Raw genomic sequence first — 121896 nt, forward strand, 5'->3', positions numbered from 1 at the left:
GCTACGTACCTACGATATTTTGTATTTAGGTACCTTTTGAATACATAAGTATAGTTTTTACGGTGCTGGATTCGTCAATCTATGCGTCCAAACTTAAAACGGCCGTTTTTGTTTTGAGTTTATAGATCGACGAATCCAGCAACATAAAAACTAGTTTGATGTATTTAAAAGGTACTTAGATACGAAATACAGTACGTAGCGGCCCCCTTTTTAAATATCTATCGTTAAATTTAAATAATCACAATTATTTAGCAGTGGCTCTAGTGAGCACGTTGATGGGCTCTTAATATGACACAATTTGCTGGCCAGTCTATGGATGTATATGTGAACATATTTATGAAAACAAAATAAATTTGCCAATACATTTTGCACGAAGCTCTAGATGGCTTGTTTTGCTGGCTCTTTTGTTTCTAGCTAGCGAGTGCTTGAATGGGCGGCGCCCCCGCACCACGCCCATCCGTCTCCGCGTACAGCTGCCTTCATATTTGGTAACTATAAACTGAAAACAGTGCTAAAAAAAATTGTCTTTAGGTACTCTATTTCAGTGACTAAGTAAATTGGAACTTTAAATTTAAATTGTGGTAGGGCCATTAATGAAGCTGAGCATACCTAATTTTGAATTAAGAGTACTTCACTTCAGTATTTGCTTATTTTGTAGAACAGAGCTCATTAAATTCATAAAGGTGACATTTGAATGTCATCTCTTCTTCTTCTTCTTCTTCTCAGCATATTTGCGTCCACTGCTGAACATATGCCTTGTTCATAGATTTTCAATGTATTCTGATGTGTGCGCGGATGTTGTGAGTGTGGCGTGTCGGACTATTGACCATAATTAACAATTACCATTTATGTGTAGTAGGTGGTTTGAAAATGTGATGTCTACCCCAAACTTTAAATACACTTTTCACATCACCAATTCGAAAAAGGGGTTTTCTTCCCTGCTAGAAAGGATCAAAGTGGCACTTTTCTTCCCTGCTAGGAGGGATCAAAGTAACACTTTTCTGTTCTAGGACACAATTTTTGCATTTTTTTGCACATTATTTTTTTAGCTTATATAATATTTTTAAACATCATAATTACCTCATGGGTGATGTGAAAAGCAGTATGTGTCACATGGTAGCAAAATTATTTCCATCTTGGGCGTAACACACTTGAATCCCTCACTACGCTCAGGATTCTACTTTAAAATCCCTCGTTACTCTCGGGATTCTATTATAGAATCCTTCGCTTCGTTTAGGATTCAATGTACGCCCTCGCCGTAAATATGTCATTTTGGTCCCTTATAACACAATCGACTATTTCGTCCCTTAATAAAAAAATAATAAAAAAAATAAAAATAGTTTATTTACCAAAAAATTATACATTGATTTATTAACCTATGATCTCCACACTAGGCTAGGCCTGTCTTGTGGAGTCAGTTGAGACAATTCCAATTTTTAATTAACATTTTCCTACGCTGAAGTTTTGACATTGTGCTAATACTAGGTGATACATATAGCTTAAAGTATTATATAAAAATAAAAACTTAATCTATACAAGATAAATCACAATTTAGGTTTAGTAAAGAAATTACATCAAGGCACATTATTACTATTTAATTGTAAACAGCAGGTGTGTGTGTGTGTGTGTGTGTGTGTTGTGTCTATGTTGTTTGTGTGTGTTGAATTGAGCGAAATAGAAGGAAAAGTTTTCTTGTAGGTACTAGGAAGAGAAAGCCTACCGAGGAGTTGTCCAGTAATTTTACCATTTATTAGATTTCATTAGTTGTTCTGTTTCATTACAAGTGAGATTTTTTAACCAAGAGGTAACTATTATTTTAGCTTTACTAGCAGTGCAGTTTTTAATATCACAATCTTTGTTAACTTTGTTATATATATGCGGTAAAAGGAAATCTTGAAATCTTTTTGCGAAAGCAGACTTGGTCCTAGGGACGGGCAACTTAAAAACACGTTTACTATAAGAGATTCCATTTGCTGACTGGACTACCTATAATTTACGGTGCATTAACATTATTAACCTAATGATAGCAAGCTTACGGACACTGAGCACGTCCATATCCCTATACACGTCTATTGTAGGGTAAAGCTTTGGTTTTTTAAGGGTTACCTTAAGTAGAAATCTCTGTGCTCTTTCTAAGGTAATCATGGCTGAGCTAGTTGCCCCTCCCCATATGGTGTTGCAGTAGGTTAAAATTGGCTGAAAAAGTGCAGTGTATATAATTTTAAGTAGTTTCCTGTCAGTTACATCTCTTAATCTCTTCATCGCATAAATTAATTTTCTTACTCTAGCGGACACTGATTCAATATGGTTAGTAAAATTAAGCTTCTCATCTAATGTAACGCCTAAGTATTTTATAGATGACGATCGTTCAATTGAGCAACAATTGCAAGAAGTTCCTTGGTTGCATGTTAATTCATGGATCCTTATTTCAGGCTGGACTGTCGGTTTGGAGGCAATGGTTTTGTGAAAACAAAGAAATTTAGTTTTCGTGGCATTGAGAGTTAGTAGATTACTTTTTAGCAAACTGTTAACTGATTTAATACCGCTCTGAGCGAACTCCAGACATTGTGGCCATGAGTTACAGTGAAATAATATAGTAGTATCATCTGCGTAGCAAATTATATCTGCGTTTTTTAAGGGAATATGTGTTAAATCATTTAGATATGCTATAAAAGGAGTTGGGCCGAGGATACTCCCTTGTGGTACCCCGAATGCGACTGGTTTTGCCTCGCTTAACGTATTTCCAAGCTTTGTACATTGACGTCTGCCAGTTAAGTAACTACTGAACCAGGTTAGGGCTACTCCTCTGATTCCAAGGTGTTCTAGTTTCTGCAGTAGTATAGGAACCGAAACTGTGTCGAACGCCTTGGACAGGTCTAGGAATACTCCAGTACACGGATTACCCTTATCCAAGTATGCACTCACTAGTTTGGTAAAAAGAGAGACCGCGTCCTCTGTAGATTTCCCCTGGCGAAATCCAAATTGCCTATCCGACAATAAGCCTTCTGAATTTAGAAAGTTAATACGTCTTTTGTTAACTAGGTTTTCTAGCACCTTTGAGCAGCTAGACAAAAGTGATATTGGTCTATAGTTGCTTGCATTATCCTTGGCACCAGATTTATGAATTGGTACTACAGCTGCTGTCTTCCAGGTCTCAGGAAAAGAACCGTGTTCCAGACTAAGATTACATATGGTTGAAAGCGGTTTCGCTACGTAGTCTTTTACGCGTTTTAAAAACTGGTTGCTTTTAAACTCATGATTACGCCTTCAACTTCCTGGGTGTCAGTTGGGGTCATAAAGAAAGATTTTGATGGTGATGCAGATATTTTAATTTTAGATGCAAGGGACGCCTCAGTTTCTCCCGAATTGGCAAGAATGTCAACACAATTATAACACAATCGACTATTTCGTCACTTCTGATATTTCAGCGGTGAACAGAGCTTCGTTAAATCGGATGTCATCTACAGCGGCATTACAGATAAGGTGCAGTGGGACAATTTCGACTGCGGGAAATTTCAACTAATCGAAATATCTTCCATGTTTTACATTATTAACTAGAGTGCCATATAATTTAATTTTTAACAAGCAGAAACGTCTGCAATCGATGCTATTAAGCTTAGAATAAATTTAAAAGTGGAAAAATTACTTGTCACTGAATCTAATGTAGTTTATGTTTTAAAAGTAATTTGGCGATAGTTTAAATTTAATAACCCCCGCTAAAATTGAGATGGCGGTTAATTTCGACTATTTGGTACTTGAAATTGCCCCTCCATTTATATGAAATTAAACAAACACTAATGATGTACACGATTCCGAGACTTTTATCGATGCAAATACCTCATTTAAAAATACTGATCCTGTAAAGGACTATTTTTTTTTTATTTATGTGTTGCGCGGGGAGGGCTCTATCAGTAGTTTTATATGTTTTATGATTTATGTGTTTATTTTTAGATTTATTTAGGGTTTTAGATTTAATTAAGGTTTATTTTTAGGTTAATTTAGTTCATAAGTTATTCTGTATGTTTGTCTTTTAAGGGGATAATAATTAAAGTTAAAATTAATTATTTTGAATATTATTATTCAAATTTTAGTAAGTTATGCATTAAAGAAGATCGTCAATTTTCTTTATGCGTTAGCCCCCCCTCGTCAAATTGAATGTATACACACTGCAATATACATATGAAATTAATCATAGATTATGATGTATGACGGGAATTTTGAGAAATCCTGCAATAAAACTGGAACTGGACAAGAAAAAAGTTTTTCTCAAACATGCTATGTAATATTGATATTACGTTCTTTATATTAGGCTGGGAAGTATCACGACTCCGGCGCGGCTAGACGAGGGGCCTGTAATGAAATTTCATACAAAGTTGCAGGCCTAGGCCGGGAAGTGGCTCTTTTTTAATTTCCATTTCACATATATTTGTGACACAGCATCATGGCATTCAGCCAAAAAAAAAACTATAACCAATATTTGCTTATGGTTCGGAATGACATTCTGCCAATACCCCTTAAAAAAAACAATAAACGATGATTAATATATTTTGCAGTTTTATTTGTTTTTTAATTTACAAAAAATATATAAATAAAACATTATTAACAAATTCCAATAATATTGAATTGCAAATTTACCTACAAATACAGATTTAAAATATAGTTGGTCAAACCAGTTTGTCAGTAAATAAGAACAAAAAAACTATACTCATCCTTTTCTTTTGGGTGCTAGTACCAGTATAAGACAAAGATAGTATGATTATCTCTGTCTATGTTTGAAATGAGACAGTCCTTTGACAAACTATATTTCATTTAAATATTAGCGGTAAAAATGTCTACTCAAACACGCGTTGGTGTTTTTTTAATCGTTTTGGAGGTAAAGTTGAACATTTTTCATTGTGTATCTGTAATTCTATTTTATTGGATTTATTGTGCGTTGTTTATTGTGTTATTTAATATGAGTTCCGACGAAAATATTAAATGAATACCTGTTAATTATACTCCATGTTTAAGGCAACGATGTATGTGAAGCAAAATATCAACATAAAGAACGATGTAATCTTAGTTATGTGGCTAAAACTACAGTCAGAAGGATGCAAGGCGAAAAATCAAAGATACATAAATATACCTTTGAACATTTGTGTAATAAATTGATTAACTACATGTGTAAAATATACGACACGTGTGACAAAGATAGGTACAGGTGGTAGTTATATTTTGTGCCTGATTTACTTTTAGTTTCTTTAGAATTAAAACTTTGATTTCGTGGAGATTTCTTTATTTATTTCATTGCATGTTTGAGAAAAGCACTATACATACATCGGCGTGAAAAGGGGTTGTCGGCCTCATAATTATCCGGCCTCACTACGTTCGGCCGTATATATGCATTCGGCCGGCAACCCCTTACTTCCCGGCCTCTGTAGTAATGTACTATTATACACAAGTGTTTTTCATACTATTCTGCAAAATTGCTTTTTTTTTACGGTTAGCGTTCCTTTCAAATATTTGCCAGATTGAAAAAAATGGATGCGTTTTGTTTTATAAAAGTAGCATGATAGTCGTAGCGGACAATTGTGTTTACACTTTATGTTTAACCGCCTGTAACTATTTTATTTTTACAATTAGAAGGGTATGCGCCTATATTATAAAGGTTAAGTAGTAGTAGTAGTAAATCACTTTATTGTACAAAACAAAAATTGATAACATGAAATTCATATAAATTTAGGTACAAAGGCGAGCTTATCCCTATAAGGGATTTCTTCCAGCTAACCTTAGAGTAAATGAGTGGAAAATTCGAATTAGATAGATAGACAAACTTACAGAACGTACAATAATATTTAAGAAGGAAAACTACAATATTAACGTCTACGAATAACTAAAATACATCAATTGCATTATGCAATAAAATAAATATGTACTAGCATACATAAATATATAGTACTAAATAAATATTAAATAAATATATATATATATATATAATATATAAATAATATATATATATATTAGCACTCAACCAAATCACAGTTCGTGGGAAAGCCAAAGCTTTTTCAGATTAACTTTGAGTGATGCTACAGACCGGGACCGTTTGAGCGACAGGGGCAACTCGTTCCACAACTTCACCGCGCGCACTGTGAATGAATTTGCGTACGTTCGAGACTTATTCGAAGGGATAGCAAGCGTAAGATTAGCACTAGAACGTAAGCGGTGATCACTTCCTTCAGCCAGATAGTTAAATCTCTCGGTTAGGTAAGATGGGGAACAGGGGTTGAAGAGTATGTTGAAAAGCAACGACAGAACATGCACATCCCTGCTCTAGCGGATAAGGTTAATTATTTAGTTTTTAAATAAAATGTGTTTCAAAGGTCTATCGCCCACGTAACGTAACCTAAAACGTAATACACTGGTTACGTAATGATAGAGAATTCAAGAGAGTGTGGAAGAGTGGTTCAATTGACCCCTTAGATGTGTTAATTGAAACACTATGTGTGGACGTTCTAAACATTTTAATATATTCGGCAAAATGCATGACTATTTGTTATTTCTAATCTTTTTAGGGTTCCGTACCCAAAAGGTAAAAACGGGACCCTATTACTAAGACTCCGCTGTCCGTCTGTCTGTCACCAGGCTGTATCTCAAAAACCGTGATAGCTAGACAGTTGAAATTTTCACAGATGATGGTTGCCGCTATAACAACAAATACTAAAAAGTACGGAACCCTCGGTGCGCGAGTCCAACTCGCACGTGGTCGGTTTTTTTAAATAACTATCACGGTATTCAATGAGATCTGCTAAATCTATGGAATTAAAAACAAATAAATGTTGATATTTTAGATTTTTAGGAAGAAAGTACCTACCAGTGTAAGCTTAAGTAATTCATTTTTAAATATTACATTTTTGTGACACACAGTCTATGTTTTATTTTTATGGATTTAAATAAAGTTTAAATTACATATTTGAGGTGGCATTATATTCATTATTAAAGATACCTTTACGCTGTACACTGTCTTAGGGCTCGGTTAACCCCGGGTTAGTGGGATGGTACAAGTGGCCCTTATTGAGTAGCAAATTCGTTAAGTCCTTGGAGACTGAAGGTGTTGATATTAGTTTCGGCTTTAATTTCTTTTGGCAACTTATTGTATAATTTCTGAGCCATTAGCTTGGGGGATGTTTTAACAATATTCAATCTACATTTTATTGGCCTCAGATTGTCTGGATATCCCTAGCACATGCAAATTCACACTAATTTTTTTCTTACCCTCCTAAGACCCCGCGTTCAAATTTTTGTACATATTCCACAATCTATTTTGAACTTTTGTTGAGTAACTAAGGGTTCCAAATTCAAAAACAAAACAAATGCTTCTGGGTCTCAGGAGGTTAAATATAATAATATCTCATAAATATATGTTGACACTGATGTTAAGATTCGTAGGCTTTTAAAAAGGTTCCTACAACTATCTCTGTACTTTTCGTTAGCCAGGATTATGATTGCACGTTTCTGCATTTTTAGGACTCGCTCAAAATCTGTTGCTTTTCCCCATAACAGGATTCCACATAAAGGGATTGAGTTCACATATGCATAGTACGCTTCTTTAAGATTGTTACTAGAGATACGGGTCTTTAACTGCTTAAGGCGGTTCCCTGAGCCAGAAGGCGAAAAGTCTCCTTATATGATCATACTTTTCTAAGAGACGTTGATATTCGTAAACGTGGAAAAAATATATGTAGTTCTTGATTATATTATCTTTAATTTATAAGCTTCCGATACACGAATTACGACACTTCGACATTTTTTCGACTTTGTTTTTTTGGGAATTATTAATTCCCAAAGTAACCTCTAACCTAACTAGGACTTTTAATCCAACTTTACTCGGTTATTTATTATGTGACACTATAAACAAGAAAAAGAAGAAAAAAAAACAATCTTAACTTAAATAGTAATTTTACCGCTTTCGAATTACGATATTGTAAGGCAACGTTTTTAAAATAAATAAAAATCGACAAAATTCGATCAAAATTGACACTTCCCGTTCTTTCTTGCGAAATGCGACAATGATAGCGGCCTAACATCAGACAACACAGCTTTACCAGTAAGTAGGTACTTACCTACACTGAAATTTAAATTTGAATGCATTCGTCCGACTATGGTCCAGCTACCACAAACTTTACTAAACTTTACAAAAACCTATTAAGTACAAACTATGGACGGTAGAGAAAGGACGACAATCTCTTATGGCAGAACTATTGCAAAAGTGACCAGCTTTCAGCTGTAAATAATAGTTCCTAATCTCTCCGGTGGCGCTAGTTAAGGCAACAAATAACCCGACCAAATTACGTAGGTTGTTTTTGGTAGTATTTCGGTGTATGGTGGCGCCGCCTTATTACTGTTTTTGATGGACACTTTTCATACATAGAGATTTGGCTCCTTTATATGGTCTCCATGGTACAAACTATGTAATCTTTGACATGTTTGATATTGCAGAAAAAGAACCTATATCGCCATGCGGGTTATCAGCACCTATATGCATATTATAAGTAGGTACGTCATACCTTTAATAGAATGAATGCCTATAATATACGTATAATAGTATGCGCTCTAGGTGGATGCAGGAGACGGTCATGAAACAGCCCGGGGTGGGGGTTCAGACTCAGACCACGGCGCGTGTTTACGCACGATTGGGCCAATTGATGGCGGGGCGTAGGTGCTCCATGCACTTGGACAACAGAGGACAGTGGTATCAAAAAAGGCTTGTAAAATCGTATATTGCAAACAATTAAATTTTAGAAATTTACATTAATGTCTTATAAATTACATTAATGTCAATTCGTCCAGACAGAACAAATTTGAACAGTAAGGAACAACAAAATTACAAATTGGAGCGGCACGGCATTTAGGCATAGCTATTCTTCGCTAGCCACATAAAAAGTCTCTGCAAAAGACATGCGTAAACAAAGTAAGCAGGCCTCTCTTATCGACAGCATTCTGAATTTGTTAATACTCTTATAATTTTCTATCAACAGGCCAAGCTGTCACAAGAAAGCAAAGAAAATTCATTTTCCAACGCCCACCAAGAATAATGTTGATTTTTTGTAATTTTTTTTATATCTATTCTGCATCACAAATCTCAGACACGTTTTAGTTTGTAGGCACCCTAGCCGTACGTCAGCCCGCGGCGTCGGCTATGTTGCGTCGCAGCGCGCAAATATTTGACAACCGCTAGTGCTGCGCTCAGCAGAACTTTGACACTGCCGACTGGCCTGTTCTTCCCGTTGCTTTCTGAGCCCAGTGCCTCGGACGTGCCAGGATAATTGTGATCTTAGGTTACCCACGCATAAATGTCACTATAATCGCGAGGTCAGACCCGTTCTGAGGTCGCACAGTGAACGATGAGAATAAGTAGAATAACCCAAAATAAACCCTACTAATGGCGCTTGTCTTAACTTCCACATACTTACCTTGTGTTTTACAATACTGCCTGGAGTGTCTAGTACCTAGAGGAATACATACGTAGTATAGTTTAGAACCGGTACCTACTAGTGACTCTGTGAGCTGTAGGCCTCGCGAGCATAGCTGGAGAAGATGGATGTGTCTAGGGCTGTCCTGCCGACTAACCACAAAAAGTGATTGTGCACAATTTGCGAATTATCACCATCGTATCCAAAACTCAAACATTTTCTAAGACGTGTTGATATTTACGCATGCAACAAAAATATGACGTCTAAATCGAAATATATTTACACTCAACAGTAGAGACAGTCACACTTCATCAAAATTGTGTAAAGACTGCAAAATATAGCAATAATTGTATCGAAATCGGTTAATGGACTGATGAGTAATCAATAAATAAACACTGCAAATAGGGGTCACTTTAGCTCCGAATGCGTCGTTTCTAGCGCAGAATCAGCGCCATCTATGTCAGCAGCACGTAATGGCTACTTTCGTTGATACACTAATATCGAAACCATTCATAATATACCGCCACCGCGCCATAACACTTTTTCGTTAATATCGGTTTTCGATCCGAGCCCCTCTACGGGTTTTTAAAGACGTGCACCTTACGTTTCACGTCAAAAAAAGTTTGTCAAAAATGACCTTTTTCTCGCATCCTGTAGGTACCTATGTTTTTTCCAAAATCTGTAAACCCCAATCTTCATCAGGGACCGGCCCGCTATCCCTTATCGGGGTTTTATAAGGGTATTGCATAAGGCTTAACTCACCATACCCTTTGCCAGACGAAACCCTTTGTTTTGGTTTTAAAAACCCTTATATAAAGCTACCACATTTGAGTAATCGGTAGCCCAAATACCCTTACAAAACCCTTATCATCCGCTCACCAACACCTTGCATATTGCTTATAAGGGTTAGCCTTATAAAGGGCTTCCCTTTTAGCATATAAGCGTGCTAATTTAAGTCGTCTACCTTGTTCATAAAGCACACATTACTTCGAATCCGAGCGATCGTCGGCGGAGACGGCGGCGTTCTTTGACTAGGCACGTATTTTCTTTCCTTTTCATACACTACCGTAGATATATACTAATCCTGTCTCTTTCACGCAAAGGGAAACCTTTATAAAAAGCGCTTAAAGATAAGGGTAACCCTTATTAAGAGCTAGCCTTATTTTTGGTTAGCTTTTCGGTAAGGGTTAGTCAAAGGTAAGGGTATGAATGGGCTTGCAGTTCAAAAGGGAAAGTCTTTCAATGTGTTAGCCGTGTTTAAGTGTTGCCCATTGAAAGGGTTTTATCGCGGAAAGGGTTGTCCGGTCCCTGATCTTCATAAATTTGAAATTGAGAAGTCATTATTGAAAGTCATTATTTAGGTTTTCTAAGACCAATATCGCGTAGCAGCACGGGATCTGGTAGCTGCCCTCACTGACCCAAACCAACCTGTATACCTGGCTGATTTTTGATTTTCTAAAAGTATTGAAATGCTTAGTAGTAAAGATATGTTGAAGGGAGCCACACGAAATCAAGCGCTCGAAACTCTAAAAACCGCACAAGTGTAGGTTGGACCTTCCCACCGAGAGTTCCGTGCGTTTTAGTAATTGTTGTTATAGCGGCAACAGAAATACATGATTTGTGAAAATTTCAACTGTCTAGCTATCACGGTTCATTAGATACAGCCTGGTGACAGACATACGGTCAGACGGACAGAGGAGTCTTATTAATAGGGTCCCGTCTTTACCCTTTGAGTACGGAACCCTAAAAATCGGCCCGTTTTGACCTCACGATGTCACCACCTATCCATCAAATTAGGCACTACTTAGTTAGGTCACCTGTGTTAAAGTGACATCTTTGTTAGTTATTATTAAACAACTTTACCATCTTGTTTGACATGGATAGTGTAAAGGTCACTCACACAAACAGGCGTTGGGTAAAATTTTCTCAATTTTTTATTACATTTTTCAATAATATTATTGAATAATTGGCTCCATAAACCCGCTCAGACAAACGAATCTATACTACTACGATACGAATCTAGGTAAACTGTATGAAGTTCGGAATAAGGAGAACCACTTAAAGCTAACTAAATGTATGGCTCCGCCGTTCAGAATACTTTAGAAAATTAAAATAACAAGAATAAAACATATTTTTAGGGCTAGTTAAATAAAAGCTTGTAAAAATGAAACGAATCCGCTTAGCCCGCGCTTGATCAATCAATTTCAAAATAGAAAATAAAAAACAAATTAAAAAAAAACAATACGAATTTTAAATGTAAAAAAAATACAAAAAGTTATGTAGCAGCATACAATTACTGGGGATCGAACCAGGGACCAACCGGTGTAAACTAAAAAAGCGAATGTTTGCAAAACACGCTATGGTAGTGCTTACCTAAGCTGACGAAATTCAGCTAATCATTCTCGAGTAAAAACTAAATATCTAAATACCGCCAAAACCAGAAATACAAAGTTTCTGCATTTTTCGACATTTAATCTGTAAACATATCTCAAAAGGAAAATACTGTTATGATATCGATACGACTATTTGTTTAGGCGCGAGCTATCACAACTCCGCCATTTTGAAAAATTTCTGAAAACCGGATCGACAAAAAAATTCTATTTAATCATAGATTTTGGTCACAAAATTTCACGAGAATCAGTTGAGAATTGCGACCTGTAGAGGAGAACATCCGGACATACAAAAGCAAAATGCCCGAGTCACACCGTAGACCTTCGCTACGCTTCGGTCAATTATAACTTTAAAAAACAGTTCTTAACGCAGAACGTTCGCATCAATATTATAGAAAAAGGTCAAGATGCGTATTAGACATGGTCTTGTTCAAACCGCAGATAACAAGATAATTTCAAATAAAGTTTAGGTATGTAAATGCCGCTCTAGGTATTCATAATGAAACTTTATTTCAACGTAAAGCAGTTTTAATAAAAAGCACACTCCGTTAACTATTCCACATCAACATTGAAAAATGTTAAGGTACCTAAAAGCATTTTCCGCCATTTTTTACGAACTCCCAGACTCAAAGTTACTAACGACCTCTGAAACGGGAACTACAAACAAATCCAGCGGAAAAATCCCACGCACACCGCTAACACAACGAACAGTGCGAATGAAAACCGTTAAAAAGCGAGGGACCTCGTTACTGTTTCGTAAATACCAAGTAAATAAATAAATACGACTGCCGCGCGTGCTTTGCCTAGATTTAAGCAATTACCGTACCGAGACAGGTTCTACAGTAGGAGAGCCAGCGGAAGCTTAGAACATTTGTAAAGTGCGTGTCAACAGATCAAAAAGTAGCATATAAGTATAACTTTAAGACAAAAAGATTACGACAAAAAGAACATTACCAGTTGACGAAGAAGCAACTGACAATACGGTTGCGTCGGCGAAATTAAGATCACTGCGACTGCGACTTACGTTAGTTTTTTATGGTTCCGTACACAGAACTATATCAAGATAGAAGGAAAGAGTATACATATACTCTTATATACTTTTATACCTCGCGTGGCGAAACGACGACCCGGTGGCTCCATTGCTCGCCGCGAACTTCAGTCTGCTCCCGATCAATGTCTGTTTGCGACGTCAGGTTTTAAAAACAAAATGGTTTCTTGCGCAATAATTAACTGTTCTAACACTACCAATAAAGTTGGAGCTGTTAATGGAGGCATTTCCTTTCATCGGTAAGCACAATTTGTCCTTAAATATATGTTATTAATTAAAAAACTATTTATTATTTTCATCAAAACAGTAGCGGGCGATTGTGTGCCAACGCTAGCTTTTCATTGCGGCTTAAATTTGACGAGCCAGACTTGGCATGCGTTCAAAACCAGCGATGTAAAAAAAGGTATTCAAACTGTCGAGTCACGCTCAAGGTCGATTTCTCATTTTTTCTGTCAAAAGTAAGAATAGCGCTGTACACTGCGATTTTCTTACTCGATTATTAAAATGGATTTTGAAAACAGACGAAATGATAATTTAGTTCTTATATTATTATGCAGCTATATAATGTACGTAGTGCAAAGCAAATATTATTAACAAACAGGTGGCGGTGCATAGAATCGGTGCCGTGTTCTAATCGATCTGTGAATCGATGCTTTTGAATCGTTTTCGCGCGGCTTATGTTTCTCATCACTAAATTATGCTCGTGACGTCGAAGTACCTACGCAAAATGTTACACGCTCGGTCTCCCTAGAAATTGCTGAACTCTTTCCTTCTATCTTGATATAGTTCTGTGATTTTTATTTTAAAATTTAATTCAGGCAACAAGGCCTATATAATATCTATTACCTTACCTTACCTTACCTTATATTTTAGAATCGATGCCGTGTTCTAATCGATCTGTGAATCGATGCTTTTGAATCGTTTCGCGCGGCTTATGTTTCTCATCACTAAATTACGCTCGTGAGGTCAAAGTACCTACGCAAAATGTTACACGCTCGGTCTCCCTACAAATTGCCGAGCTCTTTACTTCTATCTTGGTATAGTTCTGTGGTTCCGTATTTGTAATATTTTAGCTCAATGGCATGTTTGTTTTTTGACGTGATAACGTCTTAAGGCGGGATTCGCATTCGCATTCGCGGACGGAACAAGCATTTTTATATTGAATTTGCTTGTGCCGCACAGTGCCGCACACTGGTGGAATCCCGCCTTTATAAATCGATAAACACCGGTAGCATGCACGAAAAAGTGTCACGTTGTGGACAGATCTCCATGGTAACGTTACGTATACAAATTAATGATAATTCAGTGATAATAATTCATAAATAAAAGTACTTATGCCATTTTTTATCAATGTTTTCTTATGACGTTATCACGCAAAATTATCGTCCGTAAACCGACTTTACAGACAACCATAATTTTTTTCAAATATTTTTTCTACAATTTATTTATGACATTACAGCATGAGTTGCTTATGCTGTAATGTCATAAATATGATGCTTCTCATTCCTTGAAGGAAATGTGATGCTTCTCATTCCTGGAAGAAAATTTACATAACGTCAATATGTTTAATAATAGTAGTTTATGTGACATTATGACTGCTACATAATGAAAGGCATTAAAACTCGAGTGTGGGTTTATGAAACGAACATAGTGAGTTTCATAATAGAATCACACGAGTGTTTTAATGCCTAATTATGTACAGTTACATACACTGTTTTATCTACACATATATTATAAACTTTCTATGATATATTCACTTACCTCATATTACAGCCGACATTAGGGCACAGTTGCTCTCTGGCGGAATTCGCGGGTATGAGGTGGCGTCTCCGAAATATCTTTATCGCACATTTTACACGAAACTTTTACTAGTTACTTTAAAAACAACAAAACAAATTATTTTTTCCCTACAAACTAATTAAAAGATAAACTGCATGTCAAATGGCGGCAAAGAAAACTTTTTTCACGCATGTCACGCATCCGTAATTTTTTTTTATTCAGAGTCAAACTAGAGTGGGGGTCGATTGCCATATCGTTCGATACCAACTAACAAGCGAGATTTGTCAAATTTGTATGCAATTGACATTTCATTTCGAATAAAACGTCATCTCGACTGATATTAGAATAGAGGTCAAATCAAACTTCTTTGTTTTTCAGAGATGTTCGAAATTTGAATAAAATAATATTATCGAAATCGATGTTATTATTTAGCAATAATAACATTTTCACAGATAAAAAATTTGCTGTAACAAAACAGTTTATCTTAATGTTGGCCATTATTTACGGATTTTGAAGGCATCATAGAGGGTTTATGATATGTGTGTAGATAAAAGTAAATACACGTCCACTGTCGCTTGTTCACTTGAAAACTGTTCACTGCGTTTCGCTTACCCGCGCTCGGCTTCGCCATATTGGTCGAGTTGTCAAAATGCTCACTTTAGTGTTGTTTCATGTAACATTTTTATTCATATTTTATGTTGTAGTAATTTTGCAAATGCACGGCAATATATTATACGAAAGACGAAGTGTAATGTACCAAAAAGTAAATAATTATAACAACGTTACTTACTCAAATCCTTAGTGGAGTCAATCGAATTCCAGTCTCTCCTTTCTCACATAAGGGGTAATCTTAGACAACATAAAAAAAACAGCAATTCGTGTAATAATTTAATATCTATTCCAAATCAATCTCAGTCGGCGAAATGAGAACTTGACTTGATTAATAGGGATAGGTATACCTACATATAAACGTCCTGAATAAATTTATTTTCTTTCTTTCTTTCATATACTATATTGACCTCCCGAAAGACGAACATATAGTTGGGCATGACAAATGTGTCGGTAATAGTAAGTAGATTAAACAAACATGGATTTACACATCCCTGTTTTACCTATGATGCAGTGCATGAGACACAGTGAGTCAGTGACCCTCGCCCAAAGTATAGGCCGTTTGGCCGACTATGAAATCAAACCTCAAAGCAACTAAAAAAAAATTAAAATTTAAACTGTTTATTTCAAAAAAAAAGAAATTACAAAATCTACTCTCAGACTTAGCCTAATCTACACACTAATAAACTAACTTTTTCTTTTAGTGTCAGTATTCACACATCACTCTACATTTCGTAAACTCATAGATTCGCAAAATACCTACTTGACTAATACCAATATATAGTTTATGAATTCCTACTACCTAAGTTGAAATAACCTCTCAGAGTGATTAAGTGTATTTTCCATGGCTGGATAAATAATAATCGTAATTCAGCACGTATAGAGCACCTACCTACATTGTTTATATGAGCGAAGCCATAGACATGAGATGGGTCAACAAGAGACAAACATGAAGAAGCTGAGTACAGTCAGCAACGAATAATCAAGCTTATTTAGAAATATTATTAATAGACACTAAAATTCACATTCCTAGTTTAAACTGATTTACCGAATAGTAAACAAATATGCATAATGCAAGTAACTTTAAATGACTTTAGGTTCAAAAAAACCATCTAACTCATCAAACCCTCTGTTATTCCCATCTTGAATACATTTTATGCACAATATTTAATTTGAACTCGTAGTGAATCAGTAGACATGAGTCCTTCAACCGACACACCATGCCCGGCGTGCGTACACGCACATTACCCAAATGCCCAGTTGGCCACCCCTCGACTCTTGCGCGCTGCGCGCCGCGGGAGCTCTCGACACGTTGCACATCTATAATGAACCAAATATTTGCCTAAACCCATTCGTGTACCTACTGATTGCAGGTTAATAGAGGGCTGGCATGGGAGGGAGTTTAACGCGCCGACAAATTCATTGTGATTCAATCGTCCGATTTTTTTTTTCTACTCGTCGAGTATAATCATGTATTACAACTTCATATGCAACACTACAACCTTACTCTTTTCAACGTTGGATAGTCTATGGCACTTCCGACTCAAGCATAAGAATGTTATCGATACGGTTTACTCAATTACAAAAATTTTGAAAATAGAACTTCATACATTTCGATAAAATATTTCTTGTGACTGAATGAATTATAGTCGACAAGTAGAAAAAATACTATTTTCTACTCGTCGACTATAATCTTCTGTATATTACAACTTCATATGCAACACTACAATCTTACTCTTTTCAATGTTGGATAGTCTATGGCACTTCCGACTCAAGCATAAGAATTTTATCGATACGGTTTAGTCAATTATAAAATTAAAAAAAAAAAGCTTCATACATTCGGTGGCCAAAATCGACAAAAAAACTATCTTAAAATTAAATTTAGCGCGGAGCAGGTACCAAGTAACAAATCTTGTTTATAACCATTAGCTAGATCAAGTATACTAGAAATTGGGTCAAATAAAATAAACCTGCAAAAACTGTCCATCGCATAAAAAAATCCAATAAAAACGGCGAGGTTTACTGTTATACTATACAAGCGAAATATTGTATACACGTAACCTATAGTAAATATAAAGGGTATGCCGACATCTGGAGATCTGCAGCGATCAATTATCACCATTGTCACAAACCGACAATTCTTAACCGTGTCGTCGCACCATATTGAGACATTCGTTACTGTATAAAAGACCCACGCACCTATAAAACACCTACGCGCCATTATAAACTTTAAGTTCAAAATTTAGAGTCCACTTTTTTTTCTGGCGACACCGTTGACAGGTGCGTTCGGAAACCAGCCTCCCACTGCTTGCCAACAATACGTCACAAAACGAGCGGCCCATTCAACCTCACGTGTCACGAACGACTTAATTAAATCTACGGAGATGTAGGCAGATGATTCGTCATTGTATACCTCAGGGGACTTGTTTGGTAACATGTACAGACTATGCCCTGGGAAAGTAGAGGGCTAAGCTTCTCACGTGCAGGGTAAAAGTCACAATAATTATAATTCTTCTTCGAAGTCTGACACAACGTTTATATTGTGTAGGTACGACGCTGTATGAAGTATTTTATAATACATATTATGGTGGCAAACCAACAAAGTACTAGGATATTCATATTTAGCTAGAAGTAAACAACAACGTTACATGTCCGGTAAAGCAGTGGTAGGTACAAATTTACCTACATATTTTTTGTCAATCGATCTGCAAGGGTTAATTTGCTGAACATTATTTTCACTTGAACAACGTTCCTAAACCTATAATAGTAGGTAGGATGTATTTAATCAACAACATAATACAATACAATATATGAGAGGAGGCCTGTGCCCAGCAGTGGGACGTATGTAGGCTGAATTATGATATTATATAATATTTATGTATTTCTTCGGATTTCATTTTGATAATAAGCTGACAAAATTATTTCTAAATAACGTCACGTCGGTCGTGACGTTTTTTGTAAAACATCGTCCTACATTCCGCACGCTTTCTCTAATCCTCTTTCTCAAATGGCCTTTTCGCAAATCCGTCACAATCGGACAATCAAAGGGCTCAACTAACAAAACCGAGCAATCGTTAGTGTACTTGGAACACAATTCGGACCCCCCGCTAGCAAAGCCGATCGAGTTGGCGAAAAAGAAACGCGTTAGAAAAACAGGACACGAGGCAACGACAGATGGGCCTGAAAAAATGCCGTCCATGATCAAAAGCTTTACTTAAATTGTATTGAACTGCTTGTTAACAATATTTATATGCTGTAGTAAGGTTAAATTTTGCAGATCGACGCCGACTGTGAGTAAGGTATAAATAACTAAGACTTTTTAAATAAATATATGTATGTATATAGGTATGTATAACTAGACACATTATGTTTCAATTTTACGTTGTAGAACTAGGAAAAAAGTACAATGTGCTTCCTTGGGATTCAAATTACCTATTACATGTTCTTAATCTTCTTTTCGTAGTGGAGGCGTAACACAGACAGACTCGTATTTGTAATATTTGTATCGATGCAAGGTAAGTATAAATCAAAAGGGGCGCCTTAAACGGTATCACTCATAATAGTTAGAAATTCTGGTTAATTTGGTAAAACTTATTTCAATTTTTAAACGATCTACTAGATCGTTCAAAATTTCAAACCTCGTGTGCCTTACGTGTTTAATACGGAAGTTTAAGTAGCACAATTATCTATGTAAATATTCAATAGGTATATATTATTATGTATTTAATATCCAACAATTAGCTAATTTTCGGATCTAGCAACGGCAAATCTTTAGGCATTTTAGTCATTTTTGATAATCGTCAAGTAAAAGTACGAATGTAGGAATAATAAGGCTGCCTGGCTTCTAAAAGATTTTTTTACACAAACTACATAGTTGGTAACAACATAGACATAGGTATACATGTTCTAAATATTTGAACTACACTAATACCGCTCATAACTATTTAGGCACTCGTAATTCTTAAGACTTTCAGAATTATACCGCTAAGTCGCAGTCGCGGGTAACAGTTTTTTACAAATACAATTACAAATACAAATGAATTTATTTCATTACTTTTTACAGCTTTTCTTAGTTATAGTATAAGGGTTAGGTAGTCCATCTTAAGTATAAAGAGCAAGTAGTATTAGGTAAGTATTTATCTATACATTTTATTGGTGTAAGTAATGAAAAAGGTGCGGGTACAGCTTGCTGGATTTAAACCCGCCCTTGGTCAGCTAATTGGAAAGGTATTAAGATTATATTAGAAACTATGCAATTAACATAAACAAAAGAACATTAGTAGGTAACAATTGTAACAATATTTTTCTACGGGGTACTTAATATAGGAACAGAATAGCATGCATATGTTTCGTGTAGTTAGTATTTACCTAAAAAGTTAACTTTATGAACGCATCCCTCACGAGGCTGGTCACATGTATATTCTCGAACTTCACAGACAGCTTCAAAATGATGTGCAGAATATTCGTGTACATTGCCTATTTACCAAATGGCAAATAAAAATCCATAAATCGTTTTCCAGTACAAAATCGTTTTATTTTGTATGAACTAGTACATAAGGGTTTTTTAAATCGTTGCATAAAGTAAACTCTAAATTTTAAAGGATGTCTTTGGCAATAATTGGAGGCTCAATATATTTACCTAAATAAAAATTCAATCCGCCATGTAAGAGAGTCATTTGCCTGCGATCGAACAGTATGATTTTGAAAATAATTTTTGTATACAATTGTATGGTGAAAATTGCGGGTGCCTAAATACTTTTGAGCGGTAGTGTACTTACGTGCTGCAAAGGCGCGATTCTCCTAAATCCTTCAACATGTCACGTTATTGTAAAGTAGTATAACATTATTGTTAATGTTTATGGCATTATTTGTAACCTTTCTTATGCCAGTAACAACAAAGAAATCGAGAGCATGCTAGAGCGTCAGTCATCTGCTGCTGGCTTACAAATAAATAGATTTAAAATTAACAATACTATGCTAAATAGCGCCTTTCAATATCAACATAATGAGTTGTGCGTTAAATCCTAACTTGACAAAGATATATCTGTAGGTACAGTCACCTACAACAATATGTGACACGCTCTTAGGCTCTACAAATAAGATCGTGTCAGATATTTTTGCGGCCTTCGTATTGCACGATTATTGTAGGTGACTGTACCTATACAATAGTTGTACCTAAACGTAAAGGGGCCCACTGACTATCAGTCCGCCGGACGATATCGGCCTGTCAGTTAGAACAAAAATTTGACAGTTCTGAACAACTGACAGGCCGATATCGTCCGGCAGACTGATAGTCAGTGGGCCCCTTAAAAGCTAAATAAAATGGGGTATTTTCTATAAAAAGGGACCTTATTGTCGATGGCGCTTACGCCATTATTAACGATGCTCCGATATAAATACAATGCCGCGCGGCGCTGTGCGGCGTAAGCGCCATCGACAATAAGGTCCCTTTTCATAGAAAATGCCCCAAATGACGAAAAATCAAATACATAATAGTAGTTTATGCAAATGATACCTAATGAGAGGCCTTAAAACACGTGTGGTTTAACGAAACGTTAGTTTTAAAATTTTGAGCGTTAGCGAAGTTGCATTCATTACTTTATCTACACACATAGTGACACATATCATAAGTGCTCAAAGATGAATTTAGAAGCCTTAGGGAAATGACCTGCATTGCTACTAGTGCTACCCGTAAAAAATAAATTTGAACAAATACAGAAACAAACTACTAATTATTTACAACTAAAATGTAAATTACAAACAACTTTTCACAATTCTACTTATGTAAGAGCAAAAAATCAACAAACAAATGACAACAGTAATAGCGGCAATTCGATCCTCCGTCAAGACGAATGTTTTTTTTTTTAATTATAGACAAAGAATGAAGTCCCTATTCTCATGTCACTCGAGATCAAATGTCGTGCGGTTTATATTAAAAAAACCTCAGAATAATAACTAAAGCATAGAAGCTGGGCAAAAATAAAAGCTTGGTAAAAGGTATCGTATTCACAACACGTTATTACTTTTTGTCTATGAGTGAGTGAGACAACAATCCGCAAGTTCTTTCGTTTTTTTCAGTATTGTCATAAGATGAACTGAGGAAAATGTCAAATGGTTCTAATTGGTTTCAATATAATCCAGCCAAATAAAATATATGTTCGTTATTTGACAGGTAGGTGTCAACTATAACAACTTGACATAGTCGTATTATTTTAGTTGAAATATTTCGCGGAATTTCAGCGGTCATCTTGCTTAATTTTAATTATATTGTTGCTATTCCTGAAAGATTGTTGGAAAACGTGCTGAGTTATTATTTTTAATGGTTTGAAGTTCCCTATGTGATAATGTCTTTTGTGATCGAGGGCTGTAAATCGCGTCCAGGAAGAAAAGAAAATACGCAAAAACCGGTAACCTGGTTTATAGGACCTGACCTAAACATTGAAATCGATATGTTGTTTATGTAATTATTACTTGCATTTAAGTCTGTATAGATTTTTGCATATATTTCCGAAATTTTCTGCTAACTATGAAAGGTTATATTTTTGGCATAGTGATGTACTGTGTATTTATCGACCTCAGATCCTAACCTATCGACATTTACAGCTTTCTTATAGTTTCGCCCAGGACTGTCTCATTTTAATTGATGAGTATAGTTTTCTTTGTTCTTACTTACTGACAGATTGTGTTTGCCAGACTATAGTATAATACTAAAAAAGACATTAAATATCATTGATGAATGTTCCTTTTATTAATATTGTTGGTTTACCTATCTGACAAAACTCAACTTTTTATTTCAGATTTCCAAAGGACGAGGAATAGGGGATATTACTGCAATGTTCTGCCACCAGAGTGCAGCACCCTTTTTAGTAAACCGTAGAGTAACTTATACATACTGTAACTTTAACAGGTTTTTGACAAGTTTTCAGAGGACCTACCGGGAAACGCGAATCCGAAATTTCGTTATCTGCCTCTTTATCGCTCGAATACGCAAGAGTGACAGAGATGTTAGATAACGAAAGTTCGATTTTCTTGTTTCGCGATAGACCCTCAGATTGTAGTAGTGGCGCCACCTACGCCGAGTTTCGCGTAATATTCGATATTATTAAATAAAAATATATATTACACGAACGTTTTCTTTCATTTCCTATTTGGTACATAAGTAGAACCTATACTTATTTTTTAGCATTAGAAAAAAAGGTAAACCATTTGCACGTGTCTCTTTATTGAAAAAAGTTTTTTTTATAAATATAGCAATATTTTTACTTATGAAAGCAACCCATTCAAATTCATACATTTGAATTTGCTCTTTTCTTATGAGTTGTATGTAAATGATCGTATATTATATTTTTTGTGACTTATTTTCAAAAGTGTTTTTTGATAAAACGACTTAGACTGCAAATGAGATAAAAGCTATATTAAGTACATGAATAAATCCTCATGTCAGGCGGCTCTTTAATTACGAGGATTGCATATTTTTTATGATTTCTAGAATATGAAAATTATAAAAGTATAAAAGTTATGCAATCCTTGTATTTAACGAGCCGGCTGCTACAGATTTTTTCAAATTGCCGCGTTTTTCAGGTTCAACTTTCATAAGCCAGACTATTATCAATTTGCCAATTTCGTGATTATATTTTTACACGGCACATAAACTTATGCATAATTTATCGATATAAAAAGTCGACACAGTTACATCCCTAGCAAATTATCAAACTTGTGACACCCTACACAAATGAGGAATAACAAACATATACATCTTGACACATTATCTAATTCGTAAGGAAGTTAGGGACGGGTATACATGTTTCCGAAGCATTTTTGTCCGGCTTCTATGCTTTAGTTATTATTCTGAGAAAAAAACATACGTTTCGTATCGATAACTGTTTTAATATCTATGGATACTAGAATAGAGTTCCGACTTGAGTTCCGACTGCTGTTCCAAATTTGAACTCTTAACCTTACAAAAATCTATAATGTAATAACATTAAAGTACAGATTTTACCTATTACCACAGATAAGAAAGTTCTCATAGTAAAATTGGTTGTAATAATGCTGGTCATTCCCTACCGTTTCTGAACGCATTTTAGAGCACTAACGATATGTGCGTAGATAAAAGAATAATCCAGGTGGCTCGGAAAACAAAAAATACTTTTCAGTTTATATAACACTTCTATCGATGGAGCGATCGGTTGAATTAATTTGTTGATTACAACAATGTACGGCTTCAACAACAATGGCTACCCAATGGAATTTTACTAACCCCACATTCTTTAACAATACGAGTAAATAACTAACATTAACACAGATGCTCAATTGAGCGTTCACAAGTTTCCTATTGTCTATGGCTGAAAATATTTTTCATTGTTTAGAAAATCTTTTTGAAATTTTCGGAAGCGCTCTCAAGGCACTTGTGGGGAACAATGGAGGCATGAAAGGAGTTTCGAACCGGAAGATCCGGTGAGGGAAGTGCTCGAGCGACACGAGTGGCAATCCAGCATGGCGACAATATTAATCAATATTTCAACAACATTAGCCGAGCGCTCGGCTACTCAAGACGACATCTACTCACGATTTTGCCGACTATGCCTATTTTCTTTGTTTCTTTCTTGGGTGAAATCCAAAGCATCTACAAACTTTACAAATAGTAAATAAAATTATACTTAATTGGGATTTTATGCTGTAGGCAAATCTCGAAGCTGTGGCAGCATAACTTCAAGGTTTGCCTTGTCAAAGCTTTAAGCGCCTTAGAGAAGTTACAAGTTTTTTCAAAACCCAAATTTCCGGCTTTTAACTTGTCAGGCCAAGACCTGGCGAGCAACTTTTGCAAGGCGGTCAATTCGAATTTCAATTTCAATTTGATCATTGCGTTTGTTATTTCCAGTTTCAGTGTTGACTGTCCAAAGTTGACTATCTCTTTTTTAACCGACTTCAAGATTTCAAAGGAGGAGGTTCTCAATGCGGTTGTATGTTTTTTTTAATGTTTGTTACTCCATAACTCCGTCATTTCGGGACCGATTTTGAAAATTCTTTTTTTGATTGTAAGTATATACATACAGATTGGTCCCGTTTTTGTCAAAAAGCAGTTCTGATGATGGGATCCATGAGGAATCGAGGGATCTCCTCAAATGTTAAAGGCATACATATAGTGATTTTAGTATTTTCATCAAGCACTTACATTTAAAAAGTGACATTTGATGAAGTGGAACTGCTGATGATGATCAGAACGGAACTCTTCAATGACGCATAGTTCACGTTTGGCGATTTGTCCTCTTCGTTATGTTTGGTAAGCAAAAACTGTAATCGATGTCATATATTAAAGAAAAAGTGACGAAGCCCTCCAGTTGTGAAGGCCGGATTCGAACCGGCGTCTTTAGCTATCGCGGCTAACGCCATGAACCCCTAGGCCACCCCGCCACGGCGGTGCCCGTCCGAATTTCTCGACTATATGCCATCTTAGTAAGACTAGGCGTTTTTGACCAGCTCTAAGGGCAAGCAGTGCGCGCTTGCACCTCCTAAACGAACTCCTTACGGATTTACGTTGTTCCTTATGGACCCAGACCCAAACTTGGACCCGGACTCGGACCCGGACCCGGGTTTGGACATGGACCCCAACTCGGACCCGGACCCGGACCGAACTCTGACCCAAACTTGGACCCGGACAGCCGGACACGGACCCGGACTCGGATCCGGACCCAGACCCGGACCCGGAAATGCTAGCGGAACAGAACTGCTATCAGAAAAGTAGGTTAGGTTAAGTTAGAGCTGTGACCCTTACAGAAACGAAATGCTATCAGAAAAGTAGGTTAGGTTAGGTTAGAACTGCGACCCTTACAAAAACGAAATGCTACTAGAAAAGTGGGTGGTTTTACCTCCTTTTCTACATAATTAGGCAAAAGATGCTGTCTTTTTCATTTCATTGTCTGGAATCTAAGAGTGCACCATATACCACCAATAAGTGAACTTTCAGCGGCATCCCCCATTAAAGTCGGTTTTTTTTTCTTGAAAATTATGATAATTTCGAGTTTCAGTGTTAACAGTAAACAGTTTTAAAAATCTCTAATAAATCTGAATATCCCTAATAGGAGTAATAGGTTCCAATCTTACAGATTTACCGGGATCGATTTCTGGCCAGACTGAGTATGAAATGTTCATACATTACTCATTTTAAAATCGAAGGCATTGTATACGTATTTTTAACCGACTTCAAGATTTCAAAAGAGGAGTGTTTTTTTTTTAATGTTTGTTACTCCATAACTCCGTCATTTCTAAACCGATTTTGAAAATTATTTTTTTGATTGTAAGTATATACATACAGATTGGTCCCGTTTTTGTCTATTATAGTTTATAGGAAGGAAGCGCATTTAATAAAAATGCAAGAAATTCTGAAAACACTTGTTTTAATTGACTGGTATTTCTAACTTATAAAACATGAAGGAAGTTACATCGACAGTGGCACTAGGTGAGCAAACTAGGAACTATTTTTTTTTTAAACAAGACAGGCTTGACGTCTAGGAATGTAAAATTTAATCTAAACCCAATACTCCCACTAATTTTACATTTCATTACATCACACCGGTCTTGATACATTCACAAAGAAAACATATTATAATACTATACTAGCTTAAGAAAGTACCAAATCTCTATTGAGACCGAATTTTTGTGGTGTCAGAGTTTTTGTTAAAAAATCAGCTAACTGGTTTGAACTTTGAACATATTGAATTTTTAACAATCCTTGCTCTACCTTCTCACGGATAAACTTGTACTTTACATCTATGTGTTTGGATCGTTGATGAAATACAGGGTTGCTTATTAATTTTATAGCAGCTTGGTTATCCACCAACAGAGTCATATTATTAAGAGATTCACCTAAGTCTATTAAGAATTGTCTTATCCATAAAAATTGTTTTGTGGCTTCACAGGCAGCCATAAATTCAGCTTCCATTGTAGACAAGGCAATGGTTTGCTGTTTTCTACTGGCCCATATAATTGGACCATTATTCAATAAGAAAATATATCCACTGGTGGATTTCCTTGATTCAGTGTCACCTGCATAGTCTGAATCGCAGTAACCAACCAGGTCTGAAGTTCCTTTATACTCTATACCAATGTGTTTGGTTGCTATTAAGTATCTTAAAATACGTTTTACAGCTTTTACATGCTCTATGCTTAGGTTATTGACATAACGACATACAATATTTACTGCAAATGAAATGTCTGGACGAGACACCGAGGCCAGAAATAACAATGAGCCTACTGCCTCTCTAAAAGGAAAACTTACTGCCTCTTCATCATTACTACAATTTGTAAATGATACATTTGGGTCTACAGGCGTAGAGCAGGAATGAGCATCAGACATATTAAATCTTTGAATAATCTGTTCTATATATCTCTTTTGAGTGATGCGAATGGAATATTCACTCTTAGCTATTTCTAGTCCAACAAAATAATTAAGATCCAAGATTCTTACACAAAAATTTGTTTTTAGAGCATCAATAACAAAGTTTAATGTCTCTTCATTAGAACAAAATATGAGACCATCATCAACATATATAATCAACAATATTTTGACATTGTTTATGTAACTTGTAAATACACAATGGTCAGATTCTGTTTGTGTAAATCCATAGGACTTAAGGAAATTGGTAAACTTTGCGTTCCAACAACGAGACGCTTGTTTTAATCCATACAGGGACTTATTCAGCTTGCAAACTTTACCAGTTTTTACATGCACGCCTAGTGGGATTTCCATAAAAATTTCTTCTTCAAGCTCCCCATACAAAAAAGCTGTTTTAACATCAAATTGAACAATTTTATAATTATGCTTTGCAGCCAAGCTTAGTAAGACTCTGATTGAATCATATCGAGTAGTTGGGGAGAAGGTCTCTGTGTAGTCAACATCTTTAATTTGTGTGAAACCTCGAGCACATAGTCGAGCTTTATACCTCTCAATATTGCCTTCTCGGTCCTGCTTGATATTGAACACCCACTTTGATGTTATAGGCTTCTTACCAGCTTCTTTATCAACTATCGTCCACGTATTGTTATCCTCGTGTGCCTTAAGCTCTTCATTGATTGCTTCTCTCCATTTCATTGCATCAGAGCTGTTCATTTCTTCCTCATATGTTGAGGGCACCGGGTATTCAGTAAAGTTGACTTCTTCAAAATGGATATTCTTCTTCGATCTCAGCAGTATAGGGGATCTCACTTCAGGTATGTCAACTGTCTGAGATGGTTCAAAAGTAATGTCATCATCATCATTACAGCTCTGCAAACTATCATCCGCAGCTGAAGTTTCAACTCTAGGCGGAGTGGATATTGGAGTAGAAGTAGTTGCCGGTACTAAGGGACATTCATTGTTTGGCTCTTCGATTTCAATCGGAGCAGGTTTGTTCACAATGTTGTCACTGCAAGTTTCATCAAATATAACATCACGTGTAACTTTTATCTTCTTGGTATTTGGATCATACATCCTGTAATTTTCATTTTCATAACCAACTAAGTACAGTTTATTACTTTTCTTTTCAAGTTTTGTTCTACATGCATCAGGGACGTGAACAAAACCACAAGATCCAAATATTCTGAGGTGTTGCAGATTTGGTTTGTCACCATACCAAATCTCAAACGGTGACTTATCTGGTGTTTGTGTTGAAGTCGTCCTGTTCAGTATGTATACTGCACATCCGACAGCTTCTGCCCATAAACTCATTGGCAGATTGCGGCTATACAGCATTGAACGTGCACTTTCAACAATCGTACGTAGTTCTCTCTCTGCTCGAGAGTTTTGTTGGGGCGTATAAGGTGCTGTGAGTTCATGCTGGATGCCATTTTGGTTAAGGTAGTTCTTAAACTCATTGTTCACATACTCCTTCCCATTGTCAGTATGCAGGATGCGTATGTTGTGGCCAAACTTGTTCCGAATAATGGCATTAAAAGTCTTAAAATGTTCCAAAACCTCACTTTTATGCCTCATAAAACATACATATAAAAAGCTTGAGGCCGCATCTTTAAACAAGACAAAATACACCATACCTTGCACAGATGATTCACTCATAGGTCCACAAACGTCACTGTAGACTAGGTCTCCCGGACACTGCTCACCTCGGCGTGAAGCATGGAATGGAAGGCGACTTTGTTTCCCATACATACAGCCTTCACATACAAATTTTTCATCACTTATGTCTTTACACTGTATGAGTTCACTTTTCACCATTTTTTGTATTTCTTTCACATTCAGATGTCCGAGACGTTCGTGCCAAACCTTAAGATTGTTCACTGGCACATGCACTGCATTGCAACTTGCACTTGTCACAACTTTAAAGTTCATCACATACAAGTTATTAGACTTTTTCGTTGCACTAAGAACTACTTTATTGTCTTTGTAGATAAGGGCAGAATTGTTCTTTTTAATTATCACATAATTATATTTCATTATTGCACCCTCTGAAAACAAATTCCTCTTCAACTCGGGTACCCATAAAACATCTTTTAGGATATTTTCCTCCCACTGACCGTTCAAGCACTTCTTTATAAGTATGGTACCTATTCCACATACTTTTAGGTTCTGTTTGTTTCCTAGTTTCACATATCTGTTTTCATTATCACTGTATAGATCCAGTTTCAAAAAGAAATCTTTTCTAAAAGGTGTATGTACTGAAGCTCCGCTATCAAGCAGAAAAACATCTTCAGATTCTTCTGATAAGTTTAAACACTCTTCCACATGAAATGCCAACATATTACCATTTGGCTTATTGTATGATTTCTTCTTAGATCTACAATCTCTGGCGAAATGCCCCCGTTTGTTGCAGTGATAACAAATGAAGCGATGACGCTTATCTTCATCATTGTGAGAACTGGAGTTCTTTTTCGGTTTCGATTTTTCTTGCGCAGTTACAAGTGCTACGTCAGTCTTTTCTTCTACCGTTAAGCTGGCTTCCTCGTCCATCAACCGAGCCGTCAGGTTCTGCAAGGTTTGATGAGTTGAATCCAGTGACAGCCAAGCTTGTCTAACAGAGCGATTGTGATTATGATTTTTGTTATTATGGCAGTGTCACTAATCTTCTCACCACTATCTTTCAGTTGCTGCACCAAACTCTCCACTTTAGATATGTGTTGCGCCATGCTATCTGACGGGTTCATTTTATATTGGTAAAATTGCTCATGAACTAACATTTTGTTAAATTCTGACTTCTTTTCGTAAATTGACTCAAGTTTCTCCATAATCTTCGACGCATTGCTACAGTTTTCAACAAGCGCGATTTGCCGGTAATCCATGGCGGACGTCATAATGAACATCGCCATGCCGTCGTTTTTAAGCCATGATTCCTTGTTGCTCTCTGGGTCCGGCTTAGATATATCAATGCCCTTCGCTCTTAGCGCACATTTAATTTGAAATTTCCATTGACGGAAGTTATTTCCATCAAAACGTTCCACATTCATCTTGAGTCCGCCGATATCCATATTTTGAGGTTATATTAACAATGACTTTGTAATCTTCACTGTACCGAGTCCGCGCACTGCTCTTTGTACTTTTATTAAATGGCTGGGCCCACAACCTATTATAGTTTACAGGAAGGAAGCGCATTTAATAAAAATGCAAGAAATTCTGAAAACACTCGTTTTAATTGACTGGTATTTCTAACTTATAAAACATGAAGGAAGTTACATCGACAGTGGCACTAGGTGAGCAAACTAGGAACTATTTTTTTTTTTTAAACAAGACAGGCTTGACGTCTAGGAATGTAAAATTTAATCTAAACCCAATATTGTCAAAAAGCAGTTCTGATGATGGAATCCATGAGGAATCGAGTGAACTCCTCAAATGTTAAAGGCATACATATAGTGATTTTAGTATTTTCATCAACAAATCAAGCACTTACATTTTAAAAAGTGACATTTGATGAAGTGGAACTGCTGACGATGATCAGAACGGAACTCTTCAATGACGCATAGTTCACGTTTGGCGATTTGTCCTCTTCGTTATGTTTGTTAAGCAAGTTAGGTTTTCAAGAAACATTTTTGTCAAGCCCGAGTTCTGACGATGGGATCCATGAGGAATCGAGGGAACTCCTCAAATGTGAAAGGCATACATATAGTGATTTTTGTATTTCTATCAACAAATCCAGCATTTCCATTTTAAAAAGTGACATTTGATGAAGTGGAACTGCTGATGATGATCAGAATGGAACTCTTCAATGACACATAGTTCACGTTTGGCGGTTTGTTCTCTTCCTTATGGACCCAGACCCAAACTTGGACCCGGACTCGGACCCGGGCCCGGGTCTGGACATGGACCCCAACTCGGGCCCGGACCGCGGACCCGGACCGAACTCTAACCCAAACTTGGACCCGGACAGCCTGACACGGACCCGGACTCGGATGCGGGCCCAGACCGGTACCCGGAAATGCTACTAGAAAAGTGGGTTTTTTGAACTGCGATTCTCACAGAACAGAACTGCTATCAGAAAAGTAGGTTAGGTTAGGTTAGGTTAGAGCTGTGACCCTTACAGAAACGAAATGCTATCAGAAAAGTAGGTTAGGTTAGGTTAGAACTGCGACCCTTACAAAAACGAAATGCTACTTGAAAAGTGGGTGGTTTTACTTCCTTTTCTACATATTTAGGCAAAAGATGCTGTCTTTTTCATTTCACTGCCTGGAATCTAAGAGTGCACCATCAACAATAAGTGAACTTTCAGCAGCATCCCCCATTGAAGTCGGTTTTTTTTTTCTTAAAAATTATTTAATCTACATAATATAGGTCTCGATACGCATTTTCGGATTTCCTGACTAACACATATTAAAATGTTAATCAGTAATAAGATTTTTTTGTGCAAATAATTTAATAGATACCTCTTATTAACACCTATCTGTTTTATGTATTTATAAACCTTGTATTTCAAGTAAGATTGAGGTAATTAAGGCCACACGAATGTAGGTGTAGGGACCCGGGTATGTCCTTAAACTACGTCCAAAAGAGAGGCATGGGCACTGTGAATGGCCTCTCGCTTTGTGTGGTAGGGCACAGGACAGCGGATGTCATTCCAGATCTAGAGCAGAGCCCAACTGGGGAAGTACCTCCACCTTACAGAAAACCGCAGCCAAATAACACTAAACCCTACTCATACTCGTAGTGTTGTGTTCCTGCCGGTGAGTAAGGTTGCCAGAGCTCAACGAGGGAGAGGAGTGTTAGGGTCGGCAACGCGCATGTAACTCCTCTGGAGTTGCAGGCGTACATAGGCTACGGAGACTGCTTAACATCAGGCGGGCCGTATGCCTGTTTGCCACCGACGTAGTATAAAAAAAAAGGTGTAGGTTCACATTTCTGTATCCCTTCCCGGACAAACAATACTTTATTTATTTGTTTATGAACTATTTATACAATAGCACTCGCCCCCGAAATCCAACAAAAATCTACGCACGCGCACTCGTCATTATCAAAACATTAACTGTCCGCGGGGCGCCAATTATTTTCTCTGGTAACCCTTCACGTGGCGATTATTACACTAGCAACACTGGGTCTCCGCTGACAACTATTCACCATTCAAAAACAAAAGGGGGTAAGCTTACAGAAGTGTATTTCAATTTGCATCGTACCGCTATTTATATAAAATTGCATGTAGGTTTAGCTTGCTTGTAAAGATTGTTCGTTATATTCCGCACGATTTGGTGTCGCGTGTAGGACACGCGTTTCCTTTGGGATGGACGCTGATTGTTATTCTGTAATTATTCTAACGAGACCTTTCGATGAGATAAGCCTGTAATGTAAAGTGTGCTATTTTTTTATCTGCATATAGATCAATAGATCCGAGGAATTGTTCGGATTAATCTCTGCCGCTTCTTTCCGCCATCGCTCTACGCGACATTTCCATCTTCACTCCTTAGATGGTTGGCATCCTCACCTGTGCGTTTCTCCAGAACCTTCCTTCGCCAGCGATATTTTTCGAAAGTTTGTATCTTTCCTATAAAATACATGTCACTTTCAAAAAAAACAAAGCTGTCGTTTGTCTGAAAAATACAATCATACACGTATAAAACCTGTTTTATACTGTGTATTTTACATGTTTATTTCTTCTTCTTCTTTTAAAATTATGGCTAGTGGGACTATTTCGCCAGTATCAAGGTATTTAGGTAATAATGACTTGATTAAATCAGGGCCCGTACTTTTTTTTTTTTTTTTATCCTATCTGGCTTTTACTCCCCGCAATTTTGCACGGGGTGAATTTGCCAATGTCGGTTTTTGACTTTCACACGTGAGGAGAATGTTCGGTAGGGGCCCGTACTTGTCAATCTTGTCATGCCTTTGACGCAAAATTGACTTCACGTCACATAGAGCATAGATTAACGATTCCAATTTATAAGTATTTCGTCATAATTGATAACTTCAACCTCTTTAGTTAACTGATATCGAGATATAGTCTGAGCGAAATGAAAAGTCACCTGTTTGTATGAGAGCCAATACATTCTGAGTTACTATTCATAATATAATATAATATTACGAAAAATACAATGTATTTTACACGTAAAAAACTTAAACTTGCGAAAGATTCAATCGAAGATCCGCAAGGAAAGATACTGTATTTTATTGAAAAATACAGGGGCCTTTGAAAGATACATGTATCTTTCATGTAATTTTCATCGCTACTTCAAACCTTCAAGAAAAAGAGCTTACTCCCATCTGCGGGTGTCCAAGGGCGACGGTAACCGCTTACCATCAGGAGATTCGTCTGTTAGTTTACCAAAAAAGATAAGTAATATCGCTATCACCTTAAAGTTATGTGAAGCAAAATTTTGGATTGCTAAAACGTACCTACCAAAAACTCGCACCTACACCTACATTAAAGTACTTACCTACATAAATACTGCTCAAAAGAAAATAGGGGCCACTAAGTATTTTGAACGTTACATGAAAACAGGGTGTTTGGTGCCACGTTTGCCAAATTTAAATTACAAATAGGTTAGATCGTTAACTATCTTTTCTGACCTCCAAAAAAATGTTGGGCCCGCGGATTTTTTTTTTTACTTTATAATATTGATTTTGATAAGATCAAGATCTACCCCCGTTTCAACTTTTTCAATTTTAATTATTAAAAATCCGTGGGTATTAGATTTTTCGTGGCCGGAAAAGATAGCAAATCTCCAACATTTCTTGCATTTTACATTTAACACAGCTTGCATTTTTCACGCAGCATCCTGTATTTTTTTAAATAACAGTATAAGAAGGCTTCGGTTGTTATTAATAAGGCTTATAAAAATTAAACAAGTAATTAATTGTTTCACATATATCAATAAACATGAAATTAGTTTTCCTGTAATAGTGAAAATTCTTAGTAGCCTTAGTATTCTCAGTATTTTCTTTTGAGTAGTATGGTATGGTATATAGGTAGTGTAAAGCTTACCCGCCTCCAGTGATTGCATTAATAATGGAACGCTTAAAATCTACTTTTTTCGAGAAAATTGTAGTTAAAATAAATAAAAATTTCTCAGGCCTATTAGTGTACCTTCGATATACTTGTAAACTCATTGAACAATATGGGCAAGCAAACAATTAACAAATCGCATGCACATTCATAAAGACGACTGTATAAATATTCTTAATCACAATTCGCACCCTGTTTGCCGTTTATACGCGATTACGTACCCAATGATTCGCTTAGTCTTTGTGTTTCATTCAGTTCCTGCTTTCTTGTACCTATAGATTGTGGGAAAAGGGAATTCTTAAAATTGATTGTGGGATTTCGATTTTCAAGAGCTATTAAATGTTCTAATTGGCTCTAATGCCGCAACCGCAAGGCATTGTCCGTTTTTGTAATGCATAGCGTTCTATCATTATTATAATGTAGCAATCTCTGTAATCAATAAAATAATGACAACGTTACGATACTTACCATAGCTATCATTTGCAATCGAATATGCTCATTAAAATGTTACAGTTACGTAACAATGCGTACTTAAATAGGCCAAATAAAGTTTGAATCAAACAGCTATTTCTCTGGTTTATTATCTCTAGTAATAACAACTAGAAATGCACACAAAACAATTCCAAAACAAAAAGAATGTCTACTTATAGATAAACTGAAGTTTGATGTTTTTTTTAACAGCGTATCGTTTACAAACGAGGCGATGCCCGGGGGCATAACTGCCAACCTCTCGTTCAAAAACAATTAAAAGTAAAAAGGAATAAAGGGGAGATTACGCGGGTCGGCCGGGGCGCGCCTGTGGGAACGGTGTGTTATTGTTTCCGCACGGTTTCTGAACGCACTCATTGATCTTGCTCGCTCGCCTGATTGCCGAAGCCACACGAGATCAGTGGAGTGATCGGACAGCCGGTGTCGTTAGGTTCCAACAACTGATTTGTAATGAAAAGAACGCATATGGCGAATTCATTTTACTTTTATTTTCGTCATTCGTCATTAGAGATAAGGTTAAATTATGTACTTGTGATTACGCACGGCCAGGCATAACTTTACAATTAAGGTTGATGATACCAATGTTTAGGTACGCTTACAACTAATAAATATCAACGCTGGTCGCAGAGCATATTTCTCACAATAACACCTTACACTTCATCATCATCATCATCACTTAAGAGCTTTGCTCTTGTCGGTGGAGTAAGTGCCAGTCCTTTCTTTCCTGAGCCAGTCTTTTGATTTGCTCGTACGATGCATTCTCTTTTACTTGGCTCAGATATGTGATTCTAGGCTTTCCACTGCCTCTCGTCTTTTCAATTTTTCCTTCCAAGATGTTAAGGAAAAAGTTGTCGTTTCTTATTAGGTGTCCTAACATCTTGCCTCTCCTATTCCTTATGGTATTTAATAAGCTTCGCCTTTCTCCTACCATATTCAAAACCTCTTCATTCGTCTTTCTTTCAGTCCAGCTAATCCTTACACTTAGAACACCTAAACTTCATATTATCATTATCTAGCGACCTGCCCCGGCTTCGCATGGGTAGTTCGACTAATTTACGCAAAACCTCAACAAATTATACACTTAAACCTTTCTCTTGAATCACTCTATCTATTAAAGAAAACCGCATCAAAATCCGTTGCGTAGTTTTAAAGATCTAAGCATACATAGGGACAGACAGACAGCGGAAAGCGACTTGGTTTTATACTACTTATGTACTATCCCACATATATATAAGTTATTAAATATCCTAGACCTAAATATAATTTTTCAAACATAGGTAGGTAGGTACAGGGAGCTGCGAAATTGCATAGAGAAATCATGAAAGAATTCATTGATAAAGTTGCCATGCACTTTTACGCATGGAGACTATATAAAGGAGCCAAATCTCTATGTATGAAAAGTGTCCATCAAAAAACAGTAATTAGGCGGCGCCACTATACACCGAAATACTACCAAAACAACCTACGTAATTAGGTCGGGTTATTTGTTGGTTCATGTTATACTCATGTCCCAGACCCTAACTAGCGCCACCGGAGAGATTAGGAACTATTATTTAAAGCTGAAAGCGGTCACTTTTGCAACAATTTTGCCATAAGAGATTGGCATCCTTTCTATACCATCCATACTTTTACGGCTGATGGTACCTGTCAATCGATCAACCACGTGCATCATAGACTAGAAATACATCTTTTTTATATTTTAAAGCACGTGCTGCCCGTGCTGGTAAGCTTGTGACAATAGATCGCGATGATCGCACGTTTCGGACCTCGTGCCCTCGCGAGCTGTCACTTGAGAGTTCCAACGCGTGCTGAATCGGTCTATAGATACTTGCTCTAAACGCTACACGAGTGGCTAATTGACGCACGTGTTTCCATCCTATTGTTTAATAGATATGGAGGGTCGATTAAAGTCGTTTGTGGCGCGTGATGCTGATGTTTTTTTTCCTGGATACGAGTCATAATATACAAAAGCAACTTGAGCTACTGTATAGTCCGACAAGAAGTTGTAGAAAATTATTGAGGGCGCCACTTCCTACGTAAGTGTCACATTTTTGACATAAAATGCTTAAAAAACATGGCAACAATTTAGTATGGAATTTTTTTTAGTTCCATTATATTTAATTTCTACTATTTTATGTCCCACTATAAAGATTGCGCTTTCGTAGCTCGTAGGTAGATCATAAAATAAGCCAAATGTAGGTAGAGTCGTGGCAGAGTCTGTGCGAAAAGAAAAGAGTCGTGGAATGTATGGGGCCTAACCGCCCAATACATTCCACGACTCTTCTCTTTCTGCACAGACTCGACATAACATAACACATAGATTTATAAGGCATAGATGCCTAGTCCGTACATCGCAAGGGCCTGACACTCTTTGATAGAGAAAGATAGTCTTATTGCGATTCTTATAAGAGGAAAGAGAAAATAGTGCCATGCTTTGTCCTTATCACCGACCGAGTTTTTTTTCATGGTCGGGTTATGGCAGCATAGGTAGGAGGCGATGGCGAAATACCGAAATTTATAAGAGTGAAGGAGAAAAAAATCCCGCAATAGGATTATGCTGTCATCATGCTGCCATACATAAAACTGTCAATCATACTGTCAAGAGTGTTAGCAAACAACGTGTAAATAATTGTGATTATAAACTATTTAACGGATGTGTAACAGTGTTTTTAAGTACACTTAACATGGCGGGGTGTTGCGAAAAGAAGCGGATGTAACATTTCATGCGTAAGTACAAGTTTTTCGTATTTTGATCATGTATTCCTTTCTCAAATCTCACAGGAACCAAGTTACTGAGTTACGTCATTAGTTGGATTATGACAAATTAGATAAAATAGGAGATATCAGTAAATTATTGCTAAAAATAAAACAGAAAGTTTGGTTACGTAAACCGGACAAATTCAGTAGTATTTTATTTAGGGTTGCAAACAAATAGAAAAAAAAGTCCCCTGTAATTACCCCATATTTCGGGAGTTTTAAGCTATTTGATATTTCCAGCTTTCTGACGGAAGATGAAATACTTAAACAATGGATTGCGGGAACTGGAAAAACAAAACTGGATGCCTCACAAATACTAACCTAACCTAAGCTGTGATTTTTTTGGTTAGCTCTCCTTTTGGTGTGGTTCGCCGATCCTAAGAATACTATCTATCCTAGGGCTGCAGAGAGGGTGTTCCACATTCAGCACAGCTTATACCTGGCTGAAAGTTCACTTTAGACATTTCTGGTAAGTATAGTTATAATATGTTTTGAATAAATAAAATTTACCTGTTTTGTTAAATTATCCTTTTATTCCAACAACCACCTAATCTCATATCAACTCCCTGAGCCACATTATTTTATTTTTTGTCGAAAACTTCATATACAAGTTGAAATTGTAGTGACCAGTCATACTCTGCGCAGCGACTTTATAGGTCACACTAAACAACTTTTATTATAGGGAAAGAAATTGGCTGTCCCATACAAATCGGTGACATCACATCAGCTGGAATGTATGAAACAACGAAATTTTTCTTCGCGATTTCGGCATTGGTATAAATTCATACACTGACGTGACTACTGAAAAAAAATCCCAGTAGTTACCACTGGTAAAAGGTGGGAAACAAATTACCAGTAGTTACCAGTGTTACCACTGATAACTTGGAGGTAACTAGTGGGAATAACCAAAAGTGACCGGTTGCGACTACATTCGCGATTTCGCTTGCTATAGGTACTAGTAAGTTAGTGATTCAAAATAGCGACTCGCTCATTACGTAATTTGAGTACTTGTTTGCAGCGTTTTCCAGTCGCAAAAAATACCCTAAAATGTAGTCACATTTTAGGGTATTTTGTTGCGACCATGGTAACCCCATATTATGACGTCACAATATGTCTTTCTCTTACCCCTGGTCGCTCGGTTTCATGTCTAGTTGTATATACTATGTCTATGTTACATCGCTAGTGAAGCCATTTCAAGTGCGACATCAACATAGACAGACCACATAGGTAGACATTGGACATGCAAACCGGATACCGGTCTTCCGTGACCACAGCTAGTGCAATGATTGTTTTTTTTTTAATTTTTTATTATTATAAGAGCATTTTTTTTATGAAACCTGTTTTTTGCTCCTAATTTTTCAATAAACAAAAAATCTAAAAAAGTCAAACGTAGGGGCATAGCTATGATCAATATACATCAAATTATGTAAAAATATTGCCATAATGTCAATATCCAGAGAGGAAAATGGGGACTTCGCTTGTATGGAGAAACGGCCGTCCCCTTTCCTTATAACTCCGAGTGCCCTGGAACGTGCAAATGGCCCTTATAAAGCTGAGGGAATATATTTCCCACAATTATTTTAAACCTTATTTTTCGTAGGTAATTTCTAACTTCTAACCTTTATGCCCGTATGCCCGTTATAGGGTTAAAAAAACCGGCCAATTGCGAGTCGAACTCGCGCACGAAGGGTTCCGTATCATTACGCAAAAAACGGCAAAAAAGTCATGTTTGTTGTATGGGAGCCCCACTTAAATATTTATTTTATTCTGTTTTTAGTATTTGTTGTTATATTATTATATTATTACAACAGAAATATATCATGTGTAAAAATTTCAACTGTCTATAGTTATCACGGTTCATGAGATACAGCCTGGTGACAGACGGACAGTGGAGTCTTAGTAATAGGGTCCCGTTTTTACCATTTGGGTACGGAACCCTAAAAAAACTAGCGAGGTCTACCAAATACCTACGTAACATACATACTTCTTATGGATGAACTGATTTGTGATTAACCTGTTCAATATATCAAAAATACCTCTTCATCAAATAGTGGTTTACGAAAGTAAATGCACAAGTTATTATTAGATATAACAAAGATTTATATAACTCCGTATAAGATGGATACAGTCTAAGGAAAAAACGTGGCTCGAAAATCAAGAAAATTCTCTAACAGATGGCGCCACCACGTTTTACCACCTTTGGCCTATTCTCGACTAGATGGCGTTGACGGTTTCGTTTGTTATTTAACAATTTTAACGCATATCAGTGAAAGAACATGGGTCAAAATCATAATTATAAAAATAATAAATGCAATCATTTATCCATAAAATACATTTTATGGTATTTTTAACCATCTTAATTTTTAGTTTTAATCATGTGTCGATAGATGGCAGTGAATTTACTGTGGCTACAAAATTTACTATGACAGTAGGTACTCCTCTTTGAATACACTAATATAATCCGTAAGTTCGGTGTGCCTTTAAATCTAATACGCTTTCAAGAATTGCATGCAAATAAAGAAAGAACCTGTTGAGTTGACTTAATAAAACTACTCCAAAGAGGATATAATAAGATAGAGCGGTACTGTCATAGTAAATTTCGTACCAGCAGTTGTGCTTAAGCAGTGTGCTCCTGAGTTGAGTCCCGTGTTGGCGCGTCTTTTCACACTCTCTAGCGACAAACGGCATGTTCCATCTTCGTGGAAGACGGCCCTTGTGCACCCTGTGCCTAAAAAGGGCGATAGATCGGACCCATCGAATTACAGGCCTATCGCTATTACCTCCCTTCTCTCTAAGGTCATGGAGCGTATAATTAAGCTCCTGAGATACCTAGAAGAACACGATCTGATCAGCGACCGCCAGTATGGTTTTCGACACGGTCGCTCGACTGGTGATCTTCTAGTCTGACACACCGCTGGGCTTCGGCCATTGAGAGTCAAGGTGAGGCATTGGCAGTTAGCCTAGATATAGCGAAGGCGTTCGATTGGGTCTGGTATCGGGGTCTCCTGTCTAAGTTACCATCTTATGGATTGCCGGAGGGACTATGCAAATGGATCGCTAGCTTTTTGTCCGGCAGACGCATACGAGCTGTAGTAGACGGAAACTGCTCCGATAGCATGGACATTAACGCTGGCGTTCCGCAAGGTTCTGTGCTATCCCCAACGCTGTTTTTGCTGCACATCAATGACATGTTGTCTATCGACGACATTCATTGCTATGCAGACGACAGTACTGGGGATGCCTATTACACAGGCCGTGCCAACATCCCTCGTTCCGTGGTGCTGGAGAATCGTGAAAAGCTTGTGTCGGATATTGAGAGCACTCTATCCAGAGTTTCGGTGTGGGGCCGAGACAATTTAGTGCGATTCAACCCCACCAAGATACAAGTTTGCGCGTTTACCGCTAAGAAAACCCCATTTACTGTGGTCCCTTAGTTCGAAGGCACAGCCCTTACAATGTCGGGGAGTATTGGGATCCTCGGTGTCGACATCTCCAGTGACGTCCAATTCCGTAGCCACCTGGAAGGGAAGGCTGCACTGGCATCCAAAAAACTCGGTGTGCTCAATAAAGCGAGGCGATACTTTACTCCGGGGCAAAGACTGCTGCTATATAAATCGCAAGTCAGACCCCATATGGAGTACTGCTGTCACCTTTGGGCAGGAGCACCTGGATGCCAGCTTGGACCCTTCGACTCGGTCCAAAGGCGCGCTGTACGAATTGTCGACGATCCCAAACTCACAAACGGTATTGAACCTTTAAGTCTAAGAAGAGACTTTGCCTCCTTGTGTGTGTTCTACCGCCTGTACAATGGGCTGTGCTCTGAAGAATTGTTTGGCCTCTGTCGATCGTCTGATCGAATGTATTACTGCAGGCGAATTTGACCGCGACTCCACGCTTATAGTTTTCTTAGGGAATAGTGTAGACTGTACTAAGCGAGACATCTTAAAATTATCCGCTGCGCTATCGACAATCGACCAGAAAGCGGTTGCAAAAATAATTATCTGTGCGCTCCCTTATAGAATGTCGAGCAAGGTGAATAAGAGTATTTCATTACAATTCTTTATTGTATAACCTTCCCATGTACAGTAGTACGATTTCGTATTTTGATACGATAAAATTTATAGAAGATTTTGTCATGCCCCGTAAAAGAACCTACCTACCGAGAAGATGTCTAGTAGATTGTGCTAACCTGTTAGCATATAATATTGAAGACCCCGTTGTGGCTAGCACGGCGTCTAAAAGTTTTAAGTCGAATAGTATTTTACGCCTTGGTAGTGTAGGTTTTGAGATGGAGCCGTCTGGCGATCTGAATTTAAACTAACCGCTACGACAACGTGTGCACCATCCGGCTCCGACCCTGTTGATCACTGTGATGCTAGTATTTGTAGTAAATCCAATTTATTGAACTTAGTTCACCAAAATATCCAAGGCTTTGCCAGCAAGGAACTTGAAATTGATTTGTTTATACAGTACTCGAATATTGACATTCTCTGTATAACTGAGCACTGGCTTAAAGGTCATGAATTTATGTTTAATTTCAATAATCATAGTATAATCAATTCTTATTTTAGGAGATCTTGAAATCGCGACGGATCGCATTGATAATGGTTAAACATAATTTAAAAAGCAAGGCGCGTAGACATTGTTGACATGTCTGTGGAACGGCATATAGAACTTTCCTGTGTTGAGTTGGAACAATTTATAATTGTATGCGTGGCAGGCCCCCATCGGCGGACTATAACTTATTTGAATCAATCATAGATGATGTACTTAGTAGTCTTTTTAGAACCCATAAAATAATAATTGTGTGTGGCGATTTTAATGTTAACTTGCTTGAAAATTCTCCATTTTGTGAAAGGTTACTAAATACTTTTAAATCTTTTTATTTAGACAACTTATTCTGTGAGCCCAATCGAATCACAGCAACCAGTGCTACATGTATAGATAACATCTTTAGTAACAAGGATGCGATTAGTAAATCTGTTATTAACAACCTAAGTTCTGACCACTGTGGACTAAAAGCTTCTTTCAGCGGGAAAACTGAAGAAATTCCTTAAGATACTATGTGCAGGCCGATTTCTGAAAGGCGCCTAGATTTATTCAATCGTAATATCACTAAATAATTATGTGGTCTGTCATGTACGCAGGAGGACCCTGACTGTTTAAGTTCCGAGTAGTTTAACTGTATTAAAAAGGAATTTGATGCCTGTTTCATTCAAAAGAAGGTGCAAGGCAAGGCCAATACAAAATTTAGCGACTGGGCTACGCCGGATATTCACGAGAAAAGACTCTCCGACTCTACGACTCTACGACTTATATGATTTAAAAGCAACTGATAAAAGGCCGGAATTTCTGGAGTACGTTAAGAATTTTTTTTAATCTTTTAAGAGGCCGTAGTCGATTTTGGAGCAAAAATTTTAAATTGATAGATTTAGTCGTTGAAATTATACACGTTTTGTTAAGTAATATCTAAATAACAAGTATTGGTTTCTATTAGCACGTTTTCTCATCTTGCCTTTTAATAATGAGGTCGCGAGCGTCCGTCACCGGTAATATATGAAGAGAAGGGGCAGTTTTTAAAAATTCATCAAAAAATTATGGTGGTAAATTATACAAATTGATGTATAAGAATAGTTTCAGCAAATGTTGTAGATTGTTCAAGTATCCAAATTATGTTGAAATTAAGTCGATTTTCAGAGAAATTGTAACTTGTTTTGAAGTAATTTCTGGAGAAAATTGAATTCGTTTAACTTTCATTTTTTCGAACTCTAAGTCATATAACAAAGTTGTAATCTGATAAAGGTCAAGTACAGAATATGTGTAATACAAATTTACCATTTTTAGCAGTCCAAACTTTACGAAATTTACAAATTATTATTATTATTGTTATAGCCTCTTTATTCCTTAGAAAAAAAAAACACATTTGGTTACATGTATATAAGTACATAATTTTACAGCTTAAAATAGTAACATTTCAACATAGGTATACAAGCGTTATTTCTAAAACAATTTAATTACAAATATAATTAAATGAATACTAATTTTTATATAATGATATTAATAATTTTTTTCAGAGAAAAATATATTCGATTAAATTAAATTAATAGTTAAAATGATATTTAAATCACTTCAACACTAACATTTGGGAAGTCATAAATGAATAAAATTCAAAATTTAAAATTTCATTTAAAAAAAATACCTAATATAAATTAATTAATATTCAAATTGTTGTATAAAATTATTTAAAATTCATTTGATTTAATTTGAAATATTAAATTAACCATATACATATCACAGTTTTAAAATTAATAAATCAACAAAAAAAATTGTATTTTAAAAAGATTAGTTCACATTTTGTTTGTATTTCATTATGAAATTTTTAAAATAGATAAATAATTAAAACTCATTTCATTCGAATAGATAGTTAGTTAACTTAAGATTAAACCTAAACAAGAATACTTATTACATGCAGTTTTTTGTTAGTTAAAATATTTTCTAAGGACCTCTTCGCGAGTGAAGGCCTCCTCCATACTCTTCCAGGTGTCTCTGTCTCTTGCTTTTTTTATCCAGTCTTTTCCCGCCACTCTGATAATCTCATCATTCCATCTGTCTTTCGGCTTTCCTTGCATTCTTTTATTGGGCGGACCTGTCCATGTAGTGACTTTTCTGGTCCATTTTTCGGGGTTCATACGGGCAATATGGCCAGCCCACTTCCATTTTTGTTTCTTGCAGTATTCTAGGGCGTCTATAACATGCGTTCTTTCCCTGATATCGACGTTGCGTATTCTGTCTTTCCTTTTAATATTTAAAATACTTCTCTCTAAAGCTGCTTGACATGTTCGAATTTTGTGTTTGGTTTCGTTACCATATATCCATGTTTGGCTGCCGTAGGACAGACAAGGAAGTATGCAGGAATCTAAAACAAATAAGAGCGACAAAATCAGTGCTTTACGCGCGTTTACCTAAACGTCCTTCAGAAAAACAATCATTACTAATTTAGTGAGTCTGTTTTCAAAAAATTGATCTGATAAAAGGCAAGATAAGAAGACGTGCTAATAGAAAGCAGTACTTGTTATTTCAATTTGGTAACAAAAGGTGTACAATTTCATCGACGAAATCTATCAATTTTACATTTTTGCGACTAAAATCGACACCTGCCTCTTAAGATGATGTGTGTCGCCGCTAAAGCCGATTACTTGTCCAAAAAGATCCTAAATTCTAGTAATAAAGTTAAAACTGTATGGCAAGTAATCAGCAATGAAACTGGAAAACGTAAAATGAAGGATCCGCACTACAACCTACGAATTGCTGACACTTTAGTAAGTTCCGAACGTGAAGTGGCAGATCATTTTGAGCGGTTTTTCTCGAATATACCGGTAGAAACGACAAAGTCTCTTAATTCATCGCCAGACGTCGCTAAAGAAATTTTGAAGACAAATGTGGTGGAATGTACAGAAATCTTCCAATTTTCGTATGTCACTCCGAACATTGTTCTTAAGACTTTTAGGTCACTAAATTTAAAGAAAACAGAAGATCTTTGGGGCCTGTCAGTATTACATTCCATTATTGAATCGAATACACCATACTTGGCTGAGATTTTCAACAGATGCATTGATGCTGGAATTTTTCCAGATATTATTAAGCATAGCAAAATCATCCCGCTGTTTAAATCAGGAACGAGAACAGATCCCACGAACTTTAGGCCAATTTTAATACTACCGGCATTAAGCAAAGTGTTCGAGAAACTTATTTTGAATCAACTATTGTCACATTTCAACAGAAATAAACTGCTTGATGGCAATCAATTTGGTTTTACCAGAGGTCGATCTACGACTGACGCCGGTGCGGTACTTCTAAAACACATCTTTGACGCCTGGGAAAAAGCTCAAGATGCTGTTGGATTTTTCTGTGATCTGTCAAAGGCATTTGATTGCGTTGATCACGAAAATTTGAAGAGAAAATTAAGCCGCTATGGGATAAAAGCTTGACCTAGTGTCATTGTACCTTTCGGATAGACCTCAGCGAGTAGTTATCAATGGAACTCAATCGGCGGGGTCCCCGGTAGCCCTCGAAGTGCCTCAAGGTTCAATTCTTGGTCCCTTCCTGTTTTTGGTATACATTAATGACTTACCAAAAGTTGTGCAAGATAGACATGATATAGTATTATTTGCAGATGACACTTCCCTTATATTTAAAGTGGACAGAAAGGAAAACAGCTTAGAGAGAATTAATGACGCGCTATCCACCATAGTAAACTGGGGCCCTATTCGAGATGCACAACTGTCAGTTTCGGCTTCAACATCAGTTCAACAGTGGAATGAATCATTTGTTCATCAACTGTGGAAAGTATCATTTGGTTGTACACCAAAACTCATTCATTGAAAAAATTATGCAACAAAAATCAACTTTGTTTTCTTACTACTATACGGTTTAAAATGGCTCTGAACTCTGCGTGGTTCGGTTTGGTTTCGTTGTCACCTAACTGTGGATTGCTAATGTCAAATTTACCTATTTGACAACACACGATTTCTTCCATTCAACTGAAGTTCAACACGAAACGTCACTTAACGCATGTCGAATACCGCTCCTGGTTTACGGCAAACAATTTGCTTTTGAACGCCAAGAAAACCAAATGCATCAAGTTTACGCTACCTAACGTCAAGCAGGTAAATAACAGCAAGATTAAAATAAAAGGGATACGCTGGAATTTGAAGATCGAACTGTTTTCCTGGGAGTCACTTTAGACTCAAAACTGCAATGGCATACACATATATCCACTCTAGCCGGCAAACTTAGTTCAGCAGCCTATGCAGTGAGGAGAATCAGACAGCTAACAAACGTAGAGACGACCAGGCTGGTATACTTTAGTTACTTCCATAGTGTTATGTCGTATGAAATTCTGTTGTGGGGAAAAGCGGCAGACATTCCGACAATATTAGTGCTGCAAAAACGAGCTGTACGTTCCATCTATGGACTGGGCGCTCGACGGCTCGAGTATCCTTAAGAGATTCAAGGAGGTTAACATTCTTACCGTTGCATCTCAATACATACTTGAGAATATTATGTATGTTCGGAAAAACATCCACGTCCACATCCAGTGAAATCCATAACTATAACACTAGAAACAAACATAAACTTGCTGTGCCCGCCCACCGCCTCCGTAAGGTTTATTAGTACTTACGTCTTTCGTCGGGAACTGTAAGTACACGTTTTTATAACAAAGTGCCCGCAGACATAGTAAATTTGCCACATAACAAATTTAAGTCACATTTTAAGGCGTACTATACTGTAAAAGATTTTATAGACGATAAGGATCCCTTTAAGACAGTAGCTTGATCTTGACAGTATGATACAAATTTAAGCAATATTTGTTTTTGTTTTAGTTTTTTTTTCTGTGAAATAACCATACTAGTGTCCAGTAGAACTGACTCAAGAGACCATCATGCTCTCGCTTGATTGTATTGTTTTAGTTAATTTTAGTTTTGGACACTTAGAGACCTTATACACCTCTAAGATTTTATTTTATGATGTTTTAAATTTATTTTATTTGTAATAATACCTTTATATTTAATGATTCTGACAGGTAGAGACCTTTACATCTATATGTCAATTTAAATTTGTAATTTAGTTATTTATAGGTAGGCATACTTCTTACGAATTATGTTGTGATTATGTGGCGCTATGCCGTCTTTAATGTAACATACAAGCACAAATGTTGTATCTCACTGAATTAATTTACTTCATATATATTAATACAGCCCGGCAACTTGAACATGTCATGCTCGCTTAAGTCTTTGCTTACGGTGGCGTTGTTGATCGGGTCGCCACTTTCCCGAATGAAGGTTGAGGGAGACGATGGCTGAGATACGCGTCATACTCGTGAACGGGTGCTGTTTGTGGAGACCGGTCTGTTTAAGTTTACACGGGCTTCATTTTACCTATGTAACTTTACTTTTGAGTGGCATTAACGTGAGGCACTTCATTCGGTTCTTGTCTGTTTGTCTGATTTAATATCTTGTCTTTTTATTAATTATATAACAATTCAAGTCTTGGAGACCCATTACATCTCTGGATAATTTGATGATCTTTTTTATTATTATATACATTTTATCTCTGACACCTAGAGACTTTTACATCTCTAAACAATTTTAGTACTTCTGTTATTTGTATAGTTTTTATTAGTTTTTTTTTCCTTGTGTAATTTAACATTTATATTTATGTAATTGTTTTTTTTTGTAATTTTGGGTTAATTGTGTTTTGGGTGTTGTTACCTACCAATTTATATCTTTTCTCAATGTCTGTATCTTTTTTTTCATGTAGTGTGCACAGTAAAGCATTTTATTATTATTATTATTTGTATCTCATATAAACTCACGGGTATATACATCCCGGTCATTTGATAGGCGTGCGTGGGGATATAGATCCAACACGTAGAGGCCCTTTGGAGAAGTTTGCTGTTATGTACTACACCTGCTAGAACCCATTCACGGGTACAAATAGATACCCGTAAATCGGTTCCAACAGGCGTAGGGGCTATTATTAACACAGTGGAAAAGAGTGCTGGTTATGGTGTTGAAGTTTGGCTGGTCAAAAGATTGGGCTATTGCTGAGAGGTCCGGACACCTGCCATAACAATGTTGTACACGTTATCGAGGCAGGCGGTGACTTGCCGCTGACTAGATGGGCCCCTGAAACTGCCGTCGTGAAGACGACCAGGAGCAACACCGGTGTGAGCGGCTCAGGGGTGTCGAGAGGTGTGCGCCGCTTTCTACCCAGTGGCTGTTAGCAGCCACTGTGCCAACTCGCGTCTTATGCATCTTTCACTTTCACCCCTGGAGCATATAGCTCTAGCGACTCCTCTCTGGACAGCCAATGAAGGCAAGCCAGAGCTGAGAGTCCTGCGGGTCCCCTTGGGGTCCACTCCGACCGACGAAGACACGCCGGAGACGGAGACCCTGACCGACTCTCGGGAGCACTCGGGTCCGTGGGGTCGTTACTCCCCAACAGCTCGCCACAAGCTGCCCTGCGGGCTTATTATTATTATTATTAATTTTATTGTTTGTAAAAATTGACATGTAAAAGTGCCCCTGTGGCCTATTTGCTGAATAAATGTTTGATGTTTGACATGATGCCAACGGCCACTTTCTATCACCGCACCGCTCGCCATCGGCAGGGCGTTCATCCTCACACCCTAGCACCTAAATGGTCGCGTACTGTGCGGTTTAAGAGGAATTTCCTCCCGCGTACGCTTCGGCTGTGGAATTAGCTCTCTGCCGAGGTTTTCCCGAGGGGCTACAGTATGGGGTTCTTCAAAATAGGAGTGTACAGGTTTTTAAAGGGTTGGCAACGCGCATGTAATATCTCTGGTGTTGCAGGCGTCCATAGACTACGGTGACTGCTTACCATCAGGCGGGCTGTATGCTTGTTTGCCACCGTCGTGGTATAAAAAAAAACACTGTAAATTCACTGCCATCTATCGACATACTTTAAAACTAAAAATGAAGATTTATAAAAATACGTTAAACTGTATTTAAATATGGATAAATGTTTTTTTTTATTTGTAATTATTATTTTTATATGATTTTGACCCATGTTCTTTCACTGATATGCGTTAAAATTATAAATAACAAACGAAACCGTCAACGCCCTCTATACGAGAGTAGGCCAAAGCTAGTGGCGCCATCTGATCGAGAATCAATTTTCGTGATTTTCGAGGCACGTTTTTTTCTTAGACTGTATCCATCTATTACGGAGTTATATCTATCTTTGACTACACTAAGATATCAATATTTTGCTATGGGCTATGTGCGAATGGTGGTGTGGGAAAAACAAGCGATGCCAACGCACGACGTGGTGAAGACATGATAAGAATTTTCGTGGGACGACATCTTCATACAATTTGGCAGCTAACAAATGTAAAATAAGCAATATATATGTCCCACACCCACTATGGCGGCGCCCCACCCACTATATAAAAAAAAATCTAAAAATGTAGTTGCAACACTTGCAACTTATTTGTAAATAGAAGTGCTTCTGCACACCATCTAACGGTGAGTAGGGGAATTAAGGGTCCCCGGCAAGCTCGGTTCTCCATACAATACAAACGTAGTTAAAACGACTAGCTAGATTGCTCTGAAACTTTGTACTTACAATAGGATAAGGTATATCTATGTCTGTAATTAGTTTATGTAGCTTCAGATACCATAGTTAAAAAAATACTGCGAATTTAAGTTTTTCATACAAAACTTGTTTTTGCTCTATTTCGTACTATTGTTTTATAAACTAGAGCTATATAAACTAATGAGTTATATGTACCTCATTTCATTGTACATGTGTAAAGTTTCATTACAATCCAACACGTAGTTTTGCAGGTGCATAAAGGATGACTCACGTTAGACCGGGCCGTGTCCGGGCCGGAGCTTCCGGCGCTTACTTTTCTATGACATGACAGGTGATCACTCGATGCTTTCCATAGAAAACGAAGCGCCGGAAGCTCCGGCCCGGACACGGCCCGGTTTAACGTGAGTCATCCTTAAAGGTGCAATTCGGCCGAGCTTGCCGCGGACTTCATTGTTTCAACCGTCCCTCACTACTTAATGCATATACCTATAATCAATATAATTAAATAACAGTAGTTTTTGACCGGTGTGAAGTTAGCGGCCAAAAGTTGGCGGCCAAATGTTGGCGCCAATCAGCCGCCAACATTTGGCCGCCAACTTCACACTAAAATTAACCTACCAAATTAAGAAGTCCGTAATAAATCTCTCCATACATAACAGAAATGGTATAAACATAAATTATTAATATAGAAAAATAACTATTTACTCAACGTTAAGGCGTGCTTAAGGCAGTGTCCCGTTAAATCATGATATTTTTTTCACCTAACTACTAGATCGATGATTGGGGTCGCACTATATATGTCTCATTAGATATGTAATAGGCAATTCAAGTCAGCTTTTAGTAGAGCTGTACCTCGTTTAGTTTGGACGCTATGAGTCTGCGGCCGAAATATGTCTGAACTTGTGGAGAACTATGGGTTTAAGATTTAATTTGTTTCACCTAATTTCTAGATCGATGATTTTGGTCGCACTATATATGTCTCATTAGACATATAATAGGCTATTCAAATCAGATATTAGTAGAGCTGTACCTCGCTTAGTTTGGACGCTATGAGTCAGCGGCCGAAATATGTCTGAACTTGTGGAGAACTATGTGTTTAAGATTTAATTTTTTTCACCTTACTTCTAGATCGATGAATTTGGTCGCACTATATATGTCTCATTAGACATCTAATAGGCTATTCAAATCAGATTTTAGTAGAGCTGTACCTCGTTTAGTTTGGACGCTATGAGTCAGCGGCCGAAATAGGTCTGAACTTGTGGAGAACTATGTTTAAGATTTAATTTTTTTCACCTAACTTCTAGATCGATGAATTTGGTCGCACTATATACGTCTCATTAGACATCTAATAGGGTATTCAAATTAGATTTTAGTATAGCTGTACCTCGTTTAGTTTGGACGCTATGAGTCAGCGGCCGAAATATGTCTGATCTTGTGGAGAACTATGTGTTTAAGATTAAATTTTTTTCACCTAACTTCTAGATCGATGAATTTGGTCGCACTATATACGTCTCATTAGACATCTTATAGGCTATTCAAATCAGATTTTAGTAGAGCTGTACCTCATTTAGTTTGGACGCTATGAGTCAGCGGCCGAAATATGTCTGAACTTGTGGAGAACTATGTGTTTAAGATTTAATTTTTTTCACCTAATTTCTAGATCGATGATTTTGGTCGCACTATATATGTCTCATTAGACTTCTAATAGGCTATTCAAATCAGATTTTAGTAGAGCTATACCTCGTTTAGTTTGGACGCTATGAGTCAGCGGCCGAAATATGTCTGAACTTGTGGAGAACTATGTGTTTAAGATTTAATTTTTTTCACCTAACTTCTAGATCGATGAATTTGGTCGCACTATATACGTCTCATTAGACATCTAATAGGGTATTCAAATTAGATTTTAGTATAGCTGTACCTCGTTTAGTTTGGACGCTATGAGTCAGCGGCCGAAATATGTCTGAACTTGTGGAGAACTATGTGTTTAAGATTTAATTTTTTTCACCTAACTTCTAGATCGATGAATTTGGTCGCACTATATATGTCTCATTAGACATCTAATAGGCTATTCAAATCAGATTTTAGTAGAGCTGTACCTCGTTTAGTTTGGACGCTATGAGTCAGCGGCCGAAATAGGTCTGAACTTTGGAGAACTATGTTTAAGATTTAATTTTTTTCACCTAACTTCTACATCGATGAATTTGGTCGCACTATATATGTCTCATTAGACATCTAATAGGCTATTCAAATCAGATTTTAGTAGAGCTGTACCTCGTTTAGTTTGGACGCTATGAGACAGCGGCCGAAATATGTCTGAACTTGTGGAGAACTATGTGTTTAAGATTTAATTTTTTTCACCTAACTTCTAGATCGATGAATTTGGTCGCACTATATATATCTCATTAGACATCTAATAGGGTATTCAAATTATATTTTAGTAGAGCTGTACCTCGTTTAGTTTGGACGCTATGAGACAGCGGCCGAAATATGTCTGATCTTGTGGAGAACTATGTGTTTAAGATTTAATTTTTTTCACCTAACTTCTAGATCGATGAATTTGGTCGCACTATATACGTCTCATTAGACATCTTATAGGCTATTCAAATCAGATTTTAGTAGAGCTGTACCTCGTTTAGTTTGGACGCTATGAGTCAGCGGCCGAAATATGTCTGAACTTGTGGCGATCTTGTTAAGATTTAATTTTTTTCACCTAACTTCCAGACCGATGAATTTGGTCGCACTATATATATCTCATTAGACATCTAATATGCTATTCAAATTAGATTTTAGTAGAGTTGTACCTCGTTTAGTTTGGACGCTATGAGTCAGCGGCCGAAATAGGTCTGAACTTGTGGAGAACTATGTTTAAAATTTAATTTTTTTCACCTTACTTCTAGATCTATGAATTTGGTCGCACTATATATGTCTCATTAGACATCTAATAGGCTATTCAAATCAGATTTTAGTAGAGCTGTACCTCGTTTAGTTTGGACGCTATGAGACAGCGGCCGAAATATGTCTGAACTTGTGGAGAACTATGTGTTTAAGATTTAATTTTTTTCACCTTACTTCTAGATCGATGAATTTGGTCGCACTATATATGTCTCATTAGACATCTAATAGGCTATTCAAATCAGATTTTAGTAGAGCTGTACCTCGTTTAGTTTGGACGCTATGAGTCAGCGGCCGAAATAGGTCTGAACTTGTGGAGAACTATGTTTAAGATTTAATTTTTTTCACCTAACTTCTAGATCGATGAATTTGGTCGCACTATATACGTCTCATTAGACATCTAATAGGGTATTCAAATTAGATTTTAGTATAGCTGTACCTCGTTTAGTTTGGACGCTATGAGTCAGCGGCCGAAATATGTCTGATCTTGTGGAGAACTATGTGTTTAAGATTAAATTTTTTTCACCTAACTTCTAGATCGATGAATTTGGTCGCACTATATACGTCTCATTAGACATCTTATAGGCTATTCAAATCAGATTTTAGTAGAGCTGTACCTCGTTTAGTTTGGACGCTATGAGTCAGCGGCCGAAATATGTCTGAACTTGTGGAGAACTATGTGTTTAAGATTTAATTTTTTTCACCTAACTTCTAGATCGATGAATTTGGTCCCACTATATATGTCTCATTAGACATCTAACAGGCTATTCAAATCAGATTTTAGTAGAGCTGTACCTCGTTTAGTTTGGACGCTATGAGACAGCGGCCGAAATATGTCTGAACTTGTGGAGAACTATGTGTTTAAGATTTAATTTTTTTCTCCTAATTTCTAGATCGATGATTTTGGTCCCACTATATATGTCTCATTAGACATCTAATAGGCTATTCAAATCAGATTTTAGTAGAGCTGTACCTCGTTTAGTTTGGACGCTATGAGTCAGCGGCCGAAATATGTCTGAACTTGTGGCGATCTTGTTAAGATTTAATTTTTTGCACCTAACTTCCAGACCGATGAATTTGGTCGCACTATATATATCTCATTAGACATCTAATATGCTATTCAAATTAGATTTTAGTAGAGTTGTACCTCGTTTAGTTTGGACGCTATGAGTCAGCGGCCGAAATAGGTCTGAACTTGTGGAGAACTATGTTTAAGATTTAATTTTTTTCACCTTACTTCTAGATCGATGAATTTGGTCGCACTATGTATGTCTCATTAGACATCTAATAGGCAATTCAAATCAGATTTTAGTAGAGCTGTACCTCGTTTAGTTTGGACGCTATGAGTCAGCGGCCGAAATAGGTCTGAACTTGTGGAGAACTATGTTTAATATTTAATTTTTTTTACCTAACTTCTAGACCGATGAATTTGGTCGAACTATATATGTCTCATTAGACATCTAATAGGCTATTCAAATCAGATTTTAGTAGAGCTGTACCTCGTTTAGTTTGGACGCTATGAGTCAGCGGCCGAAATAGGTCTGAACTTGTGGAGAACTATGTTTAAGATTAAATTTTTTTCACCTAACTTCTAGATCGATGAATTTGGTCGCACTATAAACGTCTCATTAGACATCTTATAGGCTATTCAAATCAGATTTTAGTAGAGCTGTACCTCGTTTAGTTTGGACGCTATGAGTCAGCGGCCGAAATATGTCTAAACTTGTGGAGAACTATGTGTTTAAGATTTAATTATTTTCACCTAACTTCTAGATCGATGATTTTGGTCGCACAACATATGTCTCAGTAGACATCTAAAAGGCTATTCAAATCAGATTTTCGTAGAGCTGTACCTCGTTTAGTTTGGACGCTATGAGTCAGATTAGATTTTAGTAGAGCTGTACTATTAGAAATATTATAAAATGAAATATTTCTGAACTAGTGAAGATACTGTTCTAATTTTTAGGGTTCCGTTCCTCAAAAGGAAAAAACGGAACCCTTTTAGGATCACTCGTGCGTCTGTCTGTCTGTCTGTCTGTCCGTCTGTCACAGCCTATTTTCTCCGAAGCTACTGGACCAATTAAGAGGCCGGGCCGGTGTCGATTTTAGTCGCAAAAATGTAAAATTGATAGATTTTGTCTGTGAAATTGTACACCTTTTTTTACCTAATTGAAATAACAAGTACTGGTTTCTATTAGCGCATCTTCTTATCTTACCCTTTATCAGATAAATTTGTTGAAAACAGAATCACTAAATTAGTAATGTTTGCTTTTCTGATGGACGTTTAGGTAAACGCGCGTAAAGCACTGATTTTGTCGCTCATATTTGTAAATTTCGTAAAGTTTGGACAGCTAAATATGGTAATTTTCTATTACACATATCCTGTACTTGACGTTTATCAGACTACATTTTTATAATTATGACTTTTAAGTAGTGTAAATGAAAGTTAGACGAAATCAATTTTCTCCAGAAATTACTTCAAAACAAGTGACAATTTCTCTGAAAATCGACTTAATTTCAACGTAATTTTGATACTTAAACAATCTACAACATTTGATGCAACTATTCTTATACATCAATTTGTATAATTTACCACCATAAATTTTTGATTAATTTTTAAAAACTGCCCCTTCTTTTCATATATTACCGGTGACGCACGCTTGCGACCTCATTATTAAAAGGCAAGATGAGAAGACGTGCTAATAGAAACCAATACTTTTTATTTGGATATTACGTAACAAAACGTGTATAATTTCAACGACTACATCTATCAATTTAAAATTTTTGCTCTAAAATCGACTACGGCCTCTTAAGGTAAAATTTGGTATACATATGTAAGTTTGTGACCCAAAGACGGACATGCAACGTAAACAAATGAATTTTAAATACTGGGGGCGTTTTTGGGGGGTATATGAGAAAATTAAAAAATAAAGTTTTTCAAACTATATGGTGTTACATAGCAAGTGAAAGAGCTCATTGTGATATTCTCAAATATATTTTTTTTATAATTTTATAATAAACAGTTTAGAAGTTATTCAAGAAAATAGGCAAAAAATGACCATTCGCCCCTTTATCTCCGAAACTACTGGATCAAAAATTAAAAAAAAAATAAACAAAATAGATCTTTACCTATAGATTACAGGAAAATCTATTAGAAATGTGCAGTCAAGCGTGAGTCGGACTTAATTACTTAGTTTTTGATCCGACCCCTACGGGTTTTTTGAAGACATTTCACATAAAAATTACATTGTTTAAATTGTGTAAAGTATGGAACCATTGGAACGCGAGTCCGACTCGCACTTAGCCGGTTTTTATTTTTATCTAACTTCTAGTTCGATCGAATTCTAGAAACTATACGTAACCGATATGCCCGATACTAACGGATTTAAAAATAGACGCCTTAAGTTGAGTTATTCATTTAGAATATATATGAGTTTTCCAGTTGTTGATGTTACACGATGTGTACGTATATTTACATACACCGGGTTGACGTTAATTTAAGATTTGCCCAAATATATATTGCACAACTGGCACCCGTTATTTAGAGATTTTATTTTTTGTTCTATTGTCATATGTGTTCGTTTTTCTGCGATTGACATTATGCAACTGGTGTTTAAATGAATTTTCCTATAGCAAAAATGACATTGATAATATCCCCCGTCGTTGTCTGTGATAGTTTTCGAACAAAAAAAGCATAGTTTGTCCATTTGGTCACTTTTTTCCAGAAGAATATATTTTATTTCATCCCTGAATGCATCAAAATCCATTTTGTTATTGATCATGGAGGTCTCATTAACCAAGCACGAGAAAAAGAAAACCAACATAGGGCCACAATTATAAGAGTCCATTTGCTTTGTATGCTTCACGGTTTCGAATTTAGATATATGCATGGTAAAATTCTTTTCTTTTAATAATTTATTCACTTCTGCCAAATACATATGGCCAAGTGCGTTTTCATGCCCTAGCGGATCAATGACCGTCATTGTTTTGCGTTTAATGGACAACAAAACCATTGTGAAATGTTGATACAGACATATTAAAAATACAGTGTCAGTCTCGGTGGTTATTGGTAGATTCTCCACAAAATCATGGCTGCGGACACTACCCCCAAAAATAAACGTTGATTTCTCCACGTTCACAATGTTGTATTTGCCGTTATTGTATATATGACACGCATGCTCCACAACAAAACCGGACAAGTATTGTTGCGGCTGCAGGGTCGCGTAGTCATCATAGGGTAGTAAGTCAAGGGAAAATTTTAGGGAAGCCATCTTTGATACGGTGTATCCTCTATCGATTCGTGCGTAATATTTTGTATCCTTAGCTAATCCGTTCGGAAAGACTTCAAGGGTACAGACCTCAAGATTTGGGTATGAATAGTTGGGCTGTGGGGATTCGAATACTTTGGTTGAATTGAAATGTGTCCCAGTACGGCAATATTCACAGACGAACTCTTCAATATCTTCAAAAGAACATGTCTCATATTCTGGCCGGGCACATGTTTGATGGACCCACTCGTTGCACACATTGCAGGAAACCCATGAGGTTGTCAAGTCCTCCTGACTTGTGCCTCGTCGGCAATAGGTACAGAATGTACTGTCATGTAATTCGAGTAATTCGGCCTTTATTTTAATCTCTTTTAGAAATCGCCCATCGAAGTGGCTGTGGGAAGGTCTTTTTCTTCTTTGCCACATTTCTTCTACTTGACCTGACTTTGGTTGTTTGGTCAGCCTCTTTTTAGGAATACCATTTAAAATTTCGGTGGACAGTGATATTACCTCTGTTCTCAATTTTCTTATTAACTGAGTGCATTTTAAATTACTTTGTCCATTTAAACTATACTGTTTTATTTGTCCAAAGTAATTCTCCACAGCTGAATTGCTCGTACGCATGTCTTTCCTCAAATTACTCCACAAGGGCACATATGCCATGTATTTAGATACAAAGGTGGCATATAGTGAGGGGTCGTAATATTTACTTAACGTATGACCCGACGATTCGATGTTTATGTTTTTTTCAATATTTTTACACCTGATGTAGTAAGGGCTACTGGCATATATTGATTCCTTATTAGTGTTAGAGTCACTAAAAAGCGACGAAGAAGTGTGTTCCATTTTTTCTAATAACTCTATAAGGTCTTTTTTTTCAATATTATTGCGACAAAGTGCGACCAGTTTATTATACGCATTTGCAACTGAGGTTGTGTAATATTTGGTATTGAATAGAATATAAGCATTTGCAATGAACGCATCCACCGTTGATAAATCTTTCATTAATATCACGCTTACTAAAAGTTCTTTTACGGCGTTTTTGTCACTGGCCTGTGATTTATTGACATCTTTGCAAATGCACTTCACTAAATGTGCGCAGCACAAAAACATAGGTGTATGACAATCCCTTTTCAACATATTATCGTAACATAGTCTTAGGTACTCAAGCAACGTGCAATTGTTGAATGACTTGCACACTGCATTTATTAGTGCGAAACTAAAGTCTGTCACTACTCCTGAAAATGCAGGCCAACAGTTATGAGCCTCACAAAAGACTCTAAAATCATTTAGCAATTTGAAAATGGTATTTGCATCATGCATTGCCGATATCATCGAGAAAACGGAAAATACTCGCTCTGTCAATTCAAGGAGGATTACCCCACTGTACAAAAATATTCTTTTAATTGACTTATCTCCATTAGGAGGCCTGCATACACTGCCTGTTGCATCAAAATGCAACAGGGTCTTTTTCGTGTTTTTTATTACTTTCAACTGTTCGTTACTAAAGAGTTTTACAACAAGAGGAAACGATAATTCCTGTATATACTCTGGATGATCTTTTTGATATAAATATAAGTCAATAATATCATTTTATGACCGATCATTGATACCCATAGCCTCAGATCTCACTTTTCTAATTGTGGAGTCCGATTTAACACGTTGGAGGTTTTTTGCTTGCTCTAAACAAGCCTGGTTTAAATTTAAGAGACTTTGTTTTTTATGTACAAGTGGCTTTGTTTTGATGAGTTTACGTTTTTCTATTTTCCTTTCAAGGCCGCGCAATTGAGCAGTTAAATAATGGCTGTGACAGAAATTTAGATTTGTACTGTGTACTGTCACAATATGATCAGAAAGTGTGATTTTAAACTGTTTGCAATTTGTGTGCCTGCATGACGCTGATATTATGATTGTCCCGTCTTTCAAATACTTTTTGTGATTAATTTTTATAGTACATGTATTGTTTATGTATTTTTCTATTGTCTTTTTTAGGATGTAAGGGTACGTAAAAGTATTTAGAGTACCATCTGTAAACATCTCGTTCCACAGTTTTTCATTTATAGTGTACGACCCCTCAATAACGTCATCAATCGTAAGGTGATCGACATTTTTGGACCCTGTAGGGAGTATATCAGCCGAAATATCTGGACTTGAAATATTTAGAACTACTTTCTGTACATGCTGTATGTCAGGTGACACTTTATGCTTTTTATCACTATGACAGTCATTTTCACTTTTTTTCATTGGGCTCACATTATCGATATAAGAGGCAAGGGAAGGTGATTTATCACTATGATCGTTATTTTCATTTTTTCCCAATGAACTCACAGTATCGATATAAGGGGTCAGTGAAGGTGATTTAACACCATGACCGTCATTTTCTTTTTTTTCTATTGGGCTCACATTATCGATATAAGAGGCCAACGAAGCCGATTTACCACTATGACCGTCATTTTCTATTATTTCCATTGGGCTCACAGTATCGATATAAGGGGCCTGGATTTCGTCGTATGTCGGTGAATTCGTGGGAAGATACTTGTCTGACGACTTTGCAGCATCTCTATGTATCTTCCACCAAACCTTATAAATTCTTGTACGATTGCGTAAAGTGTTGGGTAGCTGGAAGAAGTTGCACAATAATTCATAGCTCACGTGAGACGATGTTGTGATAGAGTCTGGCTTGGAACATAAGTGATATTTGGCTATAGCCAATTTCAAGCCATCTGTTGTGAGCGCAGTTTTGTTTATTTCTGGATTGTAAAAATGAAAGTTTCTGAAACCCTCATTTTCATTTATTATTTTAAAGATATGTACAAAATGTTTATATTTACAGTTCTTTAAAGCCAGAGAAAGCTTTTTACAGTCGTCAACTGTCACCTTCTCATTCTCTTCTAGCTGAGGTTTAAGTTTATGCAGTTCGGAAGAGATTTGTTTGAAGGAGCTTATTTTTGAAATGTACATTATTGAAATGCTGCATAGATAATATGAAACCAAGCAATTAAACAACAGTTAAATTTTAATAATATTTTCGATGAAAACAAAACAAAAAAAATCTCTTGTATCTACATCTGATTTCCGATACAATCATAAAAGTTTTGCTCCAATTATAATTATAATTTCAATGTTCGATATCAAGGAAACGTAACGTAATTAAACTAATTAAGCACTACACAAATACGAAATAAGTTGTTAATACATAACAAGTAAGCAATTCCCTCAATATTTTTTTACCCTTTGAGTCGATGCCAAGCTAACATACCTACCTGCCTTACCAAATCAGCTAAATTACTTACATACCTAAATACTAACTAAGACTTATCTAACAAAAGCACGCAGGAGTACCTACTTAATAACCTAATAATTACAATACAGGAACAACGAATACATATATGTACTACTATTTATACAACGATACCTTAGTACCTGATCATATTATATAATCTAAGCTAACTAATAATATATATATATACAAATGATAATGATACCTATTTATTATTAGTAATAAGAGTAATTTACACACGAATCAAAACTAATATATATATATATGTAGGTAATTAGATAATATCAATTGAATCTCAAAGCAGAAGCACGAAGGGTAGCAATAAAGCACACAATACTAAAATATGCCGCCAATATACTATTTGAGAGTATTTTTTTATGAAATTTCAACCCCGCTTAGGTAACCTCGGTTCGAGAAAATAACAAACAAACGATAGCGTCTTCTAACTCGATGCCACTGCCATCTATATATGTGCGACAATTAAACAACTCAGTTTTTTCGATTTTCTCGATAGATGGCCTACACCCACGTTTTTATTTTAGTCTTAGAAAAAAATCCGATAAATACTTAATCCACTAACATAGTGTCGAAAACTGGGGTTTAGAATCCAACTCGAGAAGACTATATTGTTACCCGTCTTGCATGATTACTGTCCAGAAAAGAACAGAGGTCACATAGGTTGTATATGGAACTCCGTTTGGTATAATAATTTTTATTTTCTAGTTTCTGATAAGTACACTAAGCAGCGTAAACAAGTAAAAATTATATACAATTTCTTAAATAACAACATTTATCACTCTTTAAAATCGATGCCGAATGATAAAATGAATAGTGTTATAAAAGATGGCGCGCGTGCAGTGTAATAATACTACTACCTAGGCCATCTATCGAGAAAATCGAAAAAACTGAGTTGTTTAATTGTCGCACATATATAGATGGCAGTGGCATCGAGTTAGAAGACGCTATCGTTTGTTTGTTATTTTCTCGAACCGAGGTTACCTAAGCGGGGTTGAAATTTCATAAAAAAATACTCTCAAATAGTATATTGGCGGCATATTTTAGTATTGTGTGCTTTATTGCTACCCTTCGTGCTTCTGCTTTGAGATTCAATTGATATTATCTAATTACCTACATATATATATATATTAGTTTTGATTCGTGTGTAAATTACTCTTATTACTAATAATAAATAGGTATCATTATCATTTGTATATATATATATTATTAGTTAGCTTAGATTATATAATATGATCAGGTACTAAGGTATCGTTGTATAAATAGTAGTACATATATGTATTCGTTGTTCCTGTATTGTAATTATTAGGTTATTAAGTAGGTACTCCTGCGTGCTTTTGTTAGATAAGTCTTAGTTAGTATTTAGGTATGTAAGTAATTTAGCTGATTTGGTAAGGCAGGTAGGTATGTTAGCTTGGCATCGACTCAAAGGGTAAAAAAATATTGAGGGAATTGCTTACTTGTTATGTATTAACAACTTATTTCGTATTTGTGTAGTGCTTAATTAGTTTAATTACGTTACGTTTCCTTGATATCGAACATTGAAATTATAATTATAATTGGAGCAAAACTTTTATGATTGTATCGGAAATCAGATGTAGATACAAGAGATTTTTTTTGTTTTGTTTTCATCGAAAATATTATTAAAATTTAACTGTTGTTTAATTGCTTGGTTTCATATTATCTATGCAGCATTTCAATAATGTACATTTCAAAAATAAGCTCCTTCAAACAAATCTCTTCCGAACTGCATAAACTTAAACCTCAGCTAGAAGAGAATGAGAAGGTGACAGTTGACGACTGTAAAAAGCTTTCTCTGGCTTTAAAGAACTGTAAATATAAACATTTTGTACATATCTTTAAAATAATAAATGAAAATGAGGGTTTCAGAAACTTTCATTTTTACAATCCAGAAATAAACAAAACTGCGCTCACAACAGATGGCTTGAAATTGGCTATAGCCAAATATCACTTATGTTCCAAGCCAGACTCTATCACAACATCGTCTCACGTGAGCTATGAATTATTGTGCAACTTCTTCCAGCTACCCAACACTTTACGCAATCGTACAAGAATTTATAAGGTTTGGTGGAAGATACATAGAGATGCTGCAAAGTCGTCAGACAAGTATCTTCCCACGAATTCACCGACATACGACGAAATCCAGGCCCCTTATATCGATACTGTGAGCCCAATGGAAATAATAGAAAATGACGGTCATAGTGGTAAATCGGCTTCGTTGGCCTCTTATATCGATAATGTGAGCCCAATAGAAAAAAAAGAAAATGACGGTCATGGTGTTAAATCACCTTCACTGACCCCTTATATCGATACTGTGAGTTCATTGGGAAAAAATGAAAATAACGATCATAGTGATAAATCACCTTCCCTTGCCTCTTATATCGATAATGTGAGCCCAATGAAAAAAAGTGAAAATGACTTTCATAGTGATAAAAAGCATAAAGTGTCACCTGACATACTGTACAGAAAGTAGTTCTAAATATTTCAAGTCCAGATATTTCGGCTGATATACTCCCTACAGGGTCCAAAAATGTCGATCACCTTACGATTGATGACGTTATTGAGGGGTCGTACACTATAAATGAAAAACTGTGGAACGAGATGTTTACAGATGGTACTCTAAATACTTTTACGTACCCTTACATCCTAAAAAAGACAATAGAAAAATACATAAACAATACATGTACTATAAAAATTAATCACAAAAAGTATTTGAAAGACGGGACAATCATAATATCAGCGTCATGCAGGCACACAAATTGCAAACAGTTTAAAATCACACTTTCTGATCATATTGTGACAGTACACAGTACAAATCTAAATTTCTGTCACAGCCATTATTTAACTGCTCAATTGCGCGGCCTTGAAAGGAAAATAGAAAAACGTAAACTCATCAAAACAAAGCCACTTGTACATAAAAAACAAAGTCTCTTAAATTTAAACCAGGCTTGTTTAGAGCAAGCAAAAAACCTCCAACGTGTTAAATCGGACTCCACAATTAGAAAAGTGAGATCTGAGGCTATGGGTATCAATGATCGGTCAAAAAATGATATTATTGACTTATATTTATATCAAAAAGATCATCCAGAGTATATACAGGAATTATCGTTTCCTCTTGTTGTAAAACTCTTTAGTAACGAACAGTTGAAAGTAATAAAAAACACGAAAAAGACCCTGTTGCATTTTGATGCAACAGGCAGTGTATGCAGGCCTCCTAATGGAGATAAGTCAATTAAAAGAATATTTTTGTACAGTAGGGTAATCCTCCTTGAATTGACAGAGCGAGTATTTTCCGTTTTCTCGATGATATCGGCAATGCATGATGCAAATACCATTTTCAAATTGCTAAATGATTTTAGAGTCTTTTGTGAGGCTCATAACTGTTGGCCTGCATTTTCAGGAGTAGTGACAGACTTTAGTTTCGCACTAATAAATGCAGTGTGCAAGTCATTCAACAATTGCACGTTGCTTGAGTACCTAAGACTATGTTACGATAATATGTTGAAAAGGGATTGTCATACACCTATGTTTTTGTGCTGCGCACATTTAGTGAAGTGCATTTGCAAAGATGTCAATAAATCACAGGCCAGTGACAAAAACGCCGTAAAAGAACTTTTAGTAAGCGTGATATTAATGAAAGATTTATCAACGGTGGATGCGTTCATTGCAAATGCTTATATTCTATTCAATACCAAATATTACACAACCTCAGTTGCAAATGCGTATAATAAACTGGTCGCACTTTGTCGCAATAATATTGAAAAAAAAGACCTTATAGAGTTATTAGAAAAAATGGAACACACTTCTTCGTCGCTTTTTAGTGACTCTAACACTAATAAGGAATCAATATATGCCAGTAGCCCTTACTACATCAGGTGTAAAAATATTGAAAAAAACATAAACATCGAATCGTCGGGTCATACGTTAAGTAAATATTACGACCCCTCACTATATGCCACCTTTGTATCTAAATACATGGCATATGTGCCCTTGTGGAGTAATTTGAGGAAAGACATGCGTACGAGCAATTCAGCTGTGGAGAATTACTTTGGACAAATAAAACAGTATAGTTTAAATGGACAAAGTAATTTAAAATGCACTCAGTTAATAAGAAAATTGAGAACAGAGGTAATATCACTGTCCACCGAAATTTTAAATGGTATTCCTAAAAAGAGGCTGACCAAACAACCAAAGTCAGGTCAAGTAGAAGAAATGTGGCAAAGAAGAAAAAGACCTTCCCACAGCCACTTCGATGGGCGATTTCTAAAAGAGATTAAAATAAAGGCCGAATTACTCGAATTACATGACAGTACATTCTGTACCTATTGCCGACGAGGCACAAGTCAGGAGGACTTGACAACCTCATGGGTTTCCTGCAATGTGTGCAACGAGTGGGTCCATCAAACATGTGCCCGGCCAGAATATGAGACATGTTCTTTTGAAGATATTGAAGAGTTCGTCTGTGAATATTGCCGTACTGGGACACATTTCAATTCAACCAAAGTATTCGAATCCCCACAGCCCAACTATTCATACCCAAATCTTGAGGTCTGTACCCTTGAAGTCTTTCCGAACGGATTAGCTAAGGATACAAAATATTACGCACGAATCGATAGAGGATACACCGTATCAAAGATGGCTTCCCTAAAATTTTCCCTTGACTTACTACCCTATGATGACTACGCGACCCTGCAGCCGCAACAATACTTGTCCGGTTTTGTTGTGGAGCATGCGTGTCATATATACAATAACGGCAAATACAACATTGTGAACGTGGAGAAATCAACGTTTATTTTTGGGGGTAGTGTCCGCAGCCATGATTTTGTGGAGAATCTACCAATAACCACCGAGACTGACACTGTATTTTTAATATGTCTGTATCAACATTTCACAATGGTTTTGTTGTCCATTAAACGCAAAACAATGACGGTCATTGATCCGCTAGGGCATGAAAACGCACTTGGCCATATGTATTTGGCAGAAGTGAATAAATTATTAAAAGAAAAGAATTTTACCATGCATATATCTAAATTCGAAACCGTGAAGCATACAAAGCAAATGGACTCTTATAATTGTGGCCCTATGTTGGTTTTCTTTTTCTCGTGCTTGGTTAATGAGACCTCCATGATCAATAACAAAATGGATTTTGATGCATTCAGGGATGAAATAAAATATATTCTTCTGGAAAAAAGTGACCAAATGGACAAACTATGCTTTTTTTGTTCGAAAACTATCACAGACAACGACGGGGGATATTATCAATGTCATTTTTGCTATAGGAAAATTCATTTAAACACCAGTTGCATAATGTCAATCGCAGAAAAACGAACACATATGACAATAGAACAAAAAATAAAATCTCTAAATAACGGGTGCCAGTTGTGCAATATATATTTGGGCAAATCTTAAATTAACGTCAACCCGGTGTATGTAAATATACGTACACATCGTGTAACATCAACAACTGGAAAACTCATATATATTCTAAATGAATAACTCAACTTAAGGCGTCTATTTTTAAATCCGTTAGTATCGGGCATATCGGTTACGTATAGTTTCTAGAATTCGATCGAACTAGAAGTTAGATAAAAATAAAAACCGGCTAAGTGCGAGTCGGACTCGCGTTCCAATGGTTCCATACTTTACACAATTTAAACAATGTAATTTTTATGTGAAATGTCTTCAAAAAACCCGTAGGGGTCGGATCAAAAACTAAGTAATTAAGTCCGACTCACGCTTGACTGCACATTTCTAATAGATTTTCCTGTAATCTATAGGTAAAGATCTATTTTGTTTATTTTTTTTTTAATTTTTGATCCAGTAGTTTCGGAGATAAAGGGGCGAATGGTCATTTTTTGCCTATTTTCTTGAATAACTTCTAAACTGTTTATTATAAAATTATAAAAAAAATATATTTGAGAATATCACAATGAGCTCTTTCACTTGCTATGTAACACCATATAGTTTGAAAAACTTTATTTTTTAATTTTCTCATATACCCCCCAAAAACGCCCCCAGTATTTAAAATTCATTTGTTTACGTTGCATGTCCGTCTTTGGGTCACAAACTTACATATGTATACCAAATTTTACCTTAAGAGGCCGTAGTCGATTTTAGAGCAAAAATTTTAAATTGATAGATGTAGTCGTTGAAATTATACACGTTTTGTTACGTAATATCCAAATAAAAAGTATTGGTTTCTATTAGCACGTCTTCTCATCTTGCCTTTTAATAATGAGGTCGCAAGCGTGCGTCACCGGTAATATATGAAAAGAAGGGGCAGTTTTTAAAAATTAATCAAAAATTTATGGTGGTAAATTATACAAATTGATGTATAAGAATAGTTGCATCAAATGTTGTAGATTGTTTAAGTATCAAAATTACGTTGAAATTAAGTCGATTTTCAGAGAAATTGTCACTTGTTTTGAAGTAATTTCTGGAGAAAATTGATTTCGTCTAACTTTCATTTACACTACTTCAAAGTCATAATTATAAAAATGTAGTCTGATAAACGTCAAGTACAGGATATGTGTAATAGAAAATTACCATATTTAGCTGTCCAAACTTTACGAAATTTACAAATATGAGCGACAAAATCAGTGCTTTACGCGCGTTTACCTAAACGTCCATCAGAAAAGCAAACATTACTAATTTAGTGAGTCTGTTTTCAACAAATTTATCTGATAAAGGGTAAGATAAGAAGATGCGCTAATAGAAACCAGTACTTGTTATTTCAATTAGGTAAAAAAAGGTGTACAATTTCACAGACAAAATCTATCAATTTTACATTTTTGCGACTAAAATCGACACCGGCCCGGCCTCTTAATTGGTCCAGTAGCTTCGGAGAAAATAGGCTGTGACAGACGGACAGACAGACAGACAGACAGACGCACGAGTGATCCTAAAAGGGTTCCGTTTTTTCCTTTTGAGGAACGGAACCCTAAAAATTAGAACAGTATCTTCACTAGTTCAGAAATATTTCATTTTATAATATTTCTAATAGTACAGCTCTACTAAAATCTAATCTGACTCATAGCGTCCAAACTAAACGAGGTACAGCTCTACGAAAATCTGATTTGAATAGCCTATTAGATGTCTAATGAGACATATATAGTGCGACCAAATTCATCGATCTAGAAGTTAGGTGAAAAAAATTAAATCTCAAACACATAGTTCTCCACATGTTCAGACATATTTCGGCCGCTGACTCATAGCGTCCGAACTAAACGAGGTATAGCTCTACTAAAATCTGATTTGAATAGCCTATAAGATGTCTAATGAGACGTATATAGTGCGACGAAATTCATTAAATTAAATGTTAAACATAGTTCTCCACAAGTTCAGACCTATTTCGGCCGCTGACTCATAGCGTCCAAACTAAACGAGGTACAGCTCTACTAAAATCTAATTTGAATAGCATATTAGATGTGTAATGAGACATATATAGTGCGACCAAATTCATCGGTCTGGAAGTTAGGTGAAAAAAATTAAATCTTAACAAGATCGCCACAAGTTCAGACATATTTCGGCCGCTGACTCATAGCGTCCAAACTAAACGAGGTACAGCTCTACTAAAATCTGATTTGAATAGCCTATAAGATTCCTAATGAGACGTATATAGTGCGACCAAATTCATCGATCTAGAAGTTAGGTGAAAAAAATTAAATGTTAATCATAGTTCTCCACAAGTTCAGACATATTTCGGCCGCTGACTCATAGCGTCCAAACTAAACGAGGTACAGGTCTACTAAAATCTAATTTGAATACCCTATTAGATGACTAATGAGACGTATATAGTGCGACCAAATTCATCGATCTAGAAGTTAGGTGAAAAAAATTAAATCTTAAACACATAGTTCTCCACAAGTTCAGACATATTTCGGCCGCTGACTCATAGCGTCCAAACTAAACGAGGTACAGCTCTACTAAAATCTGATTTGAATAGCCTATTAGATGTCTAATGAGACATATATAGTGCGACCAAAATCATCGATCTAGAAATTAGGTGAAAAAAATTAAATCTTAAACACATAGTTCTCCACAAGTTCAGACATATTTCGGCCGCTGACTCATAGCGTCCAAACTAAACGAGGTACAGCTCTACTAAAATCTGATTTGAATAGCCTATTAGATGTCTAATGAGACATGTATAGTGGGACCAAAATCATCGATCTAGAAATTAGGAGAAAAAAATTAAATCTTAAACACATAGTTCTCCACAAGTTCAGACATATTTCGGCCGCTGTCTCATAGCGTCCAAACTAAACGAGGTACAGCTTTACTAAAATCTGATTTGAATAGCCTATTAGATGTCTAATGAGACATATATAGTGCGACCAAATTCATCGATCAAGAAGTTGGGTGAAAAAAATTAAATCTTAAACACATAGTTCTCCACAAGTTCAGACCTATTTCGGCCGCTGACTCATAGCGTCCAAACTAAACGAGGTACAGCTCTACTAAAATCTAATTTGAATAGCATATTAGATGTGTAATGAGACATATATAGTGCGACCAAATTCATCGGTCTGGAAGTTAGGTGAAAAAAATTAAATCTTAACAAGATCGCCACAAGTTCAGACATATTTCGGCCGCTGACTCATAGCGTCCAAACTAAACGAGGTACAGCTCTACTAAAATCTAATTTGAATAGCATATTAGATGTGTAATGAGACATATATAGTGCGACCAAATTCATCGGTCTGGAAGTTAGGTGAAAAAAATTAAATCTTAACAAGATCGCCACAAGTTCAGACATATTTCGGCCGCTGACTCATAGCGTCCAAACTAAACGAGGTACAGCTCTACTAAAATCTGATTTGAATAGCCTATAAGATTCCTAATGAGACGTATATAGTGCGACCAAATTCATCGATCTAGAAGTTAGGTGAAAAAAATTAAATGTTAATCATAGTTCTCCACAAGTTCAGACATATTTCGGCCGCTGACTCATAGCGTCCAAACTAAACGAGGTACAGGTCTACTAAAATCTAATTTGAATACCCTATTAGATGTCTAATGAGACGTATATAGTGCGACCAAATTCATCGATCTAGAAGTTAGGTGAAAAAAATTAAATCTTAAACACATAGTTCTCCACAAGTTCAGACATATTTCGGCCGCTGACTCATAGCGTCCAAACTAAACGAGGTACAGCTCTACTAAAATCTGATTTGAATAGCCTATTAGATGTCTAATGAGACATATATAGTGCGACCAAAATCGTCGATCTAGAAATTAGGTGAAAAAAATTAAATCTTAAACACATAGTTCTCCACAAGTTCAGACATATTTCGGCCGCTGACTCATAGCGTCCAAACTAAACGAGGTACAGCTCTACTAAAATCTGATTTGAATAGCCTATTAGATGTCTAATGAGACATATATAGTGGGACCAAAATCATCGATCTAGAAATTAGGAGAAAAAAATTAAATCTTAAACACATAGTTCTCCACAAGTTCAGACATATTTCGGCCGCTGTCTCATAGCGTCCAAACTAAACGAGGTACAGCTCTACTAAAATCTGATTTGAATAGCCTATTAGATGTCTAATGAGACATATATAGTGCGACCAAATTCATCGATCTAGAAGTTGGGTGAAAAAAATTAAATCTTAAACACATAGTTCTCCACAAGTTCAGACATATTTCGGCCGCTGACTCATAGCGTCCAAACTAAACGAGGTACAGCTCTACTAAAATCTGATTTGAATAGCCTATAAGATGTCTAATGAGACGTATATAGTGCGACGAAATTCATCGATCTAGAAGTTAGGTGAAAAAATTAAATCTTAAACACATAGTTCTCCACAAGATCAGACATATTTCGGCCGCTGACTCATAGCGTCCAAACTAAACGAGGTACAGCTCTACTAAAATCTGATTTGAATAGCCTATTAGATGTCTAATGAGACGTATATAGTGCGACCAAATTCATCGGTCTAGAAGTAAGGTGAAAAAAATTAAATCTTAAACACATAGTTCTCCACAAGTTCAGACATATTTCGGCCGCTGACTCATAGCGTCCAAACTAAACGAGGTACAGCTCTACTAAAAGCTGACTTGAATTGCCTATTACATATCTAATGAGACATATATAGTGCGACCCCAATCATCGATCTAGTAGTTAGGTGAAAAAAATATCATGATTTAACGGGACACTGCCTTAAGCACTCCTTAACGTTGAGAAAATAGTTATTTTTCTATATTAATAATTTATGTTTATACCATTTCTGTTATGTATGGGGAGATTTATTACGGACTTCTTAATTTGGTAGGTTAATTTTAGTGTGAAGTTGGCGGCCAAATGTTGGCGGCTGATTGGCGCCAACATTTGGCCGCCAACTTTTGGCCGCTAACTTCACACCGGTTAGTTTTTGTCCCTAACGGGCGCACGCGTATAGCTGATCTATGTAATGCTAGCTAGGTTTATGATATATAGTGATAATTTGATAATTACACTTTGTACATGGCCAACAGAGTTAAATCGACACAGTGGAAGCGACTGCCCTCCTCGAGTAATCCAATACCTCACATTTATTTTACTCCCGCAATATTTTCTGCCAAGTGTCACACTTAGTCTGCAAACAAGCAAGTCGAGCTTCGTTAAGGCAAATAGATACAAAAATCGAGTCTCCAGTTCGCCGAAGCGTCCAGTATACTTTGGATTCAGTTTTCCATTACTTTAAGTTTGGACCGGGGTCTTTATTATAAAACCAGTTACGAAGACCGGTTGAAAGTACCCCCAGAGTAAAAAAGTCTCCGTTTCGCATCGTATAAAGCTTATAAAGAGACTATTTTATAGTTGGTTTTGCCGTCCAATTCCAATTTTCCAATATAGTATGACTTTAACATACTCATAGTCGGTACTAAAGGTTAAAAGTCAGGGTCTACGTTATTTGGTATGTTGTCAAGTTGCGAATTACGACCGGCAGAGGGCCAGCAAACATTAGATGCCTCGTAATTGTCATTCGACACCAGATATCCGTTTACGCCAAAGGTTATGGCCGTTATGGGGAAACAAATTTGAGGAAGCGGACGAATGTTATGCCGATATTTTTATTTAGGAAATTAAAGTCTAAGATCATTCCAGCCTTAACATTCCTAACTAAATATTAATGTTACTATGGATATGATCATGTTTCTAGACTTTAAAACTGTGATTAATGCCATATGCTAGAAAATAAATATCCAGTTACTAATACTGCGTGCAGTGAGTCTGTAAGATGCAAGACGTCTGACACTCGCGGTTTTCTCCAAAACAAAGTACCTAGCATAACTTCTCTGTATGAGTTACATGAATGTTTTAATACATCATTGGCCAGATAATTAAACTTCGCATTGCTCGCTTGCAAAATTGTGCATTACTTAGTGCAAACCTTTAAATGAGCAATTCTTGTATTGTGGTATTGAGGTATACATTGTGAAAAAAAAAATGGGCTCTGGAGGGAAAGTACCTCAAAACCTTAAGTTAGCTCATTTTACTTAAAGGGGATACATTCTTTTATTTTAAAAAAGAAACAAAACTGCATTAAAGATTTTTTTTTAATTCGCTTCCCCCGTCCGGGAATCGAACCGACAGAAAATAAAAATAAAAATATTTATGCGATATTATGGATATCTTGTACGACAGACGATTGTAAGACCTAATCTGCCCTCTTAAAGCAATTGGCGGTAACTCATTTTTAGACATTTTGAGATATAAGAGAAAACGTGAAAATTGATTTCGCGTCACCTTAGAGTAAGATAATTTTATTAAATATATTAAATATATTAATAACGGGTCCCTCACGTGTTTTAAGTCGAAAACGCTCGACATGTTTCACTCCGTACCGAGGAGCGTCATCAGGAGCTTGCGTCGACGGTGACGGACCGGCGCAGACTGCGGGCCGCAGCCCTCCGCCCTCATTTGTCTTTATTTATTATTGTTCAGACACACAAAAGGCCCACTGTGCACCGATAGCGGGCTGCACCGTTGGATGCGCCCCAACTCCCAAAACCAGACGCGATCCGAGCGCGGTCACGCGAACTTACATCATACTTATATTATATTGTAATTTCCTAAACGTTATTAAAAAACTAGTTACATCATAAAAAGTGAATTTATTGAAGAGAACCTCATAGAACATCGAACATAATTTTTGGCGACCGTGACAGGACATTGCGCGGAAGCGCAATAACTTTAAGACGATTCTCGCTGATTTGGCCTTGAGCGTCTCAGCGTCTCTGTACCCGCACCCCGCTCACTGCGATCGTACGTGAATTTCGTCTCGGTGCGGCGACTGCGGCGAAACGAAGTTCAAAGAATAACCTACAGCCCAGAGGCGCGCGGCATTTGGCGTTTGTGTATCTTTTGCAGATATTTTGTTGTTTGAGTATGAGTAGATCATGCGTGTAGTGGAGGTCGTAAATTATAATAAAAATATATTCCCTTATGCAGTATACTTTACAAGCCTCAATTAGTTAATTTGTGTTTTATCTGTTTCTTACAAATAAATACCTAAGGCGTACAGTGCGTTTACTTTATACAGTTTTTTTTTTATCCGTAATAAATAAATATAAATAATGCCATTAATAGTTAACTTATGAAATTAAAGTACCTACTAGCTTCATATACTACTACAAATGTGTTATTTTTCGAAGTTCGAAGTTTTCTCAATCATTACGTGGGAATATCATCATTATTAGGGTTCCGTACCTCAAAAGGAAAAAACGAAACCCTTATTTATAGGATCACTCGTGCGTCTGTCTGTCTGTCTGTCCGTCTGTCACAGCCTATTTTCTCGGAAACGACTGAACCAATTAAGTTGAAATTTGGTGTATATATGTAAGTTTGTGACCCAAAGACGAACATGTAACGTAAACAAATTAATTTTAAACACGGGGGCCACTTTTAGGGGGTAAAAGAGAAAATTAAAAAAAAGTTTTTTAAACTATATCGTGTTACATATCAAATGAAAGAGCTCATTGTGAGAATCTCAAATGTATATTTTTTATAATTTTAGGATGAACAGTCAATTCAATTCAATTCAATTCAATTCAATATATTCTTTATTCAAATATGCCTAGCAACAAGCACTTTTAAATTGTTTAGAAGTTATTCACGAAAATAGGCAAAAAATGAGCATTTTTCTTTATCTCCGAAACTACTGGGTATATAATTTTGAAAAAAATACCCAAAATAGATCTTTACCTATTATAGATCACAGGAAAACTTATTAGAAATGAGCAGTCAAGCGTGAGTCGGACTTAATTATTTAGTTTTTGATCCAACCCCTACGGGTTTATTAACGACATTTCACGCACGTTTCACATAAAAAATAAATTGTTTAATTTGAGTAATGTACGGAACCCTTGGAACTCGACTCCGACTCGCACTTGGCCGGTTTTTATTACAAGCGCGCCACAACCAAATCAGCGCTTTGCAGTCATTTATTTTTTAGTGGTTAACGGCTATGTATGATGAACCCCTGTGGACGTCAGCTGCCGCTCCGTTGATGGGTTAAGAAATGGCAGCCACCGAAACACGCAAAAAAAAATGTTATCGCCTCCCGCTTGGTACTGTGTCAGATGATAGTTTAGACGCTATTGTGAATTAAAAAAATGGTCAGCCGGTTGTATCTCGGTGGACCGTCAGCTGGTCACATGAACATATAAAAAAATCTTTTCAGTCATCGCATCCCATTTCATACTTTGTCAGATGGTAGTTTAGATGATATTGTTAATAAAACAAATCGTCAGCCGGTTGTATCGCGGTGGAAAGACCGTCAGCTATTAAAACATTATTGTTAGTTTAAAAATAATTTTAATTGATTTAGCCGTTTAGTAAAAATAACCAAAGTGGCCTGTTTTATTATTTTTATTACGGTAAAACTATAAATATCAGGAAATAAGTTTAATTTTATAATTGTTGAACAATAAATGAAGATTCATATATATTTTTTTCATAATTTTTTGTTTACCCATTTAGAAGACATAATACACCAAGTTGACCCCAATGAAATAATTACTGAAATCCAGAAGGAGATACAAATAATAATAAAATAATAAAACGTTTATTAACAGGCAAGGATCACCCATGAAAAATTTACAGGCATAACTACAATTACACTATTTAACACTAATTACTACTTAACTAAACCTACAATAAACTTAATAGTAAGTTTTTCCGTAATAAAAATACGATAGGCCGTTTTGCTAGTTCTTAATCGATTAAAATTATTTTTAAACTACAAAAACAATGTGTTTTAACAGGTACTATTCATACATACAACGTAATATAGGTAATAGGTAGCTTACGTTAAATCAATTATTTATTGTTTCGAGATGGAATGGAACATTATTCAAAAGGTAAAACTTTAATGACATTATAATATGTCGGTTAGAAAACATTTATTTATTTATTTCAAATGAAGTTTTCTCACACATACGTATATTATAGTATAATATATACGGATATTATCATTACATTCATTGTAATAGACCGCAAAATACCGTGTTGCGCTCGCTAATGCGCGTCGCAACCAAATCAGCGCTCTGCAGTTATTTATTCTTTGGCCACAATAACTCCGATATTATAGCACTTTGCTTGTGCATAAGCGAACATAGTGCAAGGAAGGCACGGAGCGACGAGCGACACAGCCTCCTCGTCTCAAAGCTGGCACACGACTGCCGGTGCCGGGGCCGGCCACGCCATTTTCAGGCTGCATACGCATGAAATGTGGAAAAACGTTCGATTTCTTAAGAAAATATTTTTTGATTAAGAAAAGCTATGTTGCATTTGTAGAACCTGTTAAAATATTTTTGTTAGTTTAAAAATAATTTTAATCGATTAAGCCGTTTAATCGATTAAGCCGTTAAGCAAAGTTAGCCGCAAAACGGCCTGTCGTGTTTTTTTTTCCGCTGAAACTACAAATTTCAGGAAAAAAGTCAAATGTTGCGATTGTTGTCCATAGAGTGAAGATGCATATATATTTTTTTCATAATTTTTGGTTGACTCATTTAGAAGTTATAAGCTCTAAAAAGTAACAGTTTTTGGCCAAAAACTGCGCGAAGCGCCTTAAGGACGACGTCCTGCAACTACGAGGTCCACGAGGAGGAGGCGTGACGTGTGTAGGCAAAGCGGACTCCTGCCTGCTGCCTGCTGGTCTACGTATTTCAGGGGAGTGCCCGTTCCATCCTTCCACTCATTCCAACTCCTTTCCACAGAAAAATTTAGTGACATTTTACCCCTTTTTGTGCAAAAGTAAGACATATAAGTAAACGATCAAACCCCTTTAATTACATATAGCCATTTAGCTATCAATAAAATATAAATGTGCATTGTACTTGCATAGGTACTTATTGCATTCGCCGACTATTCCAGGTTTTGCGTAAACAAGTCAAGCGGCCGGGCCGACAGTTGCCACGCGGCGCGCGACTCCATCGGCGTGATAGCACATTCTTAAGAATATCAACGCTGCACGGGTTTGAATCTGAACTGCAAGGTTTTTCCGGATTAAACGGTATTTATAACATTTTTTATTACTTGTTGTTCATTACAATGTCTGAAGCAGAGTTAAAAGACTTATTAAAAAAGCGTAGTGTAATTAAGGGTAAAGTAACTGTGTTTAAAAATAAATATGCGGAATTTGAGAGCAATACAAGTATTACTTCCAGTCAAGTTAATGAGCTGGCATTGCGGTTGAGCAGATTTGAAATTGTTTTCAATAATTTTGATGACTTACGGGAAAAGATAGAATCAATAACCAGCGATAACGATCAGCTGACTGAAAATATACAGATTGAAAACGATTTCTTTGATCTTATCAATTGCGCGCAAGAATTTATAGAAATGCACAAACAAAGGTTTGCTGATGCTGACGATGGAAGTGTTAGTAGCCGAAATTCAAGCCAGCAAATTAATATTAAACTCTCCCAAATTAAGCTGCCGTTTTTCGATGGAAATTATGGCAAATGGCTTGAGTTTCGTGATACTTTTACGTCTATTGTGCACAATAATAGTTCTTTAAATGACATAAAAAAGTTCTATTATCTGCGCACCTCCCTTGAGGGCAGCGCCGCGCTTGTAATTAAATCGTTGGAAATATCTGCCGCCAACTACGCCGTCGCTTGGAGTTTATTGTGTGATAGGTATGACAACAAGCGTCAACTGGTTCATAATCATTTGCAGTCCTTATTCCGCATAGAGTCTTTGACAAGAGAATCAGATAAGTGTTTGCGTAACTTAACCGATAATGTAACAAAAAATTTACGAGCGCTCGAAAGCCTCGGCGAGAAGGTAGATTGCTGGGATACGCTTATTGTTTTTCTTTGCTCCTCCAAGCTTGACCCGATCACATTAAGAAAATGGGAGGAAAAAAGAAACAGTCTAGAAGACTCGCCGAAGCTATCTGAGTTCACTGACTTTCTTCGTAGCAGGGCCGATATACTGGAGTCATTGGCTCGAAGCGGCAGTCACTTTGAAAGGCCTGAAACGAAACAGCCTCAAAAGAAATTAGATAAAATTCAAAGAAACATTTGTCTCAGCCGCTTCGAACCCAACGACAACCAGCTCGCCTCAATCATCGTGCTTGATATGCAAAGGTGACCACCGTATATCTACGTGTAATAAATTTCTCGAAATGACACCAGAAGCAAGAGGTGACGAAATATTATAAGTCAAAGGTGTGTCCAGTCTGTTTTCGAGGTGGTCATCGTGCATTTCAATGCCGAGCGAGTCCTTGTAAAATATGTGGACGTAAACATAATTCATTATTACATCGAACGTATGTACCAAACAATGCACAGGTACCTAGTACCTCTCACTCTCAGGTTAGTACCTCAACAGCAGGTGACAATCAAGTAAAAAATGCATTTCCGATATCATTCTGTTCGTCGAACGCAACGCAGGTGTTGCTATCTACGGCTATGGTAGATATTGTAAACAAAAATAATCAGTGCCGTCGCGTACGTACGTTACTTGATTGTGGAAGTGAATCTTCGTTTATAAAAAGGTCATTACAGAAAAAATTAAATCTTCCTGTTTTTGAATATGAGACTTCTAGACTTAAGGTCTTTGGCCTTAAGGTGGTTCGATTTTCATACAAAATTTAATCGGCATTAATTAAGTCACTACACACTATTACGACATAAATATTTTTGCATTTATCTACTTTCGAATATTCGTTTGCTCTAAATTAATAGAAAAACTTTGTTTCATACAGAAATCATGCATAAATCAACGTTGTCTTTTCACGTATGTGTCAATCAATCAATTTTACGTATGTGTGTGTCAAAAATGTCGTGTAATAATTTTTAAGAAAAAAAAACCGACTTCAATGAGGGATGCCGTTGAAAGGTTACTTATTGTTGATGGTGCACTCCAGACAATGAAATGAAAAAGACAGCATCTTTTGCCTAACTAAAATGAGGTAAAACCACCCACGTTTCTAGTAGCATTTCGTTTCTATAAGGGTCATAGTTCTAACCTAACCTAACCGAATGTTCTGATAGCATTTCGTTTCTGTAAGGGTCATAGTTCTAACCTAACCTAACCCACTTTTCTGATAGCAGTTCGGTTCTGTGAGGATCGCAGTTCAAAAGTCCAGGTCCAAGTTTGGGGTTGGGTCCATAACGAAGAGAATAAATCACCAAACGTGAACTATGTGTCGTTGAAGAGTTCCATTCTGATCATCATCAGCAGTTCCACTTCATCAAATGTCACTTTTTTATGTAAAAGCTGGATTTGTTGATGAAAATACAAAAATCACTATATGTATGCCTTTCTCATTTGAGGAGTTCCCTCGATTCCTCATGGATCCCATCATCAGAACTCGAGCTTGAGAAAAATGTGTCTTGAAAACCTAACTTGCTTACCAATCATAACGAAGAGGACAAATCGCCAAACGTGAACTATGCGTCGTTAAAGAGTTCCATTCTGATATTTCTGATCATCATCAGCAGCTGCATTTCATCAAATGTCACTTTTTTAAATGGAAATGCTGGATTTGTTGATGAAAATACAAAAATCACTATATGTATGCCTTTCACATTTGAGGAGTTCCTTCGATTCCTCATGGATCCCATCATCAGAACTCGAGCTTGACAAAAATGTGTCTTGAAAACCTAACTTGCTTACCAATCATAACGAAGAGGACAAATCGCCAAACGTGAACTATGCGTCATTGAAGAGTTCCGTTCTGATCATCATCAGCAGTTCCACTTCATCAAATGTCACTTTTTTAAATGTAAATGCTTGATTTGTTGATGAAAATACTAAAATCACTATATGTATGCCTTTCTCATTTGAGGAGTTCCCTCGATTCCTCATGGATCCCATCATCAGAACTCGAGCTTGACAAAAATGTGTCTTGAAAACCTAACTTGCTTACCAATCATAACGAAGAGGACAAATCGCCAAACGTGAACTATGCGTCGTTAGAGAGTTCCATTCTGATATTTCTGATCATCATCAGCAGCTGCATTTCATCAAATGTCACTTTTTTAAATGGAAATGCTGGATTTGTTGATGAAAATACAAAAATCACTATATGTATGCCTTTCACATTTGAGGAGTTCCTTCGATTCCTCATGGATCCCATCATCAGAACTCGAGCTTGACAAAAATGTGTCTTGAAAACCTAACTTGCTTACCAATCATAACGAAGAAGACAAATCGCCAAACGTGAACTATGCGTCATTGAAGAGTTCCGTTCTGATCATCATCAGCAGTTCCACTTCATCAAATGTCACTTTTTTAAATGTAAATGCTTGATTTGTTGATGAAAATACTAAAATCACTATATGTATGCCTTTCTCATTTGAGGAGTTCCCTCGATTCCTCATGGATCCCATCATCAGAACTCGAGCTTGACAAAAATGTGTCTTGAAAACCTAACTTGCTTACCAATCATAACGAAGAGGACAAATCGCCAAACGTGAACTATGCTTCGTTAAAGAGTTCCATTCTGATATTTCTGATCATCATCAGCAGCTGCATTTCATCAAATGTCACTTTTTTAAATGGAAATGCTGGATTTGTTGATGAAAATACAAAAATCACTATATGTATGCCTTTAACATTTGAGGAGTTCCCTCGATTCCTCATGGATCCCATCATCAGAACTGCGTTTTGACCAAAACGGGACCAATCTGTATGTATATACTTACAATCAAAAAAAGAATTTTCAAAATCGGTCCAGAAATGACGGAGTTATGGAGTAACAAACATTAAAAAAAAAAAACATACAACCGAATTGATAACCTCCTCCTTTTGAAATCTTGAAGTCGGTTAAAAATACGTACGGCCGTTCCGCCGAAGTGCCGTCATGTTTAGTGCATTTTTTGTTGACACTGACACATGGGATTGTGACTTGTCACTTCGATTGTGGAATTTGAGTCGGTATTCTGGCCCACGAAACTCCAGGAAAATTCACGCTCAATGGAAGAGAAATTCATGATGGTGAAGTGTCGTAAGGTACAGTTTCATTCCTTCATTGTACATTGTAATTTTCACCTCAGCAGCTCGAACAAGCCTACTTTCCTCACTCCAGGGAGTGAGGATAGTGCGACTTTCCTCACTCCAGGGAGTGAAACAATGTAGCTTTTTAATTTAGTGAAGGCCATGAACTGCCACTTCATACTTCGGAGTCTATTACAAATTCGAAATACATATTTGAACTTCATTCGCTATCCCTTTCTATTCGTTAAGAAAACAGAAAGTGACAGGAATAGGTCGATTCATAGTTCGACATTCAAATTTCATAGTAGACGCCCTAAACGTAACACGTAACACACGTTCGAAAACTCGCAAATTAACTAAATATTATAATTTTTAAGAAATAGTTTTAAATGTATTTTTAAACTTAAAAATATTTAAACAATGTTTAGTAATGAAACCAGTGCACTTGCGGATTGCTCAGAAACAGTACTTCTGTCCTATTTCATTGAGCTATCGCAGACGAAACAACCATCAACAATGTCGGGTATATACTCAATGTTAAAAGCAACTTTAACAACAAAGAAAAATATCCACATTGACAAATATCCAAAGCTCATTTCATTCTTGAAAAGGACTTCAGTAGGCCATAAATCGAAAAAATCCAAAGTTTTTACGGCCTCAAACATCGAATCATTTTTAAATGAAGCCCCGGACTGCTCTTTTCTCGCTGCAAAAGTAAGTGTGATTTGTAATCTGTAACTAATTATAGTATTTGTTGCACAATATCTAAATTAACAGTGCCGTATTTAATGTACCTAATTCACTAAACAATTGTCACGTTTAGGTTTTAAATACTCATATTTCGTATTTTTATTGCAGGTCATCCTCATTATAGGAATAAACGGAGCGTGCCGCACAAGCGAACTTTTAAATTTGACTGTGAATGCCGTTGAAAAACACTCAGATGAATTGCTATTAATAAACTTACCAAATAAGAAGACAAACATTGACAGGTCCTTTGTTATTCGTAAGGAATATGCACATGTTGTCGAGAAGTACAAAACATTACGCCCTCCTAACACGAAAACAGATCGATTTTTCTTGCAGTATCGCAATGGCACATGTTTTAGACAGCCTATGGGAATTAACAAAATAGGCAGGACTCCGAGAGAAATTGCCAGTTATTTAAAATTACAAGAGCCGCAGCTCTACACCGGACATTGCTTTAGGCGAACGTCTGCCACGCTTTTAGCAGATTCAGGCGACGACCTAACCACATTAAAACGCCACGACGGATGGCGGTCGAATACGGTTGCAGAGGGCTACATCGAAGATTCAATAGAGAATAAGAGTAAAATCAGTAAACGTATAGTTGAAACCATACACTTGAACCAGCCCTCAGACCCGTGGTCTCGTCCTGGTACATCGAGAGACATGAATACTGACTTGAACCAGCGCTCAGACCCGTGGTCTCGTCCGGGTACTTCCAGAGACACGAATACTGACTTGAACCAGCGCTCAGACCCGTGGTCACGTCCTGGTACTTCCAGAGATATGAATATTGAAAACCGTCCCGAGTCGCCTACCTTTACTATTCTTCCATCACAATCGCAATCATCAGTTACAAATAGTCAAGTCGCGAACACAACCATCACTGTTCCTAACAAAACTGTTACTTTTAATTTACAGAACTGTAATAATTGTACGTTTAACTTTTAATTTTTTGATTCACGTGTTTCTGCAATTGATATTTCTAGAAGCTTTCATTTCATTCATGAATGTAAATAAAGGTGGTTAACTTTACTTGATGTTGAATTTTTTTTACCTATAATATGTTCTCACTACTGAGGTGAAAAGTAGTATGTGTCACGCGAGAGTAAAGTTATTTTACATCTCGTGTTTTTGAGTCCCTCGCATGAAAAACCAACTTTCCTCTCTTGTTGCACAAATAACTATTTCTCGTGCCGATCTTTTTAGAAAATAATTCTCACTTCTTCCATAATGCTAGGATAATAAGCAGTGAACAATACCTATATAATGTAATTATTACTGTTTTGGTTGCCGAATAGTACAAGGGGTCACTAACTCTAGGTTTTTTAGGTATTGTGTAAAATGAAGAGGCAATCTTGGAAATTGAATGTTTTCCTTCATTAGCCAGAAAAAATCAGGACATCCTCACTGCAATAAAATAAAAACTTTCCTGGGGTTGAAAATGATGGAATTTAGTATATGAATGAAAAACACAATTATTACTACCAGGTATGTAAGTGATAACTTTATTAGAATCCATATTGTTGCATCATCTTTCTTCCTATAACATTAGAGATTTTGTGCTATCATGATATTATTTTTCTTTCAGGTACAGGGACAACTACGGATAATAAATATGAAAAAATGTTATTTCATTTGTTGTGTGAATCCATCTACACCAACAAGACATCCACTGCTGGACATAGGCCTCCCCAGGGATCTCCACAACGACCGGTCTTGCAAGACCGGCCAAAATATCGAGAAATAAATAATGTAAATAAACATGATAAATATCCCGTTTTCTATAATAGTTATAATTAGAAGGCCATGCAATGTTGTTACTCACTGTACTTGAACTTGAATCCAAAAAAAATAAAAATATAAAAAACGTTTTAATTTTATTTTAAAATTAAGTATACTTTATTATTAGTACATTACGATACAAGTGCGAAAAGTAGGAAATTGGCAACGAGTGGCGATCAATTGAAACACGACCGAAGGAAGTGTTTTAATCGACACGTACAACGTTTTACAGTACATAATTATGGCCCTTTACATTTTCGACATATGCACGTATTGTACAATGTACTAATTACCGCACTAGGGCGGTAACGTATATGTAGCACCATATGTACTAAAATAGTACATTTCGATGCTAGTGCGGAAAGTATGTCATTACTTCACGAGCACCGAGACATCGTGCCACGAGCCGTAGGCGAGTGGCAAGACTCGGGACGAGTGATGAATGACATATCCGCACGTGTATCGAACGACGTTTTTTAATACAGTTGCGAAAAAATAAGAAAAGCAACATGTAAGGAATGGAATTCGAAACTTTTATATTATCAATTCTGTGACACTGACATCATTGACATTGACATTATGAAGAGGTGTTTTTCTAGCTTTTATTCGACTAGAATAGATTTTGTTATTATTATTGAACCCACTTCAATGAAAGTTTTTTTTTAATGCATGTTCTATAAGACAGAAACAACTGTAAATATTTTCATCGTTATTTACGATTATTTGTGTATCGTATATTTATAAAAACAATATCGAATGTTGCCTTTGGAAACTTAAAACATTCTTGCAGTAAGAAAATACGCCTCTTCTTTGACAGGCGTTACGTTCCATTCAGACAACTTATTAAGAACGGTTTGTCGACATTAAAAAATAAACGTGTTATTATACTTATAATGATGAAGAGGTAAGTAATAAAATATGAAATATGCATATTTTTCGTATTCTTACATTAACAGTAGGTTTTTATGTTGATTACGACGTTTAAAGGAAACTAATATTAACACTCATCAATAATTAGTCATGAATTGGAACAAGTAAAAATTTTAAAAAATTGGTAAAGTAAAAAGCACTAGTTCGCGAAAACCAACTTTCCGCACGCTAAACAGCCACGAAAAGTAGCACTTTTTGAACAACTGTATTAAAAAGTATTTTTCCCCTCACTAGCTCGGAAAGCCGTCTTTTATCCTTTAAAACAAGCGGGGAAAAACGCATTTTATCCACTAGTGGGGAAAGTAATTTGACCTTGGATGGAGCGTGTTTAAGTAGCTTGACAGATAACAAAACGTAAAACGCTCATAATAATGGTTCGTTCGATATTAATTATCATTAAATAAATGGTTTGAGAATCTAATAAAAAAGACCAAATTTAGCTTTATTTAATAATTTTAAGTCATAAACCTTAAATTTCCATAGGAAACGTTAGATTTTTTATTTATATAAATATAATTCTGAACGCACAAGTTGAGTCGATGCAATTTCAAAACGCATCGTTGACATTTCATACATCAGAACAGAAATGTCAACATTGTCAACAATTTTTTTACTTAAAAACACTTCTCACCGATCACCGACTCACGTAAAAATCAGAATTTCCAGTGTTTTCTGTTATAATATCGTAAAAAAATAAGTGATTCCAGTGATGAAGATGATTTAACGCCTGTGGATGTTGCACTTTCCTCGCTATAGTGAGGGGAAAAGTTTTGTGTTTGCACGGGTGCAAATGTATTTTACTTCTCGTGTGTTGAAAGACTCGCTACGCTCAGGATTCTATTTTAGAACCACTCGCTTCGCTCGTGGTTCAACTATACAATCCTTTCGCTAGCTCGTGTTTCAATTCCACACTCGCGGGTAAAATACAACTTTGCACCCTTGTATAACAAATGACTATTACAGTACATATGGTGCAACTTTCTCGCCCTAGTGCGTAAAGAGCACTTTTCGTGCATATGTCGAAAGTTTAAGGGGCCATATGTACTTTAAAACGTTGTACGATACACGTGCGAATAGGTAATTCGCAACGTGTCGATTTAAAACACTCCCTGCGGTCGTCTTTTAAGTTATCGCCACTCGTTTCGAATTTTCTCTTTTCCGCACTTGTATCGTAAATAACTATTTCAAACTGCAAGGGTACGATTCAATATAATACGATAGATGTCAATTCAATATAATTTGCAACGTTTGGCATTTTTAGGTTATAAATTGTATGGAGATGAAATCTATCATCGTACCCTTCCAGTTTGAAAAATACTATAGAGGCTGGGCAGTAAGGGATTGCTTTACTTGTAGAACTATATTTCATCATCATCATCATCATAATGTCAGCCGATAGACGTCCACTGCTGGACATAGGCCTCCCCCAAGGCTCGCCACTCCGACCGATCCTGTGCCGCTCGCAACCACCGAATTCCCGCGACCTTCACCAGGTCGTCGCTCCATCTCGTTGGAGGCCTACCGGCAGTTCGTATCAGTTCTGCGAGCAATGTGCCCCGCCCACTGCCACTTAAGGTTTGCAATTCTGCGAGCTATGTCGGTGACCCTAGTTCTACTGCGGATATCATCATTTCTGACTATCACGCAGAGAAACCCCGAGCATAGCTCTCTCCATTTCCCTTTGCGTGACCTTGAGCCTTCTTATGAGGCCCATCGTTAGCGCCCACGTCTCAGATCCGTATGTCATCACTGGCAACACACACTGGTCAAAGACTTTTGACTTAAGACACTGCGGCAATTTGGACGAAAAGATACTGTGGAGCTTCCCGAACGCTGCCCAACCGAGTCGGATTCGACGAGTGACCTCTTTCTCGAAGTTGGACCTACCTAACTGGACTGTTTGTCCTAGGTATACATAATCGTCAACAACTTCGAGCGCAGAGCCTCCGATTAATACGGGAGTCGGCACAACATGGACGTTAGACATGATCTTCGTCTTGTCCATGTTCATTTTCAGACCAACTCGTTCAGATACTCTGCTGAGATCAGCGAGCATCGCACTGAGGTCCTCCATGATCTCAGTCATGACTACGATATCATCGGCAAACCGAAGGTGAGTGATGTACTCGCCATTTACATTGATGCCTCGTCCTTTCCAGTCCAGAACCTTGAAGGCATCCTCCAATGCAGCGGTGAACAGCTTTGGGGAGATTACATCTCCTTGTCTGACTCCCCGCTGCAATGGAATAGGCTTCGAGCTCTGGCCCTGTAGTCGGACGGACATGGTGGCGTTTTCGTACAAACACTTCAGCACTTCGATATACCGGTAGTCAATTTGGCACCTTTGGAGAGACTGCAGCACAGCCCAAGTCTCGATCGAATCGAAGGCTTTCTCGTAGTCCACAAATGCAAGGCAAAGGGGGAGGTTATACTCCTCAGTCTTCTGTATAACCTGCCGCAACGCATGTATGTGGTCTACGGTACTATAGCTTTTACGGAAACCTGCTTGTTCGGGAGGCTGGAAGTCGTCAAACCTGCGTGCGAGACGGTTCGTGATGACTCTCGAAAACAGCTTGTAGACATGGCTCAGAAGTGAGATGGGTCTATAATTCTTCAGCAAGGTGTTATCACCTTTTTTGAAGAAGAGCACCACCACACTTCTGTTCCACGCTTGCGGCGTTTTTCCTTCGCGCATGACGGAAGGGCCTTAAGGACTGGTTTACCACCCGCCTTCAGGAGTTCGGCCGTAATTCCGTCATCACCTGGGGCTTTGCCATTCTTAAGCTGTTTGAGAGCCATACTAATCTCGTACAGGCTGACGTCCGGGATATCTTCGGTATAGTGTCGAGTTAGTCTAGCTCTAGGGTCTCTAGCTAGATCCATGACGGGTGCTCGGGTTGTTGTGTATAACTGTCCATAGAACTTCTCGACTTCTCCCAAGAGCTCAGGTTTGGATGAGATGATCCTGCCGTCGTCGGTCTTCAGTTTTGTCAGTTGGCTTTGGCCAATAGACAGATCTCTGGCAAACACCTTCGAGCCTCTGTTGCGCTTGATAGCCTCTTCAATACTGTTAGTATTGAATCGGCGTATATCTCGCTTCAGAGACTTCGAGATCCGTCTGTTGAGCTGCCTATAACGACAAACGTCACCTGACGACTGCAGAATCATCTCACGCCTCACCTCCATGAGCTTGAGAGTGGAGTCCGAGAGTTTCTTGGTTCTTGTACGACGAGTCTTGAAGAACTTGGACCCGACCGTATGAACAGCTTCCACAAACCCGTCGTTGTAATCGTCCAGGTCGCTAGCTAGGCATTCGAACCGGTTTTGAAGTTCGAGCTGGAAGCTCTCGGGGTTTTGGAGCTGGGCCGGTGCCGGGCGGAGCGTAGACTTTATCAGTCGAGATCTCTCAAGCCTAAATTGAATAACATTTAAAACTTTCGCGGTTTGAACACATATTAAATCACACTTAGAAACGGGTCTATCGCGAATTTATCTCGCACAACTCAAGAAGCACCCCAGAAATTTTAATAGGGAAGATGGTTTTAACTTATCGGCAACTTGGGGACCAGTGATCCAGAAGTTAAAGCCAAGGGATCTATCTTCGGATGTGTGCGCGGATGTTGTGAGTATTGTGTGTCGGACTATTGACAATAATTAACTTTTATGTGTAGTGGGTGGTGTAAATGATGAAAATGTGATGTCTACCTCAAACTTTAAATGCACTTTTCGTGGGGTAGTCACACAAATCTCTGTTTTGACATTTTGCTGGGACGTCAGTTAGCCGCGACCACCACCAGTGAAACCTGTGTCGAAACTCGAAACGTCGGTAAATAAAGGTAACAAAATAAATTCGCGATAGACCCGTTTCTAAATGTGACTAAATTGAATATTCAGTGTGCCTCGTACCATACGGTGATCGCTCCTGGTTTTGACCGAATTGATCACAGAAACATCACTGAATATTTGCTTCTTCGTCGAAATGATAAAGTCGATCTCATTCCTTGTTGCACCGTCAGGGCTCACCCAGGTCCACTTTCTGTGCTCACGTTTCCTGAAGAATGAGTTCATCATATAGAGTCCTTCCTTCTCCATGAAACCAGCCAGGTGGCCCCGGTGATTCCTACGCCCCACTCCAAATTGCCCCACTCTCAGCTCTTCACCGTCTCGTTTTAGCTATAGCGGTTAGCAAAATGAAACTGCACTTGATGTAGAAAGCAAGCCGCTTTGCCCAGTGATACTAGGGACCAATCTGAATGATTTCATCCGAGGAAACACAAATTTCATCCACTAGAATTCAAGATGGCGGACCTTTTCCAAAATGGCGGCTGCAAAATGAAAAAAAATTGTAGACACAAAACGGGTGCACCGATTTTAGTGATTGATATATCAATCAATTCGTATTGACACCTGTAATCGGAAAAAAAATATACCATTTAAGAAATTAAAGATGACGGCCGAATATTAAGAAAATTATGTTTTTTTTTCTTCATTTTTTTCCTTATACTGAAAATAACAACTAAATGTTCTATAGTATGGTCACATATTCTTTCATTTAAATGAAACCTGATAATATTAGCTACAAAATAAAATAAAAAACTTGACAATCCGTCGAGTAGTTTTTTAACTATACGCATTACAAAAAGCGCGTAACTCCCGTCCGAAACGGCCCCCTCGCGTCAAAACTGACAACTTTGATGATATTTCTTTATATTTAAAGGCAAAAAAGAAAATAATACATATTTACTTTATTTATTGAGCTATAAATAAATGTATTGCCGCTTATTATTTGTGACGTTCCACGGAAAAAGGAACCTTATGGAGGCTGGCGCTTACGTCGCATAGCACCGCTATAGTATTGGAGCGGCGTTAATAATAGCTTAAGCGCCAACCGCCATAAGGTACCTTTACCCGTGGGACGTCACATTTACTCCTCTTTATCATCTTCGTCCGATGTGGTTGAACTGTAAAAAAAGGCAATTCATATGAAATCATAACAAAATATACCTACCTAATATAATTAAATTGAATATACAGAAATGAACTACGCCAAACTATCCTTCCATTACTATTTTAACGTGTGTAGTATTGAGGTTTCATGAAGTACCTGAATAGTATATAGCATTAATTCAGGATATGTATACCAATGTCACCACCCAGATAGTAATCCAGCTGGAACCTGTGAAAAGTTTGAAATAAGCAACGGAGTGCATCATGGGTCAATATTAAGCCCGTTATTATTTAACGTCACCATAAATTACCTAACAAGGGCTCACCAAAAACCAGTGCCATGGAACATATTATATGCTGATGACGTCGCCCTAATATCAGATAATGTCGAAGACCTCCAAAATCAACTAAACATTTGGACTAAATCTTTTATTACGCAGATATATATAATGTGCGTTACACACAATGGAGGCGAAATAAAACCAAAAATGTGTTGCTCTGAAAAGAGAATAAAGTTTTTTTATTAACAGTTACTTATTTCTAGCTTAACGGTCTAACTTAACTAAATATCTAAAGTACTTACCTGAAAAGAGAAACAACATTAAAGCTATTATTCCACCAAGTATTTATTTCTAATTTTCTATTCAATAATTGTTAATCTTATATGTGATCGTTACAATGCACTTTTTACGAACACCGTCTGACGTTTAACCTGTCAACTGTCAATGTGTCATTGACTGCCACAGATTAAGTCCAAACTGAGGAAAGATGAATGAAGATAACAATGCTTCATTTACATCTCCCCCCCCCAGACAAAGTTTATATATAAACATTAATACTAGGAACATGAACCATACCTAATAGGGATCAGTTTAGTAACATGGAAAAGATTTGATTCCGACTTTCTATGGCCTGTATCTATCCTGTAAATTGAGTTAGAAATTTTCTCTACGACTTTATATGGGCCAATTTTCAATTCATGTAACTTTCTCCTATTCAAGCGGTTTCCATTCTCCACATACACTGAGTCTCCTACTCTGATATCGCAACTTTCCCTGTTTTTATCAAATCGTTTTTTGTTATTGTTGTGCGATTTTATGGTGTTTTCTACGGCAGTTTTCCTATCCTGTAACAATTCATTATAAGTTTTTCCTTGTTTTAGTTCAATAGGTAATATATCCACTAATTTCCCCTCTAGTAAATATTTAGGGGAAAATCCTGTTACGGTATGTTCAGTCTCGTTATACCTCTCCGTACATTCATGAGCAATGGTAGTCCACGCCAATTTATTATTCCGCTCATTTATCCTTATTTTTATTCATCCCTAATAACAATCTTTCCTTTTTTAAAGCATATTCTAACAATGAGCCCTGTCTATATTTAAATAATAGTGCATACCTGACTGGTGACCAACTTTTGTCTGCATAAGTCTCACAAAAGTTTTTTTTCCACAAGGACCATTCCGAATCAACTGTATGCTTTATTAGCATGGCACCATACCAGTCTTGACATGAATCATCTAAAAATAACCTAAGAGCTTCAATCCGTTTCATATCCTCTTCTATTCCTAAGCGTGCACATTCAGCTTCAAAAGTCATAATCCACTGCAGTACATTTGACATCTTTCTTGTGAATTTTTCTATAACAAACTTCTCCTTTAAATTCTTCATGCTACTAGTTTTAGCCTTGTCACTTTTAATTTCAGCAAAACTTTCAAGAATCCTTGATAATGCCTCTTCGGATATTCCAGCCGCTGGAGTCTGTTCCTGGGTTGTCGATGCAATTTCTTCTAACAAGTATCCCTTAAACTGCATGTTACCATCCTCATCTGTGTAACATTTAGTTATATCCGATGTCAGTGATATCCACACCTGCCTCTTGTCATGTCTTCTTCGCAATGTATTTTTTACTTTTTTGAAGGTTTCTGTCGCCATAATCGCTTCATGTAGCTTTACTGGTTGATATTGCTCAGGGATGACAAAGACATTCTTGCCAATATCCGTTATAGAGTTTACGCAAATGATATTAGACTTCGGGTCGTCACTACTCGCCTTTACTTCAAACTCAAATCTCAATTTCTCCATCTTTGCCAATAAATAGCTGAGAATGTTGTTTTATAATGTGCGTTACACACAATGGAGGCGAAATAAAACCAAAAATGTGTTGCTCTGAAAAGAGAATAAAGTTTTTTTATTAACAGTTACTTATTTCTAGCTTAACGGTCTAACTTAACTAAATATCTAAAGTACTTACCTGAAAAGAGAAACAACATTAAAGCTATTATTCCACCAAGTATTTATTTCTAATTTTCTATTCAATAATTGTTAATCTTATATGTGATCGTTACAATGCACTTTTTACGAACCCCGTCTGACGTTTAACCTGTCAACTGTCAATGTGTCATTGACTGCCACAGATTAAGTCCAAACTGAGGAAAGATGAATGAAGATAACAATGCTTCATTTACATATATTTAGCAACAAACGTACATCTACATGCAGGTGAATCAACTTCTGAATTTAGTGTACTTAGGTACCTAAAGCCTATTTTTTAATTGCGTAGACTAAAATGACATTTCATGTGTTGCTAGTTTTTTACGTCTTATAAATAGTGATGTGCTACAACCGGTACTAACCGAAAATAAACTATTGGGAGGTACTTATATTTGTTGATGAAGTGTCTGTAACACAATGAATGGATAATCCGTGACGTGCTAAAAGGGGACACTAGGAGAGGTATTAAAAAGGGTGAAATAGTGTAGGTAAAAATGTGAGGTGAGGGCTTCTTAAGGGGTGAGTTCTGGAATAAAAAGTATCCTATGTCCTTTCCCGGGACTCAAACTACTCCTATACCAAATTTCAACTAAATCGGTTCAGCTGTTTAAGCGTGAAGAGGTAACAGACAGACAGACACACTTTTGCATTTATAATATTAAGTATGGATTTCCTATCATGTAGCGAGTAGATTTCATTTATTGTTTATTTTGAATCTAAAATTAATTTATTATTTATCGGTTATTCACAAACCGAAATCAATGATCAGCACTGTTTGTTTTAAGCTGGTATCATTATTTCTACGTTTGACATTTGTGGTTGTCATGATAATCTACGCAATTAAATAATTTTTAAGAAAAAAAAACCGACTTCAATTGGGGATGCCGCTTAAATTTCACTTATTGTTGATGGTGCACTCTTAGATTCCAGACAATGAAATGAAAAAGACAGCATCTTTTGCCTAATAATGTAGAAAAGGAGGTAAAACCACCCACTTTTCTAGTAGCATTTCGTTTCTGTAAGGGTCGCAGTTCTAACCTAACCTAACCTACTTTTCTGACAGCATTTCGTTTCTGTAACCTAACCTAACCTACTTTTCTGATAGCAGTTCTGTTCTGTGAGAATTGCAGTTCAAAACCCACCCACCCACCTAACCCACTTTTCTAGGAGCATTTCCAGGTCCGGGTCTGGGTCCGGATCCGAGTCCGGGTCCGGGTCCGAGTTGGGGTCCATGTCCAGACCCGGGCCCAGGTCTGAGTCCGGGTCCAAGTTTGGGTCTGGGTCCATAAGAAAGAAAACAAATCGCCAAACGTGAACTATGTGTAGTAGTAGTAGTAGTAGTAAAACTCATTATTGTACGAAAATAAACATAAAACACGAGAAAATGTGTCATTAAAGAGTTCTATTCTGATCATCATCAGCAGTTCCACTTCATCAAATGTCACTTTTTTAAATGTAAGTGCTTGATTTGTTGATGAAAATACTAAAATCACTATATGTATGCCTTTAACATTTGAGGAGTTCCCTCGATTCCTCATGGGTACCATCATCAGAATTGCTTTTTGACAAAAACGGGACCAATCTGTATGTATATACTTACATTTAAAAAAAGAATTTTCAAAATCGGTCCAGAAATGACGGAGTTATGGAGTAACAAACATAAAAAAAAAAAACAAAAAAACATACAACCGAATTGAGAACTTCCTCCTTTGAAATCTTGAAGTCGGTTAAAAATAGACTTAACTTAACCTATAAGTAGTGGAAGCCGTACAAGCCCAATTTTAAAGAAAACCCGCAAATCTATGTACAGTTTAGCCATTTGGCACACGCATACCTAGAGGTCAAAATAAAACTTTTGACCCACAGTTCCTAAAAAATTTCCCTTAGGAAGGGTGCTTATTTTTTTTGTATGGAAAAAAAAATTTTTTTTTCAAAAGCCTATCGTGTGTGGTATCATATGAAAGGGCTTTTTGAGGCGATTCTGAAAATATACCACATCGGATGAAATGTAACTCATCCATTTTCTTTTTTAATTAAAACAAAAATAATTTTTAACATACCATTTTTTTTGTACAATATACCACAAATGATACGTAATATTTTATTTTGTTATTTAATCTTTATTGCACAAAAGAAATACTTATCGTACAAAAGGTGGACTTAATGCCAAAAGCATTCTCTACCAGTCAACCTTAGGTAGGGCAAAGCAGAGAGATTGTGGGCGGTGCTACTACTACTGACAAAATATAATACGCAAAGCTAAATTAAAATTTAATATACATATGCAAGACCATCAAAATACAATATCTGGATATCTAACCCCAAGAAAGCTTTTTGTGTATAATTTTTCAATATTACAAAGTGACTCAGTTCTAATGGAATTGTATTGAACTGTGCTGTTTTGTTTATTATTGGTGTTTGGAAGTTTGACGTTTAAAATAACACTTGCACTGCGTGTGCTATCAAAATCGTTGCAGACTTATCTTGGTCTAACTCTAGATATCAAGCTATCAAGCTGACGTCTAGAAATATAAAGACGCATAAATTCTCGATTGATAAAAAATAATATAGTTAAAAAAAGTTCCAGTTCCGCTATATTTAAGTAATACTGCAGTACAGAACTAGGACACTAAATCTGTCCAACCCTGTAATTTCGATAATACTTAATCTGAAAATGTGGAAGCTATTTAATATGAGAGCTTTTACCTGAATAACATTGCATATATGGCTGTTAGCCGTTGCTCTAAGTACAAATTAAAAAAAAAACACCCTTATGGGAAATGCAATTTTCCATCCGACTATCAGCCTAAAAAAGGTGAACTTTCCGAATACGAGATGACAAAAAATTGTATGAAGCCCATTCTGTTCCTACTTACCATATGACGCCGTATATCTAAAATATCTCCATCTTCTTTAGCTTTACACTTTGCACATTTAGTAAATAGTCGACATCAAAGCTAGCTGTTTACATTTTTCGCCTGATTGCAAAAGCGAAGCCGCGAACGCCAGTGTGGAGTCGATTTCGCTGATTAGCGAACTAGACTCAACACTTGCGTTCGCAACTTCGCGCCGCAATTAACGCACGAGTGTGGAGGGCCCTTTAGGTACAAAAGTGTAAACATAATATCTTTGACGTCGGCTGTACAAGATTGAATCTTCAGTGAACAGATAAACACCTACGAAGAGCACGTACGTCTTGGGTATTTTAACAGACTTCAAAATTCCAAGAAGCAGGAGGTGCTATATTTGGTTGTGGCTTTTTTAAATTAAGATAAGATAAGATATCGTTTATTTGCGTGAATTATGGTAGTAAACAGATGTTACATAGTTTTCATGGGTGACGACATATTTCAGCCGAATAACGGCATGCAAATTTTACAGCCAATCTTCATATGCCTTATTTTTCAGCCGCGGTGGTGGTAGTTGCAGCAAATGGCAGTGTAAATGGATCCAATGTAATCATTTTCAAATGCTTCCAAAAACCAAATTCTTCCTTAAAAAAAATAGCATATACATAAGTATAACAAAATAATTAATTGACCGAAGCGTCAGCGAAGGTCTCCGTCCGTTTTGACTCGGGAAACTGCTTTCGTATGTCAGGATGTTCTCCACTACAGGTTGCAATTCTCAACCGATTCTCGTGAAATTTTGTGACCAGATTCTATTTATTGATTTTATATTCTTAATTTTCTTTCTGTTCTAAAGTTGACGATCTTTTCGTGAAAGCCTTTGTTTTATTAGTCTAGACAAAAAAAATCAAAATCGCTCTCCTTCTTGATGCGACTGGCAAATCATGTTACTTTTTGGTAACCGGGTTTTTTAACCTAATTTGACCCCGCTGAATCCAAATTTGCCGGTTGCCCGAACGAAATTTTGACCGGAAGTGAGATATTCAAGATGGCGGCCATTATTACCTTACATATGAGTTCCTTGTATGGAGACCTATATTTCTTTTTTTTTTGTTGACAATCAATATTGCAGCTCAATAAACTTGAGCGCTTGTAAAATGTTTGTGTCAGATTTATATTTGGACTACGCAAATTTGGCCATATTTCCAACTGCCGTGCCCAACTCAAGTGGCTGCCTATACGTCTTCGTCGAGATTCCCATATTCTTGCTCTTCTTTATAACGTTATTTTCAACCCCTCTACTCCCCCATATCTTAAAGAGCGTTTCTCTTATCTCTCCTCCGTTAGGCTTTCACGGAAATATCTACTTATTCCCCCTCCATCCTCTACGAAATTCTACAATGACCCTTTTACTTTTCGAGCTGTACGGCTGTGGAACAGCCTGCCGTTAGATATCAGGTGCGCAAAAACTCTTCAAAGTTTTAAAACCTTACTTAAAAATCATTACTTATCTCTTCCTTAATGTGCTGCTGTGTATATATTGTGTATGTATGTGTGTATATATATATATATTTATTAATTTGTGTTATATTATTTATTGATTTATCAAAAATTTAAATGTACTATTTGTACTGTCTGATTAATGTATGTGTAATTCCTGTTCCTCTAATTAATTCGTGCACTACCTGTTTATAAAAACTTTTTTTCTTCATATCCTGCTACCCGGTTGGCTGGAAGAGATCGCTCACATCGATAAGACCGCCTGTTGCTACCTTTATTTACATTGTACATCTGTTTAAAAAAAAATGTTTCTTTGTGGTGCAATAAAGAATATTTATTATTATTTGTATCTCCTCGGATTTCTCGGGCCTATAAATCCCGGTCTTTTGATAGGCTTGCGTGGGGATATAGATCCAACACGTAGAGGCCCCTTGGAGAGCTTTAATGTCATGTAGAACGCCTGCTGGAACCCGTTCACAGGTGCAACAATAGACACCCATGAACCGGTTGCAGCAGGCATTGGGACTTGTAGAAAAAGTGAACAGTATACCGGTCTATGGATTGAAGTTTGGGTGGCCAATGAGACTGGGCTATTGAAAAGAAGTCCGGACACCTGCCATAACAATGCTAACACACGTTATCGAGGCAGGTGGTGACTTGCCGCTGACTAGATGGGCCCCTGAAACTGCTGTCGTGAAGACGACCAGGAGCAACACCGGTGTGAGCGGCTCAGGGGTGTCGAGAGGTGTGCGCCGCTTTCTACCCAGTGACTGATGTTAACAGCCACTGTGCCAACTCGCGTCTTATGCATCTTTCACTTCCACCCCTGGAGCATATAGCTCTTACGACTCCCCTCTGGACGGCCAATGAAGGCAAGCCAGAGCTGAGAGTCCTGCGGGTCCCCTTGGAGTCCACTCCGACCGACGAAGACGCGCCGGAGACGGAGACCCTGACCGACTCTCTGGAGCACTCGGGTCCGAGGGGTCGTCACTCCCCAACAGCTCGCTACAAGCTGCCCTGCGGGCTTATTATTATTATTATTAATATTATCTTGTTTTTCGTATTTTCTCGGCTTTCACCGGAGTACTGCTATGCACGGGCCTAGGCCAAGTGCATCTCAGGTAAGTGTAAATATGTATTATCTCCTTAATTTACGGTACATCAGGATGAGCGGTTCCTGTCCGTCGTGTGAGTCTCCGAGTTTGCGGTAAGTGGTTCAGTAGTTGACGCTATGGAAAGGTTTAGGTAGCTGACAGTGAGGTTGGTCTGGTTGAAGCAGCAAGAGTTTCTTGATCAGTTTGTAAGAATTTTCTTACAATGCGGCATGTATTGAGGATAACGGCCTTCTGAAGGAGATGGAATGTTTTGGGCGGTAATTTTAAGGTCCTTAGAGATTGATGTAGCTGTTTGGGTATTACACCTGTAGTGGATAAAACAATCGGTACTATTGTCACTTTCTGCAGATGCCATATCCGGATTATTTCATCTTTCAGTTCAATGTATTTGCTAAGTTTTTCGGCTATGGTACTTTGTAAGTTATGTGTATTAGGAACGGCTATATCTATGAGGTATCCAGTTTTGCAAGTTTTGTCTAATAGTGTGATGTCAGGTCTGTTATGATGGGTAGTTGTTGATAGGCAAGTCTTTGGTGGATAATATTTGCAACTTGGTCATGTCTATGTTTGTAGTCGGTCTGGGCTATTGTTTTACATGCACTTGTTATATGTTGTATGGTTTCCGGGAAGCTCTTGCATTTTCTACATCTGTCGTTGTTTAGAGTTTTTGTTATGTGTCGTTGGTAGTTTCTTGTCTCTATTACCTGGTCTTGTATCGCCAGAATAACAGTTGCAATAACACGTATATTCTGAAATTTTTAAGTATCTTTTGGTATGGTTCAAAATATACAGTCCTTTAAAGGTGGAAAATATCATCGTCAGCGTAACACGTATTTCTGAAATTTTTGAGTATCTATTTGGTATGGTTCAAAATATACAGTCCTTTAAAGGTGGAAAATATCATCGTCAGCGCCACACCGCAAAACGAATTCCCATTCATAAGGCCTCGTTATGTTACAAAACTCACTCGAAGGGCTTTAATTTTTTTTTTATATATATTTATTTATTCAATGATTGAATCTTTTAGCACGCATTTGAAACCTTTAATCTATGTGCGCGGAGTAAGACTCTTTTGGTGAAAAAAAAAGCGTCTAGTATGAGAAATATGAGAATAGTTACGAATATTAAATGAATTTATCGTTTTATTTAGCAATTAATTGGGATTGTAATGTGTACACTGATACTCCAAAGCCTAAAACCGTAAATATTGTCAAAAAAAAGTCTCAAATTTTCATGTTTCACGCACGATTTAGCCCCCTAAACCAAAAATTATTATAGGTACAAATGCTAAGGACTTGAAAGTGAGTATGGTTTTATTTTACCTATCTTATGTATTTTTAAGCAGTCATTATTTTTACCTACGCGAATCAAACGCGTATTTCAAAGTATATAAAAATAGTTTGATTGTAATTAATTTACACTTTAAACCCTCGCGTTTTGTACACATAATTAATGTCATTAACGGGTCTAAACACGATAAAATTTCATTAGTTTACTTTTTTCCGACGTGTCAGCTAGGTTGCACCAAAGATAGATATAACTCCGTAATAGATGGATACAGTCTAAGGAAAAAACGTGCCTCGAAAATCACGAAAATTTGATTCTCGATCAGATGGCGCCACTACCTTTGGCCTACTCTCGTATAGAGGGCGTTGACGGTTTCGTGTGTTATTTAACAATTATAACGCATATCAGTGAAAGGACATAGGTCAAATCATATAAAAATAATTAATGCAAATAAAAAAAATCATTTATCCATGTTTAAATACATTTTATCGTATTTTTATAAATCTTCATTTCTGGTTTTAAAGGGTGTGGATATATGGCAGTGAATTAACTGTGGTTACAAAATTTACTATGACAGTACTACTCTATCCTATTGGAAGATGACGTTCTGATATCTATCTACGGAAGATGACGTTCTAGCAAAACGTCAATTGAGATATTGGTAAAAAACGCTAAACTACCCGACATTAGTTTATACACGGTGTTACTTGAGCCACTGAAAACCTTAGACACCCCAATTTTTTTTTTTTCTTAGAACTCATCTTGAGTATTTATTCTTTAATCCGATAAATATTTAAAAAATATTAGTTGTTTAGATTTTTTAACAATTCTATTCGACTGGTAATTTTACACAAGATGCTTCGTCGTTTTAGTGACATCAAACAATTGCTAGTCACCATCGTAAACACTGTTAACAGACCATTTGCATACCTTACTGCAACGAGATAGGGTTTACCATTGGCCAGTTAAGGGTGTTGCTCATTGACAAAGAACGTGTCAAATGCTAGTTATTGATATTGTTATATTGCAAAACTGTAAGAATGGGCATGCAAAAATAATAAAAATTATAACAAAATTACCCCCATTAAAACATAGCGCGATCGATTCTCCTATCGATTCTGAACAAACTGTTTTTAGGATTTCAGTGGGTCATGAAACACCGTGTATAAATGTTCGGGGTAGACAAATAAATGTATCTACCCGTTTCTGTTTAATGTAAAAAAAGTTAAAAAAAGAAAAAGGTACAATAATGAAATTTGATCGCGTTAGACCCGTTAATGGCATTAATTATGCAATTAACTTTCTTCCTTTAATATCGTTTTAAATATTTATCCTAGAGAAAAGTGTTTCGAATGTTTTTTGTAGAAAATTGTATGTAGATTATTTATTAAGAACTTATTTGGCTTTTGCCCACCGCTTACGAGTTTGTTACGAAAAACTAAAAGGAACTTTAAAATTGATTATAATTAACTTTTCAACACACTTGCTCAAAACGACGTTTTTATTCCACCGATTTTTGGCTCATAATCCTAGATATTAAACACGCGTGCTCTTTCAGTGTATTATTCCACTCGGTCTTTTTCATTAAATTATTCGACTGAGTTAAGAAGCTAACTGATTGCTAATAATATGCATGGAAAGGGAGCCTTCTTTAATTGGTCGGACTGGCGGGCACGGGCGCGCTCCTCGCGCCTGCGCGGCGCGCGGCCCGGCCGGCCCGCCCGCCGCGCCGCCCGCGATGCAACACACAATACTAAGGGTCGGTTGCACCAACTGTTTGTGATCGTTAAAGAGTTCGCTAAATTCCATTGTATGGAAAGTTTCATAGTAAACCGCCGCGGCGCGCCGGTTGACGTTGATCAGTCTGTTAAGTGCGGATGGTGCAACTGGCACTAACTGTTTTAACTGTTAAAATTTGATTAATATGAAAGTTTCTTTTTTTTCTCGCAAGTGTGTTGAAAAACGTCGTATGAAACGCGTGTGCATTGGTCATTACACACATCGGCTTTCTTATTGCGCGCTCGCTTACAGCTCGCGCGCACAATATCGCCTCGTGTGTGATGACCAACTTAGCACACTTGTATCATAATGTACTATTCCCGCTTTAATATCTTTTTTAAAATATTGATCCTAGCGAAGTGTTTAACATGTTTCTTGTAGGAAATTCTATGTTAATTATTTATGTAACAGTTGTTTTTTGCTATGCGTCATATTTTACAAATTATTTACGAAAACCTAAAAAAGGGACCTTAGAATTGATTATAAATAACTTTCCCGCGTTAATATCTCTCCGAATATTGATCCTATCAAAAAATTGTACGGAATCTTTCTTGTAGGCAATTTTATGCAGATTACTTGTATAGAAGAACATTTTTTGCTATGCGCCGCCGTTTAAGATTTTTTGACGAAAACCTAAAAACAAGGGACCTTAGAATTGGTTATAATTAACTTTCCCGCGTTAATATCTCTGAATATTGATCCTAGCGAAAAATTGCACGGAATCTTTCTTGTAGGCAATTTTATGCAGATTACTTGTGTAACTGAACATTTTTTAGGGTTCCGTACCTCAAAAGGAAAAAACGGAACCCTTATAGGATCACTCGTGCGTCTGTCTGTCGGTCTGTCTGTCTGTCCGTCTGTCACAGCCTATTTTCTCCGAAACTACTGGACCAATTAAGTTGAAATTTGGTATACATATGTAAGTTTGTGACCCAAAGACGGACATAAACAAATGAATTTAAAACATGGGGACCACTTTTGAACTGAACTGAACTGTAAATGAGAAAATTAAAAAATCAAGTTTTCAAACTATATCGTGTTATATATCAAATGAAAGAGCTCATTGTGAGAATCTCAAATCTATTTTTTTAATAATTTTGGGATAAACAATTGAGAAGTTATTCAAGAAAATAGGCAAAAAATGACCATTTCCCCCCCTTTATCTCCGAAACTACTGGGCCTAAAATTTTGAAAAAAATACACAAAACAGATCTTTACAGATTACAGGAAAACCTATTAGAAATTGGAGTCAAGCGCGAGTCGGACTTAATTACTTAGTTTTCCAACCCAAGGTTTTTTGAAGACATTTTACTCGTTTTTCACATAAAAAATACATTGTTTAAATTGTGTAATGTACGGAACCCTTTGGAACGCGAATTCGACTCGCACTTGGCCGGTTTTTCTATGCGCCACCGTTAAAGAGTTATTTACGAAAAACTAAAAAAAGCTTTTGTATAATCTTTTAAGGGCTGTATATTTGGAACCATAGCAGATGGGTACTCCAAACTTTTAGAAAGTACGTGTTATTTTTGCAATAATTATTATAAAAAAATATATTTAAAAAATATGGGTCTCCATACAAGGAACTCATTAGGGTCGGTAATAATTTATTTATTTATTTATTGAAAACATAATATATACAGCATTACAGTCGAAACCAAATCACTTCACAATTCAAATTATAAAATACGTAAGTTATACACAATGGTAAAATCGGATCACAATCAACTTTCGTCCATCACCTCACAGTACCGCAGACACATCTGATACACAACCATCTATCGACTTGCAAACATATCACATTCTGGTGCCCATGAGTCGCTTATAACAATCGGAAGCTAATCCTTTTATGTGTTCATGAAAGGTAAGAGAGGCATCGAAGGTAACACCCAGGTCTTTGACAGTTGTTACGCGGGCTATGACTTCTGATCAGAGTACATACTGTGCAATTAAAGGCTTTGGCGAGCGAGTGAAAGACATAGCGCAACATTTGGATACATTGAAATGCAGTTTATTCGAAATACTCCATTGCAAAACCGCATTGATGTCTCTTTGCATCGCTACACAATCCGCCATCTGTTTGACACCATGCATGAGCTTTAAGTCGTCTGCGTACAAAAGGCACGTAGTATTCTGTTTCAACACTGTCTCGAGATCATTGATCATGATGCCAAATAGCAGAGGGCCAAGAATAGATCCCTGACTGACTCCGGGTTGAGTAGAGTAAGTGTTTGAAACAAAACAACCATGTTTTACGAATTGTTGCCTGCCGCGCTTGTAGCTGGCAAACAATTTTAACAATCGAGGTGAAAAACCTATGGCACACACAACTTTCCAAGTAAAATGTCATTATCGACTTGACTTGATCGAAAATAACATTATAGAGGACATCAACCTGTGTCTAGGGTTTGCAATCCGGATATCCGAATTATCCGGATATCCGTCGAATCTATGATCCGGATACAACGCCTAATAGGATCCGGATATTTCGGATCTCACGGATCCGTTAAATATTGGTCATGGAAATCATGCACAAACAATTTTCGAATAAAATTAATGAATGATTTCGTACAATTTGTCATATAATTTTTTATTGTACAAGTACATTTATTTTATTTAAATTCGAATACCTCAAGCTAGGTTCATCACGCGATAACGTCATAAAATAAATACAAACATTGCTTAAACGAAACAGTAGTACTAGTAACACTTAAAACTAGCTACCTGGATACCATCTGACTGGAATAAGGGTAATTATTAGTATGTTTTAAAGTAATAGGGTATTACACTGTATTTAAAATAAATTATTTCACACCATGCATGAAATAAAGCACTAATTAAGCACTTAATAGAAAAACATAGATAGCAGTTATTTTTAAACACAATTTCTATTTATGATTAAATAGAAATTGTGTTTCTATTTATATAATTTATATTTATGATTAAATAGAAATTGTGTTCAAAAACAACTTTGAATGAAAGTATAAAAAAATAGGTTAGTTGACCGTGACGTCACGATGTAATTTTTCATATAAATTCCATATTAACAAATCGTTTTCACAGTTCTTAAAAAGAAACTGATTTGACTAGGTAGTAGTAGAATACCCTATTGTTATCAGGCTTTCGCCCAGTCACCTATGGGTCGTCTGCCTGGAACGGCATTAGTGCTTGTGCATGTCGTGTAAGTCGTGTTGTTATCATTGACTTTTTTGTGTTATTGTGTCGGTTCCCCATCTTCTGTTAAACTAAGGTAATTTTAGTGTTTCATCATAGGCCTGTCAGTCTATTGCAGCTATACAAACCGTGTCAGGTAGGGTGACAACGTTTCACATGGCTGTGTAAGCCAATACGGGAGCGGCAACCACGACCGCAAGACAGGCAGGTGTAGTGTGCCCGTGGCGAACAGATGTCGCGCTGATGACGCTTGGCTCGCTTACTTGCGAGTGTCTTAAACCAAGCGTCATCGTGGATTTTACTACCGTCGGACACCAGTTTGCGCCACTTATCTCTGTCCTCGGCAAGCTTCTCCCATTGATTAACCGGGATGTTGAAGGCGTGCATGTCTCGCTTGGCGCAGTCCTTATGCCGTAGCATCGGTCGACCGACGCTTCTCTTGGCATCAGCTATGGCGCCAAGCAAAACACGCCGCGGCAAACGAGAAGGTTGCATACGATGCACATGCCCCAGCCAGCGTAAGCGTCTCTGTTTTAGCAGCGCAAAGAGGCTGGGCAGCTGAGCAATCTCAAGAACCCTCTCGTTCGTGACCCTGTCCTTCCAAGATATGCCCAATATGTTCGGGATGCAGCGCATGTGGAAAGCGTTGAAACGACGTTCGTGCTTGGCACACGATGTCCAGGTCTCAGCCCCGTACAAGAGTATGCTCAGGATGCACGTTTGATAGACAACCATCTTGGTTTTCCTGGTTAGATGTTTATTTTGTCATACTCTTGCACTCAACTTCCCAAACATCGTTGCGGCTTTTCCGATTCGAACGTCGATTTCTGCATCCGGTGAGAGATTGCTAGTCACAGTCGACCCGAGGTAGCAAAACTTGTCGACTGACTCCAGCGGGGTGCCCTCCAACAGGATTGTCGGTTTTTCTGCACACCCTTGAGCCAGCACAACAGTTTTCCGGGGATTGATGGACATCGAGAACAGAGCACAGGCACGAGAAAACTTGTCCATAATAGTTTGAAGCTCAAACTGCGATGTGGCGACGAAGGCTGCGTCATCAGCAAAGAGCAAGCTATCAACGAATAAATCGTCTCGTTTACGCTTAGATTTGAGAAGAGAAACGTTATAAAGTTTTCCATCAGCCCTCGTATGCAGATGGATACCCTGTTGGTCGTCACCGAAAGCAGTTTTCAGCAGTAACGAAAAGAATATACCAAACAGGGTAGGCGCCAGTACGCAGCCTTGCCGCAGCAACACCTCTTCGCATAAAGAACGGGTCAGACACGGTACCGTCAAACGCTACAGCTCCTTGCATACCTTCGTGAAAGGACTTCACAAGACTCAAGAGTTTTGGTGGGCATCCTATGTGTTCCAGTACGAAATAAAGCCCTTCTCGGCTAACTGTGTCGGTTTAGTGTTTATGTATAGCATAGATAGATAGATAGATAAGATAGATAATCATTTATTTGATAAAACACGAGTTACATATAAGATGTAAATATGTACAAATTCAGTTCTTTACATGTCTGGCCGGAATTTCAGCATTCAAATATTTATCACAAAAATAAATACAAATATTAAATAAGAAGTACAGAAAAATGTTGAAAAAATGTCAATGTGTGTCAATGTCAAACTACTAAACTAAATTATCTAAAAATTATTAATTTTAAATAGTTATATTTAATTATTAATGTCAATAATGTCATAATACAATTTTCCAACAGTAAACTGTACAGTTCTTCACATGTCTGGTTTCAGCATTCTATTAAGCACAAAAATAAAAATAAATTACAGGTAAAAGAAGCATGACAGAATAATGTAAATTAAAGAAAACGAATCAAATGTTAATATGTATCAATGTCAAATTTGGTACTTAGCTAAATTATATATCTAAAAGTTATTAATTTTAAAATGTTGTATTATATCATTTATGTTATAAAAACAATGTTATGTATAGATTTTTCGAAAAGCCTTTCCTTCTAGTGTCCTTATACCAACAGGAATAGAATTATACAACTTTATAGCCATGCAGTAGCAGTTATTTTGGAACAGCTTTAGCCTTTAAGGCGTCGGTATCTCTAGATCGTTTTTGTGCCGTTTATCGTTGCCCTTGTTTTTAAACAAATTTATATTATTTTTAACAAATTTTCACATTTCGAACACGTACAAGGATGGTAAAGGCAGTATTTTTTTTCGTTTAAATAATGGCTTGCAGCTATCTAGATAGTGGGCCCCGCACATTGATCTCACACAATTTTTTTTTTGGGCTTTAAAAGCTCTTTCGGTCTCGGTAGTAGACATGCGCAAAACAGTGCTCCAAAAAGTAATGCTATATCACATCACTTTTTCTAAAACGTAATAGTAAACTGAGATATCACATCACTCGTCACTCGAAACATGACCCGAACGTGAAACAGCGCTCCGGTGCGCGCGTGATGGTCAAATTACAGCATCTCCTACATTACGCAGCGCATCTACAGCACTCTAGTGACGTAGTGACTAGCGCGTCTCGTACCTGTCCGTAATCCGTATCGGCGATCAATTTATTTAATTTATTACGCATTGCGTTTTGTCACCGCTATGTGAAAGATTTTTTGTTAATTCTTATAAATCATAAAATATGCATAATTTATTATTATTTGGATAAAATTGATATGACACTGATACAGGTATGTAATTAATTATGTATGTAAGTTTCGCAGGTAGATATACCATACCTGCATTCAAATTGATTTCCCTTCATACTTTACCAAAATAAAATGGAACTCCAGGCTTAGGACTGGCAAACTTCTATAATTATTTTACTATTATTTACAATTTAATTTAAGTATATTTATAATTTAGTTCAAACAGTCTATATATACATACACAAATCTAATTTCTACACCCAGTCTCAGTACGGTACGCACTAATTCACAATTAAATTAAAGGATAAACACGTAACTCGTACTTAGTTTGCCGCGAACCGCGAAAGTCAACCAAACATTTCATAACAATAATAAAAAACGGTTTTGTTTTTGTCACATTTAAAATCTCAAACAAATTACTTGATTTAGCCGCATCCTTCTCGTATTATAAGAAATCATTATAAGCTCTACGCGGACGCACTAGAGTTTTAAATCTATGCAGATGCAGAAAATCATATTCGTAAGAATATTAGTGAAATTTGCGACAACTTAAACGCAATCGGCCTAGTAGCCCGACCCGAAGTCTTCCGAAGATAGCCGAAAGAATCGCAGAGCAAGAGCGAGCGATCACTGAGTGCGAGTGCGAGCGAGATAACAAAGCATGGCTTGGCAAACAAACAACTCTGATGACACTATTGCAAGTAGCATTATACATTACGTGTATAGAGTTGAACTGACCATTCATATCGGCGCGTCAATGTATTGAATTTATGCGGAATTGAAACCATTACGCGCGCTTCGGCGCGGGTCGTTCGGCTCGCGTGATGAGTGATACATGAAGTAATGGTTGATTTTTCCGTGTGATACGTAATGGCATATTACGCGTTCGAGAGATATCTCATTTGTGATATTACGAGCATTACTTACACATGTCTACTCGGTAGAGTTGCCCCATATTATTAAGCCCTATCGGATTTGAGAAGATACATAGCCGTGAAAGGCTGCAGTTGCTGCCGATTCAGTAGTGATTCTCAAAATAGTGGCATATTAACCTGTCATCGAGTTTTTGAATGGAATGTATGCTTATTTTCTCTTTTCATATGAAACAAAAATATGTATAGATAAACAAAAACAATGTTTATCGAGGCCAAGTCTTTATTTTTATTTTTATTTAATACTTATATTTAAAAAAAAAAGAGTACCAGTTTTCACTGTAACCTGTCTTGTCCGCATCGCTGTTCTAGTTTTAGTTCTTTAGATTTTATAAGCACCAATTAATGTCACAAAAATATCATGCTATATAACAACAAGAATAATACCTTTAGTTTTTTTTATAGCACTGGTCTTTTATATATTTTTTATACAACAATATTTGCTCACGAAGTTTGTCCAGCGATATTTTCACTGTAACCTGTACATCCGTGGTTATGCATCTGACTCACACATAGAAAAACATATTAAGATCATAAACCCTGCAAAACATGCCGCCAGTATCGAACTACCCGTCGTAGTAAACTTTCGTGCCTGAGGTGTCGTAGTTTTGTGGATAAAACTAATTGAAGGAAGGAATCCGGAGTTTGTAACAGGTATGTTGACTTTAACTTACCTTAATTATTTTATCATTTTGGTAAGGAGCCTTTTTTGCTTATACCATTTTAATGTTGTAATAAGTAATACTGATTGATACTAAAAATGAGCAATGCGTATGATTAACGGTTTTAGAGATAAAATAAATAAACAACACTTTTCACTCTAACCTGTGTAACTTTAACCTGTAATCAATGTACAAGTTAAAGTGATCATAGACAGGTTAAAGAGCCCCATGTACAATGGATGGATGTTAATGGGACGCTTGCCAGGGGAAAAATATTTTTTCACCTCACTCGCTCGGAAAACCTCAGTTTATAGCGCGAAATCTGCGTGCAAAAGTCTATTTTATCCGCTAGCGTGCAAAAGTCATTTGAATTTCGAACACTATGAATATGAGTGCTTTTATTTGTTTATTTTGTTTGGATTTGAGTGTGTTATGTCTTAAATTTGATATGTTAAATAGAGGGCAAAATCAAATAATATATATATATAACTTCAAAACTACGCCGGCTCCAACCCTACACCTCGGACCCGAGAAGATTTAATTCCCTCCTAAATTGTAGTCATTTGAAATATGCCAATATGGGACCGGCAACAAACTCGGCGGGACACATCTTTTCAAAACATATTATACTCATATTGGGATACCCTCCTACAATTTAGGAGGGAATTAAATATTCTCGGGTTCGAGGTGTAGGGTTGGAGCCGGCGTAGTTTTCCTAGACTTATATTGACCGGGATATAGACCGGGATCAATATAAGTCTAGTGAAACTAACCGTGAATCATTCAAAACTCGGCGTAGTTTTTATCGCGTATATATATAAATTTCGAAAAATTGTATAAATGTTTATGATACTGATTATGTATTAACAGTATAAGTGTCTTGGCATAAGTCGCTGTAAACTTATACTTGTGTTTGTTTGAATAAAGAATAATATATCTTTACTTGAAAATAGTTGTGTTTTATAACTAGCCTTATGAACCGATTTTGCATGTACAACCAGCCTTAAAGTTTATAGTCTATGATGGTTCATTGTTTTTAGTATGTGGGTATTTTTGCACTTTGTAGTTTTTCCTCAGTCACCCGTTGACCACGAACGCTGTAAAGGGTTCGAAAAGTCGGGATGTATTATAAATTCAATATACCGAATATACGCAATATAATCCGTTTTCATAGTTTTATTATATTTGTAACACGTTTTAGAGTTGATAATAAGTACTTTGCTATTAAGTTTTAAGCGAGTTTTGAACTTATTAATATAACTTTTTATCATACCTCCCAAACCAAACAACTTAATATTACTTATTAAGTAAGGAAACTAATGTATGGAGTGAGGACTAGAGTAGAGAGCTTAGAAGCTTACTTATTTTTCTATGTCCATGGTGATTGTGAATGATTATACTGAGGTTGTGAAATATATAGTTAGTGCCATTTAGTTATGGTTCGTAGAAATAAGCATAATAAAAATTAACAAATTTCTTAAACATAATTGGTATTGTTACCATAACTCTACCGCACATATTTTTGGTATAAACTAATTAAAATCAGAGCACTTTCAGATTCGGCTTAGCTACGATCATAACGTTGGTTGTAAAAATATTTCAAAAATATATTGATTAATTGATAACACTTTTATTTTATTTTCCATACAACTCTCTTTAACCTGTCTAATGTCACTCTCACCTGTACCTTCAAATCTTTAACAGGCTATAACTTTTACATTTGTATGATTTTTTCGTGGCCTTTAGTAAAAATGCTAAAAGTGATACTTTAATAATATTTTTCCATCCTTAAAATGTGAAAAAAGTATAAATAAAAAAAAAGGTTTCACTTTAACCTGTCGATGCCACTATTTTGAGAATCACTCTCAGAGACAATAGAACGCAAACGATACAAAACATAAACAAAACGATCGAGCTTATCACACAAGTGGTTGATATGGGCTTTCCAATTGCAGTATTTATCAATATGAATACCTAAGAAAACTTCAACATCAGTTTCTTTAAGTTGCACACTATTGAAGTCGGTAGTTACCTCGAAGGATCTACTTTTGTAAGTTTGAAATTGGATTAACTGTGTTTTTTTAGATTTACATTAAGATTATTATCATCTAACCATTTAGTAATATTTGTTAGCGTGTGAGTAATATTATGACATATAGAATCACCATTCATCTCTTTAATTAAGATAGTTGTGTCGTCTGCGAAAAGTATTGTATCATTAAGTGTGGCTCGAGGTAAATCGTTAATATATAATAGAAACAATATCGGCCCCAGTATACTGCCCTGTGGCACGCCGCATTTATTTACCATGTAAGGTGAGTTATATGACTCCTTGTAATTATTCACCTGTTAACTTCAACACATTGTTGCCGTCCATTGAGGTAGCTTTCCAACCAAAGATATGCTTGTCCTCTTATGCCGTATTTATATAATTTTGAAAGTAATGTTTGATGGCACACGAAATACACCCACATAACAGCATTGTAAAAAAAAAACTATAAAAACTGATCGTTATTATTTAATTGTTAATTTAGGATAAATGATTAATTTTTGTCTTACTTTTCTACACCGATTTCAGAAATCAGAAACTAGTTATTTGCATTGATACAGTATGGGGATGTTACAATACATTAGTTTTACAGTTCATGTGTCTAGCTTGCATGCAAGCGTGCAAATTTAATGTCAATGAAATTACACACAATAAATTTAATTTTTCAGTACGTTAATTTCAAATAAATCCTACTATCCGTGAAAATAGCCTTTTTTTACCGAATCCTTGTAGAACGTCACTTTTTTTATACAGATCCGTATTATCCGAAATATCCGGATATCCGGATACGTCAAATTTTAATATCCAAAATATCCGGATCAGAAAAATTGACGGATATTGCAAACCCTACCTGTGTCCCTCTATCTAGGTGCTCTGAAATTATGTTGGTAGCCGTCAAAAGGTTGGTGTCCACTGATCGCTTCGATCTAAAGCCGTGCTGCGCGTCACATAGGAATGGTTTCAGCTGGGGTGAAATCAATGCCTTCAGGACAGATTCAAACAGCTTCGCTAATGATGAAAGTATGGCTGTGGGTCGATAGTTCTCCACACTCGAAGTGTCACTAGATTTAGGAATTGGAGTTACTCGAGAGAGCTTCCACCGTTTAGGATACACACCGGTCGTAATTGATAAATTAAAAATGAACAGTATTGGCTGTAGAAAGTGATTTTTACATCCCTTTATTTAAAAGATTAAAGAATAAATACTCAAGTTGAGTTTAAAATAAAATAAATCTGTTGGGGTGTCTCAGGTTTTCAGTGGCTCAAGTAACACCGTGTATAATATTTTTATTGCTTTCACATTGGTTTTACAGATGTTCTTAATCGATAATGTATCACAACATGACACTGTAAGTAAGGGTATTGCAATTTTATCTACTCTAAACTAACACATATGTAAATTAAATACAGAGATAACATTACACAAAAGATATACCTACCTAAGTTCTATGTATTACTTATATGCCTATTTATGGTATTTATTACAATCAAAAAATAATTTTATAGAATAAAAACATTTACTTGTTGAATAATTTTTCAAGCAGTTAACAAATTTATCATAGTTTTCCGTCAATCAAGGTTTGAGATAGCTTGAATTTATCACTTGGACCGGGCAGTATGAATACTTCCCTACTTCTAGCCGGGCAATGTGATAAATTTGGTCGCGCCGTGGTGGAAGCAGTTTATTTCTGTGGGGGGTTGCAATTCTAACCTAACCTAAACGTACTTTTCTACAAACAATTATTTTCTGTGGGGGGTTGTAGTTCTAACCTAACCTAAACCAATCTTCCGTAAGCAGTTCCTTTCTGTGCTGGATTACAGTTCTAAGTTTTATTACATTGCCCAAGGTAGGTCATTATTCATACTGACCGGTCAAAGTGATCAATTTATCTGTTTTGTTACATTGCCCACGGTAGGGTCAAAGTGATAATCTTGCAATTTTAATTAAATTGCCCACAATATGATGCGAGCGTTATGCATACAGACCGGTCATTATTCATAGTTCGTTCAAATCTTGCAATCGATTTTTCGACCACTTCTACTTAACCGATTTCAATTACATTTGGTATGCGTTTCAAGTCCCCGTGACAATGACTTTTTATGATATTTTCAACCTTTGATCTTCAAATCCTGATGCTCCAGAAACACTGCTTACCTTAACCGAGACTCGAGAGTCATACAGACCTGCCAATTTAACTATAATATATTGTTGCTTTGAAACAAATCCTTAGTGACTTATTACTGACCTCCAACTCTTCAGTTCTGATGCTGCACGGTTACTGCCTGTCTTAATCGCCAGGATTGATAAAGTTCTGATTTCAAATTAAGATTTGATTGAAACGAACCTCTTTTTAATCGTCATAATCTCTAGATTACGATGTAAAAACAGGATCATGAAATTAAACGGGAATGTTGAGAAATCCTGCAGTAAAAATATTAATCTGGCAAAAAAACACTTTTGCAAACATATGTGTTCAAGTTTTTAAAAATATGTTTTACTTACGTTTCACGTCAAAAATGTTCTGGCAATTTTTTTTAAAACTGAATCGACTAAACAACTGTCAATATTCCACAAATCTTTTGAAAAAAGCGACTGCCACAGGAGAACAGCCGAGCATCATTTTTGTCTACTCGTAAGCTGAAACGGTAACGTTTTGCTCGCGCTTCGCACTCGCTTAATCAATTCAAAATACGATACTTAAAAAAAAATACAAAAATATCTAGAAAACCAAAATATTTAAAAAACATCTAAGTAGGTTATACACCTATATGTTGTTATTGCTTTTATATTTGTTTGTCAGGATGAATTATACAGTTTTGCATACGTTGAAACCACTTTTCATAGCACTTTTTGATTTATGATTTTGGTACTTATACAAAACGTGCATTTTGTACGCAAAACTTATTGGGGATTTTTTTTTTTTTTACAGCCAATTAAAAATTAAAATAAATCATGTACATTGTACACCTATTTTGACGACAACTTGGAAATGTATTAAATGTAATACACATTACACATGTACTTTTACGAGTTCTTGTCAATGTATCAAATATGATACATAACAGTTTCATGTAAATATTCTGTATGATAAATATTTTTAAGTACGAGTAATACGACCACTATGTAAATCCAAATACAATAACAGATAGTAAGTGAATTAAAATGCAGATTATGCAAAAATATATACTTATTTAAGAAATAGTGCAAAACTACGAAATGAGACCTGTTGTTTCCGCGGCGGCATGTTGATTATTACTAACTAGCTGTTGCCCGCGACTTCGTACGCATGGATTTGTATGTTGGTGGTTATATATTTTACATGAGCATAGAACATTATGCAGCAAAAGATATCAGTAGGGACGGTTAATCATTTGTTAATAATTGTACAACGCATGAAAGTCTTTCATAAAGTACGAAGTTTCAAGCCCCTAACTGAAAATAATTGTTCTCGATATAATATATCCCTCTCAACACTTAGATTTTCAAGTCCACTATTTTTTTTAAATGTTCGCTCCCGATGCAAACTTTATTAATACAAACATTTCAAACACGGTGCAATCAGTTTTCGTCTATTTTAATATAATGCCCTTTTACCAAGTTTCATGTTCCTAGCTTAAGAAAACTTGTACTAAATATAAACTTACATCCCCTTTTTAACCCCCTTAAGGGTTAAATTACTAAGAACGTTGAAATAACCTTTTTTGTAATATTATACAATGCCTTTCTAAGAAGTTTCAAAGCATTTGTAATGGTTTCAAACTTTCAACCCCTGTTTGGGATGAATTTTTAAAAACGCTGAAATTGCTTTTCCTGTATTCTAATAATATGGCCATATACAAAGTTTTAAGTCCCGCATTTGATAAAAATTTTGATCTCCATACAAACTTTCAACCCCTTTTTCACCACCTTAGGGGATGAATTTTCAAAAACACTGAAATTAGTTTTCTTGTTTTTTAATAATATATCTTTTACCCAAGGTTCGAATTCATAGCTTGAAATAAAACTTGAACCCCATACAAACTTTGGACCCTCATTTCATCCCCTTAGGGGATGATTTTTGAAAAACTCCTCTTTAGTGGATACTGCCGTTTTAAAAACTACCTATTGTGAAAAAATCAGCTCCCTAGGTCTAACAGTTTGGGCTGGGCGTTGATTTAAGTCAGTCAGGACTTTTACGTTTATATATATAGATTAATTTACAATGACACTTGCGTGTATTATTTTTTGCTATAATAAAGGAGGGTAGATCGCCATATTTATAGCAGAATTATTTTATTAAGTAATAAACTGAACCTGCTATATTTTTTTTGTTTCATGTATCACGGGTGTTACAATGCCAAGATAAGGGTTAACCTCTTTGCTGGCCCTTTTCTTTGATCTCCACCTATGTCCATTCCATTCTTTGACCCATGAAAATCGCCCATGAAGAGTAAGATAGAGGGTCGGCAAACCGCGGCTCGCGAGCCGCATGTGACTCTTTAGGGGTACGATTGCGGCTGTTCAAGCAACAAAAAAATGCATATTCCGACCTCTTATACCACTGAAAACACCATTTGCGGCTCTTTGACATTCTTAATACTGGTGATTTCTACTGCGGTGGGCTCTTCTTCTCAAAAGTTTGCCGACCCCTGAGATAGTAGATAAGAGTTGATAGAATATGAAATTGGAAATGCTCAGATACGCAAAAAAATACGTAGCTGCGGTGGGCTCTTCTTCTCAAAAGTTTGCCGACCCCTGAGATAGTAGATAAGAGTTGATAGAATATGAAATTGGAAATGCTCAGATACGCAAAAAGATACGTAGGTACTAAAGAAACTGTAACTTTACTGTACCTTTGTCGTCAATCTTGCAAATATATTTCCTAATGTCATGCGTGTCGTCGTTGTTGCTTTACTTTTTACGTAGTGAACAGCTGTAATAGCCTTTTTCTTAGTACGTGCAGTCTTTGGAGTTTCCTGAGCTTCAATGTCAGATATAAACGTAATAACAGCGCAAATAAATGCTATCGTAAACATAAGATTAATTCGAGTTAAATCTGAAAAGCAGATACCTATCATCAGCATTATTATCTAGTACTGTCAGCATCAAATAGATAGTGACATTAGTGAGCAGTTGAGCACTAAAGTACCCAAATACATATTAATTATTAATTAATTAGTAATTTTGGCCGTCACTAAATAATTAAAGGTCTATTTGATGCTTTAAATCGACACGAGTTGCGACTTACCTATTCGCACGTGTATCGTACTACGTTTTACAGTACATATGGCCCTTTAAACTTTCGACATATGCACGAAAAGTGCTATTTGACGCACTAGTGCGAAAAAGTAGCACCATATGTACTGTAAAAGTATATAAGATGCAATCCCTCCATCTGATTTTGATACTATAATAACCAAATCATTTTAAAATTACTGCAGTTTATTTAAATATGTGTGTTTTCGTAAATATTGCAATCTAAATGTTTTTCGCTAGGGGTTATTTATCTTCACACATGAAGTTCAGGCACCTGTCCGGTAAACGGGGTACGCTGGTTCGATTCCAGCTCTGGACACTGGAGGCTTTGGTCATTTTTTCCTTCGTATATGATATTTATTTCAGTTCACACATGAAGTCTCCGATTCCAAAGTAAGTCCTTAGGAAAAAATCATGGCCGCAGGTCTATTAGGTAGTACGTTACTGATTTTGCAAAATTGCCTTGTCTTGTTTTGTTTCCTCGCATTCGATATGAAAAGTAGAGTGTTTAACTCGAGTGAAAGGCACCATTTCCGTCTCGGACTATTGGCGCTCTCACTGCGTTCGAGCGCCAAACTACCTCGACAGAAATGGGTGCCTTTCAACTCTTGGTTAACAATCTACTATATCTGCTCTAGTATATAAAACAATCGAAATAGAGCAAAAACAAGTTTTGTATGAAAAACATAAATTCGCTGTATTTTTTACTATGGTATATATCTGAAGCTACATAAACTAATTTCAGACCTAAATATACCTTATCCCTAAGTAATACTAAGTTTCAGAGCAATCTAGCTAGTCGTTTTAAAATGAGAGCGTAACTGCGTTTGTACGGACAATTTTGGGGGATAGAAGCTGTTCGCGTCCGTGGGCTTTAGCTCTAGATACCCACACGTGTCCCCTGGGTAGCGCCAAATGAACAGCCCTTTCTGGTGGTAGGTTTTTTGACCGCGGCTTGTCACCACCCTCCTGTACTAAACCTCGGCGCTAAATGGCTTAAGCTGTGTTCCGGTGTGAAGTCAGGAGTAGCCATTAGGAGGAGGACGGGTCTGAATAGGACCGCTCTGCTTGCTTACCGGTTTCAGTGCCTTTGGTTGGCTGTACCTGGTGCCTGGTCGCGGAGGGTAGCGGGATCCGAAGCACGGTTTTCCGTTGGCCGACCGCAGGTAGTTGGGGGCCCAAAAGTAGAGGTTTCGCCAATCGTGAAAGGCTGCCCCGCCAACTCGCGAAAAATCCTGGAGATGCGCTGTCGTGCCGGTTTGCGACCGGAGAGAGGACTCGACAGACGTCTACGGGGGGGTTCGGGCGTCCCCGCAGTCTCCAGACCAGGAACATTTTCTGTTCTGTGCAGTCAACTCTAGTGCACTGCTTGGTGAGGCATTGCACCTATTCAACTGCCGTCTTCCCCAGCCTATTCACATTTAAAACAAACATGAAAAAAGTCAGAAAAAGAGCAAGTAAACACAGCGGAATGCACCTCCTCTCACTAAAAGTGCACCTCTCAAACATTCGAGGTCTGCACTCCAATCTCGCTGCGGTCCATCACCATCTTGAGACTGATAAGCCCCACCTGCTCTGTCTAACTGAGACCCAAATCAGGTGCTTTGCGGATGCGGCGTATCTACCTATACATTACCCAGGATATACCCTGGAGCACACTTTTAAACCCCGCGCTGATGTTTGTATATACGCCCGCGACAACATCTGCTGTCGTCGTCTTCGTAACCTTGAAGCGTCTAACTTCTCTACCTTATGGTTGCTGGTGGACTTGGGCGTGCAGCAAATTGTGTACGCTTTAATATATCGATCGCACAGTGGTGACCCGGAGACAACCAGGCTGTTCCAACATCTCACGGAGGCGGCGGAAGTTGCACAGTAACGATACCCGCGAGCACAGTTGGTTTTTCTGGGGGACTTCAATGCCCACCATGAGGAGTGGTTGTGCCCATACCAGTTTACTGACCATGCTGGGAGAGAGGCCCGCAAGTTTGCATTATCTCTCGATCTCACCCAACTGGTCGACCAGCCAACTCGTGTTCCGGACGTTGCTGGCCACACACCCAATTGCTTGGACCTTCTGCTGACAACAGACCCAGACAGGTACAATGTGTCTGTGTCATCCCCCTTGGGAACCTCTGACCACTGTCTGGTGAAATCTGTGTCGTTCCATTCCCCGCAGGATCGTAGCCCAAGAGGCTCACGCCGAGTGTGGCGATACAAGTCAGCAGACTGGGATGAGATGCGGCACTTCTTTGCGTCTTATCCTTGGCAGCAAACCTTTTTCATCAGTGATGATTCGTCGATCTGTGCGAATAATATCACCGATGTGTTGCGTCTGGGCATGAAATCCGGTCTGGTATTCTCTACTCAGACGTAGCAACCGGAGGCACAGCTCGTCCATGGTTCAACGCCGAGTGTGACCGGGCAGAAGCCCTAAAGCACGCGGCTTATTTATCGTGAGCTGATGCTCGTAGTCGTAAAGATCCGGATGTACAGGCAAAGAAGCAGTCGTTCAACAGAGCAGCTAAGTCTTGCAAGAAGGTTATACGGAAAGCTCGATTTCTTCACGTTCGCCGTGTAGGCGCCAAGCTAGCCTCTTACCCGTCAGGGAGTAAGGCGTTTTGGTCGCTGGCAAAGTCGGTGGAGTCGAATTTCTGTCGCCCCTCTTTACCTCCATTGCTGAGGCCCGATGGATCACTGGCACATACAGCGAAAGACAAGGCAAACCTGTTTGACTCTCTTTTCGCAAAAAATTCGCGTCTGGACGCTGGCGTCGCTAAGCCTCCCTCCTTACCTACCTTTGGTGCTTCAATGCCCGAAGTAAAAATACCAAAGGGAGGTACTGAAAGCACTGCGCTGTCTAGACGTGAACAAAGCTAGTGTTCCTGATGGCGTTCCAGCGATTGTGTTGAAAACATGTGCGCCTGAGTTGTCTCCAGTACTGACACGCCTGTATCGTCTTTCCCTGAGGTCGGGTCAAGTCCCCGAGTCGTGGAAGCTTGAAAACGTACAGCCTGTACCTAAGAAGGGTAGTCGTGCTGACCCGTCAAATTATAGGCCTATCGCGATCACCTCCATACTTTGTAAGATTATGGAGGGTGTTCTGAACACCAAGCTCCTGGCATATCTCGAAGGTAACGATCTCCTCAGTGATCGGCAATACGGTTTTCGCCGGAATCGGTCTACTGGGGACCTTCTGATTTATGCCACCCACCTATGGGGCGAGGCCATCGAGAGACATGGTGAGGCTATCGCCGTGTCCCTCGACATTTCCAAGGCCTTTGACAGAGTCTGGCACGACAGCCTAATTAGCAAGCTTTCCGCGTATGGGATCTCCTCTGGCCTGCGCTCCTGGATCACTGATTTCCTGAGGGACCGATCTATACGAGTTGTCCTAGATGGATGCTCGTCTGATCTTTTGGCTATTAATGCCGGGGTACCTCAGGGTTCAGTCCTCTCCGCGACCCTCTTTCTGCTGCACATCAACGATCTGCTCAAGCCCGGTATCTTTGGGTACGCGGATGACATTACGGTTACGGAGAGATACCTTGGTGACGCGAGGGTCAGTGAAGCTGACACCAAGATCCTCAGGGAGACCATGGTGGAGCGATTGAATCTGTCCTTGGATGCCGTGTCCGAATGGGGCGAGGCCAACTTGGTTGGATTCAACGCCACTAAAACACAGGCGTGTCTTTTCACCGCAAAACGGAGCCAGTTCGCCTTGGCTCCCACTTTCCGAAATGTGTCCCTTCCCGTGACCAACACTTTAGAGCTTCTTGGTCTAAGTTTGAAATCAAACTTAAACTTCGGGTCGACTATTGAGTCTAGATCTAAAACTGCTGCAAAAAAACTTGGTGTCCTATTTAAGGTGAAGCGGTATTTCACGCCGAATCAGCTTCTCTCCCTATACCAAGCACAGGTGCGCTCGTGCATGGAATACTGCTCCCACCTATGGGACGGTTCTGTCGTAATATCAGCTGGCGGCCCTGGACTCAATAGAGCGCCGGGCTCATAGACTCTTTGGCGATGACCCATCTGTCAAGTCAAGGATACAGAGCCTTGAGCATCGCCGTCGAGTCGCTTGCCTATCGGTGTTCTATCGGATACATTTCGGGGAGTGCGCACAGTAACTGCACGACTTGATCCCACCTTCCCCTTTCCATCATCGGACATCCAGGCGCGGGGAGCGAATGCACCCGTTCGTGGTCCACATTCCATTCGTTCGGACGAAACGTTTTGCCTCCTCCTTTTTGGTACGGACGGCTAAGGAATGGAATGCGCTCTCGCCATCTGTATTCCCTGATCAATATGACCTCGGTCTCTTTAAAACAAGAGTGAATAGGCTGTTACTGAACCGGTGAGCTCCATCTTAGGCCCTGTCTTCACTTTCCATCAGGTGTGACTAGGGCCAATCGCCGATCAGTTTATAATAAAAATAAAAAATATAAAATAGTACAATCGGATTAAGTCTCACCTCGAAATCCTTCCAAAGTTATGAAATTTGGTATGTAAGTTAATTAAAGGTCTCTTTTTCATGTCCACACTATTTCACATTTGGGGACCTCGAGAAATCGCAGCCATCTTGGAAAATGTGTACCATCCTGGAGAAATTTGCGTTTTACTCTAAATATACGTTCTCTATGAAAATATGGTGTAAGGCAACATTAAAGCTTATTAATAATTCTACACAAAAAAGTCCTAGATAACTTTGCGGAAAAAATACATCTTGTTATAGAAAATAATAGCTGAATCCAGATTTAGCGCTTATACCATTTACCTTAAAAGAAAAACCAAAAAGACTTATACTTTTCTAGATGGCGTTTGATCCCCGTGGTCCCCGAAGCTCCAATTTTATGACACGCAAACAGGGATCCCTGAAATTGTAGGTGTCAAATTTCATTACTGTCACTATTGTTTAAACCCCATTTAAGACCTAAAATCTGTTTTTATAGTCACATTTTTAAGTTTTACACATTTTTCCTCCATTTATTTTAGTAAATTTGTATTGCATAGCACTCGTGTACCAATTATGGATCTACTGATGTCTATTTTATTGAAATCCACTCAATAGTTTTAGGCGCTAGGTGGTTTAGGGTTTAGAAGTAAAAATATGATTTACTATTCGGCGTCCTCTCAAGGCAGCTGTATTGATTTTTCTTTAATAAAACAGGTGTAAACAGGTTGTGAAGGGCAAGAGGAATCTACCAATATATCGTTTTAAAAAATCCGTCCAGTATCCTGAGCTACAGGATGTACTGATTTTCAGTATTTAAACCCATAACCCTACTTTCTGTTTAAGTCGCAGTCGAGTAAAATGTTGATATTGGAGTAGAACGTGTACAAATGTATAGACAAAAGTGGAATTCATATTCCTCCAAGTTTCATATTAAGAGAATATCCCCTGAAAGGGTATAAGCGCTAAATCTGGATTCAGCTTCTAGAGTTTTCTATAACAAGATGTATTTTTTCCGCAAAGTTATCTAGGACTTATTTGTGTAGAATTTAATAAGCTTTAATGTTGCCTTACACCATATTTTCATAGAGAACGTATAAGTAAGTAAGTAAGTAAATATTCTTTATTGCACCAAAATTATACATTTTACATACATGTAAACCTACAAAGAAATATTTAAAGAAAAAATAGAACCAGGTAACAACAGGCGGTCTTATCGCTAAAAAGCGATCTCTTCCAGACAACCTTTGGGTAGCAGGAAATGTAGAACTCATACAAAAGTCAACAGGTAGTGCAAAGAGCTAAATATGGAGACTATTAAACACAAACACACATACTACAATTACTACTTATACATATAAGTATTAAAACAAAACCTAACACACAAATAAATATACAATACAATATATATAATATATATTTATACAAGCATATATACAATATATAAAATGGCAAGTTAAGGCAGAGATAGAAAGTATAGTTTTAGCTGATTTTTGAATATGGGGAGAGATTTAGCTAATCTTAATTCTACTGGTAAAGCATTCCACAGCCGAACAGCCCGGAAGGTAAAAGAGCTATTATAAAATTTAGAAGTAGATGAGGGAGGAGCAAGAATATGAGTCTGAGAACATCTGATAGAAGCGAGATACTTGAAACGCTCTTTGAGATAAGGGGGTGTAGCGGGGTTAAAGAGAATGCCATAGAGAAGGGCGAGAACATGAGAGTCACGGCGAAGACGAATAGGAAGCCACTTGAGCTGAGAACGGAACTGTGACACATGGTCAAATTTGCGCAGACCAAATATAAACCTTATACCGAGATTCTGGAGGCGCTCGAACTTATTCAACTGGTCCTCCGTAAGGTCCAGATAGCAAATGTCGGCATAATCTAATATGGGCAATAAGAGGGATTGAGCTAGCGCAATCTTAGTGGCGTAAGGCAAGAAATTACGGAGTCTGCGGAGTGATGCAGTCGCAGCAAACATTTTCCTGCTAACCTCATTCACCTGAGGTACCCAAGAGAGACTCTGGTCCATCATGACACCGAGATTCTTTACCTGGAGAGAGTAGGGAATCTGAATACCGTCAAACACAATGGCAGGTAGAGAACCTAAATCAATCCGGGCAGTGAGCTTTGAGCTACCTATGACTATAACCTGAGTTTTAGTAGGGTTAACCTTGAGACCGTAACGTTTACTCCAATTTAAAATACTCTCCAAGTCAGTGTTCATGGCGCAGATAGTCTGTGATAGATCGGTAACAGAGCCCTGAGAGTAGATTTGAAGGTCGTCAGCGTAAAGGTGGTAGGAGGACAAAATATTGGAAGTGATAGAGTTTATGAAGATAGAAAAAAGAAGAGGAGACAACACGCCGCCCTGTGGGACACCAGCAAGCGTGTTGCACCACGAAGATCGATAGGAATCCGCCTTAATACGCTGCCGACGCCCTACTAAGTAACTGTGAAACCAGTCAACTACCGCAGGAGATACATTAAGTGAACGCAATATGCCCAACAAGATGTCGAAGTCAACCGTGTTGAAAGCATTACTGAAATCCAGAAGCGATAATACCGTGATCTTACGATTATCCATACCAGCCCGGATATCGTCAGTAATTTTTACAAGAGCAGTAGTTGTGCTGTGGCCTGTACGGAATCCGGATTGGTATGGGTTCATGAGCGCGTGTCTGTTCAAAAAAGAAGTAAGTTGCTGATGTACTAGACGCTCTAGAACTTTAGAGAGGAAAGGAAGAATGGAAATAGGACGGTAGTCTGAGAAGGCGGAAGGACTGGACTTTTTAGGCAAAGGAATGACGTCGGCATCTTTCCAAAGCGATGGGAAAACATTAGAAGAAATGGAGCTATTGAGGATACATTAATATTATATATATATTAATGTACGGTATATTTAGAGTAAAACGCAAATTTCTCCAGGATGGTACACATTTTCCAAGATGGCTGCGATTCCTCGAGGTCCCCAAATGTCAAATAGTGTGGACATGAAAAAGAGACCTTTAATTAACATACATACCAAATTTCATATCTTTGGAAGGATTTCGAGGTGAGACTTAATCCGGTTGTACTACAACCGAGCTTGCCGGGGACTCTTATATACATTATTAAAATAAATAAAAATTTATGAAAAATATCCATTTTGTTTTTATTTAATACGACATTGTATTTTGTCCAGATTTCACTCCGCATACGTTATATGTAGGTACTTCGTGTAGACACACGACTAACCGTCCTAAATAAAAAATAAAGTTTGATAACGTCTCCTAAGCTAAGTGTCGCCAAAGAGATAATAGGATAGAGCGGTACTGTCATAGCAAATTATGTAGCCACAGTGAATTCACTGCCATCTATCAACACACGATTAAAACTAAAAACAAAAATTTCAAATTTTGTAGCTTAGTAGTAAACTCTTTATTGTACAAAAATATATATTCAAAATTACATGGTACAAATAATAAGATGTCCAAAGGCGAACTTATCCCTTTGTGGGATCTCTTCCAGTTAACCTTTGAGTAGATGAGAGGAGAAAGTGAAAAGAGGGTGATAAATGTAGCAAAATGTACAACAAGGTACCAGAAAGAGAAAGGATATAAATACATACAAAATTAATAGGATAAACATATAATATATTACACAAAAAGGAATGGGGAAAATACACTAAAAATTGGAAAGAAGTAGAAAAATATAAAGCAACATACAATACAAATATAGGCACATTAATCAATCAGATAACCACAGCTTCTTTAACCTCTCCTTGAGCGACGCAAGACGGTGGCCACTGCCTTCAGCCAGAAATTGACATTTTTGAGAGAGGTATAAAGGCAAGGGCCTGACACTCTTTGATAGAGAAAGATAGTCTTATTGCGATTCCTATAAGAGGAAAGAGAAAATAGTGCCATGCTTTGTCCTTATCACCGACCGGGTTTTTTTTCATGGTCGGGTTATGGCAGCATAGGTAGGAGGCGATGGCGAAATACCGAAATTTATAAGAGAGAAAGAGAAAAAGGATTATGCTGCCATACATTAACCTGTCAATTATATATGAATATGTCTTTCTCTTACCCCTGGTCGCTCGGTTTCATGTCTATAACTACTATTTATACTATGTCTATGTATAGAGGAGAAGAAGGTGTAAAAAGAACATTGAAGAGATTTTGACCCATGTTCTTTTACTGATATGCTTTAAAATTGTTAAGAGGCCTTACGAGCGTATTTTGCAAAATGCGTCCTTTTTCATTCAACATTACGACGTAACTATTAGTATTTATTCAAAAACTGTTAACGTTCTTAAATAATCATTTCCTAAACTAGCGGCTGAAATAGTTAGTTTTCATTTTCTCTTTTTAAACCTAAAATAAATGAGTTTTCCTGGCAGTATTTTTCAAAATTTGCAGTGAGAAGTGTCGTTTCGGTTGCCAACTTTGCAGTAAACAAGAATCATTTGGTACAGTACAGAAGCAAATTTTCTTGATTTTCGAGGCACGTTTTTGCCTTAGACTGTATCCATCTATTACAGAGCTATATACATCTTTGGTGTCGCGAATATCGCAAACTAGGTAATAGTTGC

The 121896-nt window shown here is 37.1% G+C and overlaps 1 long non-coding RNA gene across 1 annotated transcript; it reads right to left on the minus strand.

Annotated features, from left to right (window-relative positions):
* Positions 1-39861: 39861 nt before the first annotated feature.
* Positions 39862-118651, minus strand: LOC134746672 (uncharacterized). The gene is made up of 3 exons (XR_010128249.1): positions 118412-118651; positions 48060-48389; positions 39862-40770 (listed from the first exon to the last, which is right to left on the minus strand). It is a non-coding gene; the product is annotated as an uncharacterized LOC134746672 (long non-coding RNA).
* Between the last annotated feature and the right edge of the window lie 3245 nt (positions 118652-121896).

This window comes from Cydia strobilella, chromosome 1 (assembly GCF_947568885.1).
Source record: "Cydia strobilella chromosome 1, ilCydStro3.1, whole genome shotgun sequence".
In the NCBI taxonomy this organism is placed as follows: domain Eukaryota; kingdom Metazoa; phylum Arthropoda; class Insecta; order Lepidoptera; family Tortricidae; genus Cydia; species Cydia strobilella.